The following is a 133,272-nucleotide window of genomic DNA, read 5'->3' on the forward strand; positions in this document are numbered from 1 at the left end:
ATCATGCTTGTCAATGAGTGGGCATGAAGGGCTTCAGACAAAGAGAAAGTTGAGTTTCTTAACTGGGCATTTTCATGTTCCAGCTATACAAGAAGACTGAAAACGTCTGACATGATTTTTTCTCATTGTCATCAAAAGTAGTCTTGCCTTGGGCTTCCCTGGTGGCACAGTGGTTGCGAGTCCGCCTGCCGATGCAGGGGACACGGGTTCGTGCCCCAGTCCGGGAAGATCCCACATGCTGCGTAGCGGCTGGGCCCGTGAGCCATGGCCGCTGAGCCTGCGCGTCTGGAGCCTGTGCTCCGCAACGGGAGAGGCCACAACAGTGAGAGGCTCACATACCGCAAAAAAAAAAAACCCCAAAAAACAAAAAACAAACAAACAAAAAGTAGTCTTGCCTAGTTTCAAGGAACAAAACTAAAACACTCAAAATGTAATTAATTTATAATTAATGTAACCCTCCGCCAGTAAAGACAGAGACCATATCACATAATAACCAAAACCCACAGGCACCCAACAAAGTTTCCTATATAACACTTAGGTGGTATATAAATAAACCAAAGTTACCGTTTTATTAATGATCTTTCACAAAAGATCACATTTCTAACTGGTTCAATTCATAATGGAGCCTCATTCCACATTAGAAAATGACCTGCTTTAAGTTTCCCTTAAATTAGAAAGTGAATTATAGAATCTGATTTGAACAAAACATATTACAACTCTGCTGAATGTTAAGAATTAACTTTAGTGAGTAAAATATCTAATGCTTACGTTTAAAAGTCCTAAATCATACCCAACCCAATTTATTAAATGTACGATCACCAGTATTTTCTTTGGCTTCTTGAAAATATTCACCCCCGTGCACTCTTCCCCTTCCGCTCATCATCTACGCACTTAAAACCCCCTGTAAGCTCAACTCTCGTATTTCTCAGAAAGGCCGTTAATGTTCATGATGCCCCTTTTGCCTTACATGAGCAGGTGCTCAACGTTTATTGAATGAGTGTCTGCCAATCCAATGGATGCACTTTCAAAAATTCCTCCCTACACTCACCCTGTGATAAATATTTAGATAGAACTTTTTAGATTATGCCCTGCTTTCATGCACATTACCTAATGTAATTCTCATAGTATATATTTTTATCTTTCATTGCATTCTTGGAAGTTTTCCAATATCTTAAATTTATTTAAATGATTCACTTTCCTAATTCATTGCCAGGAGAGTCTCATCATGTCTTTTATGTTACTGTATATACAATATATGCACAGAAAGTGCCTTCTTGAATCAAAGAATCATGAACAGGAAATAAGCTAATGTCATATAAAAGCACACACACACACACACACACACATACACAAAACCAGATTTTCACATCTTTAAAAACATGCTTTCTGGAATATAGATCATATGATCACTAAATACCAGTAAATGCAAAAGTCCATATGATACAACCAATTTGCATCATATTACAGTTTTAAAGCTTACAAAATATGTGTATATGGCTTAAAATCAAATCAAAATAAAACCAAAACACTCAAAAGCAGATGAAACGTGTTTACCTCACTGACTCGTCTATCAGCCTTCAGTCTTATTACTCTTTCCTCCTTTAACTGCTTTAGGCACTCCTCCAGGGTTTCCTAAACAAACAGAGTCAATATTATAAGTAATTCATAGTATAATATCCAAAAGCCTTTCCAGCTATTGGTCTCATCAGGATTTAGGGGCAGAGCTAGAAGTGAACTCAGATTTTAGTCTGCTACTGGTCATAGCATACCATGCCAGTGAAATGAATGATCAAAATCTATCAAATTTGCAAAGATTTATTTAAATTCCACTCTTTCCAACATAAATCTGTGGCAGCCCACCATAAAAGGCATATGCATATAACATAGTAAGTCAGAAATAAGAAGTTACAACCAAGAAAGAAAAATTCTATTTTTCTTTGTGGGTCTCTTTATAGCAGGAAGTCCTATTAACGAACCTACTTAGCATACCTGAACTGCATAATTGCAGATTCAAAAGCATGTTTTAAAAAAGTAATCACTTTTAAAGCAATTTACAGTCAAGCACTGTTCCTGGAGTTCCCTGGGTATTAAATAATCGAATCATCAAAACCCTAAGAGGGGGCTTCCCTACTGGCACAGTGGTTAAGAATCCGCCTGCCAGTGCAGGGGACACGGGTTCGAGCCCTAGTCCAGGAAGAACCCACATGCCGCAGAGCAACTAAGCCTGTGCGTCACGACTACTGAGCCTACACTCTAGAACCCACGTGCCACAACTACTGAAGCCTGCGCGCCTAGAGCCTGTGCTCCGCAATAAGAGAAGCCACCGCACCGCAATGAAGAGTAGCACCCCGCTCGACGCAACTGGAGAAAGCTGGCCAGCAGCAACGAAGACCCAATGCAGCCAAAAATAAATTTATAAAACAAAAAACCCTACGAGGAAAGAACGATCACTAACTCCATGTTATTTTACAGATGAGGGAAACAGAGGCAGAGAAGTAGAGTAAGTAGAGCAGCACAGCCAAGGTCACACCACTAAGTAGCAGAGCCACACTGTGGACTCAGGAAGCTGGCTGCCATTCCTGCTCACGGAGGTGGTAGTCTTCCCTTCACCAAGGTCACTGAAATAAAATGAACACTGATAAACTATCTTAGGAGTTTTAGGAACTAAGACACTTCGGTCCTTGAAGTGGGGACACTGCTTGCAATAGGCAGAATTCTGACAGAGCCCCCAAGATGACCACTTACTGAAGTACACAAACCTTCACCTTCCACTTATCCAATCAAATTCTAAATGTAGGTGCTGTAGTGAAGGGATTTTGCACATGGAATTAAGGTTCAAAATCAGTTGATCTTTTAAGATAGGGAGATTATTTTAGGTGGATGTGGCCTACTCAGGCACCCCATGAAAAGGACCTGAACTCTTCCTGAATTGAAGTACAAAAGGGACAAGAGGGAGACTCTCCATTGCTGGCTCTGAAGAAGTCCAATGCTGCGGCAGGGAAGGCAAGCGAGAGGCCTCTAGGAGCTGAAACTCTGCCCCGACTGACAGCCAGCAAGGAAATGGGGACCTCTGTCCTGCAACTGCAGAATCTGAATTATGCCAACAAGCCGGAAGAAGCCTGTAGGCATTCTTTCCCAGAGCCTCTGGACGCTAACACAGCCAGACTGACATCTTGATTTCACCTCTGCGGCCCACACAAACTATGGTGAACATCCAACGTTTGGGGCTCAATATCTTACACTTAAACTTCACGTGCTTTAACACTCTCAGGAGGGAACCCACATGTTCCCGTGTGTATCTGAGCAGGAAGCCCAGTCACGCTGTGCCTGGACTTCTGACCTACAGAACTCTGAGCTAGTCAAATAGGTATTGTTTTCAGTCAGTAAGAGTGTAGTAAAAGAATTAATATTCTACTCAACCTCCAGGTTCGTGAACAAAATAAATGATTGTCATTGTTTTAGGCCACTGTTTTGGGGTGGTTTCTTATGCAGTGATAAACAATCATAATACCTATACTTATGAAAACAGTAAGGTATATTTATACATGTTAACTGCTTTGAACAATCACTTAAAGAATGAGGAACTCTATTACCTGCCATCATTGGGAGAGGAGCTGGTATCACTTTCTGGACAGTAGCTTTTGGTACCTAACAACGATCCTACATCAGGAGTTTACCCTAAGGAAATCAAAGATGTGGGCAAAGATTTATCTACCAACATGATGTCATAAGATTGTTGATAACCAAACCCTAGAAGAAAGCTAAGAGCCTCCGAATTGGGACTGGTTTAAATAAAAACAGCTCATCGTCTGAAGGAATGCGCTATGAAGCCACTAAGAATGACAAGAGGTCTCAACCAGAGTTCATGAATGGGCTTCAGGAGTGCTACATTCAAAATGTATCTGTGCGTTTTTCCTGGGAGATGATGCATAAGCTTAATCAAATTCTCTGATGTAGAAGAGTAGTTAGTGACATGGCAAAATATTTCGGATACTTTTTTAAGACAAAAGAGCAGATTAGGTGTGTGTACATGCAGAGGTGGCTTTTATTTCCTTCAAGAAGTTGTTCATTGTTTTCAAACATTTGCTCAATGAACATATATTTTTATATTCAGAACATGTTTAAAAAACTGAGAGTCTAAGAACTTCAAATTCTTTAATGTTTCATTACTAAAGCCAGTCAAGTTTTCAATGGGGAAAAAGGGAAAAAAATTGCAAAATTCCTCTACTTGTTTTTTTTCTTTTTTTTTGGTGGTACGCGGGCCTCTCACTGTTGTGGCCTTTCCCATTGCAGAGCACAGGCTCCAGATGCGCAGGCTCAGCAGCCATGGCTCACGGGCCCAGCCGCTCCGCTGCATGTGGGATCCTCCCGGACCGGGGCACGAACCCGTGTCCCCTGCACCGGCAGGCGGACTCTCAACCACTGCGCCACCAGGGAAGCCCCCCCTCTACTTTTAATATAATGGTTTAATCAATCTTCTAAAACTGATTTCAAAGAAATTCTAAACAAATAAACAAAAAAACAAAAAACCCTCAGCATGGTCAGAGGAAAGTAGACTAAAATTCCTGACTGGTTCTAAATAGCACATCAAAGTGCAATTACATGCAACAGTTTCTCCCTCTAATGGAGGGAATTAGAACACAGTGTTCAATTTTTGTGAAAAAGTGTACCCTCCTCCTACAAAGTATTCACAATTCATGTCCCTTACATGGAAATATGGAACCAAAAACGTTAGAAAGTAAAATTGTTTGATATTCTATTACTTAAGTAAGACTAATGATAAGGCTTTGGAATAATTTTCCTTCCTGCCATCTGCTCTCCTTCCTCCCTTCTGTACACTGGCTAGGGTGATTTTTATGGGACAAAGCTCCCATCATATTGGATATCAAATTTTATGTTCAACTTTTCTCCATTTAACATTGAAATCAATCATTTCTCATATAATCAGGGGATTCATAACCTTGATTTTTTGTGTGGGCTACAAAATATTCCACTGAGTGGGTTTACTGGTTAACCATTTTACACACTTAAATTCTTTCCAACTTTTCAATATTATCAGACAAAATAACCGTTTTTATGCATGAAGGCTTTTTTCCATATTGAGAATAACATTCTTACAATAAATCCATAAAAATGAGTTTGAGATCAAAGCAAATGAACATTTTTAAGGCTCTGAGGTACCTATCTCCAGACTTCTTTCCAAAAGATTTCTGAGATTTTACACTGCCATCAGCGATGTATCACTTGGTATATAACCTCTACTATAACTGTTGGCTTACTTCCTCACTTAGAGTGCAAGTTATTTGAAGATAGGGGGTGTATTTTATTAAGTGTTTATCCCCAGCACCTGTGCCTAGCACAATGTAGACGGTCAATAAATAATTGCTTAATAAGGAAAATCCCTGCCACACACGTACATATAAGATGTACGTGTGTGAAAGACAGACTGTGTGTTTTTCTCTAACTGGATAGATGAAAACTTGTCATCTTCTTTAATGTGCAATTTTTTTGCTTATAATTAGTAATTAAATTTCTCTTTTAGATTATATTGTAAATATTCAGATTCTCTGAGGCAAATGGGCCTGGCACTACCCATTAGCTACATAACCTTGGACAAGTTCTATAACTCTAGGCCTCAACTTCCTCATCTATAAAATGGAGATAAGCTCCCATATTACAGAGCTCTTGTGAGAATTACATGAGTTAAAACACATATAAAATTAAAAGAGTGCTTGGTACATAGAATATGTGCAATTAATGCTGAATGAATGAACATGCGAATGCAAGCAGTAGTGAAGGGCTTAAAATGAAACGGTCTCAGCCCACTCCCACATCCAGCACTCAAGAAGCGACCGATTCTTTACGCAGTTTTTAATTGTAAAATACGATATGTGTACTGAGAAGTGCACAGAACAAAACTGTCAATGTGACAAATAAAAAGAGAATACTTACATAAGCACTACTCGAATCTGTCAGCATCGCAAAAACCCCCCATATCCTTTTCTCATCACAAGCTCCTTCCCTCTTCCCGGTTAAACACCAACCTCACTTCTTGACAGTCATTTCCTTTAACCTGCATGCATCCCTAACAAAAGAGTTTAGTTGTGTCAACATCTAACTTTATGTACAGGATCATAGTATATGAAGTCTTTTCTATCTTATTTCTTTCTCTCAACCTTGGTTTAAAAAATTCATCCACATTGCTGCCTGTAGCTCTAGTTCATTCCATTTTATTGCTGGATAGTTTTCCCACTGTACAAATACACATCATTTATTTAATTTTTGACTCTTAATGGACATTTGGTTTGTTTTCAGTTTGTGCTAATGCAAATCATGGACAGGAATCCTGCTGTACCCATTATTCTGGTGCATTTACATAGGGCAGGGGTGAGGGCTGCTGGCTCACAGGCTATTTATATACCTTCAGTTGATGGAGAGGGCTAAATGCTTTCCAAAGTAGTTGTGTCGATTTATACTCCAGTATAAACAGGGTAGAAGATTCCCATAGTACTTCAGGTCTACAATACCTGATACTACCAGACTTTTTATTTATGTATTTGTCAATCTGATTGACATGTAGTTTCCTTGGTTTTGACTCACTTTTCACTTATTACTTAATGAAGTCGTACACTTTTCTGTGTTTACTGGCTGTATGGATTTCCTTTTTTATGAGGTTTACGTCAAATATTGTTATTTTTTATTATTTTATTATTATTATTTACTTTTGGCTGTATTGGGTCTTCGTTGCTGCGTGCAGGTTTTCGCTAGTTGCGGCGAGCGGGGGCTACTCTTCATTGCGGTGGCTTCTCTTGTTATGAAGCACAGGATCTAGGCGCGCAGGCTTCAGTAGTTGTGGCACATGGGCTCAGTAGTTGTGGCTCACGGGCTCTAGAGCACAGGCTCCATAGTTCTGGTGCACGGGCTTCGCTGCTCCGTGGCATGTGGGATCTTCCCGGACAAGGGCTCGAACCCGTGTCCCCTGCCTTGGGAGGCAGTTTCTTAACCACTGCGCCATCAGGGAGGTCCAACTATTGTTATTTTGAATTCTTCTCCATTTCCAAGTAATACTCTTACATGACTATTTTCTCACTAAATTGGAGGCATTATCTGTTCACTTTCTAACTTACTAATAAGTAAGGGTTTAGTTCCTCTACACTCTTTCCTATGTCCACACTGCTCAGTAAAGTTATGTCAGCATGAGTTATTCCACCGCTCATGATCTCTTTGACTTGTAGTGATATACTTAGAAACCTACATTGTTGATCAACTAGAAACTCTCTCAACGTCACGCTTTGTAAAATGAGGACATTCATACCATCTTCCCTTTTTTCTACCTCCTGTCTACCTTCCAAACCTAGCTGTTACGTTGTCAAAGTTGAAATTTATATTCTGTTCTATGTGCAGTTAAGTCTTCTGTTATTTGAGAGTCAGTACGGAGTAAGGTTTAAGAGAACAGGCAGAGAGCCTAAACTCAAAGCCTTGATCCAACCTTAAATTAGGTACAGCCTGGGCAAGTTCCTTCCCTGTATTAGCTTCCTGTTCTCAAAAGTGGGAATGATATTAGCACCAACCTCATAAGGCTATTCAGAGGATTAAATGAGTTAATATATGCAAAAACACTTAGAGACTAATATATACTAAGTACATACTAGTACACAATACATTTCAGTACATACCAAGTTAATACTAACACATACTAAGTATAGTTTACATTAGATATTTGTGATTACATGCACGTTGACAATAAAAGCTGCAAACCAAGACAGTATTGCCATTATTACAATGAAATTAATATTGCCCACTGCAGATGTACTGTGTGTCTGTGTATAGACTACACCTCGTTCCATACTGTGCCAGTGTCACTGCCCTTGTGCAGGGTGACCACATACCCCAAGCCGCCTTGGGCTGTTCCAGTTTATACCTGTTGTCCTGATGTTACAGCATTAGAGTGCCTCCTTACACTATTGAAGTGTAAGGAGTTTGGACAAGTTCTGGTTTGGACAACAAATTAGATACGTGGTCATTACCCCTGTGTGTCACTGAAAAGGGGGCCATCTACAGTGTCAAGTTGAAGTGGATTCTTCCCTTCCTCACCAATAGTAGCTTAAAAATCAACCATAGTTTAGTGTGCTTCAGGTTTATGTCCGTATAGCCTTTTCTCCTCTGGAGTTCAAGTTCCTTCTCCTCTTCCTCTCCCTCCTCCCTTCCAACAGTGCCTAACACCTAGTAAGTACAATATGCCTCAAGGTGTTTCTATGCTCTCAATCACACAATCAATAGAAGCCTCTCCACTCTAGACTAGCTGCAATCTGCACTGAATCCCCTATTACCTTCCTTCTTGGTTTATTGCCTCATTTGGCTGGATTATGTCTATAAATAGCTTAAGGTGTAGCACAGGAGGTCAATTTTTCAAATTTCTTTCTGTACGAAATATCTTCTTCAGCCTCCACTTATGACTCATAGTTTGGCTGGATACAAACCCCTAGGGTGAAAATTATGTGCCTGAGAAACTTTGGAGGTATCTTTCTAATGCCTTCCAGGATCCATGGTGCTCATGACAAGTATGATAAAGTCAGGTTTTAACCTTTTTTTTTAGGTGACCAGTATTTTTCTCTCTGGAATGGATGTATCCTCTCAGTATTTTATTCTAATTTATTTTTTCAGTATTTTAAAGTTTCACAATGAAGGGTGCCTAGGTATGAGTCTATTCTTGCTCATCTTGCATAACTTTTTTCAATCTGAGGCCTGATGTCTACTTTCAGCTGTGGGGAATTTTGTTGCCCTTTGACAGCTTCCCTCCATTTTTTTTCTGGGTCTGGACTTTCTAATAGTAACATGTGGGATCTCCCAGATGCAGCCTCTCTAACATATTTCTATCACATTTTCCATTGTGTCTTTCTTTTTTATATACTGAGAAATTTTTTAAATTCCTACTGAATTTATTTCAGCAACCATATTTGCATTTCCAGGAGATCTCTCTTGCTTTCTGACCATTCTCCTTTTCATTAATACCCTAGTCTTATTTTATAGTTGCTAGCTCTTTTTAAACCTCTCTCAAGATACTAATTAGGGTTTTTTCTTAAATTATTCTGTTCCCTAAATTGTCCCTGGTCCTACTAGGATATGTTTGCACTCTTTCCCCCTCTCTCATGTTGTAAGCTTTACTCAACTAACAGGCAAATGACAGTTATTTTCTATTTAAGAATGAGCGCAGAAAGCTCCCTGAACTCAACGATTGATTGGCTTCTTATGCAGGAAGAAGCGGGGAGTAACTGTAACAGGATCTCCCCCAAACACAGTTTTCTAGGGTGTAAAAACTCATACGAGCTGCCCCAGTTCTCGCCAGTTTCACTGTTTTCAAAATGAAAGCATCTCATTTCAGGAGCGTGAGGGCGGGGCTGGGAGTCCACTCCCCCAAACACATCCCTTCAATGAGCTCCCCTATTTGTCACACTTTTAACTAACTCCACCCTCTCTCCTACATGCGCACCTGAGCATGGGGCTACTTTTTCAGGTGGGGTCAGAATCCTCCTCAGTTGCACGTGGTCCCTGTGCATATTCTAGGTGATGCTTTTCCTCTGTTCTACTGCTTCAGTTTCACACTCTTCCACCTGTCTTCTGTCTTTCAAAACTATGTTGAAATCTCTTGATTGTTGTGGGCATATATACTTAAACACTTTGATACCATCATTGTAGTGCCCTGTCAAAACAGAGAAGAGCTAAAAGGGTTCTCAGTGCATTCTGAATCTGCTATTCTGTGGTCCCAGTGTTTAAACTTCTTGGACTTCCCCAGTGTCTATTACTGCTTTTACAAATACAATCTCGTGGTCTATTCGTGAAGGAAATGAATACACCACATCTAAAATAACAAAGAATGGGGGTTAGATGCTCTAGGATCTTGTCATACTCTGCCATTTACTAATAAACCACTTACGTTCTACAAATTGTAGGTGCTCATTTATAAAACGAAAGGGAGTAACTCTACATGAACTATAGACTTCTCCTACTCTAACATTTCATAATTTTCTAAGTTCTTTTCTTAAATTTTCTCTATATTATCATTAATTTTAATTAAAAAATAAAAATCTAACTTTCTCTTTTGAAAATCAAAGAGTAATTCCCGTAGTCCTACAATAATGGGATAATCAGTTCTGAAACCTGTCAAGTGTCATGTTTCATATGAAGAGAAAGTCATATTAAATAATTTTAAAAAATTAAACATGGACTTTGTAGCACAAAGACAAGGTCCCCCCCAAATGGAGTTCCTTTATTTACTAGAAATGTTCAGCTCTGCATTAAAGTTGAAATAAAATAAATATATTAATTTTGAGGTGCAAAAATTTCTTATAAAAATCAATTTTTCTTTTCTGTCCATACAAACAAAAGTATGGAATGACATTAGAGGTCAGGTTTATTTGGTAATAGAATGTAGCTTCTTGATATTTTTGATTTTAGGAAAGGAGAATATCAACATCAAAACTTTTTTCAACTTTACTTTTATTTAAAATGAGGCCATATTTTCCTCTTATAAAAAGAGAGTTCAACTAGAACTGTCAATTTTCTCATCTGTAGAACAAGAGCACTGAATCAGCTGACTGTATTCAATCAGAACTCAATTTCCTTATCTTATGATCACTAAGCTTCTCCCTAAATCTAATATACTAAGGTTCTAAGGAAAGGAAAATATATTACTAACGACATGTTTTGATTTTAGTTTCTTAGAGTTCAAATGTCCACCATTCACCTTGGTCTAAGCTTAAGGAACCATTCAAGGGGATACAATGCAGGTGGGAGGAGAAAACAGAACCCTCACACAAGCTGTGCTGTGTTGCAATCAGCCTTCCGTTTGAAAAATAATCTTCTCTATAGCTTTAAAGTGATAACTCTGTACCTGCAATGCTTCTTGTTTCAAACGGATTTTCTCTGGCTCTTCCTGAACACGTTCTGAGGAATCATTGACCTCTTCGATTTCTGAGGAGGAAGGACTCTCTACTCTCACAGTCACAGGAAATTCTGATGGACCTGAGTGTCACAAGAAGAAGATAGGAAACCACAGAGTTGTTAAACTAAAGTGCAAAAAAAGAAGACAAGATTGTATAAAAAACAACACAAGCCAGATACCAAATATCCAAATATTAGAGGACACTTAACAAAAGTGATCTGAGGTATCATTATTTATAAATGTCTCTCACTGCTCTTTAGTGTAAAACAGGCAATGACTAAGTAAAAGTACAGTAACTTATTTTTGCTATGTTACTGTACAGACCTCTGTTGTACGTGGTTAGGATTAGTAATGGGAATTGCCCATATTATTTTATTAAGTTTCTTTCACAGAAGCCAAGTGAAGATCCAAGGTAAACATTTTTTCTCAGATCAACTTTATACTGCAAATGAAAAATTTATTCTTCACCATCAGACAAAAACAGTCTGGAAGAAAATGTAGTTTTTCAGAGGAAAATACATCAGTAAAGGGACTGATGAATAATCAGAAAGTCAACATATCTAAGCTGTGAATAATAGACATTAGAATTTTAAAAAATAAATCACATACACATACACAACTAAAACTGACCCATCAAAAATTTCATCTTCTCACCACCCTTAAGCCAAAACTAGGGCAACAATTCTCCCAGCAAGCTTCACTGCCACTGCAATGTTGTTCAATAGGGCATTTCCAAACATTTAAAAACTGACCTGGCCACAACCCCATAAAAGTCTACAGATCATAAAGAACTGTGCTGGGATTACATAACCACGCAGAAGACAAGTCACTAGGACATAATTTTGACAACAAGCAGCAAACCCTGCAGCATAGGAAAACCCTAACAGGAGAACAAGGTGCACACCCCTCTCTCTGGGAATGCAAGGCCAGGACTGACACCCAAGATGCTCTTCTCTCAACCTCAGCAGTGGTGCCTTTCACAGAGCAACTATGCAGTCTCCCAAGACCACTGGGAAGGAGAATCTGATACTGACAGTATTAGCTTGCCACGAGGCCATAAGCGAGGGAATGTGTGTGGCCTTGGTGAGAGAGCAGAGGTTTGGGAGATGTTGCTTTATATTGGCTTTCAGATCAGGAATTTGTACATATAGCCCGCAAACAACGTTTCTTGAAAACATGTGAACATTCTTGAGTATGACAGCTCCATGTGAGGGGTCAGAAATGGCAGTCAAGTTCGTTTCACTGGGTAACAGCTGATTTGCGGACTGGAAAACAGGCTTCCTTGTTTACAGACATAGCCACAAGGCTGCCAGTTGTGTGCCAAATCCACACAACTACACAGTTGCATTGGGAGAGCGACCAAACATGTTTTACATGGATTTATTTCAGAGAGGGAAATGCTTCTTGTAAGGCTCTGTCAGTTTAAAAAGCAAGAAGAATGACCATCCACCTTTCCCAATTCAAGCCCTATATATCGTAAATATGATAGCTACACACCACCAACTGATTACATACATCAGGAGCTTTGATGAATGGAAAGCCCCTAAAGAGATATCAACAAAACGAAGTTAGATCTTCATGTAAATACATCACCAGTTAAACCCAGTTAATACAACTATTTAGTATTATGTACAGTATCCATACAGAATTGTGTATAAAAATAAATAAGCTCAAAACAAGGACCTGGAGGGCTCTGCTACGGAGAAAACAGAACAGAGTTCAGCCTACTGGCTTGGTAATAACTCTCTGAACTGCTGAGAGGCCCCTTCAGCTCCTATGTTCAGGATGGTTGAGATTTCAGTCTCTCTTCTTTAAATGGTGATATTAATCGTTCTCTAATTTACCCCCCTGTGTGACGAGGATGGACCTGCGATTAAGTGTCTCAGGAAGAAGACAGGAAACCACAGAGCTGTGAAACTCAAGTGCAAACACTGGGGATTCAACACTATAGTTTATGCAACAGCAATTCACATTACCATTTGCAAAAAAGTAGTCGGTTGTCCAGTGGGGATTAGAAACATCCATTTAACATGAGCAACTGAACAGATATTTTACACAGTAACTACTTCAAGTACTATTTAAAATCAATTCTTTGTTTTCTTAAGCAATTGTTAATCCCCAATTTCGTGATTACTGCCAAGTAAGTCACCTGAAGATCATCTAGAGCCATCTATTTCACTTAGCAAGCCTAAAGCTATAATTCAACCATTTTATTTACTGTTCTGTGACAAAAATTACTATGAACAGCTATCCCCTGGATAAGAAATCAGGTAATGCTAGTTTGACTCACTAAATCTGATTTACTGAGTTAATAAGCCAGTTGATTTAGAATAGGTCTAATGCATATTTTTCATGCATTCTGCATTAAACTATTTCCCATGCCTAAAATGTCTTTTTTCCCATTCGTACGTATCCAAATTCCTACTTCTGTGCTGTAGGGCTTCGCTCAACTACACCTGCCTTTAATCAAACTTTTCTCACATGCACAATTGGTGATCATTTTAGTCTCCTCAAGACTCCCACGGAGTTACCTCTGTTGTGACACTTGAGAAACAACTTGAAACTCCCAATTACTTTTAATTTTTCTTCCTTAGAGGGCTCATTAGGCAGAAGCCATGTGTGAGTTACCTTTTTTCCTCTACACAAAGCACCAGAGACCACCCACATAATACAAGGTCCAAAATAAAGAACTCTAAATGACTGAAAAAGACAGGGAATGCAAACAGGTTACCTGTTGCTTTTTGCACTTTCTGCAGGACACAATGGCCGGAAACCAGACACTCCAGGTGGTAGCGGTTCAGGAGGGCAACATTCTTTACCAGCAGAGTGTTTCCTTCCATTACTTACAGGCTTCTTTGAGGCCAAGACTACGTTTGACAAAGCATGAAAAGAAGGAATCAAGATGCACCAAAGGTCTACAGAGCAACTGTCACACGTGCACACGTCGAAAGGAATCAAAAAGGCACTTGACAATGATGCCAAGCCCATTAAAAAGAGGATCGGTTTTGTACAAAGATTGTACATAAGCCAGCATTTTTAAAAAATATAAGTTCTCTACAGTAACAAGTTCTTTTAACTAAAACAAAAGTATTGAGATGTGCAGAAATGCAAAAATAAAGTTTAAAAAAAAATCCCAAAGTATGATACATTTTATGTATCATGCAGAAACACTCAAGTTTCCTGAATCTTAGAACACCTTTGGCATTTCAGAATCTCAAGGACACAGAAACACAGATATACCCATGACTTCTGCCAAACAGAATCTTCAGAAGTAGACCAAAAGTTAAATTGAAGATGAATTTTTCTATGTAAAAACAATACAAGTTATAAGGCTGCAAGTTGCTGGGGGGTAGGTGAGTCAATTTCACCCTCCTATAAGCCTGTCAACCTTCACTGCTCCTTTGATTTCATATAGAAAACACACAAAAAAACAAATGAAACCCACTGGATGAAAGAGTGAAATGTGGAGACTTACCCTATATTTCAGTAGTAAAGAGGCAAGTATCTTTATATGAAACATTTGGTTGCAAACACTAGACCTACGTGTTAATATTTTACTTAGAACAAGCCATATATTAAAATTCACATTTAAATATTTAATTTGAACTTACTGAAAACAAACATCATAGGTTAAAATGGTTATATTTATCCTTCAAAGCTACTATATTTTGTTATTTTATTTATTTATTTTAATAGACCTTGATTGGAGTATAATTGCTTCACAATTCTGTGTTAGTTTCTGTTACACAACAAAGCGAATCAGCCATATGCATACACATGTCCCCATATCCCACCCTCTTGAGCCTCCCTCCCACCCTCCCTATCCCACCCCTCTAGGTCATCGCAAAGCACCAGGCTGATCTCCCTGTGCTATGCTGCTGCTTTCTACTATATTTTAGCAGCATTAGGATGCAGGGTAAAATGGAGTGTATGCGGTAATACAGGACAAATATTTCATAGAGTGTAGCTTATTGATAATCACCACACGATCCTCTGTGATTTACATGCCTCTTAAAAATATATAGGAGCTCAGTTCATTTTGTGCTATTTTATTGTGTTTTTTAACTTAATTGCCATCAAAAAAAATGTTTGTATGCATATGGTTTGTATGTGTATACCCTTCCTTTACTTTCAGAAACTAATGCAAATACATTTGTATTAAAATTTTTTAAAATTACACTTTTCTTGTTAGGAGATTAAAAAATTTCTAATAAAAGTTCCCATCTTTTATTAGGCATACATAAGTACAATATAAATGTGACACAATTCACACCATTATTTCACCCCTATACTCACCTGGATCTAGGTATATACCCAGATACTGATTTGGCTTACCTCTATGTCTCCAAATAACTGAGGCAAATACAAAAAAAAGCCCAAGAAATAAAATTACTCTTAAAACAGCTCAATGAGCTTGTATACTTCAGTTACATTTCCACTTTGTTTAATCATGCTAACTAAAAAAAAATGTTTAACTGTTCTCATTCCGTGATGCCCTATTATTCTGTACAAATTTTACAGAATTCCTAATATGTTTGACATATACATGTTTTATTTATATATATTTCCATTTCTAATATCATAGCAAAAGTCAATGTAGCTATTTTAAGAATGCTTTACATATGATATAAATTTTTAATAATATCTAATTAGTGTGATATCACAAATCTTAACTTCTTTGAATGTACTATTTGATTATTAAAATATCACTCTCTTGAAATAACAATTGGCAGACGATCATAAGCTTTTTTTTGACTTCATAAACACTCTTAACAACTTATTTAATACACTATTGTCCAAGCAAGTTGATGAATAGAGAATCAAAAACATACAACTTTAAGTAGAAAAAAAAAGCTGTATTTATGAAGATGTTTACAATAGTTTATTCGAGGTTATTTCCAATTTTTCACCAATTTAAAAAATTGACCTACTCAATGAAACCTTGTGAATGCAATGTTAAAGTATAACTATGAATCACAGAATTTAAATTTAGTATGAAAAGAATGGCAAATTATATTGAAGCTATGTGGAATTATGTTTATAGACAGCAGAAAGAGAAAATTAAAATGTAAATATTGCTTGATAGGATAATGGGATTAGAGGTGGTCTTTTAAATTTTTCATTTTTATGCTAATACAATACCTTTATAAAACCCAAAAATCTTCAAACAACACATTTTTTAAAAATTGTGGTAAACGACACAAAACAGAAAATTTATAATTTTAACCATTTTAAAGTGGACCGTTCAGTGATATGAAGTCAACAAAGTTTTAAAACTTTCAGAGGGCACCTGAATAAAAGATGTGTTGTCCACTGGTGATTTTAATGTATCTGGTATATAACTAAAGTCACCACAAAACTCTTTCTGGGAAATTGGCAGATCATAAACATAAAAAATTTATTTTGCTTTTTATTAAACCTTATTGTTTTGCTGTTTCAAAATTCAAATTTACTCACAAGAAAGAGTCAGTTTCATATTACATTTGGTTTCACAAATGCTGCTCCTGCTATTCATTCTTATCACCAAAAAAAAAAGACTATTTGTGACTAACGATAATATGTTACAGAAAATAAAAAGTTAAAAGGTTTTCAGTCTGCATATCTGGGAACCTAAATTAAAGCATTACACAACATTTTCAAAAACAGAAAAGCCATTTGATTTGACTAAAATCTTAGTTTTAAGATGGCAGAAAGTACCTTGATAATTTTCTTTTAAGAAAGAAAGAAAACCAAGCCATTAAAGAGAAATTCTTCCGAGAGAACTGAAACATGTTATATACCTCTGACTTGGCACTCCTTCCACCTGGAGAACTTTTTTGGTAACTGTTTTCATCACAGAATGATCTAAAGTAAAATGAATTGAAATTAGAGTAATTATTTTCCAATGAGTGGCTATTTCCATTTAAAACCAAAAGCCAACTAATTATTGCTTTTCCCATACATTTAAATATGAAATCTACATTATATAATTATACACTTATTTCCCCCTTTGTGTATTCTAATTTCTTCCTCAGAAACCTAAGATGCCATCTTGCAGACTGCCCACAGTGGCTACTATTTTGGCAGCAGCAAAGGTCAACTTTAAATATTTTGCATCTAAAGTGGCTTTGGATACCTTTGGATACAAAGTACAGTCTGAGCACCGTCCAGACGCTTAGATACATAAAGAGCATCTAAGATATCAAACCAGGGCATCCAAGATAACAAACCAAGTCCTGATATTCCCTCAAAAGCTGCTCCTCCCATCAGCCCCCTTCTTCTAAGTGATACTACCCAGTTGCACACATAATCATCAACGACTTGTCTCCTTGGTACTATTTCCTTCATACCTCACATCTATCTGCAGGTCTTGATAGCTACACCCTCAAAACACAACCTGAATTCAACCACTTTTCACTTGCTGCAAACTTCCAACCTAACCTAGGCCATAAACATCTCTTATTTGGAGCACTGTGATAGTCTCCTAACTGGTCTCCCTGTTCCTCTTCTTTTTTTTTTTTTTTTTTTTTTTTTTTTTTATTGCGGTACACGGGCCTCTCACTGTTGTGGCCTCTCCCGTTGCGGAGCACAGGCTCCGGACGCGCAGGCTCAGCGGCCATGGCTCACGGGCCCAGTCGCTCCGCGGCATGTGGGATCTTCCCGGACCGGGACACGAACCCGCGTCCCCTGCATCGGCAGGCGGATTCTCAACCACTGCGCCACCAGGGAAGCCCCCTGTTCCTCTTCTTGATCCTCCCAAGTCCCTTCTCTATACCAGGTCACCTTATTCAGATACGATTTGGATCATGCCTTGTTCCAGTTCAAACCCCTCTACTCATTTAGAATAATCCACATCTTTACTCTGGCCTTCAAGACTTTACAAGAGCAGACTCCTGGCTAGCTCCTTGACCTCATGTCATACCACACTCTTCTTCACTCGGTACTCTGCCCAGATTGGCCTCCTTGCTTTTCCTTAAATACTCTACCCACCTACATGCCTACATACTCATTGCCTCCTTGTCCTGGAATGTGCTTACTCCACATCTTCCATGGCTTGCTCCTCTCTTCATTCAGGTCTCCGTTCAAATGCCCCTTCTCCAGTGAAGCTGTCCCCTAACAAACCTATCCAATGGAGTCCTACCTGCTCTCCCTCACTCTCCTTACATTAAGATAGTTTTGCACTTCCTACTCTCTAAAATTATATTACTTCTCTGTTTACTCATTTCTATCGGATCTCCTTCACTAGAATGTAAGCTCCATGAGGGCAAGACTTTTGTCTGTCTGGTTCACTGCTTTATCCCTAGTCCCTAAACCCGTATCTGGCACACAGAAGATGATTACAAAATTACTTGTGAATCTGACAAATGAATAAAGTACTCCTGGCAAGAATTCAGAGGTTGCACAGGAACGAAATAATGCTCTTGGTGGAAGCAGGCTTAGTATCTAGGTTCACCTCTATTCAGAGTAGAGATAAGAAAAATTTACAAGTATAATTCACTTTAATTAGTACATTAGCTGCTAAAAACATAAGGGAAGTGCAACACTAGAAAAGTACAGTTGAAGCTTGAACAACATGGGCTTGAACCTCGCGGGTCCACTGACACACGCATAGTTTTCAGTACATATGTACTATCGTCCTACATGATCCAAGGTTGGTTGAATCCACAGATGTGGAACCACTGACTATAAACTTATACCCAGATCTTCAACTGCGTAGGAGTCGACACCCCTAACCCCACGTTGTTCAAGGGCCAACTGGATATGATGAGGAAAGTTAAACACATTAAGTTTTAAAAAACTGTCAATACCTGAACAAATTCTTTTTGTTTTGCTATGTGTTCATCAATTTAAAAAAAGTGACCACATACCAACAAGCAGATTTTTTCTTATATCCAGAACGAGCAGAGTTCTGTTGGTTTCAAGGGCCTTTAGTAAAGCCTTTGCTCCTTCACTGGTGAGGCCGCACTGCTGCAGGTCAAGTGCTTTCGATGAAACACAAAAGGTCACTTGCTAACTCTACAGATTTAACATATAGACAACTCTCATTTTCTCACGTGTGGAAGAGTCCTGCACAAGACAAGTCATGGCAGGTTTGTAATTTGGGGTATGGAAAAAAACAGAAACATATACGCACACACATAATGCATAATCCAATTTAAAAACCTCTTCTTGGATGTGCAATGATAACCCTGGCTTTAGTACCAATAAATCAGACAACATATTTTACAATTACAGAACTGAAGAATAACTGTATATAACCTATGAGCAAAAAGCATCACAAAATGAATCTCAGTTCATAATTAGCAAGGGCGGCAGGGGCATGTAAACCTCACAAGCAAAACCTGGTGGAGCTCAGAAATGCACTGCATTCTTTTGATCATGATCTTCAGCTCCAAATCACACTTGAAACTAGTTCAAAGGGGAAAACAAAATAGAAGAAATGTAATAACTGTTAGTTTTAGAGGAAAAAAAGACAAGTCTAAGAGGATACAAATAATAAAAACTTTCAACAATGTGTGAATAGAGAATACATACTAAAAACCTATCATGAAAGTATGATGGTCAAGAACCCTCGCAGTAAAAGGTCAGACAAAAACCAGAAAAACTGATCATGAATTCTAGTAGTTCTGGGGCTGAACAACCTATTCATTTAAACCAAAGGGATCATCACTAAAGCACAAGTATTAAAAACGATTACATGAAAGGAAACTATCATGAGTCTTTCGTTTAAGTGTTGTGTGGACCATCACATTAAAATAACTGGAGTCTTTCAACACCCCCATGACACACAGAAATAGCAAGTCAGACATACGGATCTGACAGGATGTGATACAACCCTTACAAACTCTCACTACAGAAGAATGGACACAGGGTATAATTAACCAAATAGCCAAATTAATACAAACAGCCAGTAAACTGCACCAGTCAATCAAATGAATACAAAATAAAACAAAATGTGGTTATTCTCCTATCAGATGAAGCCAAGATTCTGTAAGAAAAGCCTTTAAATAATGTCTATACCCTTTGGATCCAACAATTCTCTTTCTAAGAATTTAACCCAAAGAAATAGTCAGAGATATAGGTAAGGATATATATCAGAGTACTATTTGTAACTGAAAAACTGGACAAAGCTTATATACAAGAATGGATAAGCTATGTGCACTGTGCCATATTCATATAATGGAATACTGAACAATCACAAAAAATGATGTAGGAGATGAAAATTTACTGACTTGCTAAAATGCTCATACTAAATTAATTGAAAAAAGTTATAAAATTTGGAGTAATCCCACTTGCATAGAAAATGGAGAGGTACTCATTTTTGTAGTTTTACATTTTTTTACAAGTGCTACAGGCCAGTGTTTGTGAGAAGCAGGCTTCACATCTACTGTTGGGGTGGACTACAAATTGGCATAGCCTTTCTGGGTGGTAATTTGGCCATGTGTATCAAATGTCTTAAAAATATGTCACAGTCATTCCACTTGTAGTACCTTATTCTACAGAAGTAATCCCGATGGACACAGAGATGTATATACAACGTATTCACATTGTTTCTGACAGGGAAAAGCAAACTGTCTAAATAGAATTGCAAAGAATTGATTAAACTATGGGACATCAATACGACGCAATACTACATGATACATCATTAAGTGAAAAAAGCAGGAATATGAAATAGCAAGTATACTACAATTCTACTTTTGTAATCCCTAAGTGTACATATGTATTTCTAGAAAAAAAAAGAAAGTATATACACCAAAATGAACAGTGATTATATCTGGGTATTAAAATTATAGGTAATTGTTCTCTTGTTACTCTGTATTTTCTATAAAGGATATATGCAACTCTTAGAGAAAGTTTAAAAGCAAAATAAAAGCTATCAGTACAATGAGGCTTTAAAAAAATCCTATCACAATAGTATCATGCCAAAAGCTAAGCATATTTCATATTAAAAATTCAATATTTTCAATTTTAGAATTTCCCTCTAAGCCATAAATCCTCACTAAGAGATTCTGCCAAAGCACTTGCACCCAGGTCACCAATGAGCGTGTTGCAGTTCAGAGTGATGCGCCTCAAACCAGCTATGCAGTCAAGATCAGGTCTCCTGGAATGAAGACTCTCAGCCCAGGTTTCTTCATGCCTTCTGGTAGTCGGATACTTCAAAGATTTAATGGGATGAAATTAAGATGCTTGAATAAGGAAACAGGGTGTGCCTGAGTATGGCTTATTATGTCAGAGATTTACACACACACACAGATCAAGCATATATGCCAGGAGCATCAACCTGAGAAATTCAATAGTCACTTCTGGTTTACGAGTCCAGTGAGTGACCCAGATTCTGCTCGGTCAGTGATTAGATTCTAGCCACTGCATTTCCTGTTTCTGAACACTTATGTAAAGTTGGACAACTCAATTACAGTCTATGAATTATTTTCCTTATCTTCTAAGTCAGGGAATTGGTTCTAAATTCTATCTTTGCTGAGGCCCTATATTTCATCATCCTGTCCTCCAATGGCCTCCAAACACCTGACTGGGCAAACCATAAGCAAACTTTTTAATATGCATCTTATTTATTAACAAATTATATACACAAAGTTCCATACATATAATTTATGTACATGATAAACTACACAGATTTTTTAAAATAATACAAAGGTAAAAATGTTCTAATATTTTCTTTTCCTAACTCCTAAGGCATTATTTTATTTTACTTATTTTTTATAAAGATTTATTTACTTATTTGTTTGTTTGTTTGTTTGGCTGTGCCGGGTCTTTAGTTGCAGCATGCCGGATCTTTTAGTTGTGGCATGTGGGCTCTTAGTTATGGCAGGCACGTGGGATCTAGTTCCTTGAGCAGGGATCGAACCCAAGCCCCCTACATTGGGAGCACATAGTGTTAACTGCTGGACTGCCAGGGAAGTCTCAAGCATTATTTTAAAAACTATATTTACAAAATGTCTCTCACCTGCTACCTAGGGTGTGCACACCAGCTTTAGAGGCCTGGACTCTGCAGAGCCAGTTTGATGTGACTTGGGAAAATAATGGTTTGACATTTAAGCAAAAGTGCTGTCTTGAAGACATTCAATTCTTTATATTCATAAAGTAAATTTTGGTAACAGGGAACACTGACTGTAAATGAAAAAAGTCTTATTACATTCCTGAAAAAGTAAAAGACTCAAAGTGCCTTTGTTACTCTAAAAGGAAAATCATTCGTGTCATTTTTCTATTAACAATAACTTATTAAAGTTCCAAGCAGAAACAACAGCAATCACTTACACAGTGCTTAGTATGTGCCAGGCACTATTTATACAAATAAGTGCATTTAAATCTCATAATGAGGCATAGAGGTTAAGTGATTTGCCCATGGTCACTAGCTATGAAATGGGAGAAAGGGAATTTGAACCTAGGCCATTTGGCTTCCGCACCCAAGTTCCTGACTGTTTTCTACCTCAGGGGTCAATGGACTTGCCCTGTATAGGCTCAAAGAAGTTTTCACTTTTTAAAATCTAAATTTAAACATTTCCAGATTTGTGGGCTATACAGTTCCTGTTGCAACTACTCTGCCCCACTGGTGTAGGGTGAAAGGAGCCATAACTACCATGTAAACAACAGGTGCGACTATGTTCCAGAAAAACTTCCTTTACAAAGCCAGGCGACGGGCTGGATCTGGCCCACCAGCCAGAGTTTACCTATCCCTGATCTGCACCATCAAACTATTAAAAAGCCTCATGTCAAATTATTAACTAACTTTAGGCCTAAATACAGTCATTATAACCACTGTAAAGTTGTTAAGGCATTATTTTAAAAACTGTATTTACAAATTGCTGATGTACTGACTTTTATTAGTTTAAAAACTACAACAGCTAATAAACACTTGATTCATTTAAGTCTTGAAGACTAGAATGGCATAGTTTCTTCACAGTATTACAATAAAAGTTTTCAGTAAAAAAACATACATAAAAGTATTATTAGGTATTATATATTAAATCTCTTATTTCTAAAATTAAGTGGACTATCATTACTAAATGGTAGAATCCCAAACTGAAAACTGGTCATATTCTTTCAGCAAAATGAAAGCTGCGCTCACATGTATCAAAAGACAAAAATTAGGGCTTCCCTGGTGGCGCAGTGGTTGAGAGTCCGCCTGACAATGCAGGGGACATGGGTTCGTGCCCCGGTCCAGGAAGATCCCACATGCCGCGGAGGGGCTAGGCCCGTGAGCCATGGCCGCTGAGCCTGCGCGTCCAGAGCCTGTGCTCCGCAACGGGAGAGGCCACAACAGTACCACACACACACAGAAAAAAGACAAAAATTAACTGCCTTCTGTATCAATATATTAATGTGTTTCAATCACATATGTTTTCATGAAAGTTTAAACATAAAATCACCTTTAAGATCTAGGCCATGTGATGTGCTCCTTGCCATGTCAGAATATACCCCGTGACGTTTACTTAACTTGTCTTAAGTGTGATAGAATTCTTTATACCTTGACAAATAACTAAAAGGAAAAAAAAAAAAAACCCCACACACAATAAGATGAAGAGCCTATACATTTGTCAATCTTGACTTATTTGCTTTTCTTGAGTCAGTTGGAAGTTTATAGCCACATTCTCAAAATCATTAACTACAATCTTCCCAAACAGGTAATTGACGAACAGATGCATTCTAAAACTTGTCAGTAACAAAGTGCTATTCCAGTTTACAGCAACAGTTTAATTCTATTTAGATACTAAAACTGAATACACTGAATACTGCAAACTTGATTCCCAACCACTCAGCAAAGTATTACATACCTTTTCAGATATAGGGAAAAAAAGAAAAAAGAGAAAAAGCATACGATTCTTCCTATTTTCATTTCCAAAGATACATCCCAATCTTAATGATCAATCAGAGATTTAAACGTCAACTATAAACCCAGTATACTGCTGCTATGCAGTGTACTAGAGCAATAGAAGAGAGAGGACCTCAAACCCTCTGTTCCCTCAAATTCAAAGGCAGGCTTCCTGACCCCTCCAGACCACTACTGGACACAGGGAAGGCACACTAATGTTTCAGGACCCCAACCAACAGTCACCTGCTTTGTGATTACTTCCATGACACACCCTCACCAACACCACTGAGTTTGCTGCTCCTACGGGACGTTACATGTATTTCCTATTTTAACACATACCACAGTGCATCATAATTATGATTGCAGATAGATGATCTAACAATTGAAAGAGAATGATGACTTTTTTGCTCTTTACATCTTGCTATTTCCCGTCCCATAATATTTCTTGAAGCGAAACCATAAAATATAGACAAACACAAAAAACAGAAAATATACAAAACGTGTGCTTTGCACCTTAACGCAAACTTAAGTAAAATTAGTTCTGACAGTATCCAGCATGACAAACTTCCATGGTACAAATGAGAATGGACCAAGGTTTGAGCAGGTACAGGAGACAATCCAGGCATGAACACCACCAAGGAAAGGTAGACAGGAAGTAACATGGTGTGTAGGAAATCACGAGACCAGTCTGATGGGAAGAGACTTAAACAAGACTGAAACTCACTTTCTAAACCTCCATCTCCAACTGGAGAATTCGCAGGACACAGGTGCACCAAAGTGGCCAATTTATTCAATCCCTTTAATATGGAGGAAGAGTTTAAAATTTTACTGGTTTAATTTGCCCCAAAAGCAACTCTCAACAGTTATGGCCTCTGTCGTCGGAGCTTTGTATGAAATTAAGTCAAAGTGTGGAGCTCCTTGGCCTTTTTTTTTTCTCCTTAAAAAAGAAAAGAAACAATTGTTCCGAGTAAAAACAAACATATTCCAAAGCATGTGTACATTGAAAAGTAAAGAAACTTTATTAACAACTTCATAAAAACTGACTTAAAATTTTAAAAAGAAAAAAACATGTTTTGAAGCCCTTCCGACTGGAGTCGTGTCTCATAGTGTCCTTTCTTTACAGAAATAGTCGTATTATGACACATATGCACAAGGATTAACACCATGACACACTGTACACGGCGGGCCCCAGCGAGCTCACCAGTCGTCGTCTGAGTCCAGGTCTCTGGGGAGGATTCACTCCACGGATGAGCCCAGCAGAGTCTGAAGCTCGTTCGTGAACTCCACCAGATCTAAGAGCTCCTTACTTTCTGGATTACAGGACTCCAGGTCTTTGGGGCAAGAGAATAAGAGACTTGCTGACACTTGCCGGCAGAACTCGGCCTCCGCGATGGTGACAATTTCCACATTTGGGAAATTGCAGCGGAATATGCAGGAGGACATTTGCAGTTTCTTGAGCAGGTCTGAGAGCAACAGCCAGTTACGAGGCCTACACCAGAGAAAGGACAGTGGTTTGAGTTTCCGGCAAAATTAGAGGCGCTCCCAACTATGAACTACCCGTCTCCTGGCGGTGAAAGGGCCTGCTACTTCCACTTTGATTACCCCACCCCCACCCCACTTCTCACTGTCCTTAGAAGATCTACTTCTTCTTTTTTTTTTTTTTTAAATTTTATTTATTTATTTATTTTCGGCTGCACTGGGCCTGTTGCGGCGCACAGGCTTTCTCTAGTTGTGGCTCGCGGGCTCTAGAGCGCAGGCTCAGTAGCTGTGGCGCACGGGCTTAGTTGCTCCGTGGCATGTGGGATCTTCCCGGACCAGGGCTCGAACCTGTGTCCCCTGAACTGGCAGGCGGATCCTTAACCACTGTGCCACCAGGGAAGCCCGGAAGATCTACTTCTAGCGGGGGAACTCTGGACTCATGTGCATGTGTTAAGAGACCACCTAGGGCGGATCAGCCAACTTAGACAAAAGCAGGAGCAGCGCCCCTGAACGAGCCTCGTTGCAGGCCACCCCAGTGCTGCCTTGGCTCTGGTCACAACTCAGGTCACCCCTCTCCAAGTAAGTGCACCCCGTTCTAGTCACTGGGGAAAACCAGTCTGTATGCCAACCCAAGGGAGATGGCAAACACCTCTTTGACCTCTCCTCTCCTCCGGCCCTCACGGAGAGAGCATGAGAAACACTCGAGGTCACCTGGCTTTCCTTTCCTTTCCCACACCTCCAACCCGCCCCTCAATGCTGCCGGGAGTGAGGCTTTTTCGAGAAGGGAGGTGGTACAATCCTTCCTGATACCCTGCCACGCTTTATGATCTCTATCCCGAATACAATGTCACCACAAAGGCAGACACGTTCCCAGCCTCAGAGTCCAAGGAGAATGCTACTCCTTAAGCACCGGGGTCAACACACAGCAGAGCAAGGTCTCCTGATGTGTTCACTCCGAAGGGCTGGTCATGGGGCACAGTGGCCCGACCGTGGGGACAAGACTCGATCTAAGCAAATCTGAAGACACATAAGATCCCAGGTGCCACATACGGCTTTCTCTAATCTTATACGAGAAGAGGGTACACATCAGTATCGTCCCGTGGACCTCACGCGCCTTGGAAGGCCCCTATGGTAGCCGTTTGGGGAGGATCCCTTCCCCAAGAGTTTAGTGACTGAAACTGTGCAATTGCAGTCGCTGACTCCCGTGTCCTTTGGGCTCTAGGGGTGTGTTCCAATGAGGGCAGTTGGCTGGGGAGCCCTCCCACCCCCCAAACTTTTCTGGAAAAGTTCCACTGCATTATGTGAGGTCGGTGGACACTTGGTGAGGAATTCACTCACCCCCCAACCCATCCACCCTCATCTGCTGAAGGGGACTTCTAACTCCTGCCACCCCACAGAGCAGCTGGGCTGGCTCTCGACCACACGCTGGCCACGCTCACCCCTCAGCGACGGACACCTGGACGTTATAACACGGCAAAAGGGGGTCTTCGGAAAATTCAGATTCCAATAGGTCACCATAGGCCTCGTTGCTGCCATCCTGGTCCTCTGGTCCTGGGGGATTTGCTAAAACATCGTAACCACTTTCATCATCTGGTTCTAAACGGGGGGGCAAACAAGAGAGAGGTCAGTAAGCTGGAGCAAGATTCCAGCTGTTCGCCAAAAAGGACCCTGGAAAAATTCTTTCCCAAGCAAGTCCTGCTCACAGCACCACCCCCACCTCCACAAGCCCAACTGAAACGAACAAGGCTGCTCACCACACACACAGCTGCCAGAGAACTCCGAAGAGCAACCGGGACTACCATCGTCAGGAACCTGCAGGTTATTTAAACAGTCTGGAGAGAGAGGGAGAGAGAGAGAGAAACAAGATAACGCCTGCTGGTAAGAGGCAAATGCTGCTGGAGTTCGGGAACATCTCACGCTGGGGCTGGTGTCACCTCCTGATAAGTCCCACTGCACACGCCTCCAGGTATCTGACTGAAACCTCCCCACGCGTCCACCCGCCTTCCTGAGGGACTGCCCGCCTCACCGCCCCAGCCTTCCGAACAAAAGCTGGCCTGGCTAGCTAAGAGTTTTCCAGCCCCCCACCTCGCAAAACTCAAAGTATGTATCTCTTCTTTGACAGACTAACGTTGGGCCGCTTTTCCCAGTAAAGGGTCACTTAGAGTAAACGGGGGGTGGGGGTAGGGGGAACCCAGGTGAAAGGCTGTGAAGTCACCGTCTAGATGCTTGAACAAGACCATGTCTTGACCTCTGCTGTACCTGTTAAGAACTTCTCCAGAAGTTCGCTGTGGTTCACTTTCTTGATGGTTCTACCTGAGTATGTAGCCAGGGTAGGATCAGCACCGTAGGAGAGGAGCAAACGGACAATTTCGAGATGATCATTCTTGACAGCATCGTGGAGAGGCCTAGGAGAGGTGCGGGGGATTACACCCGTGCACGCGACGCTTGCTTCTAAGGACACGGGGCAAAATCGAGCGTGTGCGGCCAAGCCTCAGAGGCGCGCTATTTCACCGAGGAGGTGAGTGTACGGTCGCTGCGACAAATTACTCTGTTATTTCAACACATAACCCTTTACGGGACAGGTGAAGGGACCATCTCAGGCTTAATTCTTCAATGCACATCTCTCTTAATGCATGGCCCAAGGAGGAACTCAGGCCACGATGAAAACGTTTCCAATGAACTTAAATAGTGACAGACTGTAAGAAGGTAACGTACGGCGGGGTGGGGGGAAGAACCCCAGCACCACGGAAGCAGATACGACAAGCCATTGTTACACCATTACAAACAAAACCCAAAAAGTGCAGTTTGTAAAAGAAACTAGGGGCAAAGCGGAACCTCTCCTGAAACCAACTTGGAGATGCGTGATCAACCCTCTCGCCCAGAAGCAGTCGACAGGCAGGGCGAGTTCTCAGGAGGATACAGAGCCCTCCTGCCCGTGTCCGCTGGGGTCAGGAACACTGTCCGCAGTCCCATCCAGAAAGGATGCTATTTGGAAACCATGAACCACCAAATACCTTACGGTTTTGCTAATTTTATGACTGTCAGGAAAGCCCCAGTGCCCTGCCTCGTGGTGGCATCCCAGGTACAACCAGGAAGATGCTTGGGCTGACTCAGACCTGGGCCTCTGGCCAATAAACCAAGGTCAAGGACAGAGTGGGGGCCAGGCCCGGGGATGTGGGTGGACACGGCAGGTCCTATCAAGCCAGTTGCCACTGGACCTGTCTGTGCTCCTGCAACTTTCAACTCACATATATGTTCAAGATTGAGATTCAACAGACGCTGGTGAAGAGTCCAGGGTCTTAAAAGAGAACACCCCTGATTATTCATGCAGGCTCAACATTTTCAGGGACTTCTGTCCATAAGAGCGTCACAGAGTTTTAAAGTTCTATGTAAATTTGCCAGAAAGATCTGTCCGATTCCATTCTAGAGAACTCCGCCATTAGTGTGCTTACAAGGCACTCACTCTCCATCTTTCCTTCTGGGGTTCCCCGCACACCCTGAGAACCACTGCCTATGCCCCAGCAGGGCCAGGCCAAGAGCAAGACCGCCACTGACCCGGTTCCATCCTGGGCACTGCAGTTGACATTGGCGCCATATTCAAGGAGGTGTCGTACGATGTTGAGCCGACCTCTTGCACAAGCCTCGTGCAGGGCACAGTAACCCGCGTTGTCGCGGTGGTTCACATCACAAATCTTGTTCTCCAGGCAGTACAAGACCACTTCCTATGGGGAGAGGAGAGGAGAGGAGAGGAGATACCATCAGACACCATACAGTGAACCTTGTAAGCGTGACCTCCCCATAGCTTGGCGGTGCCCACTTTCAAAGGCATACATCCTTGGGGCCAAAAGCCCACCATGGCGCGGGCAGGCGGCAGGCATCCTGGTGGGGGGCGAGAGTGCGTGAGAAGGGCTTGGAGATGCAGACAGTGTTGTCTAAGGCTCTGCTGCACCAGTGGCCTGGCCATGGGCAAGTTACCCTTGAACTTCTCCAAGCTTCCACAGGGCTGCTGAGAGGACGCATTCGGATAGCGATTCGGATAGCGATGAAAGCCCTCAGCCCAGGGGCCGACATGACCAGTACAGAGGTGTCACGGCTGCTAACATCTTAGATGACACATTGCCAAGCACAGACCATTCTCACTTGATGGGTCTGTTCAGTCAGTGGCAGTGGACGATAACACAAGTTTAGATAAAAGTATGGATGACCAACACTTAAAGAGAGCTTAAATCAGCCAGAGAACATTCCCCAGCTTAGAGAAGCAGGGACACCCAGGTCAGCTACATCCTCGCACCCCTTGTTAAGACCCCAAATCAGACCCTGGGCCTCAGATGCTCTTGTCTGTACGTTAAGTGGAGTTAAAGAGAAGCTCTCTCCCTCCATCCTCGAGGAATGACACAAAATGCCTCCAATAACCCCACCCTCTATTTTGCCTCACTCCACCCTCTCGAGTAAATATGAAAATTTTAGACTGATTCTGCCCCAAGTTAATGACAGGAACCTGATACACCACAGGCTGCAACCTCCACATTTCAAGAATCAAATAAAACGTTCACCCCCGCCCCCGGAGATGTTCTGTGTCAACACTGTGCATTAGAGTCACTGTTATTAACCTTATTTCTTTGGCTTGTTAAAATATTAATATGAACCACTCTCAGTAAGCAGAGCAGGAATTTATTCAATGTTTTATTACCTTAAGAAAGTTTTCAGACACATCGAAAGCATTTGCCACCAGAAAACACGTTATACTGTTTATACTGGGTAAGTCGTGCCCAGCAGAGAGCCGTCAGGTTCTGAGAGCTGGGAGTAGGCAGAACGTGCATGTGGCCTAAAACATGGTCTGCAGGGTAAGGGGGGATGGGATGGGGTCAGAACAGGCCTCCTTGTGACATCTCTCAGGTAACTCATCTGTTAAACCTAAAACGGGGGTCATTCTAGCCGCCCATAAGTGCGAGATGGGTTCTGTAAAACCTTTTATGCCCTTTGGAGGACACGCCAATCAAAGGTGACCACTCACTTGGGAGCGAACTAGAATGTTCCATTTGCTTACCACGTGAACCCAATGGGGCATGCTGGTAAACCTGGCCATCGGTGCCCTGTTACTTCAGGTCACTGCAGCAGCTCCCTTCCAAAACAAGAGGAGGAAGAGAAAAGGCACACCCACGAATGCGTTTCTCCGTTTACATCCCAACCTGCCAGAAAGCCCACAATCCTCTGGGCTCCCAGGCCACCTGCCCCGAGCCCTGGTATCCAGGATACCGCATGAAGCTGCTGCTCTTTTAGCAGGCCCTCACTAGCCAGACTTGAGTGGACGGCTGCAAGCTAATGAGTTGTGTGCCCCAGCCAGGGAGAGGCCCTGTCACATGGCTCTGGGATCAGGTCTGAACGCCACCAACTGCTGTGCACACATCAATTTACTCAACCCAGGGTTTATTTGCTGTGACAATCATGGCCTTCACCTGGAAACCTTCATCACTACTAGGGCAGATTCAAGGGTACCTAGAAATGAAAGGCCGTCCAAGCTGATGGGTAAGTCAACTCTCTTCTCCTGGAAGATGGTAGCAAAGGCAGCAGTAGCCCCACGGCCAGGTCAGACTTTTTGCCACAGGCTGTCCTAACTCAACCACGTTGATCCCACTATTTACACAGTGCTTCTCATTTCCCCAGATGAGGACGTCTTCTGTCACCCATAGGAACCCAGGAGATAGCAGGAAAGGAAGGTAGTACTATCCTCATTCAACACTTGCAAACTGAGGCCCAGAGATATTAAACCCCAAGTTCAATTTACATGAAGTACTAGACCTATAACTCAGGTCTTTGGTACCTGGTCAGCTGGGAAGATTCAAAAGGCCCAAGAGGGCCCCAGTTAGAGGGATGCAATCCAGCTGTGACGAGCATCCCACAGGCCTTCTCTGTTGGGGGTCAAGTGGGCTAACTACACTCTCCTAGCTAGGAGGGTGAAGGCCTCTAAATGGATGGCAACCATCGCCACCAACACTTTCTCTAACTGAAAGGTGAAGAGGCGGGGCGAGTCTGTCGACGCAACACATTCCTTGGTTTCTTTTCTCCGCTAGAAATAAACGGGAGTGTCTGAAGGGCAGCCCAGCCATTCCCGAGCAAAGTCAAACTGCTTTTGTCGGACAGCTCTCTGTTCAGCGGCTATAAGCCGAATGCCATTACCCGCAAAATGTAACCATAAAGGCCATAAGCCCGCCGTTGTTAGTTAATTAAATGCCTCATTAACTTTTTAAAAAACATGACTTATTCAATTCATAGAAAATTTAACCATCACCGCTAAAGGCACAAGCATGTGGTTGCACACTGGCGTTTTAGCCTAAGAAATAGAAGCCTTTTTCCCAGGAGGGAAAGGTTTGAGGTCTTTGACCACGCAAGTGATCTATTTAACGCGGATCTGAAGCCAGAGTGTGTTTCTAAACTTCCAGAACCAGATTATCATGACATAAAGCTCAGACAGCCTTTATACTGCACATGGTATCTTTGGCTAAGCAGAAGAAAATAACCAAGAATGCTGAAGACAAAACTTCAGGAAAACCCTCCCAAACCACACCCTTATCTGGTTAAGCAAACTGTCCTTCAATTTTAAAAGGTTTAAGCTGCCGCATCTCCCAACTGGGCCATCATCCCAACATTTAACATTCTGCCCAGAGAAATCCCAGAAAGTTGGATTCAAAGTTGAAAGCGTTCATCTACTTGTCACAATGTTCAGCATCAACACTGGTGATCTGTGGAATCTACATATTGAAATTTACATTTGAAGAAAAAAACAAATCCGACCCTAAACATTCCCAAGGCTTCCTGTGCAATCAAAGGCCAGGTAGCCTAAAAAAGTATGGATCAAGTGCCCCTTGGTCCAGGCCTCAGAGCCACCAAACCAAAATGGAAACTGTCTTAGAGGACCAACGAGGGTCTTTTGACGTCTCTGGTCCCAAAGGGAGGCTGCTGGAAATGATGCCAAGTTCACAGGTGGGGCTCGGAGCCCCGCCCTCCACGGCGGGTGCAGCAGCACCCCGTCCCCCCATCTCCAGCATTTGCTGGAAGCGGGAGTCTACTTTCTCAACCCTAACCCAAAAGTTGGGGTTAGGGGTCTCCCCCCCACCTCCAGCGTTTGCTGGAAGCAAGGAGACTATCTTCTCAACCACGGGGGGTCTAGCTCAACACTATGTGCAACATCTGCTCTGTCCTCCTAGGCGCCCGCTCTCAGCTCTTGGGAAACCAACTGGGTGCTCCTTGGACTTCACCTGCAAGTAACTGCGCTAACTCCCAGAAAGTGCTCTCTAGCTAATGGAGAGGTCTCCAAGAGACGTGTAGATATAAACAACAGCACATTCAACCCACAACAACAACAAAAAAACACCCCCAAACTAAGCATAGCCCTAGTGCTTCCAACTTCCCACCCACAGTCATGACTTAGGGCCAAGGCAGGCACACTTCCAAGGGCTCACGGCACTATGGACCGGGGTGGGGGGACACGACGGGAGACGGGGTACAGGGGCACAGAGCTGGCTGAGGGTGTGGGCGCCAGGGCTCTGGGCCAGCCTGGGTCCTGCCACCCCAGTGCTCAGCCACACCTCCACGCTCAGCCTGCTGAACCGCGTTTTACTGTCACCATTCAACTCCCAGAGGGCTGATGCCAGCACAGAAAAATGCCTTTGCCCTATGGGCTATTACATCACAATTGCTACTGACAAGTATGGTGGGGGAACTGCACAGGGCAGAGAGAGTCATCTGTCTCACAGAGGTTTTGAACTGTAAAAAGGGCAATTCCAGTGTGAGCCAGTCTTGCTGAGGAGCATAGTGGGCTGTGGAGCACTTCTGGATTGCTACCTGTACGGGTATCAGCTAACCCCTCTGAGGCTCAGTTTCCTCATCCGAGAGTGGGCTAGTACTCGTTACTCCCAAGTGAAGATGTTAAAAGGGTGAAAGGAGTTACTACAGATCACACGGGCTTAGGCAGACATCAGCTATCTTTCTATGTTGCTCTAGCAATAGAGGCTATCACTGTCATCAGCCGTGCTGGGTTGGGATACAGCAGTGTGGACAGGGAGTTTTGGGCAAGGCTCAAGCCCTGCTCCCCGCCCATCAGCCCTCGGCTCCCGTGCCCTCTCAGAAAGAGACTGCTCAGGTCTGCCCCACTCCCACCCCTACTCTGCACAGACACTTCCCACCCGCTACCCCACAGGGGCATCACTCTGCCCCAAACAGCACAAGTTAGTAGAGCTAATAACTACTCTCCTTCTTGCTAGTCAGAATCCAAAAGGGCTCATTAAAATTCCCCTGGTCGCCAAGCCCTGGGTAAGGTCAGATTTTATATCAGAGATAAGTGAGCCGGGCTGGCCGAAGCAGCCTACCTGCCTGAACGGGAACGGAACATCAGAGAGGCCTGCCTTTCTTTTCACACCACGACTGAACAAGCCACCAAAGAGCCCGCAGTGTGAGCGGGGCCAACGCAAACACCCTGCTGGAACACCCAGCCCAGCCCGCCACGTGGAGGGGGCTGGGCTCTGAGACCCGCCCCCCATCCCCAGCCAGTGTGTCCTCCACCCAAGGAGCAGCAGCCGGCGGATCCTGATCTGGGGCACCCACAAGGATGCTCACCTCGTAGCCAAGCCGGGAGGCCTGCTGTAGGAGGGTCTCGCCCGCGTTCTTATTGACAATAAGTCTCCGCGCTTCCGCTGGCATCGGGCGGGACTGGGTGGTCTCTGGAGGGGAGCTTGAGCATGTCCGCTGCGAGGCCTGGGAAGATGGTAACAATTGCTTCAAACGGTCCAAGGGCTTCTGGTCCTGCTTGGCCGGCGAAAGATCATAGTCGGAACTGGGCTCAGGCCGCTCCTGAGTGGAGGAAAGCACTTTTCCTCCTCTCTGTCTGAGGGAGGCGGGGCGCGAGGAAGGGGCTGCATTTTTACTCGCTGGAAACTTCACCGCCACCCAGGAGACAGGTCCCCTAGGAAGGGGCAGGGACGTTTTGGGGGGAGGGGTTCAGGAAAAGGAAAGCTTTGTCCCCAGAAGCAGAGAAGTAGGCAGGCGGGATGTGCCTGCACAGGCCCGGGGGGCGGGGGAGAGCCAGGGGCAAGACGTACCTTGCCATCCGCATTGTCCACGTAGGAGTCCCCTGGCAGCGGCAAGCCCCGCCTGGGCTCCTGAGGGATCAAATGCTTGGTTTTGCACGGTCGCTTCCTGGATGGTTTCTCGCTGTTGTCGGTGTATTTCTGCGGCAGGGGCGAAGGCTGCCGATCCATTTCTTCGTCCATGCACAGCACATCTGTCAGGGGGAGAAGAAGCGGGCGTTACACAGTTGTAGCCGGTGAGGAAAGAAAAGCCCATTGTTAGCACTGATCGTTGGAGCAGCTTCAGTTTTTAAAGATATACCAATTATGTTTTCAAAGCACTAATATTTTAATTATCCCACATCAACCGGCAAATAGGCTAACCCACGAAACGCCAAATGGCAAGTCGCTTCAGAGGGCCGCAAGACAGGGCAGAAGCCAGCCCTTCGTGCGCTCCCGTCCCCACCCGTGGGGGGCCTGGGTGCTCGGGACAGGGCGACTGGGGACAGCCTGAGGCTGGAATGAGGGCACTGACAAGCGCCCGGGGTCACCCAAGACTTCCCTTCCTGCCCAGCCGCGGGCTGGGTGATGAGGAGCAGCCCAGGAAGTCGAGCTCCCGCCTCACTGTCCATTCCATAAGGAAGTGTGCAGGCTGAAAGGACCTCATGAAGAAAACTCCCCGCTCGCCACACACTACTCTTGTCAACTTGGATGGCGCTCAGGTCCCCTCCAGGGCCGTTTCCCACAGAGGGCGGGTGATCCACCCTCCAGGAGCGCCCCCCGCCCCGTGCGTACCTTGTTCATTGTCACTGCATTTAAGGGACTCCTCCAACCAGCTGCTGTTGCTTTTGGCCTCTGCCCTTTTCCTGCCAGGTTTCTCTTCGGAGATGCTATTGCCCTGGGGGGTGACCGCAGGCTGAACCGCCTGGGTCACTTCCTTCCTGCCCTGCCGGCCAGGTTTGCTCTCTGCTCCCGCCGTTCTCTAAGGTGCAGCAAGCGGCGCTGCTTTCTGGGATGGAGCCCTGTTAATTCAATGCACACCTCAGGTTGGTCAGCTCACTATAATGTGGCTCTTCTAAGTGGTTAGAGGAACTGTTTGTCATTTCCCTCTCAGGCCAGTCAGCTAATGGAGAAATAACTACAAATTAATGAAGAAGCCCCCCGGGGCGGGGAACGAACTGTCTTACACATCACTAACAGGGGTGGGGGAGGGGAGGGGTGTGGTCACTGTGTTGGCTGGAACTTGTCACCAAGTCTCGGGAGGGGGCCTATTTGCCTTTGGCCACCTTTGGGCTCCAGCCCCGGCACCTGGCTTTGGGGGGGTGGGGGGTGGGGAGGTGTGAGTGGCTCCCCCCAGGGCTCCAGGGTGGGACTGGAACTTTCCACTGCTCCGCTCCAGGACTTCCGTAGGGTGCCCTGCGGTCCCGAAGCGAAACCGAGCTCACCTTTGGAGACCCGTCTCCGCTTGGCTTTCAGCAGAGAGTCCTCCGGGAGCACAGTGGTCTCAGTGTGGTTCCTATCGCCAGACACCTTGCGCTTTCTGTTCAGCCGGAGGGTGGGGCTGCGTGACGCGTCCGGGGCCACCTGGTCGGCGGGAGACTCTCTGGGGGGCTCCGTGTCCATGTCCTCAGGAAGATCACTGTCTTCTGGGGCTTCGAAGGGGTCAGGTTTGCTTCCATCATAGCACTCCCCTAGGGGAGGGGAGACAACCCGGAAAGGAGGGAACAAAGGTCACCAGGAGCAGGCAGGACCCCCATGCCCAAGGCAAACTGCTACCAACAGACCACCCCCCTTTGGAGACCAGGGGCCTCACACGCTGGAAGCACAAAACCCTCAGAAAGACGTCCCAAAGGAAGGACAGCTGAACACAACCAGCAAAGAAAGCAGAAGATGAGGCGTGTAGCCCACTCACAATCCATCCTTCAAGGGTCAAGGTGAGGCATCTACACCATCCCTCTACAGGCATGTGAGATAACTGCCTAACTGCTTAACTCTCCAAGGTGGCTTACTTTTAAAGGGGGGGTGAGTGACCTCACAGTAAGATCCAACCAATCAGGGCAGAGCTACAAATGACTATGGAAACAGCTGCTAGTCAACAGAAAAGGCTGATGTCATCAAGAGACCAAATAGCCCCCAACTGCCATCTACACAGACATGGCACCAATGTTCACTTGGGTCAGCAGGGGCGAGGGTGAAGAACAAGGGTAGGGAAAGAATGGTGGGAGGCTGGGAAGCTGGGGAGACCAAGGCAAGAGGAGCCTGGCAAAGGGAAAGGAAAGGCTTCCTGGTGCACACACAAGGGTCAAGGGCAATTTCAAAGAACTCAACCAGATTGCTACAAGTCCGTCTGTCCTCTTTCCACACCCGTGGGGGGAAAAGCATTTCACTGCCATCGAGGGGCTGCTCCTATTTCCTGTCTAGGAAGAGGGCCCTCAGTGACACCAGTCACCCACCTGGCACGTCTCCACGCCTTCCTTCCCAGGCAACAAGCATCTAAAGACATTTCAAAGACAAGACTCCAACCCCTTTCATTGGGGTGAAGGGTGGGGGTGCGGCGGGCAGGGCTGAACTGCTCACACCCCAGCTCCGCCTGTGTCTCTCCTGCCCCCTCTGCTCAATCTAGCATCCACTTGGGGCTTTTCCTCCAATCACCCCAGCCTAACATCACTCCTCACTTTTGCTCTAGCCAAAGAAACAGTTCAACTGCTTTGCTAGTCACATTGTTTCTAACACACAAATAATTCCATAATGATCACTGTGCTGTTAAAGAGTTCCCCGAAGATGACCCTGTGTCCATCACCGGCCGGGGGTGGGGGTGGGTGTATGAGTTTGGTATTTCGTTAACACCTGAGCTAAGCTCCCACAGCCCGTTTTTCTAGATGAAATCATGGACACACCCCTCACATGCTGCTCGCATTCCTCCTCCTCTCCCTAGACCACTTCAAGTATCACTCCCGCTTCTGCCCAGCCAGCTGGTCCCCTGATCAGCCTCTCTTGGGGGCATTCCCAGCATTTAATGGCAGCCAGTTGTGGGGATGAACCTCACCCTGGCCTGGGCTAGCCTGACCTGTGTTCTCAATGGTGGAACACACTTAGCTTTTCTCCAAGGGTATCCCAAGCTGGGACAGGTCCCCATCTACTCTTGCCGGAATGGTGGAATCACCCCAACCGCGAGGGTCTCCTGCCATGGCAGCAGGAGAAACCCCAAACTCCTGGCCTGTGCTTACAGGTGATGCAGCCCAGGCTACCGCAGGCCCGGTGAAGACGGCGTGCTGCAACTCTCACTCTGGCTTCTCTGTGACCCTCTTAAACACTCGGGCAGGAATGGCGCCGCTTTACAACTCGGCCCCCTTCACTTGTAAAGTGGGAATGTTACTGCTAGCCTCCCTCCAGGGTGGGCTTCATAATCACGGGCCGGGCTCAGCACAGAGAAAGGCTGGAAAAATCCCTTTAACCAAAAGATGCCAAGACTTTCAGACCAGCCTGAATCTCAGGCCTGAAATGTAGGAAATTTTAAGAGGTGAGCCCTGCTGGTTACACCATTGGACTTCTCTGGTCCAATCAGCCTTCCCTAAAAGCTCCGTGGGAGGGGATCCATGGAGGAATGGAAGGGCTACCTTAAGAACCCCCATGTCCAATTTGAAAGTTTCTTTTTCCAAACTAGGTCCATCCACCCTTCCCCCAACCCCGGAGCCTTTTAGGGCAAAGATCTCAATTCCCCTCAGCTAAGGCCCCCCAAGACCTTACGCTAGTGTGACCTTACCCAGGCCAGTAATAACCCTGAAGGACACCCACCCCGACTGCCCAAGATGCCCATGGCCACCAGCTATGGGGTAGAGGCTCCGTGTCACTTGGAGCTTCTCAAAGACTGTTCTAACCACGACCCACAGGAGGATTACCCTTGAGGGCAGAAGAGATGGGGAGATAAATAGATACACGGGGATCCTAACCATCAGGCTTTGCCATCATTGCTACTTTTGGCCCTTCTAAAAGTGGGAAGCCATGTGCCCTTGGTCACTCAGTCTAAGCAAGATGTGAACGTGGTCCCTGCAGCATGGTCCTATGACTCACAGCACCTATATCCCAAATTCATTATGGTTGTACCATAGCATCACCTCACAGAAGCATCACCACAGCAACATTTACAAGTCACTGTGGCAACAAAGCACCCTCACCACTGTTGAGCCATGCCCAGTGAGGCCTAAACAAGGTGAGAGGGTTCTGAGTTGCTGGAAGGCTCCCCAGGATTAAAATCCCCTTCTCTGTAGCTTAACTATAGCACCTCCAGTCAGGGCTAACCTTGTTAAAAGTTACACCCGCTACACAAGGAGTGCAGGGGATCTCTGTTCCAAAGTAGTTTACAAACGTGCAGGTGCTCAGCTGGAAGAGAAGTTCCCTGAGCAAAGAAGTTTCATGAAGCCCCTCGACTGAGGCTTCCTCCAGCTCCTGGCCAGGCACTGCCACTGAGCAAGTCCTAGGCCTGTCCCAGCCAAGTGGTTGGCAAGGGAGATGGTTACTCCAAGTTTGAGAAGGAAGGGACCAATGCCTCCTTGCCCCACCCCATCTTCAAATGCCACTGAGGGTTCCTAGTGATGAACTTCCAAGTCTGAGGAACCTCCAAACTCATTTGGTCAACTTCCAAAATAAAAATTTCACTCAGCCACCCATGTGATCATAAAGAATAAATGAGTATCTCGGCCACTGTGTTTTCAAGTTAATTCCTTTTTTTAAACAAGCCCCTAGCAACAAGATGCACCCGCACCAGGACAACCAGGGCCGCGCAAACAGCACCCACCACCTTGGAATCTCCTGGTCCCTCCATGGGTAGGGGCTGCCTCAGAAGGGGGAAGGCATCTTGAAGGCGTCCTGGACCCTCTCTGTGACCCCTGCCCGGCCCAAATCCCCGCCCCAGCTCCCATGTGCTCACAGCTCGGCTCTCGGCCACACCGACACCCATGAGAAGGACCTGAGCCCATATCAGCTGAAGACATCATGGCCCAAGAACAAGAAGGCCCATTCATATCCAGCTGAATGGAATGAACACCTGCTGTGCCTTGGATGTGGAGGCCGCAGTAAGAACAGTGGCCCCTTCAGGTCACCTTTCCTGACCAGCTATTTGCAAACCCCACGTCTGTACAAGACAGAGGGTGGATGGGGAACCCACCTCCGTTGCCCCAATCTTTCAAACGGAGCCCCTCACCTTCCCCAACCCTTCTCCTGCCCTCCCATGGTGGCGATTCATGGCTCACTGGGCCATGTCCCAGGTGCTCCAGGAAGAGACCCGTCGGTCGGTCTGAGATGGGAGGCAGGCGGTGGGGGGAGGGGGCTTTCGGAATCATCTGGGGCTCAGGCCCTGCTCCCCATCAGCCACACCGAGTTCTCGTCTCCACGCTCAGCAGGAAAGACTGGGAAGGACGCACACAAACGTCTCTGGGAAGAAGGGCGGGTGAGGCCACTGAGACGTGAAGGGCAGCGGCCACCCTGGGTTTGGCCACGTTGCTGGAGAAAAGGGCGAGAAGACTCGAGGCCGGTTAACTGCCCGCTCCCTTCCTCCAGCCTCCCTCACCGTCCACCCACAACAGGCAGATCCCCTCCTCAGAAAAGTGCAGCCCCGTGAACTTGGCCTTGCCCACTTTCATCACATCTCTCTGAGAAACTTCCCCAGGAGCTGAGTTATGAGGCCACTCAGGAGGGTAAGGGCTGCGTGTCCGCTGTGAGCACAGGCAAGGAGGGAGGCCTTCTTGCTGCTTCACTCCAGGGTGGCCTGGACCCTCCGTTTTTCACTCCAATCCCGAGGGGGAGGAGCTCGGAATCGTCTACTCCAGGCACATCAAGAGCCCCATCCCTCGGGTAAGGCCGCCACTGACTAGCCCCAGAAATCCCCTTCTACGGGAGCCACGTAGGACAAACCGGTCCCGGTGTGGCTTACCCAGAACCCTGGCCACAGGCCTTTGTCTGACCCCAAAGATGAGCTGGGGGAGGGCAGTGCTCCAAGCAGCAGAGAGATGCACACGCTGTTGCTGACCACAATTTTCCCGAACTGCATCAGGCACCCACGACCTAAGCGTGCGGGCGAATGCCGACCCTACGACTGGGTCCAAGGGCCTGGGCCTCCCAAACGTGCCCACCACCCCCGACTGTCCCGTCTCAGGAGGATTTCACGCCCACCCTGTCCTCGACGTTCACCTAGGTGCCCTCACTCACCATCACCGGTGAGGTTTCTGGGGTCCGGAGCAGGCTGCAGGCCACAAGCACGCACACTGAAGAAAGAGGGAGAAAGACCTCCACTTGCTGCCAACACATCTCATTAGCCCAGGAAGTCTCGAGGGCAAAGCCCGAAGTCAACCCCAGTGGGGGAGCAGCTGATGGGACCGCAGAGTGTGACTCGAGGCAAACACTAGCTTTCTCTCCAATTTGGCCTCCAAAACATAATACACCCCGTCTGGTAGGAAGAACGCCCTCGTTTATCCCACGCCCTTGGAGCGTGCTGTCAACTCCTAATGACTGCAAACAAGCCTGCCACAGAAAATAATTATGCTCATCTCTCTGGTGCCTTCATCAGCCCTCAATCTCATTTTAACGAAACCTCTGCCTTTGGAGGGAGAATCCGAGTACTCTCCACTCCCTCCCACAGGAGACTGTCACTCTGGAGGGTCTGGCTCTGGCTGCAAGTGTCATTCCACTGCTACCAAAAACCCGTATCCGTACCTGCTACAAAACAGAACACATACCTGCTACGCTGGAGGTCTTGCACTGCCATTCCTCTGCTCTACTGTATCAGACTATTACTAACTACAGGACTAGCATTTCTCCGGAAAAAGGAGATGCGTGCCAGGAAACAACATTTCATAGGTGCTTCACTCCTGGATGCCGCAACGCTCAAAAGGACAACCAGCCTTGCAATCCACAGCTGGGAAGGATGGCCAGAGCAGCCCGTTCTCCGAACAGCCAGCACCCAGACGCTGGGCCGTCGGAAGCGTACTGTTTCCTCTCACCTCCCTCGGCACTGGGAGCGGAACCGCCCCGTTCCCACCGACGTGGTACCACACGCGAGCCGCCTGGGTTCACTTACATGTCTCACTGTCGTTCTGGTCGGCAATGGCCTCCTCCGGGGCGACCGACTTTGGCTTTTTGTCCTGACTTCCTTTCAGCCTTTCCCAGTCAGCGGGGCTGAATTTGCGCACCTCGGAGTCTTTGGTCGTGGGGTGGCCACCTTCTCGCTCTTTCATCTCCACCTCTGAGAAGCGCATCACTGCACGCTAGAAAGAGAACAGAGATGGAAAAAAGACACACCTTACCACCAAAGCTATTTCACTGCCCTTACCTTAAAGGAAAGTATCTTCAAAGAAAAGTTTGCCCAAAACCAACCACAATTTATGATACAACTGAGATATTTTAAAATTGAACGATAAAAATGTAAGAGTGTCTATGTGTAACTAGTCACACACTCTTTCTTCGTAAAGCCATATGTATGTAGAGATATATGTGGTGTGTATGTATAGCCATACATACACCGTGGCATAGAGACAGACATTCTCTTTCGAAGGTAAATAAAACAAAACAAAAACACAACGCAAAGAAAGCGAAACAAAAACACAACAGAAAAGAAAACAAATGCACAATGAATAAAGACGACCATGGCCCACAAACTTCCCTTTGTATATTTGGAAATGAAATTTAACTCAAAAGGTTTATGGAAGATTCTAGTAATAAAAATTTGAACAACTGACCTCACAGTAAGCAGCGGGTAGACATAAAATACTGTCCTCTTGTAATCCTTCCATCTATGTAATTAAAATGGGCACTCAATGCATCATTTAGATAACTTCATCCATTTTTATATGCATAAACCAATTTTTTTCTTAACATTGCAAAACAATTTGGCTTTATTTGTCTTCTAATTAAAAGTAAAATATCTTAAGGAAATTCCTATACAACATCTATCATTCACTAGCAAGTTAAATACATACTCTATCCCTTTAAGCAAGGTTTGCTTTGTTTTTTTTTGTTTGTTTGGTGGAAAAAAAAATTGCACGAATCTCACAGACAGGCGGCCGCTACACACCTCCACCAAGTATCACATAAGGCATTCTAAGCAGCGCTTTTAGGTATATTTGTTAACGTACAGTAACGGCAGAGAAATCAAAGCGATTGATAGGTAAATGTCATGCAGTCTTTTAGACATCCTTCGCAATAATTAAAACTTCCGTTATCAGCATTCGAGTGGAGTTCGCTTAAAATCTACAGAATAACTTAAAGTATCCACTTACGTCCCCTTACTGGACACATTTCAAACATTTAAATTATCCTAAGCTTCATTAACCAAATCAGCCCGGTGTCCTGCCCTATCATACCCCCGGCCCCCTCCTCTTCACACATTAAAAAAACCTGACAACTGGTCAGGCTCCTGAAATTCGGGTGGGGGGCGCTCACCTGCAATGCCCGCTGCTCCCGGCCGAGCTGACTGGAGTCTGCGTACAGTCCGGTAGCGACACACTTGAACCGGTCACCCACGTAACCAGCGGAGTTTGCGATTCTCTTTGCCAGCTTAGATGGCTTCGGGTTCAGAACTTTGCCATCGGTTGATCCTGCCTCGTCAGCTCCGTCTTTGGTGTAGGTGGGGGTGACGTCCACACTCGGTGGGGCACCGCCCACGCAAAATGGTTTGGGATCCTCTTGGGTTTTCCCGAAAGCGACCGCAGAGCCGTCGCTCCCCAGGGTCGGCTCCAGGAATGGAGTCGAGACCGGCGTCGCCAGGTTCTCCTTGTTGGTTACCGCTGGAACATTCTTCTTGCTTAAGACGGAGACTGGCTGGCCCGGAGCCTGTTTGAAAGTATAGGCTTCGTGGAAGTCACTGATGCGCCCCAACTCCTCTCTCAGGGCAATGAAATTCCGGTGTGGCTGTAGAGCCGGGTCAGGCGGGGGCTTGGTGGGCTCGGCACTCTGCTGACACTCTCAGCCGTGAAGCCGGGTTTGGACACGTTAGCGTCGGTTTTCGCATCTGGCTCTTCCCGGAGGAGGTCTACATAGACAAGCTTGTCACTCTTGACGACGGTCTTCCTTTGATTTCAGCTGGGGCTGGGCTTTAGGTTCTTGTCCGCAGGGACTTCTGGATGTAACTTGGTGCTGCCGGCTTCCAGCATCTCAGAAAACCGGTTCCGGAGGCTTGGATCCTCTCGTGGGACCGGTACCTCCTCTCCGGTTTCTCCTCTTTAGTGATCTCGATGGGCGTGTGAGGTATCAACATGGGATGCACCATGCCCAACCCCAACGCGTCCTGGTAGGTCACAAACTCCGGCCTGCCCGTGGGTAGCCCGTAGGGCAGTCCCGGCTTTGGGGCGAGGTGCCCAGGAAAGAGACTGCCATTGGCCAACAACACCGGGTGACGGTAGACAGGGCCTTTGCCGTGTAAGGAGAGGGGACTTATGGCAATGCCCTCGGGTGCTGGGTAAGGCTGGTAACTCCTGGGGTAGGGGATTGGTGGGGACCTGAACGCCTCGTTTGGTGAGAGAAATACTGAGCTCGGCGGGAGGCCATTCTCATTCGCTTTGAAGCTCGGCTCTGGGTTGCTGGCTTTGGCGCCCTTGCTGCCGGTGCCGCCGCTGTGCTTGGCAGGTGTGGTCGGGGGCTGGCCCACGTGCTGGATGACGGATGGCGTGGTATCCACGGAGCTCCTGCTGGTCTTGCTGCCCTCGGCGGTGGCATTTGGGGCCGGCGACGCAGAGGCTGGGCGGCCGGCGCTCGACACCGACCCCGAAACCTTAGTGACCACGGCGTCGGCGGCACCCATGCGGGGACGCGAAGAACTGCGCTGCTGCGGGATGGCCCAGTCCAAGGCCTTGTTTTTCAGCGGCAGGCCTTTGCCATTGTTCTCTTCGTTAGGACTTGGCCCGGGCACCACCCAGGACGAGGGAGCCGTGCTAATGATCTCAGATCTATAGAGAGCACAGCCATTTCCTGGAGGAGATAGAGTTTCTTTCAGAATCTCACTTCCGGAGAGCACTAGGCCGCTTCCAGCTCTGCTGTGAACCAGGACGGTGGGAGCCATCTTTTTCATGTGGTCAGCTTTGGAAGCATCTACATCCACCACTTTAGAGGACAAGTCTAGTGGCTTATCGGTGACGTCTTTGGTAACCGTCTGCTTCTCCAAGAGAGGAGGTGAGCTGCCATCTTTTCTGTCTTCACCTGCTGTTTTCCGGGTGTGCCTGGGAGCTGGCTGGGTGCTTTCGGCTCCTTCGGGAGCCTTTGGATACTTGCTGCTGCAGAGCCTGGCCACGGGGAACTCGCTGCTGACCGTCATGTATGGCTTCGACAGGGTGACCGAGGGTGAGGTGGAGATCCTGGCACAGTGCTTATGGAACTCGGAGTAGGTGTCCGCAGCGGGCTGGGAGGGCAGGTGGACACGGGGTGAAGGCCGAGGCGAGGCGGGCAACAGGAGAGCCGTGTCCCCCGGCAGGCCGCTGGTGACCGCCTTGGCCGAGGGCACCCTAGGCTGCTTACTGCTCTGGATGTGGGGATACGAGCGGGAATCGACCGGGTTCCCAGGACGGATGCCCATCTTCCAGGGCAGGCTTTTGTCTGCGCAGTGGACCAGAGGCGGGATGGCTGGTGAGGCCGAAGGCGTCGAGAGTCTCATGGGCGAGGCCAGGGATGATGGGATGTGGGGACTGATGTGGTGAGGTGGCGGCAGGTAGAGAAATCGCTCCCCATTGGTACAGACCGGAGAATACAGCGGCTGGGCCACGCCGTAGGACTGCTGAGGTAGCAAGGCCTTGTACGTGTTCAGGGAATACTTCTTTGGCGAGTCGACGAAAGGGTAGATGGCTGGCGTGGCCCCCTCCATGTAGGGATTGACCCAGGGCAGCCGCAGGTAACTAGCACCATTGATGTTGAGCGGGCTCTGTTTGTCGCTGGCAGGTCTGTCCAAGCCCAGTGTTTCTGCCGTGGGGACAGCACTTTTTTGTATTCCGGGTGGCGTTTTGTATATAGCACTGAAGCCATTTGGGGGTTTTCCGGAGACAGCGGAGGTCTCCACCGTCTCGGGTGTATTCGGTTTGAACTGCATCTCTGGGTTTCTTTTGGAAGAAAACCCCAGACCACCTATGGTTGTGGCAGCCTCCCGCCCTTTCTCTGAGCCCAGTCCACACGAGCGAGAATAGACGATGTTTCCGGGGACACGCAGCCCTTCCCGGATCAGACCGGTGCGTGCGGTCCAGGCTCAGCGCTGCCAGGCCATCGATCCGATGGGCCGTGGTCGTGTCCACCTTCGCAGAAGAAGAATATGGGTATTACCGAGGACATGCCTTCAAAGCAGCCCATCCCAAAGAGAAACCGCCGACTAGCTCAATAGGACATCAGCCTCAACATCTGAGCCGAAACGGTTAAAAAATAAAGGATTCACAAGGTCTTTGGCCCCCTCCTCGCTTATCCAGAACCCTCCTCTGCCTGCCGCCTCACCTTTGTCCAACTAGTATCCTCAAAGCACGGAAAACATTGGTCCCTTTAGACTTGAGGCCCCTGCATTAATTCAGTCATCTATTAACTCTGGAAGATCCACCTTCTCAGCAAAAATTCTTTGCTGCAACTGAGGTGATACCAACTCCACTGCTCTCAGAACCACCCTCGTGGGGTACAGAACTCGGACTCACCCTCCCCAGGCCCCAGTCAGGTTGGGGCGGGGCGATGTGCACTGCGTTTTTCCCGGATGGAGCTGGAGCGGGGAGGCGTTCTTTAACATAACAAAAACCAATCTTCAGGGGACAGCAAGGAATGAAGGACTTGAGCCGTCTCATTTCTAAATCAATACAGAGGCCACGGGTCAAACTGCAGTTGTGTCTTTTGACTTCCTCTCCCTGGTATCTGAAGACAGCTCTGTTTCATATTTTACTGGGAAGGTAAACCCTAAGGGTCTACTTGGAGGCTACACATTTATCCAGCTGGGAGCACTGATGTGGCACGTAGCTTATCGAAGAAAAGGCGGCACGTATCCCACCAGTCACCAGGGGACGAGGACGTAAATGGCGAGCACAGCCAAGAAAGCGAGCCAGGAAGAAATTGGGTGAGGCTTCCTCCTGCGGCCTAGGCTTTCTACTCAGCCCTGCCCTGAAACACCCCGCCCCGCCCCCAAAAGGCCCTTTAATGGTATGCAAATGAATGCACGATTGATTACAGATCACTGATACTCAGCACATCAACAGAAGCCATTCATCTCTTACCACGTTGTGATTCAAGGGATTTTCTTCCCTTAGTTCCAGTCTGGCCTTTGAAGTGTCACCTTCGTTTACAGGAATTTTCCTATTTAGAAGGACACACCAACTTCATGAAAGCATTCCTCACTTAATCCATCTTTCATAGATTGCCCCAGAATAGACCAGTTTCTAATAACTCCGTTTTTCCAACTGCCCTTAAAAAAAAAAAAAATCCTCCCCAATGGCCCATATTGAAAGTTGTCCCCGAATGGTGATTCAACGGGACTGGGAAAAACAAAGGAAAGGCAGGGCAACAGGGATGTGAAATCACAGATGCTACGTCCTCGAGGTGGGTAAGGCAGAAATTCTGCACAACCACGTCACCCTCACAATTTTTTCTCCAGAGAGGCCGGGCAGGACAGTCCGGGCTCTGCTGTCCTAGCAGACCCTTATAAGCTCTACCTGAGGACAGGAATGAAGTAATACAATGTCCAAAGCCAAAGTGGGGACCTCAAGGCTGGAGTCTGCGAGCTGGCTACATCAATCACTTCTGTGTTACCCGTGAGGACAGTCTTTCAAAACTTTTCCCCAAACAAAGTTAGGTACCATGTCCTATGAAACTGGTTTCCATGGTGATAATGAAGCCATATTTGACTGCCTCTATCAAAATGATGGGGGATAACACACTAATATCGTACAAATGTCAGCTGCTCCAGGGGATGCCGCACATCTGTGCCAGGCTGCTTGCGGCTGCCCCTGGAACTTGTTATCAGAGAGCATCGATAATGAAAGTGCTTGGTGCCAACTTCCAAATCCCCAGGATAAAATCACTGACAAGCGGCAGAGAGAAGTTTCATCATTACCCGGAAGAGCAGCTTCAATTATCTACTGCTTAGCTGCCTCTACCCCGCACTCCAAAATTACTGATGAGGAAGCATAACAGAGCTGCCGGGTGACTGAAACCAGGAGCCAGTGGCCTCGCTTAACAGGTGGCGGAGGACGCAGAGAAACCCTGGGCTTCAATGGTGTGAAGGGTGGCTATCGTCCCATTTATTACTGAGCAAACTATTTGTTTTAAAAGCACATCGAAGGCCGATCCACCTGGGCCCACACTCCTGACATTTAGAGTTAAAGCAGCATATAGACTGGGATTAATTCTCCTTCGTAAATATGAAATAATAAATTAAGGACGAGAGTGCACTGAAAGGCCGTTTTAGGGGCTAACCTCTTAAAGGGCGGCAATGCTTCGCTGAGCCAGATTGCCTGTTAAAACTGTAAATCAAGGGCCACCAGCTAGGCAGGAGATCTCCCCCCTACCCCCTTAGGGCCCACTCCGGCTGTGAGGACATGAAGGGGGAGGCTCTGCTCAGGAGCCCTGGGGAAGGACCCACGCTCTCCCCAGGCCTCAGCCGGACACGCGCATTTACCTGTCGTCGCTGATCCCACACATGCGGACCCTCTCGCTGTTCATCCAGCTGTGAACGTTCCCATACGGGGGGGGCGGTGCTGAAAGCATGTCGTCTTCTTGGATGGCAGCTTTTCTTCAAGCGTCTAGTCTGTTTAAAACAAAAAGAAGCCCAGGAGGTTGAATAAAAAAGGAGCCAAAGAGGGAACAAGAGAAACCCTCCTTCTAGGCACTTCATACGAATGCACTTGGGAAGGCAGACCCTGCTCCACGTTCTACAGATGGCCAGAAGCAAAGGAACACACCTGAGCCAGAGGTTCAAGGAGGGAGGTGGAACTTCCCTGGCAGGAGGCGATGGGGATGCAGAGAGTTCAAGAGCCACAGGCCACACCATTCAAGGTCCAGCACGTGACACCCTTAACCTGCCCTTCTCCCTTCTCCCTTCCCCTTTCCCAGCCTTTTGGAGAACACACTTGGATCGAAAGTGGACGGTGCTGGATTCCAGGGAGCCCCACATTGACTCTTCTTGTGGCTGAAAGGATTGGGGACGGGGGTGGGGTGTGGGATAAAAGGCACAACAGTCCGGTGTGGCAGCCCAAACTACGACTCACTTCCACGGCTGCGGTGCGTGTGACTTACAGATGGAGGGGTAAAAAGAGTCAGTGGGCTGGAGAGCCACCCCACCCGAGCCCTAGATTGGATTAAGCCCCAGACCTGGGTGGTTTGGCCTGGGAGCTGCAGAGGGAGGCGGCTGAGTAATTCAATGACGCCTGCTCGCTGGGGACCAGCGATCAGGAGCGAGTGCAGAAATCGTAGCAGCCCAGGCTGCCGGGCTGGGCCTGGGGCTGCAAGATTCCGGCCCACGGGGAGCAAGCAGAAGCCACCCGTTTTCCGTCTACCGGGAGGAGGGGGGAGGCTGCTGAGGCACAGGGGAGAGCCCCGCCCCCTCCTTAACTTCCCGGCCCACCAGCCCCACCCACACCACATTCTAGTTTGCTGCATGAGTGAAGGGTCAGGACAAGCTGCATTTCATTCACAAGATTATCACGGTGCAGTGATTCATCCTCGTGCAGGATTTTAATTGCTCTTTGGAGGTTGAGCCGTTTCTTTTGACTGCGCTTCAGCTCCATATCCTGCTGTTAAATGCTGGGTTAATAATAAATAAGTAGGGGAGCCTTTAATGCCTGGGACCGATGGCCCTAGGCAATTCCCCTGCTCACAGACTCCCTTGTCCGGGGCGGGGTGGCCGGGGAGGGCCCCCCCCCCAGCCACGGCCTCTTTACACAGGACCCAAACCTGAGTGTGAAATCACTGGTGTGCAGCTCATGGGGGCAACCTTTCTTTCTCCTCCCTCACACACCCACCCACACAGCTTCCGAAAGCCCAAATGTTCCCCAAGTCGACACATTTCCTTTGTTAGCAGGAAAAAATACGCAAATGCTTGCTTTTACACTTTAGCACACGGAGCTGACCTCCAGGTCTGTTGGGTGGGAGCCACCAAGGACTGGGGACTCTTTTTCCGAGAGTGACTAGGGGTGGGGTCGGGGAGCACCTGGGAGACCTGAATCCCAAAGCCAGCCAGGCTATCCCTCTGCATTTCTTTGTCCTAACACAGGCTTTTGTCCACCAGCATCCCCCATCGGCCCCTATACAGAAGAGAACACCGTCTGTTCATCAAGAGCCCCACGCCGCAGACACACGGCGCGTAGTTAGAGCTCAACGATGAAGCTGGAGGAGAGGCAGGGATCTCCCAGTTGTGTCCGGCCTGGTGGGATTCTAGAGAAGCTATTTCTTTAGGAAGCGTCCCTTTCTTTAGACAGACTGGGGCATTTCCAGTGGCTGGCCACAGTGCCCCGAAAAGGTGGACTCAGATGGACTTGGGCATCAAGGAAGGTTCTGTGGGGGGCTCACGGGCTGTTCTTCCGTGTTTCGAACATACAGATCAAGTTGGGGGCAGGCCACCACTAGTGCAGGGCCGACCAGAAGGCACGTTCAACAAAGTGTCCCCTCCCTAACCCCTGCAGCCCCTTCTACAAAAGGAAGACCAAAAGGAAGATGTCCAGGGAAGCCTCATCTAAAAGGTGGAGGAGCAACATTCCTCGGTGCAAGTGTCCTGGCCGTGGCTGCAGCGGGAGGACCACACCATGCCACCCCCTGGCTGGGTGTCATGATGAAATTTGGACATTATACCAGAAGCCAAAGGGTCACTCCATCAAACCCTTAAGAAAAGGATGAGGGACGAAGCGTGTGTGCCCTCGAAGCCCCAATCTCCTTCTGGTGCTCCAGTCTTCAAAACTTACACAAGCTGCCTCTTACATGTCTCCTTTAGTTGTCACCTTGGGACAAGGACCTCTGAGCACCTGACTGAGGAAACAGAAAGGCCCCTGCCACAATCATCCTACTGAACCCTCTCCCCTCCCCTCAAAAAGGGCCAGCAGCCCCCTTCCCTTGAAAGGGCTTTTCTTTAGAAAGGGCGGCCTGGACTTAGCATGAGAGGGGAATGCAGTTTAGAGACACCTGGGACCATGGGGTGCTTTCAAAGCCTCTCCCCGCCCTTCCACGTCTTGACTGGTGGGGTTTTCAATATTAACGCCGCACAGATAAATAACACCCAGTGTCAGGATGAAGTGTTCTTACGTGCACAGGGTCAGATGGAGGGTTGAGGCCCCGAGCGTGGTCCGGTGTCACGGGAGTGGGGGCGGGGCGGGGGGCTGGCTGTGAAGAAACAAGAGGAGGAGGGGCAAGGCTCAGTACTGGATCCTGCTGACTACACCCCACACACACCCACACACACACACCCACACACACACACCCACACACACACACACACACCCACACACACACACTTATAAACTTTAGCTGCCCCATGAACTTTTTGTGAACTGTTTAAAAGTGGAGGTCTGTTGAACAAACAGGGGCGCCACTGCCAGCCATAATTTCATTGCAACGAGCTAAAGACTTTTAACTCTTCAGGTTCCGGGCCAAAGATGGACCTGAGCAGAAAGGGCCAAGGAGCCGGGGGCCCTGCCTGGCGTGAGGCCCTTCTCCAGAGTGACAGCCCAAATCCTGGGCAGGAACACCCTCATCCTGGGCAAAGGCCATACTGCGTACACCCCACCATCCCTGAAGAACGGGCCCACCCCCATCTCTCTGGGATGTAGGACTAAACTAACTAAGGGGATCTTGGGCGCAAGGGACACAGAGATAGGGTCAGAGACACCGCCACGCTCACCCCATTCCTCTTCTAGAAGCGGCTATTGAAATAGTTCGGGGTCTTTCTTACTTTCTTCTTCTTCTTTTTTTTTTAACCTCCAAGGAAAAGTTCTTCAAAAGTGACTTCCCTGGCCCTTGGCTGTGGGTCATGCTGCAGGGGGCAAATGACGTGATTTAGATGGCAGACAGAGCAGGCGCTTTGCTGCTGTATGTAAGAGGCTCATCTGCCCTTATTTCTCAACGACCCCCCCCTTTTCTTCCACAGGTGGGTGATGCTTCTGGAAGTGCCAAGATGTGTGAAGTCAGTCATGAAAAGCACTTTACAAGCACCAACCTGTTTCCAGTGGGAGCTGCTAAGCTACACCTTGGCTCTGGGTTTTAACCCTTTTTTCCAGCAGTGGAGAGAAGGGGGCAAGGATGTGGGATAGGGATGAAGAGGGAAGGTGGCCAAGAGAAGGGGTCAGCCGGGGAGACGGAAGAGCGTCTGGTTTCTGAAGAACAGACCAGGAATTGTGGTGGCTGCCCGCTGAACACCCAGTTCTGGGAGAGACCCGGCTTGCAAAACGCAGACTTGCAAGCGTGGTCTCCGGCTTTCGGTCTGGCCCTAGGGCAAGCACAGGAGAGCTTGAGTCTCCCTCCACAGACTTGGGCAGTCATCTGGTCCGGGAGCCAGGAGATATGATTAGCATCCGAGCTTGGCCTGGACGCTGGGGAGAAGAGCCTGATTGGCAGAAAGAGGTCAGAGGGACCAAGATTAGGAGCTGTCCCCCCAGCCTCGGCATCCCTGAGCGAGGGCACCTTGGCCCTCTGTGAAAAGACACGAGGGGGCACACGGGTCCCCAGCTGCACCCACCACCGTTCTGCCGATTCCTGCCATGAAGACACCATTATGGAATGAGGAGCAGGAGAGAACGTTTGTTTTGTTTTGTTTCTTTAAAGGCGACTTCCCTTGGCAGGCAACACACAGGTTGCAAAGGAAGGAGCAGTGGCCGTGAGAGGCTGGCGTGAGCGCAGGGAGGAAGGCAGCACCAGGCCACTCCCGCCACCTCTCCTTTCTCTCCACCCCAGCTTCTCCTGGCACCGGGCCACTTTCCACTGCCTCCGCCCTTGAGGCGCTGATGGATTGGTTCAAGTCTGCACAGCACGCGTGTCAAGTGACAGCGACGGAATGGGAAGCAGTGCCACCAAACCATCCCAACTCCACTCCAATACGAACGGTGCCCCTTCCTAGGGCCTCACTCTCTAGGCACCCCATGCCGCATCAGGCACTTATCCAGTTAGTGACCAAGAAGACCTGGACAGGTTTTGGGGAGCTTCCGGCTCAGAAGGCCGGGCAGACGGCAGGGCTCCCAGCCAGCATGCCATGTGCCACGGTCCTCCGTAGGCTGAGGACCTCTTCGCGGAAGGGGTGTCTCTCACTGCACCGGCATGGCTGGTTCTCTGTGGAGGACACGCGCGCGCGCGCAGTCACCACAGCCTCCCAGCTCCCACTCTCATCCACGGCGTGTCTCTGGGCAGGTGGCCGGACCTCTTCAACTCTGGCCCCCTCATCTGTAAATATCTGGCACCGTGTTTTCCAGAGGATTAAACTGCACTATGGACTTGAGTTCTGCCTGGCAATAGCTGGTGCAGGCCACATCTAACCCATTAAACAGCATCTGACTCCACTAAACAGTCTACGTAACAAACAAACCCCAGAATGGCTATACAGTTTTCTTGCGTCAGAGGGAAGGCTGAGGCAGGGACACAGAGGGGGCCAGGGAGGGGTGACCTTCTGCAGAGTGTGTGGCTTCCATGGAAGCCCAAAGCTCATGGCGCGGGAGCCCTTCCTGGGACTGCTCCAAGCGCAGACTGAGTCACACACAGACACTTCTCTACTGGCGTCAAGGAAGGGAGGGATGAAGTTCCTATCTTAGCAATGGGGGCCGCGAGGAGGTGGGAGATGAGAAAAAGCGGTCCAGGGTGTGCAGCGTTGGGGCAAGTCCTCCTGGGATGTTTTCCCCAGTATGTGTAGCAGTGGGGAGAAGGGAACCCCAAGGATGCCCCCAGGTCGGGGCGAGGGTCGCAGGCTTCCTGGGGTGTGGCTGAAGGAGGTCGCCCGACGGGTCCTGCAGCCGGGCATGGGTGCTGGGGGGGAGTGGGGGGTGGGAGGAGTGATCCAGCCTGCCCAGGCGCTGTCTCTTGGCACACTCCAAGTCATGGCTGTCGCCGCCTCCAGAGGCGTCCCCACTCACGACCCAAGTTTTGCATTAGTAACAGAGCTGCGGAGCAGGAGTGCGGGGGTGACGGGGTGGGGGACGGGAAACTCACGCGGCTGGCCCTGACCTTTTGAGCAACCAGAACCTTCCCTGCCTCCTCCCAGGGCGCCAGGATAGCGCCGCGAGCCACTCGGGTCAGTCGGGAGTGAACTTGGCCCGCAGCGGCAGCGGCGCGGTGGCGGCGGCTGCGGCGGCGGCGGCGGCGAGTGGGGGAGGGGCGCCCCCTCCCCCGCCTCAGCCCTGAGCACGGATCGGTCGGCAACAAAGGGATTTGCTCTCCCACCACACACCCCCGCGCTGCCGCAGGCTCCGCGCCCCTCCTACGCCAGGTCCCCGCGCGGGGCCGCCCGCCCCACACGCACCCCCCCCGCCCGACCGTCCAGGACGGTCTCTCGGCCAGCCCCCGACCCCAGCTCACCCCGCCCGCGCGCTCCTCTGGGCTCCCCCTTCCCAGGCGCCTGCCGCTGAATCTCTGACAAAAAGCAACTTTGGGTGGGCGCACGGAGAACCCAGGATGCGCGGCGGCGCGCCCCAGGGGAGTGGGCACTGACTGGAGACCGCTCCGGCCCATCATCCTGCGCTCCCTTCGGCCAGTCTGGAGTGTTCTCTCCGTGGAAGCCTCCCCCACCTTCCCCGATTCAAAGATGCAAGCCAGGTGTAGCCAGCTGTAAAAGGGGGCTCGGGGGCTTGGGGAGGGGGGCACCAGCAAGGATCGACCGGGAGAGCCGCTGCCAAACCGGGGCTGCCCGCCACACACCCCCTTTCCCAAAAACAGAGCCGTGGCCCCCCGTCAGCTCTTGGACCAACCTCAGACACTTCCCCTTCCCCCCGCCAACCCGCCCCCCACCCCGACGCCAGGCCTCGGCTTTTTGTTCCTTTCACTTTCTTTCACGGTTGTGCCACACACAACCACGCGTGTATGCAAGAGGGGGCCCCATTTGGAAGCTGGTGTCCCTCAACAGGAGGCAGCAGCCCAGGACAGGAAACCGAGGTTGAATGCAATTCATCAACCTTACTCCTCTCCTCCCCGCCAACCCACCCTCCACACCCCCTCGGGTCTGGTCCCTACAGGCTGGGTTCCCACTTGGAGTCTACACAACCTGGAGGCAAATCCAGAATAAACGATCCATAGACCACGACTCTAGAGGGGGTGTCACTGCACTGCAGCCTCCATCAGGGCTTTGTAGAAATAAAGTGAACTCACTGCAAACTCCTACCCCCACAAGGAACAAGCTAGACCAGAAAGCTATTAACGACAGCTATCATTAGTACACACAGGAAGCACAAAGGAACTTTTTACGAATAAAAGATGCATAAAACACAGGGTCCTGTGATCTGCACCCGGCTTCCCTGCTGATTGTGTGCAGCCTGGGAGTCCTGGGAAGGCTGGGGATGAGGGTCAGAGGAGGACAGGGGCTCCCACTTTCTTTACGAGGAACAATAGGAACCCCACGTCTGTTCATCTTGGAACCCGGAACACCACAAACAAAGCTGTGGGAAAACTGCGGTAGACGTGGGGGCCCGTGAATTTTTCTAGCTGTTCAGAGCTTAATTACTCCTCCTTGATCCGTGGGACCAGACACGACACCACCAAGGTTAAAATGCCCCAAACAGCGCCGAGCAGATGTGAGCGAGCTGGCAGACGCGCAAATGAGGCCTGCCTCGGAGCACGATAACAAGTGACTAATACGTTGCATATCGTTGAAAGAAAATTATTTTTCTCTAATTTGCATTTGCTTCGGGGGAAAAAAAAAGCCAACCAGAGTCCCTCTTCACAAGCACGAGTCTAATCCTGGAAATGCAGCCCGGCTGCTTTAAGAGAGCTGGAAGGAGGGCAAGACTGCCAGCGCTTTGGCGTTGCAGGCTTGTTTATCTTTCCGCCTTTCCTCCAAGGCGAAACTCGTTTTGCAAGCAACATTCCTACAGAAAATGGCACACGTCCTAAAAAGAGACCAATTTATAGAACCGGCACCGAAGTTCATGTATCATTCCAGAAGCATCTCCCAGCTCCCCACTAGGGAACCCAACTAGATGTACAAGTCCACATTATAACTCAGAGAGTAGATGTGGGGGCGGGGGGGAGCGGAGGTGGACCCGTAATTTGCAGATATCCTGCAAGCTGTACACTCAGGGGCCGGAATCACACAGAAGGGCAGGATATAGAATTAAGTCAGCTCTAAATGATCCTCCAAAGCCCGGGGGCCAGGGCTGCGGAAGCCTTCAACCTTGAGGTTGGGGGGAGTGGTGCTTACACCCAGCTTGCCCCAGGACAGCCCAGGGGCAGGCCCAGCTTCTGGACCATCCTGAGGACCATCCTGAGCCCGCCAGCTTGGACCGGCCCAGCGGGGTATTGCTGCCACCCACCAACTGTTCTCCCTCCCACCCTGGCGCCTCCCCGCACTGCCTGGCAGAGGACCAGGAACTCAGAGAAGGCCGGGCTGTGGGCATCTAGTTGATTAAGTCACAGAGGGGGTGGCGCTGTGGGCAGACCTCAAGACAGCACCGCTGGTCCTGCAGCTGAAAGGCAAGTGCGCTCTTAAAAACCGGGAAGGCAAAGGGAGGCGGGTGATCAAAAGCCGACTTGCACCCCTCCCCACCCCCATTCACCCCCCTTCGGGTCCTGAACCTACACACTTGTGTTTCCAATCCAGGAAACAGGGCCGAGGGCATAGAACACAGCGGCCGCCTGTCTCTTGAACTTGTCTGAATAACAGGGCCATTTCAGAGGAAGAACAACGGCCTTCAGAGCCTCTGCAATTTCCAGAAAGCCTTCAGTTAATACATTCTTTCCAACAGGCTTGCTTTAGGGTGGAAAGTTACTTTCCCAAATCTTAACAACCCGGTCACAAGCCACTGAGGCCCCAGGTCAACAGATCCCGGCCAAACCCCTCCAGACAGTTGACACTCATGACCCCGCAGGCCTTCTCCTGCCACCTCTGCCTAACAAGTTCCCTAAACCACAACACACCAACCAGCGCGCACGTCCACCACGATCCCAGGAGCCAGAAAGATGCGTGTCGCGGGGTGCGGGGGTGCGGGTACCGCCGCCGGAGGGCTCTCTCGCAGCGCATCCGAGGGCTCCCGGGCCAGCAAGGGGCGGCCACCTCTGCAGCTCTCCGTGGGCCTGCACAGTGCGCGCATTGTGTGAGCGCCGAGGAGGCACAGCGCTGCTCCTGCACCAACAGCTGTCACATTCTTTGCACTCGCTGTAAACAGCCTTCACATTCCCCCCTTACCACACAGTTAAAGCCAGACTAACCATCCAGTTAGAGATCAAACCAACGACAGCAGCATTGTGTCTGCCTTCGCACCAAGCCCAGCAGCTGGCAGGTTTCTCCGGAACAAGAGACCCCCCCTCCCCCCACCCCTCCAGGCTCCAGCCAAGGCTGGCCGAGGCAGCAACGCGTGTGTCGCTGCTGAGTGTTAAAGCAAGAGAACACAGCCATGTCGCGCAGAGTTCTGTGCGGTTCATCAGCTCTCCCAGAGTGTCCTCCTCTCAGGCCCCCTCCCCCATTTCCTCAGCTGGGAATAAAGGTTGTTCAGACTCCCAGGGTCGCTTTCTCTGCTCAGCAAAGCGTGGGTCGGCCTGCCCCGGCCAAGCCTGGGGTCCTGCAGCCCTCTCTACCGTGGTCCCAGAGGCTAGGCAGCTCGGCACTTTCTGCAGCCCAAAGCCTCGTGTTTCGGAAAACCGTCCAACTCCCTGAATCCCTCCTGGTCGCCCCACTGATCAAAATGTCTCCTTTTATGATTTTTGGTTAAGTCGAACATCATCGTCATTATTAGCGCAAATTACACGCCTAATCGGTCCTTAAATAGATTTTAATTAAATAATCATACAGGCTCATTTTATGACTTAAGAAAGGCATTAGTTTTCGTTATAACCTTTCCACCAGGATATAGAATAATGATAACAGACAAATACTTATTCTTTGAAAAGCAAACTGATGGGCAGAGTATTGGGAAAGCAGACCCTGCTTCACACCTTCTGGAATCCAAGTGGAGACCAGACAGACCACATCCGCACGACTTTCCTCCGGAGCAGGGAGAGGGGATTTCTTCCTCCAAAGCATCACTTTTGTCTTCTCTTCGGGGCCAGGAGAAAGGAACCCCAAATGTTCCTTTTCCTTGCCCATCTGAAGAGACTTCTCCAGCTTAGAAGTCTCTCCTAGAGACCACTCCTCGCCACCCCCATCTGTTTTCCACCCCTCAGTCTGCTGAGAGCCGTGGTGGAAAGCAGGCAGGCTGTGCTTGTTAAATGCTCTGTACAATGCTGTTAATAAAATAATAAATACAAAGGATGGAGGCTGCTGGTTCCATGGGTGTTTTGACTGGAAATGCCTCGGCACTTGTCATGTGTTTATGGGAGGGCAGACAACTCTAGGAATTACATAGTTTGGACATCTCTGTACTTCATTTATTCTTTCCTAATTGACGTAGGCCTAGAGCTATGTCAAGTTTGCATTTGTACAGAACTGTTAAATGCCTAAGAGTTTCTCCAACTAAACCAAGTTTTAAATCAGACCCAAGGCTGGAACGTACTCTCGGCCTCGCCCCACTCCACCCCTCTGCCTCTGTGGCTGGAGAAAACAAACAGACCCTCAACAACGATCCCCTGTCCTTGCTCTCCCCACCTTCACCACCCCCACCCCCGGGGGGGCACCTAGGGCAAAGGTTAAGGTGTCTTCAGATTACAGGCAAGGCCCTGGCTACACACACTGGAAAGCACTGCAGTTGGGCGCATCCTGGGCATACTCGAACCTCTAAAATAGTGAGCTAAGATGGGGGGAAAACTGCTGGCCTGGTAAAACCCGCCGTTCACAAAACAATGTCAGCAAAGGCTGGAAGGCATTCTTTAGAGAGGTACCAGGGACTCATGCCTACTGAAGCTCTTTCAGCACAAAGGCTTTTAGGGGAAGAAGGGAAAAGGGGGGTGGGGGGGAGGAGAGAAAGGGAGGGCTCCTGTTTCACAGCAGGCATCCCCAGAGAGTCAAGAACCAAGTGTAGCTTCAATCAAACGCTCACTTCCCCTCTGGGAGTCTAGTAGGAAACCTGATCACAGTAGCTTACTACCGGCCTGGATCCATACAGGTCTGGTTTTCTTCTCATGCTAGTAAATTTTTTTAAATACATATCCATAGAAAAGAAGCAATCCCTGACAGACTTTTATTGAAAACCACACTGAGACCTCATAACATCCGGACTTAATCCCTATCAGACAAACCACAGCACCTCTGGCCTCTGCAGCGGGCCAGACCCTTTCACCTCTTCCCACCAGCTCTCTCCCCTCCAGCCGCTGCTGTTCCCTCCCCCCGAAAGAATGACGGGAGGACTTGCCAAAGAGCACCTACATACCGGTTCTGGAATCAATTCCTAACCATATAAATGATCCCACTTAGGGGGAGAAAAAAAAAAATCCCAGCCTTTTCATATGGATTCCTTTAAAGCCCAGAATGCAAAGAACTGTAACAAAGGGAAAGAAAGAGGAACCCACGGAGGCAGACCTGGAGGAATAGCCTCAGGAATACCCTTGGAGGGGAGCTTAACCTGCAGGTTGGTCCCCAGACACTGGCCTACGCAGGTCTTGGGCGGGGGGGAGGTGGGCATCTCAGGGGCAGCAGGGAACGGAGAAGCAACCTATAGGAATCTGACCAGTCATTCAAAGCAATTACTAATCCTCCAGACCTACTATGTGCCAAGTATTCTTTGATCCTAAAGGTGGAAAATTATACCCAGTCTTACAAATGAAGAAACTTACTGAGGCTCAGAGGCCATAAATAACCTGCCCCCAAGGTCACACAGCTAGTAAAAATGGGCCACGGTCAAACTCAGTCCTGGAGTTGCGGAGAGGAGCCAATGATCGGTCAAATTGTGCCATCCAGAATCCCCAAGAAGTTCGGAAGGCTTCCTTAGCCCTTGTACTCCAATACAGAGTAAAAGGATAGCACTTAACACCTATGAAATTCGGTCCACAAGGAGCCCGCATCCTAGTTTCTCCTACACCCAGAAATCTCTTGGTCCATGTGAAGTCTTTCGAAATTTCTGCCAACATCCTACCCATCTCCCTACACTGGAACACCCTGCTGTGAGGCCAGGGATTCCCAACAAGCCTCCACTTTCCCCTCCTCCAGGAGCCCAGAACAGGCAGTGGGAGGTGGGTGCTACTCTTAGGTCTCTGGAAAAAGTGCTGACACCTGGAACTACAAGAAGGCTTGCCACACTAGTTTTGCCACATAAAGCAATCAATCAAATTATCTAGACAGAGCAAAAGTCCTTTGGAAAGACTGCCTACATCTACCTTTCCTAGGACTTTAATGAAAAACCCAGGGACCAAAGTGGGCTGGGGAGGCAACTGAGGGGGAAGCGGCTTGCAAGATGCTGGACCCTCCTGGACTCCTGGGGGTCCCCACAAAAAGCCAAGTCCCGAGACAAGCCGGAGGTTGGGGTTCTCTCTCCTCTCCCCAACTTCTCATCCCAGCAGCGCAGGGTCAGCGCTCAACATCCCCTCCCCACCCCATCTTCAATTTCCTGCTCTGCCCCGGGCTTTCAGAAGCTCCGGGAACCATCCACACCTGATGCCACAGACGCCACAGGCTCCACGACCCAGGGCCGTCTCCAGCTCAGCTCGGTGGGAAGGGCAACGGGCAGGAGCGCCGGACACTCAGCCGCCCCTGCGGCTTCCCGGCCCCGGGCGGGTGGCTCCTCCAGTGGCCGAGGCTCCGGATGCGTGAAATGGCTCCAGGAGCGCCTGGGGCAGGCCAGGGCCTCCGCAGCGGGACGGACCGAGGCGATGGCGGAGCCGGGTCCTCACCCCTCTAGTCAGCCAAACACGCCCCGGCGGCCCGGCAGCCCCTGCCTTGCAGCCAGTGGCTTTCTCTCTTTTTTAAACTTTCCGGCCTTGGCGATCACCGCCGATTGGGACAGGATTTCCAGCCCCCGCCTTCCCTCCTCCACACCCTCCATGCAGGCCCTTCCAACCTCCAGGGAGGTGACCCCCGCCCCCGGGCACCGTGAGTCCCTGGCCCCGCCAGACCCTCCCCCGCCCCCGCCACTTGGGCCACCTGGAACGAGCCGCTTCCCAAAGCGATCGGCGTCCGGCCGAGTCTGGGGCTGCTGCTGCGTCTGGGGAGGAACTCCCGCAGCCTCCAAAGGGTCCAGGCCTGCCCGCAGCGGCATGCAGAACCGCCCCCTACTCGCGCTCTCTTCGAGACCAGACGCGGGGGGAGGGGGGGCGGGGAAAGTTTACGGCCCGTCTTTAAAAAACAATTTAACTCTTCAGATGCAAGAGTTTGGGTGCCCGTGGCACGGTTATGAGCGCTCGGGTAGAACAACAGAAATGGGGGGTGCCGGAAATGGTGCAGGAAGACCCCTATAACCCTATAAACCTCTCCTCCCCCCTCGCAGTTACTATTAGCATTAAAAGATCCCAGTGCCTTCAATGCAATAGTGCCTGTTTATAACTTTTCCCTGCTGGGTCCCCATACCCTAAACAAGCCCCCTCCTCACGTTTTGAAATCACCAGGGCAAAGATCGCTCCCAAATCTGTGACCTCCCGGAGCTCTTGGGCCTCTCACCTGCTCTGCCCCTGGCACCCTGACCTCACTCACCCTCTTCCCCCCAGTACTTCCTCTGGTTTGCACCTAGACAATAAATTTAGTTTCATTTAGCTTCCGGTCTTTAATTTTAGCAGGTCTCCTTTCTGCATGCAAATCAATACGGCAATTACCATCTAAAAGCTCGCCCAGCCCCGGGTCAATGTAAATTGATCATTGTCCGCCTTCCACAAAGTAACACCGGGAGTCTGTGATGCATAACGAGATTATACTGGAAACTGTCTTTTAGATCAAATTCTATTTAATGCTGTCAGGATCTTCTCCTAGCGGACTTCCCCGCTAGTCTAATCACGGGGCGCCGGAGCCCATGGGTGCTGAGGGGCGATGGCTGGCCGGGGAGACACGGTTCTAAGAAATAACAAAGTGCGGGGACGCCCCCCCCCAATTCCAACACCCTCGACTAGGGGCCGGCGGAAATGAGCCTGCGCTGGTAAAGGGGGCCTGCTACAGAAACGTTGCGGGGGCGGGGAAGCGCGTTGGTTAATTCCCATCCAACAGAAAGTCAGCTATCCCTTCCGGAGGAACACATGGGGGGCAACCAGCGAAAGCCGACGGGCCGGGCTGGAGGTTGGGAGACGTCCCCGGCCAAGTGCTCGGGGCACAGGCGGCTTGGCTGCCACGGGGGTGGCCTGAGAAGACCTTCCACTCCTGCCCCGGCTGCTTCTCAAGCCAGCGCCACCATCTAGGCCCCGGCAGCGCAGCCAGCCTTGCAAACAGACGGAATCCTGCCGGCCGTTCACTCGGGCGAGGCAGCCCGGTCGGGACGGGCCTCCCCTCCCCTGACTGGGCGAGGCCCCTCCAGGCCGAGGCCCCTGTGAGCCGAGGGCTGGAGGCCTCCAGCCAGGAGAAGGTCCTCCCGCCCCTGCGCGGCCCCCAGGGCACGGGTGTGACCCTGGCGCTTAACAAAGGGCCTTCAGAGCTCCTTTCGGCCTCGGGCTGGCGGGGGAGCGGTGGGGCTGGCGGGGAGAGGGGCGGTACGGCGGCCCAAGTGGACCCGTGAGGCCCCACGCCCCGCCGGGCTGGGTCTGCCGGGCCCGCCGCCCTCGAGGAAACCACCGAGGTGGCATTGCCGGGGCCGCTGGGCACTCCCGAGGACCGTCCTGGGGTTCGGGCGGCTCGGAGGCCGGCGAGCCTCCTGCCCAGCCCCGGCTGTCGTGCCCAACCCAGCGCGGGCTCCACCCGAGTGCGGTCTTCCCAATAAAAGCTGGAATTCCCGGCTGGGCTCAGACAAAGAGGCACCGCGGCAAACCGACGCCACGCGCAAACCAAACCCAAGCCGAGTTTACGCGCGCGTCTGGGGTCACAGAGGCGCCCTCCCTACGCTGGCCGTCCCCGCACGGTCTCCTCAAGGGGGGGAAAGGGAAAGTAAGCATACCTCCCCTCGATTCCGCCCAGAGGCCGAGCTTCGCACTTCTTTCGGTTCAGTCTCTCTCAGTTCACTAGGCCCTGCGCCACCTTAGCAAACAGGGCTTAGAGGAGCGCAACATCCCTTGCTTCCGACCCAGAATGCAAAGCTACTCCTCTTTTTCCTCCACCATCCATCCTCTCAGGGTCCAGAACTCAAAAATCTTTCAGAAATCCTCCTACCTGCTCAAGACATACTCTCTTCCCCACCCTAGATGGGAAGAAACTATAACCAGAAGCAATCTTAGTAACCAAGGGCCATCCACCCTTAGCTAGGCACCGTCGCCCTCACTTTCCCTCTAGCCGAAGACACAGTATTTCCCAGTGAATGAGTGTGCGATGTGGTTGTGTGGCCCACACTTCCGTGCCCTGCTCTGTCTCACTGGGCAGGAAAATCTTCATCAGGCACTGAGGAGTTTTTGTCATTCAGCCTGTGTATCTAAGCATGGATGTATGCATGTGAATGCTTTTTGTGTTTCCAAGTGACCCTCTTCACACCTTTAAATGGGCTTTTGTCTCTCGAACGAACTTACAGAAATCCTGCTCCAGTTTCCAGCTCAACAAAGTCTGGGATTTTCTCCTAGAATCTCGCTCTAGGTCTCAGTATTTGCATACCCATGTTTACATTCCTCGCGGCCAGTTCTTTCTCTCTTCTCTATCTCTTGTTCCATGTGGGCACCAGAGCCCAAGGGTCTTGATTTGTCTCAGCACATGTCATTCAGGCGCACATCTTAATCTGTGCATTCCTGTCTAACACGTACACCTCCCCACGACTTACATTCTTGCTTTGCCTATAATGGGGCTCGTTCCCAGACCAATATGGGTTTGCAGTTTAAGGTAACTAGAGGATCCCCTAAGACTACAAACCCTAAAAGGAAGAGGAGGGGGAAGGAGAGAGGAGTGTGACTAATGATTCATTTCTCTATAGGGTAACCCACCTACCTCAGGGGTCTACCTCAGGGAAAGAACGAGACCAATGCCTGCAGAGTTGTATTAAATTTTTAGACCCATTCAATGTTGACCCCATGGATGTGTATACAAATGATCGATCTTGTACACATCGCTGTCCGACTCCTGTTTGGAGGCTGCCTCCCTGCACATATCTTATTTGAACTCTCCACAAGTTCATGGTTAAAAGTGTTTTTATTTCCATAGACAACTCAAGGACCCCTTTGCTCTCTCCGACGCATACCTGTACGCACTGGACAGGCATTTCAGGCTTGGGTCTTTGGTAGGCAACACTCTCGGTCAGAGGCCCCACTGACTAAAGCTCTGAGCAGACCGTCACATACTGGGCCGCTGGGAACGGTAAGGTCTAACCTCTGCATCTCCCCAACTCACTTCCTTAAGTGAGGGTGCCCACTGTGTGTGTTCACACCTTCCCCATTGAGAAGTATCGGGTCAAATTAGATCACCTAGCAGCTGCATTTGGTTCGTCGAAGAATCGAGCCCAATGTACCAGGATGTGAGATTGCATACACAGAAGAGAAAGGAAAACCCTAAGCCCAGACTCCCGCCTCCTCTCCCCAGGGGGCTACTTTGCCTCCAGGAATTTCGACTACACTCCCCACCCCCACGCTCCCTATCGTCTTTAAAGGGTTAAGAGAAACCCTCGCAGCCTTGCCTCCACCCTGGTCGCTGGGCCCGAAGGCTCGCTCGCTCACGGGAGTCTGCCGCCGCCTCCGCGGCCCGCCCCCAGACAGACAGAACGCTGGAGCGTGACCGCGCCTGCAGGGTCGGGGTGGGACTCTGCGGGCTCGGGCTGCCCCGAGCGCACAGCGGGTCCGCCCCGGCCCCGGCCCACAGCGCTCCCGCCAGCCCGGCTGCCGGGGCACAGTCACAGCTCTGCGCGCTGGGCAGTCCGATTTTTATCTTGTCTAATCCCAAACTGGGCGGGGAGCACAGGCATCGTGCTTAGAGAACAAGAGATAGGCGAGGGAGGCGGGGAGGAGCAGCCAGGCAGCGACGCGAGCGGGAGCGAGTTAAAGACACAGTCGAGGCGACCGAGAGCAAGAAGAAAGAGCGGGCTGCGCGGGCCTCGAGGCGCCGCACGCAACGCGCCGCCCGGCCAAGTTACACTCACCTCCCGGTCGCCCCTCGCCGCCCATCCCTCCCCACTTCCCAGAGGCGCTCTCCGCAGCCCGGGCCGCGGGGTCCCGGCCTGTGTGGGAGGCACAGGCCCGGCCGGCCCTGCAAAGGGCTGGAGAGAATCACTAATGAGCTGTGCGGCCCATTGATCCGGAGAACACTTCTTAATTAACTCTCAGTCACCTACTGGTGACACTGCCTCAAAGGACGGCGCTGGGGCCGTCCGAGCCCCAACCCCGACCTGCCCGCGGAGCGCCTGGCGCCCGAACCCCGCGCCCCCCCCCCCGCCACTACCCCAGGCAATCCCGGTGAGTGGCGGCGTAAACCCGCACACTAAAGGCCAGCCTCGGATTAAACCTGGACGGCATATTAATCACCGCCATCTCCCCGCTTCCTCCTCGCGGTGAAATCATGCCCAAAATAAACAAGGGAACCGACACTGCAAAGCCCAGACCAGATAACGGGTCGGGGGTGGAGTGGGAAGGGTCGAGAAGCAAATGTGTTTTCCAAGTGTCCACGTACAGGAGTCTCGGAGGCCGACAATTAAAATGCCTTCCACACAAGCAATTCTGTTGGCCAAACCGAATCCAACACCTCCTAAGGATTGATTTCGGCCCGCGGTGTCCGTTTCCAGTGCCACAGCAAGTGTCACATGGCTACAAATACCCAAGTCTGTCTGCGTTCACCACCCACCACCTTCTGGGGTGGGCCATTTCCTCCTCGTTTTTATTCCTAAGTCATTTTAAGGATTTTTCTCCAGAGACTACCCCTAGAAGCAAATACCACTACCCCTCCTCTGGCCTTCTCTCAAAAAAAGAAAAAAACAAACAAACAAAACAGCTAAAACCCTGAGCTGTCTACTCTAGACACAAGAGGCTGTACGAATACCTATTTGAAGCGCGCTGGTTTCTTTTTTTAAGGTTTGTTTTTAAATACACATAACCCTCCCCCCTCCTTCGCTCTTCCATCCCCGCAACCCCCCAACCCTTTAGACGCCGGCGGCGCGCGCCCTCGCGCGCGGGCACTCACAGCCTCTAGCTGGAGATCGCGGACTTTCTGGAAAAGATTCATTAACTGCAAATTAAGCCTCGCCCCGGCTTCGGCCTACACGCGGCCAGGCTCAGCCGTCTCAGGGACCCGGGGACGTGCCCACTCCAGAGTGCAGGTGGCGCGAAGCCCGCCGGGACCACGCGTGCCTCGAGCCGCCCTACTCCGCACACGGCGCCCCGGGGCTTGCTTGGTAAACAGCAGGAGCACGTCGCCGCCGCCCCGAGACCCCTAGTTGGCGGAGGCTCTGCAGCGCAGCCGCCCGCCTGCTCCGAGCGCGGGCCCCAAGGCGCAGCGGCGCCTCGCCCTCCCCGCCTCGGCCGAGGATCGCGCCCGGGGGCGCAAGTTCCTCTTCGCCCTCAGCCTCTGCGCCGCACGCCCTCCGAGTGGGACCAACTTCCTCCGGCCGCAGACTCGCACCCGCCCTACAGGGCTTTCCACCGGACTCCACGCTACCCAGAGGAGGACCCAGGTCTCGCCCCCCTGCCCGCCGCCGCCCCCGCCCCCGCACGATCTACCCCCACCCCTGGGGTCTCACAACTTAAAACCAACCCCACGACGTCGCGGGGAAGGTGGGGGTGGACCAGGGTGGCAGATTACAATTTTAAAAGAACATTTAGAAAACAAAGCGTCTGACCTGACTGGCTGGCGGGCGGGCGGGCAGAGTTGGAACCCCTCGCTCTGCTCCATTTCCTAGTATTTTTTTTTTTTAATCCACGTGATTCACGCTTTGGAGCAAGCCAAAAAAAGCCCCAAAAAAAACAAAAAACCGGGACTCCCCTCCCGAGTCGCGCGGCAGCGGGGGCAGGTCGAGCTCGGCTCGGCCCGGGGCGCCCGCCACACACACCCTCGCGCACGCACACGCCGTCGTTCCACGAGCAAGAACGAGCTGCTCCCGGAGAGGCGAGACGAGGCAGCGGCGGCTGGAGGTTTTTACAGTTCTTTCCCGAGTCGAAAAAGAAAGCAGACGGGAACCCGCCGCCCTCCCTTTCCTGCTAGCGAGCTAACGACGAGCCGAGCTTCCCAACTTCCAGCCTAGCTCACCCCCCCCGCCCCCCACGCCCGACTCGCGGCACTCAGCGACGACCGCGCTCCCGCGCACACAGGCACACACTGCCTGCAAACTTCCACTCCGCGAACTCCCTGCTCTCCTCCCAGCCCCCAGGGGGGCGGCAGTCCGCCCCCGCCGCGCCCCTCCCTCCCCGAAGCCCACGCCGGGCCGCTTAGGTTGGCTGCATTTTTAATAACTTACAGCTAGGAAATAAAAACGAAAGCGAGCAAAGCAGCCAAAGTGAAGCGCGAGGCACAAGCTTCGAGGGGTACGCGAGAGAGTCAGAGGAGCCACCCGCCGCTAGTCTGGGCCCCGAGGGAGGGGGCCGACTGCAGCCCGCCGCACGCACGCCCGCCAGCCCGCGCGGCCTCCGCGGGGAAAGGTGTTCCGGGCACTGACCTGAAGTCCCCAGCCGGGGAGTAAGCAGGGAGCCTGCGATCCGGCGCTTTGAAGTTTTCCCCGGAGCAGAGTCGAGGCGGCGAGGAGGAGCGACGGGAGGCGGGGTGGGTGGGGAGAGGTGTGCGGGGTTGGAGGAAAGTCGGGTGGCGACGTTGGCGATGGGAGAAGGGGCCGGGCCGGGGAAGCGCGGCGAACTGCAAAGTTTGCCGTCCCCCGCTGCCCGCAACCCGCTCGCGGCGCCGCGCCCGCTCGCCTCCCTCGCCGTCTGCTGCCAGCCGGCTGCCCTCGGGGTCTGCCCCGCCGAGGGGTGGGCTCTGGGCCGGGTGGGGGTGGGGGTGGGGGCGGGGGCGGGGCGGGGCGGGCTCAAAGCTTCCGGGCAGGTGGCGACAGCCCCGCGCGATCCTCCAGGCTCCGGCGGCTGGGCCGGGCTCGGCCGGGCTCGGCCGGGCTCGGCAGCTCTCGCGTCGCCGCTGCTGCCGCCCGCGCTCGGGCAGGAGCCCCAGCGCCATGTTGACGATTAGCCGCGAGCGCCAGCTCGGGCTGGGTGTGTGAACGTGTGTGTGTGAGTGTGTTGGCCAAGTCTTCCCTGCGCGGCGACAGCGCGGCTTGGGCTCCCCGCCCGGCAGCTTGCGGGCTCCCCCTCCGCCGCCGCTGCCGCCTCGCTCCCGCTCCCGCTCTCGGTCGCGGTCTGGGCTCCGGCGCGTCTTCCCCGCTGCCGCAGAGCTCGGTTCGCGTTCAGCAAGGAGCGTAGCTCCGCCTCACCTCGCCGCTGGGAGCCCAGGCTCCGTCTGACGCCGCGCGCCGCGATCCCAACGCGTCCCCCCTCCCTGGTTCCCTCCTCTTCCTCCTCCCCCTCCCTCCCTCCGCCCTCTAGCTCGCCCTCCCTCCCAGCAGCCTCCTCCCCTCCCCCCGCAGGCGCAGCGCTCGGGCGACAGCCGCCTGCCCGACGCCTCCTCCAGCTCTCGCAAATTTGAGCTCCCCCAGCCTCCGCTCACCCTCCGTTGCAGCGCCTGGGCGGTGGGGTGTCGGAGGGGTGATTCCCCAAGAAAGGTTTGCCCGAGTTTCCCCAGCCGTCATCGATTCCCGGCGCGTTTCGCCTATCTGGGTCCGAACCCCAGACCACTTGGGTGGCGTCCTCCTCGCCCCATGTCCTCCCCTCCCCCGCTTGGACCGAGTTGGCTGCGCACACCCCGCCCGGGCGCGCGTCCTGGGCGAGTGAGAGACCGACTTGGGCGGCGGCGGCGGCGCGGGCGGCCCGTTGATCCTGAGCCGAGGGGATGGGGGGCGGCGGGGGCGGCGGGGGCGGCTCTCCCAGCCGCGCGCCGAGACCCGGAGAGTTACAGAGCAGGCGTACATTGGAGAGAGCTTTCCTATATAGGAGAGCCAAGAATTTGTTACTTCTTGAGGGGGGAGCATGAAGGTAGGGGACCCTATAATGAGAATCCTAGGTTTGCTTCTAGATTTCTAACTTGGATAAATGACAGGACGGTACTCTTTGGTGAATACTAAAGGAACAGTAACAGCAGCAAAAGTCTAAGAATGGAACTTTAACATATCACAATGCCACCTTTAAAGTAAATTTGGCATTCTCCTTTTTGAATAAAAGAAAATGCATTAATTCAAGACATACACATTCACACACCTGCTAATATCTGCTCTTCTGCAATCATGTGTTTTCTGTATAGTGTCTAAATATCTATTCCAGTTGAAGTAGTGCTTAAACACTTCAATATGCCTCTTTCCATCCAAAAAGAAAAACTGTCTATGACTGTTTCAACGTATTTTAAATATATGTATAATCATTGCCAACTTATCTGCTTTGCAGATTCTCGTTTCCTACACAATATTTAACATCTCCCTTTATTGAAAATGTCATTGCTCAGTATTATGATTGTTTTTCATTTTTATTATATGTCTGAATGTTAGAATTATTGATTAATCTCTTTATTAATGGAATAATCTCAGCACAATGTTAAATACACTTCTTCTCTACCATTATTATATGTTATTTTAACGATTTTCCATACAGTTACTTTAAATGGGATTTTCAGAGTTTTCAGGCTTTTTGAAGTCAGTGGGATAGGCTCCAGTGAGTAAAAGAAATGCTGAAGAACAACAATATGAATTAAACAAATTTAAGTAGTTAAGAAAGCACTAATCTAGTCATTGAGAAATATATATTACTATTTACATAGTATGTATATATAAATCAATAGTTTCAAAATGAGATAATCTACTGAACAAAATATCTTAAAATGTGAATGAAAAGATGTTGTAAAATCGCTATATGATTAAAGTACAAAATTTTTTATAAGCTTGGAATATCAATAATAAGTGCATTTTTGTCTGGGAGACAAGTTGTTATCTGGGAAACCTCAAGACATTTTGTAGATTATCGAAATCACTTTACTATCAATCTTGAGCATTTCTCCTATCAACTCTGTAATTAGTATTGGAATTAGTATGATGACTCTATTTCACCATCAGGAACATTGAAGAAACTATTTAAAGTGCTAAACATTGGTTTTAACAAATAAAAAACAATTCATCTGAAGAAGATGTTACAATGAACTGAGGAATTAAAAGATCTCAAAGTAGAGAAATTTCACTGACTGCAGTATAAACAACTTGAGGGTAGAGAGTGTCTGTTTTTCCTGTTTGCCCTCCAAATTTGGCAACAGTGTTATATGCACGGTGCAGGGTAATAAGCAAATATTTAACAAATGAAAAGTACTGAATTCATTACCTTGTGGTACAAATTAGGATTTCTTTTGTACTGTAACTAGAAGATTTTAACTTCAGCATTATGAATTATTAATGTCTTTATCTGATTCCCAGTTCTGTGTCAACCAAACTTATTTGAGTGATAATTAGAGGACTTCATGTTTATCCTATCTTCTAGGATTTCACTTTTGCATATCTGTTAATTCATAATTTTGACATTTTTATAGCACAACCAAAGACTATAAAAACACAGAGCAAGCACTTGCCAAAGAACTCTAAATAAAACAGGTCTCAGATATGAAATTAGAGCCAAGCTTGGTTATACTTCTAAGTGCTTCATCTAAAGAGAAACGTGCAACACTGCTGCATGAATTAATCACCTAGGGTGACTTTTAAACCTATCAACAGCTGGCCCCTCTATCATATCTGATTTTATTCAATAGTCTAAGTGATAATAATTTTTTGATCAAGAACTTTATTTTACTGGTTGTAAAGGTGCGCGCATGCACGCGCACACAATCCCCAGTGCTTTTAAAAATTGTGGGACAGAATTAATCATAACTATTGAGTTTAAGTGTCATTTATCAACTTATTAAAGTGCAAGCATGCAGGGAAAATAAGCTAAAGACAAGACTTTCGTTTTTCAATTTATTTTTTAAAAGTCTCGTAGAAATCTTTATGAAATTAACACAAAATGGTGGTACCAAAAATGTCTTTGCTTTGTTTATTCCCTAGTCTGTGGCAATGTAAACAGTGGAAGTTAACCCGGAATTTAAGTTAAGGAAAGCTATATTGTATTAAGTTTAGCCAAAATTCTCTAACTTGCCATCATATTTTTTCAAATAAATAAAATTTCTATTCTCTTCCCTCTCTCCTCATCTCCCTTAAGGTATGTCAACTCTAACCCCGACCCCCCCCCATACACACACCTTGTTGCCTCTGACATTATCTCTTCTACTAGACGCGCTTTTGTACTTATTGCTACACAATAGTTCAAAATAAAATGTGATAAATGCAGGCAAAGGTGTTTCAAGAAAGAAGGTAAATGTCCTTACACATTTTCAACATAGAAACAGAATTTTTCAAAAATGAGTTACAAAACAGCAAAATTAAAAAAAATAGTTATAGATAAAGTTTGCAGATAATGTTGTCATCCCTCTTAAAAGAAGAGGGATAAGGCACAGAAGAAATGTAGTGTTGAGGACAATGAAAATCAGCAGTTATTGCAATCTATTTATGCTGCATTCAATGGATTTAGAAGACAGAGGCTTGAGTGCTGTCGTTATTGCTTGTTTGCCATTTGATGGTGGGCAAAATATTTAATTTCATTGGGTTTCTCTTTCTATGCCTCTAAAATGTGGATTCCCAGGCCAGGAAAATATTTCAAATCTTTTCTAGGTCTAAAAGTCACAGACCTTAGTGTACCCTTTATAAAGGCCACATTTTCACAAAAGATAGCATTCTTGTAAAACACCTTTATAGAAAGAAAAAGCTATATTTAGAAAGTCCACTCAGTATCCAGGGTTTTCTGAAGTCGTACTGCTGTTTATAACCAGGTGTAGGCCAGTAGGACAACACATTTGCTTTAATAACTGTCCAGATTTCTTGGAGTTAAAGATAAGTTTTTCATTATTCTAAGTGTTGACCTAAGAAATTATTGAAAATAAGAATTGTTCTAATTTACTTCTTGAATTGCCCAGTTCTTACATGGCCTGACATGAAAGGTGATTTAAAAGATTGCATTTAAGTTTGGACATATAGCCTTCATCCTGCTGTTTCATCACAGGCCTCTTACAGGATAAACACGTGCAACCATTTTGAGTTTCTGAATGGGAAATAGTATAGTATTTTCCCCCTATAAATTTCTTGCCAACTTACTCCAATTTGAATGCAGGTAGAAATTTATAAATTTCTCCAAGAACTTATTTTTATTTTTATGAATCTTACTGATTTTGTGTTAATACCGAGGACTTTATCAAATTCATAGACATTTGATAGAATAAAAAGCAAAAGCATAATTAGGAAAAATCCAAAAACCTCAAATAGAAAATAAGATGCTATGTTGTTAGTAACAGAAATTAGCACAAATAGACTGAAAAACTGACCACCATTGTAAACTGAGCTTTTAACTATGGGAGTCGCCAGGAAAAGGAGGGTTACCTGACTCAGGGGTCTTCTCCTTTGTTTGCCTTCTTTTAACAATCTCAAAAATTAAAGAAAGGTTGAAATGACAATAAAAATAATTTATTTCCCAAACCATTTGAGAGTAGTTGCCAACACAATGCAATGTCTCCCCCAAATCCTCTAGTATTTCCTACAAACATATATCCAAATATAATCATGAAAATCAGGAAATTAACACTGACACATGACTACAGAGCTACTAATCCTCAGACCCCTTTCAAGTTTTGTCAATTATCCCAATCATGTCCTTCATAATGAAAGGATCAGCCCAGTGTCGCATGTTGCATTTAGTTGTCCTGTCTCTTTAGTTTTTTAATCTGGAAAATTTTCTCAGGCTTCCCTTGAATTTCATAAACTAGAAAATTTTAAAGAATATGGATCAGCTATTTTGTAGGATTTAGCTGTTTGTATTTGTCTCATGATTATTCAGGATATGTGTAGTTGGCAGGAATAACACAGTGGTGAAGCTCTGTTCTTCTCACTGCTTCCTATCAAACAATTTCGGCAAACTTTTAACTTGTAACCTTACTGGAATATTATTTTACTCATTTGATTAAGGTGTATATCACCCAGTCTTCTCCATTGTAAAGTTATTTTTTTCTCCTTCATTATTAATAATTTTTGTGGTAAGGCACTTTGTAATTATGTAAATATCCTGTTCCTCATCAAACATAATTTATTCAATTTAATGATTTAAATCAGTATGAACTCATAGACTCCTATTTTATTCAATTGACTATAATACGTTTCTACCATTATTTATTTTGAGGCTTAGATTGTTCAAGATTTGTCCAGTGGAAACCCCTTCAGTTTGGCTTCTATATCCTTTGATGTTTCCCAATTATTCTTTGATATCTCCCTTCTTCTTCTTTTTTTTTTTAACATCTTTATTGGAGTATAATTGCTTTACAATGGTGTGTTAGTTTCTGCTTTAGAACAAAGTGAATCAGCTATACATATACATACATCCCCATATCCCCTCCCTCTTGCATCTCCCTCCCTCCCACCCTCCTTACCCCAACCCTCTAGGTGGTCACAAAGCACCGAGCTGATCTCCCTGTGCTATGCGGCTGCTTCCCACTAGCTATCTATCTTACGTTTGGTAGCGTATATATGTCCATGCCGCTCTCTCACTTTGTCACAGCTTATCCTTCCCCCTCCCCATATCCTCAAGTCCATTCTCTAGTAGGTCTGTGTCTTTATTCCTGTCTTACCCCTAGGTTCTTCATGACATTTTTTTTTTTAGATTCCATATATACGTGTTAGCATACGGTATTTGTCTTTCTCTTTCTGACTTACTTCATTCTGTATGACAGACTCTAGGTCCATCCACCTCACTACAAATAACTCAATTGCGTTTCTTTTTATGGCTGATCCCTTACTTCTTGAAACAATAGTATGTTCTAGGGTCATCTTATATTTTCCCTGTAGTGGTTCTAGAATCAGCCATTTCTCCAAAGACCTTTAGTTCCTTCAGTTGGAGAGCTGTATTTAGAAACCAAGATCTGGACACTAGGTGTATTCATTGCTCTTGGGAAGCAGTGGTCCCAGGTACTCTCAATAGGCAGAGCTAGGGGATTTATGTACATATATACATACACACATATGAAAACACATATTCATAACCATTTACACATATTCACAAACACATTCATAAACATATGCATACATATAGTCTATGTTTATTTCTATAATGTCTCTATATTGAAAATCATGTGTTCACATTAACATCCTCCATTCCCTTTCAACACCCTTTCATTCTAGTTTTTGCCCTTTTCATATTTTAACTCCCTCCACAGATATTAAAATAACACTGATTACCATATTCTTAATATCCTTAATTATTTGATCAATCTTCCTGTATTTAAGTAAATTCTTGTAGCTGCCACTTTCCCATCCACACATTTTCTCCACCTGGCACGGGTTATGACAATCTGTACAGAGTGGTTGCCAAGGCCACTTCCTCATGTGGATGCCCTTTCACACGAATCAGACTTCAGCAGTCAACTCCAGGCTCCCGTATGCAGACATCCTCTCCCCTTTCTCAGACTCTGAGACCCAATGCCAAGTCATGTGGTTCCTTGAATGCCCACCTCCCCCATGCTGACAAAGGGTTATTTTACCTCACTTCATGGACTAATTTGTTCAAGAAGGGAAGGGATCACAATACTATAAAGCAGTTATACTCCAATAAAGATATAAAAAAAAAGAAGGGAAGGGACAAGGAAGGGGATGAAGAAAGGGAGGTGGACAGGGATGAACAGGCACCTTTTCTTTCTAAACAATATTTGAAGAGGTCCTTCATTTAGAAGTTGCAAAGACATTATGAAGTATCAGCTGAAGAACTGAAACAACGACATATAGTTACACATCTGTATCCCTACATCTATGACACACAATGTACCCCTAATTTTATAGCAACCAAAATATAATTTAACAAAACTTATGATGCTTAGCCATACACTTTAATACTCAGCAACTTAAAAAAATATGCAGTGCCATTTGGCTGTTAACTATCATCCATTTATATGAATGGATTTGTAAAACTCCTAGCCAAGAGTGCTTGGGATAGCGTCTCTACTGGTCCTTACTGGATCCTCTTCTTCTTGTGTCACTCTTTTCAGTCATTTGTTGATTCTCGATTGTATCTCATTGGTGACTTGCATGACCATTGGTAATCATATCTGGGCAAATACCCCAGCTTGGTGTCTCTCAAAGGGCTGACTGAAAACCATCTGCAACAGAATCAACTGTGGTACTAGATAAAATTCAGGTCCACAGGCCCTGTTCTGATTTCCTGCTCAGAAGCTCTTTAGAGAGTAATGAGTATTTGGAAAATACCTTAGCTAATTCTCACACATTAACACTGAAACCATGGTGTAGTGTGCATGTCTACAATTCCTCAAAGTTCACGGTTTAAAACACATAGGTCTCACCAACTACAGTTCTTTTATTTTAGCTTCATCAATTCACATTTGTTATTTAACCAACTTGGAAATTGCCAGATGTGTGAATAGCCGCCAAAGTAAAATGTATCAATCTTCTGCAAAAATGTCTTCTACCAAATGTCTCTACAAAATGAAATGTAAATACCTTCTAAGATCTTGCTTGGAGGAATCTTACAGATTTTTAAAATCTTCCAGGTTTTAGGGAATAGCAAGTACAAAGGCCCCGATGTTGGGAAAGCCACTGCAGAAAGAAAATCTGGATGTGTGTGTGAGAGAATAGTAGTAGTAAACGAGCTTGGGGAGTAGGGCAGAAGAAATACTGAATAAAGCATGTGGGACAGGTAAAAAGTTTAATTTTTATTCTAAAGTGATGGGAACAGGTTTTGGGAAATAATGTATTATGATTCACGTTTTTTTTGTGATTATTCTGGCTATTGTATTGGTTATAGACTATAAGGATTGGGGCAAGAGGGGAGGAAGCAAGGAGGTTGTGGAAGAGGCTGCCTATTGCATTAGATGAGGCAAGCAATGATGGCTTGGAGTAAGTAAAGACGGCAAGAGTAAGGTGAGAGGTAGGTGGATTCAGGATGTATTTTCAAGTTAGACTGGCAAGAATTTCTGATGGACTGGACATAGGAATTGTGGGAAAGTGAGAGTTTAAGGATGAATCTAACATTTTTGGCCTGAGCAACTGGATGAGTTATGGAGCCAGGGAAAACTGGAGTGCAATGGATGGATCAAAGCAAAATATTTAGTTTTATTCGCTAAGTTTGACATGTCTATTATGCATAGATTGGAGATATTTAGTGGGAAATTGGAATTAGGAGTCTGGAGGTTAGGTGAGTGCTTAGGGCTAGAAGTATGAATTGGGGAGTCATAAGTCATCTTCCCATTAAAGTAATGGGACTAGATTAAAACTCATGAGTAGTTAAGGTAGATGGAGAGTGAAGGGGGCCAGGAATGAGCCTTAGGGCATTCTAACAGACGTTGAGGGATGGGAGGCATCACCAAGGGAGACTGCCAAGGAATGGTGAGTGAGAGGGGAGAAATCTAGGAGAGGATGGTGTCCTGGTAGCCAGTGAAACAACATATTCATTCTGGAAATTATGAGGTTCATTTCCCAAAGTTTCTTGAATTGATGATCATTTGAAACTTGGTATTTTAAAAAGAGCTTTAGCAAACAGAAAAGAGAATAATTTTCTATCATGAGTGATTGATTGCAGTAGCATGGGGAATGGAAAAGTTGTGAAAAGGGAATCAAGAATCTATGTAAAAGACAATTTTAAACAAAAGTATTCATTTAAAAAACAAGTACACAATATTTAGACATTATATTTTGTCTTTGTGTCAACAGCAGCTACAGCATGCTGTAAGTGAAAGATGAAGGATTACAGTTTAATATCAAATCAGGGAAAAAGGTGAAATAGTTGAATTCTTTGTAGATTTTTAATAGATTTCAAACCTCTATTGGTTTTGAATAATGTCATATTTCAAACATAATTTTCTAAATAATCATAACAATTTTAGAATCAGAATAAACCTTATATAACCTTATATAAAACTTATTTAAATGCACATGTAGTTCATTTTTATGGGTAAAACTAGGACTCTGGTCTTCTGATTACCAGTACTATTTCTTATTGCAACACACTGTTTAAATGTATAGATGATTGAAAAAAAGAGCATACCAGTGATCTCTTAAATGTTTTACAAAATATTAAGTAATTAAAATTAGGGGAACTAAAGCTCATGAGGATTAAATTACAGGAAGAGTTTATAAGAGGGCAAACAAGTAGGAGATGTATTTCCACACAGATAAATATGAGGTTTTAGTAGAAAATGACCAAAACTGCATTTATAAGGTCATGATACTAGCTAAATGAAATAAAGACAACCATCATGGGAATAACATATAATTTTGAAGGTGAATTTTGAATATGGAGACTGATACAGATTAACATCTGATTATAATAAAAATCAGATAGGCAGGGTAACAAGGTCTTCTTCATCCAATCACAGCTTATCAGGAATAAGGGAACCTCTTGATACTTTAGTATGTGCCATTTTAGGACAATGAACTTGCTACAAAGTGAACACATGACATAAGAAATAGTTTAGAAACATAAATATGATTCAAGAAATTCATGGATGGTGAAAGCTATGTTGGATTATTTCAAAAAGTTAGGGACGACTAGGTTAAGTAACTTCTCTTTTTAATAACAGAATAACTGTCACATGAAAGATCTCACTATGCCATTGACAAAGATAAAATCCCGGGACGCCATGGCTTCACAGTCTAATAGTCTAGAGATACAATGTCCAGTATAGTGTCCATTAGTCACAAGTGGCTATTAAATACTTGAAATGTGGGCAAGTTTGACTTAGGAACTGAAATTTTAATTTTATTGAACTTACCTTTAAAAATTTAAAAACACATGTGACTAATGGCTGTCGTTTTTGACAGCACTAAGAACATTTCCATTATCATGGAAAGTTCTATTGACCAGAGCTGACCCATAACCTTTTTACTTAATTTTACATTTATTCCTCTTTGCTAAGAAAATCCTCTCTTACTAAAAAACAATATTAGCAAGATGGCTAGATATAAGCTCAAGATGCAAAAATCTATTGGATTTCTATAATCCAGGAACAAAGAGAGAGCTTAAAAATTATTTAAAATGGAAAAAAAAACTACCTAGGAATAAATCTAAATAAAAATGTGCAAGACATTTATGGAGAAAATAAAACCTTATTGAAAGATAGTAAAGAAGTCTTAAATAAATGGAGAGGTACATCTTGTTTATGGATAGAAAAGACTCATCATAATGGTGTAAGTTTCCCCCAACTTAATTTATATAGTCAATACAATTACAATAAAAATACTTAATAGTGGTTTTACAGGATTGCCAATTCTGAAATTTATGTGAATGGTCAAGGACAGCTCAGACACACCTAAAAAATCCATTCATTCCAAAATGGTCCTGGAAAACTTAATTATTCATAAGAAAACAAAGAAATTGGATAATACAGACAAGTCGATTGTACGTGCATTAATGGCTTGAATATACAACAAAGATACACTAGAACTTTCAGAAGAAAATATACTATATCTGGGTAGCATTAAACTAGGGAAGGACATTTTAAGTAGAACAAAAAGACACTAAGCTAAAAGATAAATTTGATTTCATTAAAATTGAGAGCCGCTATTTATCAAAAGACAAGATTAAAAAAGTTAGAAGGTATGAAATAACTTATTTGTGTCATATATAGCTGACCAAAGATTATTTGCTTGTATTTAAAAAACAATACAAATAAGTAAGAAAAAGATAAACAGTAGAAAAATGGACAAAAGATATTCTCTGGACTTCACAGAATAGGAAACATAGGCCACTATTAAACAAATGAAAGGATTCTCAGCCTATCAGTAATTAGGGAAATACAAATTAAAATTGTTATGGACTGAATTGTGTTCCCTAAAATTCGTATGTTGATGCCCCATCTCCCAATGTGGCTGTTTGGAGACAGGGACTTTAAAAACATAATTATGGTTAAATGAGGTCATAATGGTGGGGCCCTAACTGATATGACTGGTGTCCTTGTAAGAAGAGAAAGAGATAAGAGGGATGTATACACACAGAGAAAAGGCCATGTGAGGACATAGCAAGAAAGCAGTGGTCATCTGCAAGTCAAGGAAAGAGGCCTCAGGAGGACCCAAAACTGCCAACATCTTGAGCCTGGACTTCCAGCCTCCAGAACTGTGAGAAGATAAATCTCTTGTTTTTTAAGCCACTGAATCTGAGGTATTTTGCTAGGACAACCTGAGCAGACTAATACAAGGAACAAAAGACTAGAATGGCCATTCTAACTGGTGAAGCTATAGAGCAAAAGGGCTGAAAATTGATTCCATAACTTTGGAAAACATTTTGACATGAATTTTTAAAGTTGAATATTTGAATTCCCTACAACTCAGCAATTCTACTCTTAGTATGTCTACTCTTTTACTTTTGTTAAATCTTGCACATGTGTACCAGGAAACATTAAAATAAATGTTCATGGAAGTACTGTCCGTAATAGGCCCCAAACAGCCCAAATATCATTAATAGAATAATAAACACATTTTCTTGTCTTTATACAATAAAATATTATACAGTAGTACAAATGAATGAACACTAGTTAAAGTAAAGTGGATGATCCTTAGAAACATAATGTTGAGTAAAAAAAGCAAGCACAGAAGACTAAAGTATGATATCAATTTTATAAATCTCAATAATAAGCAAAATCAGATAAAAATTATGTGGATGTTGAACATAAAGCCAAGATCAGAGTGATTTCTTTGGTGAAAGCAGGAAGGTGGGATCAGGGTAGAGAACAGAGAGAAGACTCAGCAGTTTTGATTCTACTTCTTAGTTTTGGTGGTGTGTTTGCAGGAGTTTTTATTATTTCTCATAACTTACATACAATTAAAGATATTCTTCTGTATATTATCTAATAATATTTAAAAAATCAAAATCCATTATATACCAAAGATAACCCCTAGACATTAATTATAGAGAGTCCACTTTGAAACAACATACATAGTTACTCATAAATCTTCTGTAGTTGAAAGCTTTTAGCTATGAAATTCTTCCCCCTTCATATGAGGACTTTATGTTCCATAATGAAGGGAAACTGTTCCTACTTTGGGACAATTTGCCTTCTTTATTTAAGTGATACTAGTCCTTTGGCTGCCTAGAAATTTTAAAAACAACTGATAACTACATCTACTGCCTGCAAGAGAGTAAAGGAAAAGGAACATAGGAGGCAATCTCATACATTATTGATAAACACATACAAAGACAATATTCGTACAAAGCTATTTCTCCATATAGCAACTCTGAATTTTATTAATAAATACATATATATATATCAAACATTAATAAAAGAATAAAATCCAATATGAGTACATTTGCTCTTTTTTTGCAATTAGTTCCAGGATTCTATTTTAGATTATTACTTCATATCTCCGAGAGTTGGGTGTGTGTTTGTGTGTTTGGTTTTGTGGAAGTTGCATTGTGCTAAAGTTTACATTTCTTTCTTCAATTAAATGGCTTTTGTTATCCCTTGGGAATACTGAAGATAGCAACAGCAGATTACTACCTACTGGTGGAAAAGTATAAATAGCAATTTTAGCTGCTAGTGATTCTGAAATTGCCCTTAACTTTGTCCTTCTAAAAATGCTCCAAGAATTACATTTTGCAAATCCACAGATTTACTATCCATATTCAAGTCATTTACGTGGACAAAGAATGTAGCCTGCGGTATCAGTAACAAAGGATGTTATAGCCATCAAGCCATCAGCCACTGAAGCCACCCCCAATGCTGCACCCTGAGGGGATTCAGGATGGAGAAAACAGGATACTGGCCCTAGATAATTAAAGTGCATATCAAGGGAATGATTTCCATGAGACCAGATTCTTGCATCTCACCATATATAGAAAAGTACTAAATTTATTAACTTAAGATGTCTAGTTTCTTTAATTAACAGTAAGCTTTTGATGTTCCAACTACCTGGGGTTTTTTTTTGCAAGAACCCCTAAATATCCTGTGCCCTCCCTTACCTCTTCAGAACAGTCCCTCAGAGCTATCTGAGAGGCTGTCTCCTGATTTAAGTCCTCAGTATGTCCTCCAAATAAAACATAATTCTCAACTTTTAGGTTGTGCATTTTTTTTCAGTCAACATTTAATTGTATGGCTCACGTAGGTACTATGCCTAGATGTAATGGGATGAGCTGTAAATTATTAAAACTAGATAAATTCTGTCAGCTCTACCACTAGCTGAGATCAGGCTTTCTTCTCTGGATACTTCTGTCATAGACCTTGGCAGATATGGGGTCTGTGTTGGTCTTCAAATTCTTCTTAGAATTGTGGGGACTCATTCATTCTTTCAGCAAATTTTACTGCTTATATTCTATGTGTCAGTTACAGTGCTGGGTCTTGAAATACAGAAGTCAACACACGAAAATACAAGGATAAAACACATTTTCTACCATATTAACTTTTTTCATTCATTAATTCATCCCTAAGTCATTCAACACGCATCTTCTTATTGAATACTGATGAGGGGTCAAATGCTATGCTAAACACTGAGTATATAACTGCAAATGAGATGGATAGGCCCTGATTTTGATGTCACTACTATCTTTTGTCCTGCCATATAATGGGACAGCTTCATTATTCCCTTTACCCTAAGTTTTTATCACAAATTGCTAATGAAAATAAAACTGTTAGTGGAGTTTCAACATGCGTAGGTAAATGAGAACAGAGAACTCCCCTTTCGCATGCCCCATTCTTCTCCTTCTAACTCCCTATGTGAACTCACTTTGTGCCAAGACCAAGAATTTGTGCCCCAGTAAGAACCAAGCTGATTTCCTCACACTGACTGGGACTATTGCTCACTTAGAAGACTTGATGCTTAATTTTGATAAGCAACTAGAAGACCATGGAGACAACCTATAAAAATGATTTGTCTTGGGAGAAAATACTAAAAAGGGTTAATGTGCTGTTCCACATGTCTAACCTCCTGGGATTAAACCACAGGCACCAAGATCACCAAGTGTATGTGGCAACAATGAGCTAAAAATGAAAAGAAAAGCATCATACTGTTATTGTATTCATCTTCCCCCAAGGCACTCTCTGATAAACACCACAACCACTAAGGGAATTGAGAACAGCTTCCTTGTGGGGTAGGTTATATATGCATCTTTTTCCAAGAAGTTAAATCATATCCAGCTATCAGCACACCTTACTTAAGGTGATTGTAATGTACGAGATTAAATGTTCCTGACTGGAAACCTTCTTGTCCTCAATTCATTGGCTATACTGGATTATTTTTCTTGGGTCAGACCTTCAGACTTCTACCAGAAATCGTTCCTTTGGGGAAACCAGGCCTTCCCAGAAAGTCAGGAAACTGAAATGGAGACAGCAGGAGAGAAGGAAATTATTTGGACATATAGACCTCAATTGTTTGGTTTTAAGTAAACGTCCAAGCAAACATCTTCTAAATGGTATAATAACTTTAGGGAAATTCACGGTTTATAAGTTTGTGTACTGATAAACTGAACATATTATAAGAGTACAGGTTGCATTTTGTGTCTTCAACTCAAGCAAAGACTTCAAAAAAGGCCCAGTTATCCTTTGTTCATTAAGACACAAAGAGAGGGCCCCGTGCCCCCGCCACCGCTGTCGCCGCCTCGGCGTCCCCCGGCTCCAGTACCTCTCCTAGGACAGCGCGGCCGCCACCGCTCGGCCCTGCCCGCCACCTGCGCCGCGCAGCCCTTACGCGCTCCCGGATGGCGCCTTCCTCCCCGGACCGGTTTATAATGTAATAATTCCAGAATTTTATCATACAGTGGAGTAGCTTAACAACTGTCTATGTGCTTCCCATGATATGTTCTCTACATTATGAAAAGCTCTTGGTGCTGCAGCCAGGAGTCAGTGCTGTGCCTCTGAAGTGGGAGAGCCAACTTCAGGACACGGGTCCACAAGAGACCTCCCAGCTCCACATAATATCAAGCAGCGAAAATCTCCCAGAGATCTCCATCTCAACACCAGCACCCAGCTTCAGTCAACGACCAGCAGGCTACAGTGCTGGTCACCCTATGCCAAGCAACTAGCAAGACAGGAACACAACTCCACCCATTAGCAGAGAGGCTGCCTAAAAACATAATAAGGCCACAGGCACCCCTAAACACACCACCAGACGTGGACCTGTCCACCAGAAAGACAAGATCGAGCCTCAACCACCAGAACACAGGCACTAGTCCCCCCCCACCAGGAAGCCTACACAACCTAATGAAACAACCTGAGCCACTGGGGACAGCCACTAAAAACAACGGGAACTACGAACCTGCAGCCTGCAAAAAGGAGACCCCAAACACAGTAAGATAAGCAAAATGAGAAAACAGAAAAACACACAGCAGGTGAAGGAGCAAGATAAAAACCTACCAGACCTAACGAATGAAGAGGTAATAGGCAGTCTACCTGAAAAAGAATTCAGAATAATGATAGCAAAGCTGATCCAAGATTCTATTTCCAAGATCCAAAATCTTGGAAATAGAATAGACAAAATGCAAGAAACAGTTAACAAGGACCTAGAAGAACTAAAGATGAATCAAGCATCGATTAAAAACACAATAAATGACATGAAAAATACTCTAGATGGGATCAATAGCAGAATAACTGAGGCAGAAGAACGGATAAGTGAGGTGGAAGATAAAATAGTGGAAATAACTGCTGCAGAGCAAAATAAAGAAAAGAGAATGAAAAGAACAGAGGACAGTCTCAGAGACCTCTGGGACAACATTAAACGCACCAACATTCGAATTATAGGGGTTCCAGAAGAAGAAGAGAAAAAGAAAGGGACTGAGAAAATATTTGAAGAGATTATAGTTGAAAACTTCCCTAATATGGGAAAGGAAATAGTTAATCAAGTCCAGGAGGCACAGAGAGTCCCATACAGAATAAATCCAAGGAGAAATACGCCAAGACACATATTAATCAAACTGTCAAAAATTAAACACAAAGAAATCATATTAAAAGCACCAAGGCAAAAACAACAAATAACACACAAGGGAATCCCCATCAGGTTAACAGCTGATCTCTCAGCAGAAACTCTACAAGCCAGAAGGGAGTGGCAGGACATAATTAAAGTGATGAAGGAGAAAAACCTGCAACCAAGACTACTCTACCCAGCAAGGATTGCAATCAGATTTGATGGAGAAATTAAAACCTTTACAGACAAGCAAAAGCTGAGAGAGTTCAGCACCACCAAACCAGCTTTACAACAAATGCTAAAGGAACTTCTCTAGGCAAGAAACACAACAGAAGGAAAATACCTACAATAACGAACCCAAAACAATTAAGGAAATGGGAATAGGAACATATATATCAATAATTACCTTAAATGTAAATGGACTAAATGCTCCCACCAAAAGACACAGATTGGCTGAATGGATACAAAAACAAGACCCATATATATGCTGTATACAAGAGACCCACTTCAGACCTAGAGACACATACAGATTGAAAGTAAGGGGATGGAAAAAGATATTCCATGCAAATGGAAATCAAAAGAAAGCTGGAGTAGCAATTCTTATATCAGACAAAATAGACTTTAAAATAAAGACTATTAGAAGAGACAAAGAAGGGCACTACATAATGATCAAGGGATCGATCCAAGAAGAAGATATAACAATTGTAAATATTTATGCACCCAACATAGGAGCACCTCAATACATAAGGCAAATACTAACAGCCATAAAAGGGGAAATTGACAGTAACACACTCATAGTACGGGACTTTAACACCCCACTTTCACCAATGGACAGATCATCCAAAATGAAAATAAATAAGGAAACACAAGCTTTAAATGATACATTAAACAAGATGGACTTAATTGATATTTATAGGACATTCCATCCAAAAACAACAGAATACACATTTTTCTCAAGTGCTCATGGAACATTCTCCAGGATAGATCATATCTTGGGTCACAAATCAAGCCTTGGTAAATTTAAGAAAATTGAAATTGTATCAACTATCTTTTCCGACCACAATGCTATGAGACTAGACATCAATTACAGGAAAAGATCTGTAAAAAATACAAACACATGGAGGCTAAACAATACACTACTCAATAACGAAGTGATCACTGCAGAAATCAAAGAGGAAATAAAAAAATACCTAGAAACAAATGACAATGGATACACGACGACCCAAAACCTATGGGACGCAGCAAAAGCAGTTCTAAGGGGGAAGTTTATAGCAATACAATCCCACCTTAAGAAACAGGAAACATCTTCAGTAAACAACCTGACCTTGCACCTAAAGCAATTAGAGAAAGAAGAATAAAAAAACCCCAAAGTTAGCAGAAGGAAAGAAATCATAAAGATCAGATCAGAAATAAATGAAAAAGAAATGAAGGAAATGATAGCAAAGATCAATAAAACTAAAAGCTGGTTGTTTGAGAAGATAAACAAAATTGATAAACCATTAGCCAGACTCATCAAGAAAAAAAGGGAGAAGACTCAAATCAATAGAATTAGAAATGAAAAAGGAGAGGTAACAACTGACACTGCAGAAATACAAAAGATCATGAGAGATTACTACAAGAAACTCTATGCTAATAAAATGGACAACCTGGAAGAAATGGACAAATTCTTAGAAATGCACAACCTGCCAAGACTGAATCAGGAAGAAATAGAAAATATGAATAGACCAATCACAAGCACTGAAATAGAAACTGTGATTAAAAATCTTCCAACAAACAAAAGCCCAGGACCAGATGGCTTCACAGGCGAATTCTATCAAACATTTAGAGAAGAGCTAACACCTATGCTTCTCAAACTCTTCCAAAATATAGCAGAGGGAGGAGCACTCCCAAACTCATTCTACGAGGCCACCATCACCTTGATACCAAAACCACGCAAGGATGTCACAAAGAAAGAAAACTACAGGCCAATATCACTGATGAACATAGATGCAAAAATCCTCAACAAAATACTAGCAAACAGAATCCAACAGCACATTAAAAGGATCATACACCATGATCAAGTGGGGTTTATTCCAGGAATGCAAGGATTCCTCAATATATGCAAATCAATCAATGTGATACACCATATTAACAATTTGAAGGAGAAAAACCATATGATCATCTCAATAGATGCAGAGAAAGCTTTTGACAAAATTCAACACCCATTTATGATAAAAACCCTGCAGAAAGTAGGCATAGAGGGAACTTTCCTCAACATAATAAAGGCCATATATGACAAACCCACAGCCAACATCGTCCTCAATGGTGAAAAACTGAAACCATTTCCACTAAGATCAGGAACAAGACAAGGCTGTCCACTCTCACCACTCTTATTCAACTTAGTTTTGGAAGTTTTAGCCACAGCAATCAGAGAAGAAAAGGAAATAAAAGGAATCCAAATTGGAAAAGAAGAAGTAAAGCTGTCACTGTTTGCAGATGACATGATACTATACATAGAGAATCCTAAAGAGGCTACCAGAAAACTACTAGAGCTAATCAATGAATTTGGTAAAGTAGCAGGATACAAAATTAATGCACAGAAATCTCTGGCATTCCTGTACACTAATGATGAAAAATCTGAAAGTGAAATCAAGAAAACACTCCCATTTACCACTGCAACAAAAAGAATAAAATTTCTAGGAATAAACCTACCTAAGGAGACAAAAGACCTGTATGCAGAAAATTATAAGACACTGATGAAAGAAATTAAAGAAGATACAAACAGATGGAGAGATATACCATGCTCCTGGATTGGAAGAATCAATATTGTGAAAATGACTCTACTACCCAAAGCAATCTACAGATTCAATGCAATCCCTATCAAACTACCACTGGCATTTTTCACAGAACTAAAACCAAAAATTTCAAAATTTGTTTGGAAAAACAAAAGACCCCAAATAGACAAAGCAATCTTGAGAACAAAACACGGAGCTGGAGGAATCAGGCTCCCTGACTTCAGACTGTACTACAAAGCTACAGTAATCAAGACAGTGTGGTACTGGCACAAAAACAGAAAGATAGATCAATGGAACAGGATAGAAAGCCCAGAGATAAACCCATGCACATATGGTCAACTTATCTTTGATAAAGGGGGCAGGAATGTACAGTGGAGAAAGGACAGCCTCTTCAATAAGTGGTGCTGGGAAAACTGGACAGGGACATGTAAAAGTATGAGATTAGATCACTCCCTAACACCATACACAAAAATAAGCTCAAAATGGATTAAAGACCTAAATGTAAGGCCAGAAACTATCAAAATCTTAGAGGAAAACATAGGCAGAACACTCTATGACATAAATCACAGCAAGATCCTTTTGGACCCACCTTCTAGAGAAATGGAAATAAAAACAAAGATAAACAAATGGGACCTAATGAAACTTCAAAGCTTTTGCACAGCAAAGGAAACCATAAACAAGACCAAAAGACAACCCTCAGAATGGGAGAAAATATTTGCAAATGAAGCAACTGACAGAGGATTAATCTCCAAAATTTATAAACAGCTCATGCAGCTCAATAGCAAAAAAACAAACAACCCAATCCAAAAATGGGCAGAAGACTTAAATAGGCATTTCTCCAAAGAAGATATACAGACTGCCAACAAACACATGAAAGAATGCTCAACATCATTAATCATTAGAGAAATGCAAATCAAAACTACAATGAGATATCATCTCACACCAGTCAGAATGGCCATCATCAAGAAATCTAGAAACAATAAATGCTGGAGAGGGTGTGGAGAAAAGGGAACACTCTTGCACTGCTGGTGGGAATGTGAATCGGTACAGCCACTATGGAGAACAGTATGGAGGTTCCTTAAAAAACTAAAAATAGAACTACCATATGACCCAGCAATCCCACTACTAGGCATATACCCTGAGAAAACCATAAGTCAAAAAGAGACATGTACCAAAATGTTCATTGCAGCTCTATTCACAATAGCCCGGAGATGGAAACAACCTAAGTGTCCATCATCGGATGAATGGATAAAGAAGATGTGGCACATATATACAATGGAATATTACTCAGCCATAAAAAGAAACGAAACTGAGCTATTTGTAATGAGGTGGATAGACCTAGAGTCTGTCATACAGAGTGAAGTAAGTCAGAAAGAGAAAGACAAATACCGTATGCTAACACATATATATGGAATTTAAAAAAAAAAATGTCATGAAGAACCTAGGGGTAAAACGGGAATAAAGACACAGACCTACTTGAGAATGGACTTGAGGATATGGGGAAGGGGAAGGGTAAGCTGTGACAAAGGGAAAGAGAGGCATGGACATATATACACTACCAAACGTAAGGTAGATAGATAGTGGGAAGCAGCCGCAGAGCACAGGGAGATCAGCTCGGTGCTTTGTGACCGCCTGGAGGGGTGGGATGGGGAGGGTGGGAGGGAGGGAGATGCATGAGGGAGGGGATGTGGGAACAGATGTATATGTATGACTGATTCACTTTGTTATAAAGCAGAAACTAATAAAAAAAAAATGTCATGAAGAACCTAGGGGTAAAACGGGAATAAAGACACAGACCTACTTGAGAATGGACTTGAGGATATGGGGAAGGGGAAGGGTAAGCTGTGACAAAGGGAAAGAGAGGCATGGACATATATACACTACCAAACGTAAGGTAGATAGATAGTGGGAAGCAGCCGCAGAGCACAGGGAGATCAGCTCGGTGCTTTGTGACCGCCTGGAGGGGTGGGATGGGGAGGGTGGGAGGGAGGGAGATGCATGAGGGAAGGGATGTGGGAACGGATGTATATGTATGACTGATTCACTTTGTTATAAAGCAGAAACAAACAAACAAAAAAGAAATCTAAAAACAATAAATGCTGGATAGGGTGTGGAGAACAGGGAACACTCTTGCACTGCTGGTGGGAATCTGAATTAGTACAGCCGCTATGGAGAACAGTATGGAGGTTCCTTAAAAAACTAAAAATGGGGGGCTTCCCTGGTGGAGCAGTGATTGAGATTCCGCTTGCCGATGCAGGGGACACGGGTTCGTGCCCCGGTCCGGGAAGATCCCACGTGCCGCGGAGCAGCTGGGCCCGTGAGCCATGGCCACTGAGCCTGTGCGTCCGGAGCCTGTGCTCCGCAACGGGAGAGGCCACAACAGTGACAGGCCCACGTAGCGGAAAAAAAAAAAAAAAAAAAAAAAAACTAAAAATGGGCTTCCCTGGTGGCGCAGTGGTTGAGAGTCCGCCTGCCGATGCAGGGGACACGGGTTCGTGCCCCGGTCCGGGAAGATCCCACATGCCGTGGAGCGGCTAGGCCCGTGAGCCATGGCGGCTGAGTGTGCGTGTCCGGAGCCTGTGCTCCGCAAGGGGAGAGACCACAACAGTGAGAGGCCCGCGTACAGCAAAAAAAAAAAAAAAAAAAAAAAAAACAACTAAAAATAGAACTACCATATGACCCAGCAATCCCACTACTAGGCATATACTCTGAGAAAACCATTATTCAAAAAGAGACATGTACCAAAATGTTCATTGCAGCTCTATTCACAATAGCCCGGAGATGGAAACAACCTAAGTGTCCATCATCGGATGAATGGATAAAGAAGATGTGGCACATATATACAATGGAATATTACTCAGCCATAAAAAGAAACGAAACTGAGCTATTTGTAATGAGGTGGATAGACCTAGAGTCTGTCATACAGAGTGAAGTAAATCAGAAAGAGAAAGACAAATACCGTATGCTAACACATATATATGGAATTTAAGAAAAAAAAAATGTCATGAAGAACCTAGGGGTAAAACAGGAATAAAGACACAGACCTACTGAGAATGGACTTGAGGATATGGGGAGGGGGAAGGGTAAGCTGTGACAAAGCGAAAGAGAGGCATGGACATATATACACTACCAAACGTAAGGTAGATAGCTAGTGGGAAGCAGCCGCATAGCACAGGGAGATCAGCTTGGTGCTTTGTGACCGCCTGGAGGGGTGGGATAGGGAGGGTGGGAGGGAGGGAGACGCAAGAGGGAAGGGATGTGGGAATGTATAGATGTATATGTATGACTGATTCACTTTGTTATAAAGAAGAAACTAATAAAAAAAAAAGACACAAAGAGAGGGCAAAAAGGGCAAGTTTCTAAGTCTTTTTCTTTAAAATTCACTTCCTTTCTTCAGCCTTCATCAAGATCTTCAGGAAATTAACTTTACTAAAGTTAATTATTCATAAAATAATCATATGAACGTGCAGAAGACTATTTCACAGAGACCTGTAATGTACAATACCCATTGCATACATGCACCATGAGCTTGTCTTTTCTAGCACTGCCATACACAAAACTCTGTGTGTGTGTGTGTGTGTGTGTGCACATGTGTGTCTTTTTCTGTGATGGAGCCATAGGGAGAAAATAAATCTATTGGCTGCAATTCAGTGATGTAGAAAGATTTAAGGGTAAAGGAAAAGGCTACATCAAGTGAAGCAATAAAGTCATGAGGTTGTGCTTCCATAATAATAACAATAGCAGTCTTCTGTAACCAAGGGAGCAGGCTCCTCAAATTATAGTCACACCTGTTAGACCATCTGCCCATAAATTTCACACTATCATTAATGGAAAACAAATGGCACTGTCTCTCCTTCCCTTTATCCATTGGCCATTCTCATATAAACGATTTTTCTCTTCAAGGTCATGCTCTTTCCTATCTGTTTAAAAATATTAGGATTTAGAAGGGGTGATACATAATGTGCCATGCCTTGGTACTTGTACCAGTGATGGCTCTGTAAGGAGCACTGGATTGTTAGGAGGCTATAAATTGAATTCCCCTAGAAGCAGAACCTGAGGCAATAATTTGAATGCAAACTGTTCATCTGGGAGGTGCTTCCAGAAAACTCAGAAGTGGAGTGGGAATTGAGAATGGAGGCATGGAAGGAAGCCAACAGAGGTGCATTACTGAATAAATTACTCCTGCAGGAAACTGCTGCCAGTACTTCAGGGGAGTTCTGTGAAACTCTATAGAACATGTCTCAGAGTTATCCCAAGAATTGGTGAGAAACTTGAAGTACTTATCTTCCAGTCCCCTCTGTCCTTGGTTGAAAGCTACACCCAGATACATTAATTCCTGTACATTTCTGGCCTGCCCTAAGGTGGATAATTGCAGGTGGTAGCATGAGTCTATCAGCATATACTGGAATGATGGGCTGGGGAGATATGAGTGGAGCATTGAAACCATCTAATACAGTCGGGGCAGGAGATATTAATTATTGGCTTGCAAGTCCAAATGGGTAACCTTAAATTCCTGGGTTAATGGTTTTACTTTGAGGTATTTAAGCATGATGTATGAGTAAAAATTTCCTCTATTAAATCAAGTTGAAGATCCTAAGTCCCTAATCTTCTGGAAAACTGTGGGTATCTTTTTAAGATTTTTGAAAAGTAACATGATTAAGATTTCAAACTGACCATTCATTCATTCATTCATTCACTCATTCAACAAACATTTATTGAACACAGAAAGTATGCCATGGGTTAAACTAGGCACCAGTGTTACTGTTACTAAAATCATTATCGTGCCAACTAGAAGTCAATGTATTGTGACACTCAAATAAGAAAATCCATAGTTACCGTAAAAATTATTACAGAGTGATATAGGAAGACACGGTAAGACCTTAATTCATGCTGTGGAGAGTAGTATATGGGGGATATCAGTAGGGCTTCCTGTAGAAGGCAATTGAAATGGATATGTAACATGAAGGAAGGGTGAATTTTTGAGGAAAAGAGAAGATAAATTCATGTTTGCCAGAAAATGAATGGTTAAGGATCAGTCCAGAAAGGAGTTCCATTCATAATCAGTATAAGAAATGTCACTGGGGCTTCCCTGGTGGCGCAGTGGTTGAGAGTCCGCCTGCCGATGCTGGGGACATGGGTTCGTGCCCCGGTCCGGGAAGATCCCACATGCCACGGAGCGGCTGGGCCCGTGAGCCATGGCTGCTGAGCCTGCGCGTCCGGAGCCTGCGCTCCGCAACGGGAGAGGCCACAACAGGGAGAGGCCTGCGTACCGCAAAAAAAAAAAAAACAGAAATGCTCACTGGAGTGTAAGAAAAGAAGACAATGGAGAGGGTGGTAGAAGCCAGACCATGAATGGTCCATGTATGTATAATAAGTGCTATGGTGTAGTCTTTGTGTTCCCCTCCAAATTTATACGTTGAAATCTTAATTTCTGGAGGTGATAGTATTAGTAGGTGGGGCCTTTGGGAAATGATTATGGTATTAGCAAAACCTGTAGGTTGCAAATAAAGCTGTGGTCACAGAGAAGTTTATGTATTCAAATTAGATTCTCTAAATGTAAAAGGGACAGGAATAAAGCAACTAGAAGATAACCTGTCACCCTGAGGTAGGCAGCTCCTGGACTGTACCTGGTGGGGAAGGCAGGGCAGAACTTCAGGAGGCCAGCTGAGAGCACGGTGAACGCCACGTCAGGAGCAGTCTCCAAGAAAGAGCACTTGATGTACAAAGGGATGACTAAAATATATTTAAGAGCTAGCACCTGACTCCTCTTAAGGATGACTTAACGCTGCTGGGGAAAAAATAAGAAGTGCTCGGTGTAGAAGGTGAATAGCTTTATAATTCCCAGGAGAATCTTGGTACCAGGACCACACAAGGAAGAACTTGGAGTCCCCGTGGCTAATCCAGCAGAGAGAAAACGAGAAACAGAGATGCGAGAGAAAATAAAGGGAACTCTTGGTGCAATTTGGTGCTGCTGCAGGCCCAAGTCCAGGTATGTGCTCTCTAGCTCCCCATCTTAAATAAAAGCCACCATGTTCCTCAGTCCTTCAGGTACTTAGAATTTCTCTTTACAACCTGAAAATGGGGTCAGGTTTCCTGTCTGCATTGCTACAGTACAAAATAGAGGCAGGATGTTTGAAATAGTTCTCCATCTGGCAGAGGAGGCCTTGAAGCTGTGAGCCACTCACTGCAAACCAGCAGGACATGAAGGATTCTTGAGCAGATCTGAAGCTGCTGGGAGGCCTTTCAGGAGTTAAATCCCATAGTAAATACTGTACCTTCAATTCTCCCTCTCTTTCCAGTCTTCCTCCACTCCCATGGGGGCGCAAAGGGGCTAAATGAGCACTCTTTGACTTGTACTTGGTGGTCCCAGAACTTGACTTGGGCTTGGAGACTTCCATGAAAAGTCTGCCTTCCACCTACTGGCTTGGGTTTCTTGGTCTCTCTGCTCCAGGCTAATCCCTTCAACCTGATTTTTCCATTTCTGCCAATAATCCCCCTCTCCAGACCTTCCTAATGCTCTTCTGGGGCGGGAGGAGACTTACTGAGGGCAATGTTTATTTCTAGAGGGAGAGGTGACCACATGACTTCACAGTGGTCATCCCCTTGATTCCTCAGTTTCTGTCTAGATTAGTCGTGCGTGTCTGTGCACCCCAGCCTCACCCCAGGAGGCTGTAGAACACTGTCCTTATCTCAGCCCTGAGCCGCTCTCTATCCTCCTTCCCTCTCTCTCCTTACCCTTCTTTACCCACAGACTCGCAGGCTTTCTAGACCTCTGAGGAAGATAAGCACGTCACAGAACCTCTGCTACAGAACAAAACATACTGAAACAAAGCTATTGAAACAACAGAAAAAGAATACATGACGATTGTTTCTCCTGAGCGTTCAATTACCTAGGGGGCCTTTAGCAAACATTGATTGATAAATCTAACCTTTCTTTCCTTGGCAATAGTTGATCACACTGTGAGGAAAACAAGTTAGAGAATGGAAAAATACTATTTGGATTTCAAGGAAATAATAAAGATGCAGGGACTATCTTTGACTTTTGCAAGGTGAGAAGAGAGTTTACATTTTGATTATTGATGGCAGGAATCCCTTTTAAAACAGGGCCAGTCTGCATGATGCATTTAAAAATCAACCTTTTCAAATATAGCCATAGCCCCCACAAGATTCCTTGATTTCTCTGGGGTCAGATAAACCATCACATTTCACAGTGGTGCCCTGTATATGAAAGTGATAAACATAATCTGGAAGCATGGCAGTGGCTAAAAATATGGAGCTGGCAGCCACACGTTGAAAGGATTTTTTGCTTTTAATTCATTGCATAAAATGCTAATGTCCAAATTCAGGCAGGTAGATCTTACCAACCATCAAGAGCTTCAACCCTGCTAACAGCTAAGTATGCACTTTTAAACCCTACTTTGACTGCTCCAGAAACTTACTGGGTTTCTTTAATGCCTCTGTTACTATTTCCTTTGTGTCATTTTGTTTTTCTTTAAAAACATAGCTGTGTGACCTTGGGGAAGTTAGATTATTTCCTTGAGACTTGGTTGCCTTCTCTGTGAATATCTGGGTATAATTTTAGTATTGCTCAATAGAATTTTGGGTGATAATGAAAATATTCTATATCTGTACTATGCAAAGCAGTATTCAATAGCTACATGGAGCTAATAAACATCTTTGAAATATGGCAAATGCAACTGAGGAACTGAATTTTTAATCTTATTTTTAAATTTGTTTACATATAAACAATGCCACATAGCTAGCATCTGTTGACAGTACAGATCTACATAATATTTTAAGGACACTCTCCACTCAAAAACGCTACCATTCATTAACTCAATCTAAATATTTTTGCCCTCTGACAAACAGAAAATAATTTATGCTTCCCTTGAAATTATCTGTCAAGACCTTTATCAGTTTGGGGACATTATATTCTTAAAATTGACTTTGCTTTATGAAACTTTAATAATGTTGGAGTTCCCTGCCCTTGGTATCACCTTTGTGACGATGGGAAATATTGTGGATGATCAAGGACCATTTCAAGAGATCATGGAGAGAAACCTCCTTCTGGATTTAATTTCATTATGACGATGTCAAAATGCTTAATTACTTAAAATAAAACCTATACCGTTTTTATGCTGTTATATTCTACATGTAGCTGGAAAAATGTTTAAAATATTTTTAAAGAACTGCACATGTATTTTTGAAGCTGATTTGGCCGTTCAAGGCTTGCTAGCACTTTATCCATCTCAGTACTATTTCACTTAGTAAACAAATGCAGTTGCCATAATTGCTGCACATGTGTCTGTGTTCCCTTCTAGGTTATATGTTTTTGAAGTTAGAAACTATATTTATATCACAGCCCCTATATATAGCACAATATCCATTGCTAATTCAGATTGTGTTTTAAGATATGAGACAAAATTTAAGACTTTTATTATAGTCATAAACATCTAGCAAACCAACCAGAAAATAAAAGTTAATTTTCAATTGGTTGGCCAAGAACAAAAAAGAGAGGAATACCTAGTGCAAAACCATATCTCTAATAACTACTGTTGGATTTAGAGCATGCAGATGCTAAACTTCTTTTAAAATATCTTCTTATCAAAGATTTGAGGTTGGACCTGAAAAAATTATATCAAAAGTGAAAATAATCATGTGGTCTGACCAGCCTGGATCACACAAAGTAAGTGTATACTATATATAAAGTAGATAAACTACGAGGTCCTACTCTATAGCACAGGCCACTATATTCAATGCCTTGTAATAACCTATAATGGAAAAGGATCTGAAAAAGAAATATATATATCTGAATCACTTGGCTGTACACCTGAAACACAACATTGTCAATCAACTATACTTCTAGTAAAACAAAACAAAACAAAACAAAACAAAGTAAGTGGAAAGGGAAGTATAGTTTTATAAATTCACCTCTGATATCCAATGGACCAACTTAAAGACAACAGAAACTACAACTTTCTAGGAGACAGGACATGGCCAGCAAACCAGGCCGTTACCCTCGGCCATACCTGCCCAAAAATATACAGACTAGTCTGCATTCATGAATACATAGGAATTCTTCATTTATCTGGCATTATTAGGCAATGAGGTATTGTATGTTAGGAGAAGTTTTTTTAAAATGACAAATTTAAGAGGAGTTATTTTAACCTTCACTCGGTAATATTTTTCTAAAATTAAGAAATGTATCCACTGGTGTATCTAATGTTTCCGTGATAACTCGGGGTCATCAGTTCAATCAACGTTTACATGAATAATGCAAATGGAAACAAGACAGGCATGCTTACTGAAACTGAAAATGACATATCACTGGCTGCAATAACTGATGAGAGAGCAAGAAAACAAAAATGAAAACAAACCGTGATCAAGAAACAATCAGTCAAGTTCTGACTTTCTGTACTTACTTTCAAAAAGAGATACCACAAATCCCAGCGAGAGACTCCAGCAGCATTAGCTGTCTTTCTCCTTTGTTTCCACCTTCCTTTCCTTTTCCTTCTACCCTAGATTGTTCCAGGAAATGTTTATAGCTGCTTCCAAGACAAATTCTAATACTTTCTCTCACACAAACTTCACAATATTTCCATGGGATAAGTAGTGTGGAGGTAAAAGACAATTCATCACAGGGACATCTCCTATGAAAATAAAATTAGAAACTAGCTTCTAAACATGCAGAGAGAAGGGCGTGGTGTCAGGCACTAATTTCCTTGAGAATTCCTCTCCATTTCTAATAGACCTTCTTATTTACCAAGATCCCTTTTTATTGGTGTCCTATTCCAGACTGTTCCACTCTGCCCATCCTCATCCTGTCAAATACATTCACACTCTTTTGTGACCCTACTTATTTGCCCATTAAATAATCAATCATAGAACTGTCGGAATTAAATATAGAGTGAAATTAAAATACTGGAGTCACTTGGAGGGTTTAAGCAGCTCCACCAGAAAATACTGGGCATGGATTGAAAGAGGCTGTGCGGGACTTGCTCTTGTCCAAGTTCTTTCTCAAGAAGTATCTGAAATAAGCCTAAATTCAGAGTTAATCAGATTGGCCTCCTTTCTCAGGTGGCCTGGAATTCACTGCTCTTTCCCCTCAACTCCCTGATGTCAGTGGCACTTTCCGGAGATGAGGTGGACTTCTCTGCCTACTGCAGAAGCTCAGTTCCCCCCGGGCCCACTCCCTGTCTGAATCCCACACTTGAGGCCAGATGCCAGCCTTCCCAGAACATTCGTGGTCTCATTTCAGTTTTTGACCTGCTCAGATTGAGTCCCTGTAGACTCTTTCTCAGCTTGAAACCTGATCTTCAACCCCTTTCCCTGACCTCGATGGTTACCTTCCTACATTAGGCCTCAGGTGCTTTAGCTATAAAATGATATAGTTGCCCTTAATTCTAAAGTCTTCTTCCTAAAGCTCTACAATGTGCTGGCTCCTTGAAAATGTTTCTCTTTGCTGGTTTTAATTTTGTAGAGAATTAAAACCACAGCTACTCTAAAAGACAGTAAGTTACACTGGATAAGGAAAGTGTGCTTTTGTAGTTAGATTAACAGGGATGGAAGACGACTTAGTATGTTTTAACATACTCATGATCCATTCTCGTGAGAGTCAGGGGAAGAAGGGCAAGAGAGTTAATAAAATACCAAACGATTGTGACAAATTAAGTTCACAAAGATGTAGCTGATTAGTTACTACTTGAATAAGCCACACATATCCAATTCAAGTTTTCCTTTATTTTTCTAAGAAGGGATCCCAGTGAACTGAGTCCCATGTTCAGGAACTCCACGTTCAATGGCTTAGTCTTTAAAAACTGTTCTGTTGCTGGAAGGTGAAATATTGCCCATCAGTCCTAATTGATGTTTAGCTATCACGCACATTTGAAATAAATTTATTACTTTGCCTGATCTCATTGTAATACAGTCCAAAGGGGCAAAGAGCACACGAAAATTTATGGAGTCTGCATCTTCTACAATAAAGTGTGCCATAAATTACATATTATTTGGCCATGAAATTCACAAGCCATAGAAACCACACCATTAGCAATGTATACAGTGGTAAACAGCAGGTAATGATAATGATATAAAACAAAATAGACTGTGTATGTTGGCACTGCTGCCAATAAAGCAATCATTAAATACATTCATATGCATCTACGCTAGGTAAGCTCTTTGAGGGCAATTGCTATGAATTCTACATACCTGTCAGGATATTATATATAGCCCACTTTCTATGGCCCTTATTCAGAGATGCTGAGAAAGGGTTACTGTGGGTAAATTCAGACCTTTACTCAATATAGAATTTGGTCAACATGCATTCTGAACAGCAAAATTTCACACTGCTTTCAATTTTCCTACAGTAATTGCCACCTCAACAAATGCAGGGTTAAGTATAATGGATTATAAGAAGTTAGAAAGGAAAGATGGAAGAAAAGAAGGAAGGTAGAAAAAAGGTGGGTATGGAGTACTTCAACATTTACATAAAGAGTGGACCTAAAACTAACCTGAGGTTACCCTAAACTATTAGCATATGCTATAGAAACTTAAATGAAAAAATTTTAAAAACCCAGCAAGGGAAACTCAAAGATTCTTTGTTTTTTTCACTCTATTGCATATACATGTCCAACTTAAACAATCTATATGCTCATGTCCAATAAGAGAGCATTGTTTTGCAAGGCTATTTGGGTTCTATCAGCATGTAAAGGTCGGACAACTCAACTTTAGCAGAGCTAGCCTTCAGGTGAATAACTGCTTCTTTCAGGTTGTGAGCATCTGAATTTTCCGGAAATATTTCCCAAAAAATGAAAACTAAAAGAGTCCTAGGACAGCGTCCTTTAGAAGTTTTATAGTATCAAAGTTTTTGGAGGAAGAGTATCTTTGTCGATTATCAACATGATGATTCCAAGCAGGTCAATTTATGCTGAGAATATTATATAACAGAACCCACTTCACCTCAATTATACTGACAATGGTCTTCCTTACTTCAACCTTGTGCTTCTTAGTAAAGCTGAAAATACTAAGCCAAGAACAGACAGTGACAATGCCAGAGACTCAGATGTACCTATAGGTGCCTTCAGACAACATCGCCACCCAGGCTAAAGTCCTGGTTTAAAACATCCCAACATGAATGACTCTCAAAAACCGTATGCTGAGCAAGTGAAGCCAGATCAAAAGGGCACCTACTGTAATATTCAACTTACACGAAATTCTAAACTGGGCAAAATTCATCTCTAATGATAAAAAACAGATCTGTGGTTGCCTTGGGTTGGGAGATGGGGATACTTTTGCAAAAGCCTAGGAGGAAACTTTCTAGGGTTTTAGAATTGTTATCGATCTTTATGGGGCTGGTAGTTATACAAATGTATACATTAATTAAAAGTCACTGAACCGTTGACTAAAAATGTCTGCATTTTATTGTATGTAAATGATACCTTAATAAGGTTGATTACAAAATGAACCAAAACCAAAACAAAGCAGAAGAAAAACCTCTCAAGACCTCAAAGGAAATACACCGTTTTCTTCCAGGGTACCAGATTGGAAATGAGGCATTGGTCTGTTCGACCTCAGATTATCCCTAGGATTATCTAGTCTATTTTAAAGCACTAGAGTCCCGTATCAGAAAAACTCACCCCATGTTTTATTACTTTGATTTCTTCTCTGCCTCTTCTCCCAACATGGTGAAGTCATTTACGGAAGAAAAACCCGCTTTTTCCAACTTTGCATCATCACATATTCTTTCCAAAGCTATTATTTATGGAATAAAATTTGGCTACACTTTGTAAAAATCTAGCTTTTTGAGCCTTACAAATCTTAACAGTTAACCTATTGCCTCCATTGGAATTTGGAAAAAAAATATTTTGAAAATGAATAGCTGAGATTTGACATTTTTGTTTTTTGTGATTTTCTCTTCCCCTAAGTGACAAGTGAGTAGGAATGAGAAACACATACATAAAGAAAAAAAATTATCTTGCTGCCTTTGCATGGTTATAATTTATAGGAGGCCCTTTTCAACAATAATCTATTATCAGAATCAATAAAATATAATCTCCATGAAGCCCAGGCCAGGATATTTGTCTCTTTTTCAGCAGATTGCAATACAAACCACATTCATGGATTTGCTTCTTGATGATCTTTGTAATACTGTAACAGCTGACCATTTCCTCATGCCTCTTCACCTTAACTTAAACCTGGTTTTTCACTAATGACCTCACATTTCCTTCTCTATCACTTGGTTGTCGGCCTCTTTTCCAACTCCAACTGCAACTCACATTTCACTCTGGAACCAAAGGAAGACTCCCACCTTCCTGCTTTTTAGTGATACCTCAAGGTCATTACCATATTGTGATCACCCTGAAGAATAGCCAGACAATTGCTATTGCAGAGCCATCTGACAGTTTGTAGCTCTAAAAATTAACTAAGGACCACATTTGTCCAAAATATCCTAGTTTAAGATTTTGGTAATACAGCAACAGTAATTCCGAAGTCATTTATGACAATCAGTGTGGGAAGCACCCTCCTTCAGGAAGATCCTTTGCCGTACAATACTTTTTCCCTGTCAGGTAATAAGGAAGCACGGCCGTGGAAAGTAACCTCCTGTGGAAAGAAATACTTGGCTTCGAGACGGCCTGAAGTTCATACATTTTTCTTGAATTAGATTCCCCATTAGTTACTTCATCCACAAAGAGGTAATTATCAGAATTCTGTAAGCAATTAAGGAGATGCTACTGCACATTCTTTCAGCTTGTTGACCTTTCTCACTTTATTTCATGTGGCTATCTGAAACATCAGTGATTTACATGTCTTTTTTTTTTTAGCAGATTTCTGTGTGTGTGTGTCCCCATGATGAAAACATCATTAAAATAAGATATCACGAATAGACTCTTAAGAAGCAGAGTCTACTTAAAGTCCCAGAAAATGTGAAAGCACTAATATTCATGGACAACTCTACATTCTGAAAGTTACTCCAAATTTTATTGATCTCTATTTTGTCTAGGAGTTTTTCAAATTTTCTACCATGATCATTTGTTAGTTTTATAATTACATAATAAAGGCATTACATCATACAATCTTTTGTAATCCATTGCCGTTTTAAAACTATTTGTTTCCTTGTCCTCAGCAGATATGTCATAGATTATTAGTACACAAGCAAAGACTTTCAACATAACAGTACTTTAGAGTGAGAAGAACTATACTGAGCTATCTCTATCCTAAGACAATGCACTAGGAAAGCACTAGGAATTCTTAAGCACTAGGAATACAGACACGATCAAGGGGCAAGTTCCTTGCCTTCGAGTATACATAATCATTATAGCAAATGCTTAAATAGCACTTAGTAGATAACTCACCACAGCAGTCTTATTATACTCCTTTTTAATAGGTGAGCAGAGGAAGCCACAGGGAAGTCATAGGGTAAAGCCAGAATTTGAACCTAGGTAGACTATAGTACACTCTCCACTGCTTTAACTACTACATTAAAATATGTATATATAAAAGTTATATATATATATATAACTCCAAGTATTTGAAAGTTACAAAACACTTATCTACCAAAACTCAAAAAGGAGCACACAAACTTGCATGGAAAATAAACATGTAAAAGTTCATGAATAAACCACAATATAACCTGCTCCACATAATATACTGACTTCAGTGTCCTGGGCCTCTCCCATCCTTAGGTAGCCGGAAATTACAACAAAATAATACTTTTCACCTTTGGAAGCCACACCATCTCTCATACCAACCAACCAATTACTTCCTTAGAGAGAATAGGAAATTAACCTGAATATCATATATATATATATATATATATATATATATATATATATATATATATATGTGGCATTACTGATGTAGAATCTTTGTTTAAAGACAATAACTTCAATAGCAGAGGGAACTTTACCATTGCAGGCTTCAGATAACCTCTATATTTCTCAGATTTTATGCTAAATCATAAAATGCCATATTGTGTCTGAAGCTATTTTTTCAATAGTCCATTTTCTTAAATGGACTAGCAAAGCAGTAAATACTGAGGAACATTTTGGCTCCCAAATCCTAACAAACAATAGAGCAGGGGTCAGTAAATTATGGCTAGTGGGCCAAATCTAGTCCTCTACCAGCTTTTATAAATGAAGCTTTATTGGAACACAGCCATGTTCCTCAGTATATGTATTGTTTGTGTCTGTTTTCACATCACAGCAGCAGAGCTAAGTAGTTGCAAAAGAGATTGTATGGCTTGTAAAGCCTAAAATATTGACTGTCTGACACTTTATGGAAAAAGGTCTCCAACGCCTGCAATAGTATACAATGAAAGTGATGCTATGTAACATCTAAGACTAGGTCATAAAAGGTCATGCAGCTTTTGCATGATTCTCATGGAATGCTTGAACCCTGGACACTCATTCTTGGGATACTCTACCTTGAATCCTAACTACCACATTATGAGAAGTCCAAGCCACATGGGCAGCCATCTATAGGCACTCCAGTCAACAGTCCTTGTTGGGCCCAGTCTTCAAGTCATCCCATCTCAAGGGCCAGAAATGGGAATTAAAATTATCTAGATGAGTCCAGCCCCAGCCATTTCAATCCTCATGAGGTGAGGTTTCAGACATTAGTCATGGAGTAGAGACAAGCCATCTCCTCTGTGTACTGTTTGAATTGCTGACCCACAGAATCTGGGCACATATTAACATTTGTTTTTTGTTTCAACACTAAGTTTGGACTTCTTAATTCTGTAGCGGTACATAACTGTGTTATCTATTAGATAACACAGTTAGATATCTATTATCTAATACATAATATAGCACTGTGTCTGTACACAGGAGATCTACGTTTCACAGAGCACATACTTTTAGATGTGAATGTTGACTGCTCAATTTCTAAGAGGAACGTATACACACATCTAGGTACAAAATGTTTATGTAAATATTAGACCTATATAAACTAATCTATATTATCCATAAAATAAGGGGCCCTAGATAATGGCTAACATTTCTTTCTGGTATTTATTGTGTTCCAAGAACTGATAAATTCTTTCATTGTATGAATTTTCTCTTTTAACCCTCATAGTAACTCGCTGAGAGAAGTAATGTTATCTCTATTTTATAGATGAGAAAACGGAGGCAAAAACAGATAACATGCTCAAGAGTACTCAACAAGTAAATTTGAGAGTCAAGATTTGAATCCAAGTTCTCAAGTTTTAGATCCCTTACTCATAGTCACTAAGCTACATACTGAGGAAGGGGATGAAAGCTGAAGCCATTACCTCCTGCTCAAGAAGTTAGACAGAAACTTAGCAGGTATGGTTGAAAGAAGACAGGACTTGGAGTCGTAAGTCCAGAGCCTGAGTGATGACATGACTTCTCCTCTCCTCTAGATACAGGTTTGTGTTTAGACAATGAAGAAGAGCACTGCACGTTTTGATGGTTGATTTCTGGACTTAATGACGACCAGAGAGTGGAAGTTCACCAGGGAGCTATTCTGCAATGACATAAATTATTGATCCAAAATCAAACCTGTAGTATAAATTACTGATTCAAAATCAAATCTTTATCATGTCTCCCTTGCATCAGAAGTCTTTCCCACTCTTCATTTCTTTTTAAACCCTTTCCTGTCTACTCTTGGCCAAAGCTTGAAGCCTGATTTAACATTTGGAAATAAAATAATGAAATAGTCATAACACAGCAATTCCAATGCCTACTGAAACAGAAGCTCTAAATAATTTTTCAGATAATTTAGGAAATTAAAAATACTTACATCATAGATGCAAAGACAGAAGTTACTTGTGTAATAAAATAAATCGTGAGACAAAAGGTTTCTGGTCAAGTAGATTTGTTTAAATAGGAACACTAATCTGAGTTCTACCCCTGTGCTAAAACCCAGTGACAGGTTGCATACAGCTTCTAAAGGGATAGTTCAGTGCATTGGGTCAAATTCATGCCCTAAAAGGTGGTATTCTTAGTAGTACTAGAAGACAGAGTGTGACTGTCTTCTTTGGAACATAGATGAAGACCCCAAGGTAGACAATATCAAGGACAAGTTATGTAGAATAAGATATTATCTCAGTCCTTGGGACATGTCATCCAGGATAGAACAAGAAGTAGATTTATTATCAAGTACATGAAGCCAGAGACAGTAAGCAATGAGTGGTAGTTGGTTAAAATAGACAGGTTTTAGAAGTAGAGGCACGGAGGTAGACAACAAACTTAGGGTTACCAGGGGATTGTGGAGGGGAGGTTAAAATGGGAGATTGGGACTGAAATATACACACTACTCTACATAAAATAGATAACTAATAAGAACCTGCTATTCTTATTAGCACAGGGAACTCCACTCAATACTCTGTAATGGGCTATTTGGAAACAACTCTAAAAAAATACAAGTGGGGCTTCCCTGGTGGCGCAGTGGTTGAGAGTCCGCCTGCTGATGCAGGGGACACGGGTTTGTGCCCCAGTCCGGGAAGATGTCACATGCCGCGGAGTGGCTGGGCCCGTGAGCCATGGCCACCGAGCCTGCGCGTCCGGAGCCTGTGCTCCACAACAGGAGAGGCCACAACAGTGAGAGGCCCGCGTGCCGCAAAAAAAAAAAAGTGGGTATATGTATATGTATAACTGTTTCACTTTTCTGTACACCTGAAACTAACACAACACTGTAAATCAACTATACTCCAATAAAATTGTTTTCAAAAATAGGTTTTAAGAACCATAGTCAGGGAGCAGTGTGCATTGGAAAGACCTGACAAGAAATATTTCTGCATCCTCAGGCAGTGCTCCCCAAGCTGGCTATTGCAAGGGTGAGCATTTAAGAGATCTTTGACATAAGGAGGACATGAGATTAACAATCTATCCCAATGTGCATGAATTATTCTCCTCGGGGCTATCAGAAATCAGATGGCATCCTAGAGCAAGGGTCAGCAGATCTTTTCTGTAAAGGGTCAGAGAGTAAATATTTTGGATTTTGTGTACCATACGTATCCGTTGCAATTGCCTATCTGCTGCTGTAGCACAGAAACAGCCATGCACAATACCTTAATGAATGGGTGTGGCTGTGTTCAAGCAAAACGTTATGCACAAAACCAGGAGTCAAGCGAGATCTGATCAGTGGGCCAGAGTTTGCGGACCCCAGTTCTGGGTCAGCGTTCACAGCTGAATGAGTCATGAGGCCTTAAGTTCCAGTTCTCATTGTACTACTTTCTACCTGGGTGAATTTGGGTTCATCCTTTTATTTATATGGGCCACTATGTTAGTCAAGTTTCTCCAGAAAAACAGAACCAACAGCAGGTGTATACAATGTGCCCATATATATTGATAGATATAGATCTAGATATCAATATTGATACCTAGATCTATATCCATATCTATATAAAGATAGAGAAAGAGAGAGAGAGATTTTAAACAATTGGTTCACACAATAATAGAGGCTTGGTAAATTCATAATCTGCAGGTTAGGCTGTCTAGAGACTCTAGGAAGAGTTGCAGTTCAATTTCTGTAAGTCTTCTGGCAGAATTCCTTTTTGCCACAGGGAAGTCAGTCTTTGTTTTATTAGAACTTTAACTGATTGGATGAGGCCCACCCATATTATGGAGGATAATCTGCTTTACTCAAAGTCCACCACCAATTTAAATATGAATTTCATCCAAAAACACCATCACAGGGACTACCCTGGTGGCACAGTGGTTAAGGATCTGCCTGCAAATGCAGGGGACACGGGTTTGAGCCCTGGTCTGGGAAGATCCCACATGCCGTGGACCAACTAAGCCCATGCACCACAGCTACTGAGCCCATGCACCTAGAGCCCATGCTCTGCAACAAGAGAAGGCACCGCAATGAGAAGACCGTGCACCACGACGAAGAGTAGCCCTCGCTTGCTGCAAATAGAGAAAGCCCACGGGCAGCAACGAAGACCCAACGCAGCCAAAAATATAAAGAAAGAAAGAAAGAAAGAATTTAAAAAACACAAAAACGCCATCACAGAAATATCCAGAATAATATTTGACCAAATAACTGGGCATGGTGGCCCAGACAAATTGACATGGAAAATTTACCACCTAAGCCATAGTTTTGTCATCTTTTACTGAGAAATTTGACTTATCTGAACTATTTTCATACCTAGAAGATACCTTCTACAGGTAACATGATTTGGCGCCAAAAGCCATAAGCTAGAGCATTTCATTCCAGGTCCCTCCTCAAATATCCATGATAGGTAGAAATCTGACATCAGTAGTTCTTGAAATCTCCCCAGTGAATATAATATGCAACCAGGGCTGAGAATCTGGAGATGTAGAGAGAATTTAAATTGAACTTTAGTTAAACAGGAAAACAAGCTCTGACTCTACTGGCTGGAGCTAGACAAGGGATATGCATTTAGTGGGATGAGAAGATAAAGAACACTAGGGAGTAAATCAAATGCTTTACACCTGTGCTTAGCTAATTGTTACTCAGATAATTCAGACAATCTTACAGCATCGGAACCCTGAAATTCCTTAGTTCTGTTTACAAAAAAGTAACTCTTCAAGTAACAGAACTCTGAGAATCATGTAAATCATAAAGAAAAAGAAAAAATCTTATTTTCTGAATTAGTTGATTTCATATATACTGTTTCACTTCCATGATATTAACTAGTTATCTTTCTTTCCATTTTATGGTTGAGGAAAGTAAGGCTTTAAAAATCTCAGTCATGGGCCTCCCTGGTGGCGCAGTGGTTGAGAGTCCGCCTGCCGATGCAGGGGATACGGGTTCGTGCCCCGGTCTGGGAGGATCCCATATGCCGCGGAGCGGCTGGGCCCGTGAGCCATGGCTGCTGAGCCTGCGCATCCGGAGCCTGTGCTCCGCAACGGGAGAGGCCACAACAGTGAGAGGCCCGCGTACCACAAAAAAAAAAAAAAAAAAAAAAAAAATCTCAGTCATTTTCTCAAGGTCACTTGTTAAGGGTGTGGTAGGCAGCATAATGGCTCCTAAGAATGCCCTCACCCTAATCCCTGGAACCTATTAATATGTTACCTTACATGGTGAAGAGGACTTTGCAGATATGACTGAAGTTATAGACCTTGAGATAGAAAGATTATCCTGGATTACCTCATGGAACAAATCTAATTGCATGAGTCCTTAAAAGCAGAAAACCATTCCCAACTGTAGAAAGAGAAAGATAGAGATGACTTAATAGAAGCAGAATCACAGCGATGCAACATTTTGGGTTTTGTAGGTGGAGAAAGGGGACTCTGAGTCAAAGACTATAAGTGACCGCTGGCAGCAGATAAAGTCCAGGGAACAGAAACACCCCTAAGAGCCTCCAGAAAACAATGTAGCTGTGCCAACACTTTTTTTTCTTTTTTAACCATCTATATTGGAGTATAATTGCTTTACAATGGTGTGTTAGTTTCTGCTTCATAACAAAGTCAATCAGCTATACATATACATATATCTCCACATCCTCTCCCTCTTGCGTCTCCCTACCACCCTCCCTTCCCTATCCCACCCCTCTGGGTGGACACAAAGCATAGAGCTGATCTCCCTGTGCTTTGTGGCTGCTTCCCACTAGCTATCTATTTTACATTTGGTAGTGTATATATGTCCATGCCACTCTCTCACTTCATCCCAGATAACCCTTCCCCCTCCCTGTGTCCTCAAGTCCACTCTCCATGACTGCATCTTTATTCCTGCCCTGACCCTAGGTTCTTCATAACCATTTTTGCTTTTTTTTTTATATTCCATATATATGTGTTAGCATATGGTATTTGTTTTTCCCTTTCTGACTTACTTCACTCTGTATGACAGTCTCTAGGTCAATCCACCTCACTACAAAAAACTCAATTTCATTTCTTTTTATGGCTGAGTAATATTCCATTGTATATATGGGCCACATTTTTTTGTGTGTGTGTGTGGTAAGTGGGCTTCTCACTGTTGTGACCTCTCCTGTTGCAGAGCACAGGCTCCGGACGCGCCGGCTCAGCAGCCGTGGATTATGGGCTCAGCCACTCCGCAGCATGTGGTATCTTCCTGGAGCAGGGCATGACCCATGTCCCCTGCATCAGCAGGCGGACTCCCAACCACTGCACCACCAGGGAATCCCTGTGCCACATCTTTATCCATTCGTCTGTCGATCCTGCCAACACTTTTACTTTACTCAATTGAGACCAATGTCAGACTTGTAAGGTAATAAATTTACCTTGTTTTGAGTCACTAAGTTTTTGGTAATTTGTATGAAAGCAATAAAAAACAAATACAGAGGTTCTACAAGAGCCAGGCTATATATTTATCCTTCAGTATTTCTGAAATGAATTTAACATTGTGATTGACAGCAACAGCAGCAGCTTCCATGGGATCCCATCACACACCTGAGGAAAAGCAGCCTAATACAAAGCAGTGACAGCAGCAGGTCATTGCCCCACATTTGGAGTAGAGAGGCACTTGTTCTACTGTAGCAGCAGCATAGCCTGAATGGGAACCCATCCTCCTGTGGCACTAGTCCCATCAATATTAGTGTAATTGTGATTGACAGCAACAGCAGCAGCTTCCATGGGATCCCATCACACACCTGAGGAAAAGCAGCCTAATACAAAGCAGTGACAGCAGCAGGTCATTGCCCCACATTTGGAGTAGAGGGACACTTGTTCTACTGTAGCAGCAGCATAGCCTGAATGGGAACCCATCCTCCTGTGGCACTAGTCCCATCAACATTAGTGTAATCTGCTAGCATCTGCTGAGCCAACAGGCCCCACATATACAAACCCTCCAACTCAGCAGCATTAAGTGAGCCAGGCTCAGGGTTTCCTGAAACTCATATCCAATGGCACTGGAAAGACCAGATATCACCTACAGTTATGAAAACATAAAAAAACAAAAACAGAACACTGGGAACTTCAGAAAGAAAAGGGGAACAATGGAATGGGTGAAAACAAATGGGGTAAATAGAAGAGACTATCATTAGCCTCATGAGTTTCTTAAATACTATATGATGGTCAAAGCAAAAATTAGGACACCATCTGATGTGGTTCTCAATGTAGAGAAAGGAAATACTACAGAAAATCATACTTTAAAACTGGGGAATATTAAGAGACCTAAATGGAAGTAAAATTTTGAAACTTCACTTGAAGTCATAAAACACTGATTCCTGTAGACTATGATAAGTTACATATGTATACTGTAATGCCAAAAGCAACCACTAAGAAAACTATACACACAGTATACACAAATGATTATAAATAAATAAATTTAAATGGGCTTATTCAAAAATGTTTAAGTAACCCGCAAGAAGGCAAAATAAGAGAAACGCAAGATTGAGAAACTAAGGTAAAAGACAAAACAAAAAATAAAATGGTAGACCTAATCTTTAACATAGCAATAATTACATTAATGTAAATGATCTAAGTAACCAAGTCAAAGACAGAGATTGGAAGAGTAGATGAAAAAATCACAAGCATGATCCAAGTATATACTGTCTATAAGAAGCTTACTTTAAACATCATGATATAGGTAGTTCAGAGTAAAAGGATGAAAATCATATATCATGTGAACATTAATCAGAAGAAGCAGGAATGGATAAATTAATATCAGATAAAGTAGATTTCAGAGCAAAGGAAATTATTAGGGGCAAACAGGGTCATTACATAAAGATAACAGGAATAATCCACCTAGATGACCTAGTGATACGAAATGTGTGTGCACCAAACAACAGAACTTCAAAATACATGAAGCAAACACTGAAAAAGGTAGTAAAAGGAGAAAATTTTAAATCCACAATTATTATTTGAGACGTCAACACAGCAATTTATAGAACTACCAGACAGAAAAATCAGCAAGGATATGGAAGAGCTGAAAACATCATCAATCAACAGGACATAACTGACATTTAAAGAACACACTCAATAAGAGCAGAATACATATTCAAGTGTCCGTGGAACATTCACTCATATACCATACACTGGGTGATAAAAAAACATTAGCAGATTTAAAAGAATTAAAATCATAGAGAGTATGTTCTCTAGCCATAATGGAATCAGACTAGAAATCAATAACAGAAAGACAACAGGAGAATCTTCAATGACATGAAAACGAAACATCACAATTCCAAAGAATTCATGGGTAAAAAAGACAGCGTCAAGGAAAAAATTTTTAATGCATAGAATAAAAGAAAATGGAGATATAACAGATCAAAGTTTGTGGAATGAAGTGAAAGTAATGCTAAAAGGGAAGTTTATAGAACTAAATTGGGAAATAAAATATTTCAAAGCAATAATCTCATTTTCTATATTACAATAGTAAAAAAGGAAGAGGAAAAAACAATAAACAAGCAGAAAGAAGGAAATAATAAAGATGAAACAGAAATCCATGAAACTGAAAACAGGAAAATGGGGGGGAAAATCAATGAAACAAAAGGCTGGTTCTTGGAAATAAACAATTTAATCAATAAAGATCTAGCAAGACTGATAAAGGGAAAAACAGAGATGGCACAAATCACAGATATCAGATATACAACCAGGGATACCATGACATATCCTGCAGGTTAATAAGGGACAAGTTATTATGAACAAGTCTACACTCTAAATTCAAAAATGTAGATGAAATGGGCCAATTCTTCTACACCCAAAACTACCAAAACTCAGCCAAGATGAAATAGATAATCTCAATTTTCCTGTAACCATTAGAAACACTGATTTTTCATATAAAAACGCCCAAAAGAAATATTCAGGCTTAGATGTTTCACTTTTACCCAAGACTTAAAGAATGAAAACCAATTTTACATGATTTGATAAGAAATAGAAGTAGAGGGAACCGTTCCTAATTAATCTTATGAAGCCAGTATTACCTTCATACCAAAACCAGACAGGAATAGTATAAAAAGAAGAAGACTATAGACCAATATGTTTTATGAAATTGCCTGTAAAGATCTTCAGCCAGATATTAGCAAATTAAATCCAGAAATATATAAAAAGAATAACATATCATGACCAAGTGGTATTTATTCCAGTTATGCAAAGTTGGTTAAATATTTGAAAATCAAACAATGTAATCTACCATATCCAATAGATTAAGGGGGAAAAGTCATGTGATCCTATCCATTAATGCAGAGAAAGCATTTGACAAAATCCAATCCCATTCATGATTTGGCACATATATACAATGACATATTACTCAGCCATAAAAAGAAACAAAATTGAGCTATTTGTAATGAGGTGGATAGACCTAGAGTCTGTCATACAGAGTGAAGTAAGTCAGAAAGAGAAAGACAAATACCGTATGCTAACACATATATATGGAATCTAAGAAAAAATAGGTCATGAAGAACCTAGGGGTAAAACAGGAATAAAGACACAGACCTACTTGAGAATGGACTTGAGAATATGGGGAGGGGAAAGGGTAAGCTGTGACAAAGCGAGAGAGAGGCATGGACATATATACACTACCAAACGTAAGGTAGATAGCTAGTGGGAAGCAGCCGCATAGCACAGGGAGATCAGCTCAGTGCTTTGTGACTGCCTGGAGGGGTGGGATAGGGAGGGTGGAGGGAGGGAGACGCAAGAGGGAAGAGATATGGGAACATATGTATATGTATAACTGATTCACTTTGTTATAAAACAGAAACTAACCCACCATTGTGAAGCAATTATACTCCAATAAAGTTGTAAAAAATAATAATAAAATTAAAAATTTTTTAAAAAGAAGAAAAAAACCCCCAAGCAAACTAGGAATAGAAAAGGAACATACTGAAACTCATCAAGAGGATCTACAAACAACCTATACCGACATTATATTTAACTGTGAAAGACTGAATGCTTTCTCTGTAAGATCAGAAACAAGGCACCGATATCTGCCCTCACCACTTTTATTAAATATATTAATCGAGGTTCTAGTAAGAAAATAAAGCAAAAATAAATAAATACATAAATTTAAAAGTTAAATTTTTAAAACATTTATTTAAAAGATAAAAGGACTATTCCTACTACGTTGAATAGGAAGGAGTATATCCTACTGAATGTTGAATAGTAATATATACTATTATATTAAATAAGGAAAAGTAAAACGGTATCTGAAGAGGAGATGATAATCTAAATGGAGAAAATACCAAGGAATCCACGAAAAGCTTGAGAAATAATATTAGTTTGTAAATGTTTTAGAGTACAAATCAACACAGTTTTATCAAATTATATATTAATAACAAATGTGTAGAAGCTTAAATAAAAATATGTGATGCCATTTACAACTGACCTAAATAAATACTTAAATATAAGCCCAATAAGACATTTATAGGTCCTCTATACTGAAAATTACAAAATGCTGATGAAGAAAAATTTAAAAGTCCCAAACAAATAGTGAGACATACCTTGTTCATGGATTAGAAAACACAACATAATAAAGATGTCAATTCTCCCCAAGTTAAGAGGCTTAACAGAGTTACTCTTAAAATGCCCTCAAGGTTTTTGTGGATATAGACAAGCTTATTCTAAGATTTATATGGTAAGAAGAGGCTGAAGAATAGCTAAAACAATTTGTAAAGGAAGATTAAAATGGGAGGAATTCATCTACCCAATTTCAAGATTTTGCAGTAATGATGGAGGTTAGATACACAGATCAATGGAATGGAATAGAGAACCCAGAAATAGACTGACATAAATACATTTAACGTGTTTTTGACAGCAGTGTGAAAGCTATCAAGGAAGAATAGACTTTTCAAAAAATGGTACTGAAACAGTTGGACATCCCTCGACAAAAACAAACAAACAAAAAATGAACCTTAACCTAAACCTCCACACCTTACACAAAAATTAAATCAAAGTGGATCATAATCTTCAATGTAAAAGCAGGACATTTTTAGAAAAAAAAATAGGAGAAAATCTTTGGCATCTAGAACTACGTGAATAATTCTTAGACGTGACACCGAAAGTATGATCAATAAAAGCAAAAATTGATAAATTGGATCTCATCAAAATGAGTTAGAAATGCTTCATAGAAGATCATTTTAAGTGGATGAAAACTCAAATTACACAGTGGGAAAACGTATTTGAAAATCCCACATGAGACAAATGACTTGTATCTATAATATACAAAGAACTCTCCAAACAACTTAAAAAAACCCAACTAGAAAATAGGCAGAAGACAGGAACAGACATTTCATGGAAGAGAATATACACATGGCAAAGAAGCACATGAAAAGATGCTCAACATCATTAGCCATTAGGGAAATGCAAATTAAGACCATAATGAGATATCAGAGAATAACTAAAATTAAAGTATAGTGACAACATCAAATGCTGGTGAGTACATAGAAAAATGATATCACATCACTGGTGGGAAAATAAAATGGTTTAGCCACTCTGAGAAACAGCTTGACAGTCCCTTTTAATCCTAAAAGTAGATTCACCCTACAACACAGTAATTGTACTCTTGAGCATTTATCCAAAAGGAACAAAAACTTAATTAAGTTCCCACAGAAACTTACACATAAATGTTCATAGCAGTTTTATTTATAACAGCCAAAAACTGGCCACTACCCAAATGTCTTTCAATGGATGAATGTTGAAACAAATTGTGATAAAATCTTATGATAGAATACTACCGAGCAACAAAAAGGAACAAATTATTAATATATGCAAAAATTGAAATGAACTTCAAGGGAATGATGCCGAGGGAAAAATTTTAAAAAGCCAATCTCCGAAGATTAAGTAATTCATTATGATATTTACATATTATTCTTAAAATAACAAAACTGTGGAGATGGAGAACAGATTAGAAGTTGCCAAGGGTTAGAGATGGGGGTAGAAAGTACAGCGGGGGATCTTTGTGAGGTTTTTGTGGTCCCAGTACAAATAATACAGCAATCTTGGTTTTAACCCCGAAAGATGTTTAAAAGCAATTCCTAATAAGAGGTGTCCAGATATTTAGCAATGGCAGCAGATTAGAGGTAGAGCTACCCAACATGACAGCTTCAAAACAGATGGTACTAATTCAATGCATATGTTAATTTTTAAAAGGCCAATCACAATACTTAAATGGTATATATCTTAACGATATTATTCTAAAGATCCAGCTATACCAGATGGACTAGCAGGATTTTCTGTACATTCAATCTTATTTAAGACAGTAAATCTTTTTTTTTTTTTTTGCGGTAGGCGGGCCTCTCACTGTTGTGGCCTCTCCCCTTGCGGAGCACAAGCTCCGGAGCACAGGCTCAGTGGCTATGGCTCACGGGCCCAGCCGCTCTGCGGCATGTGGGATCTTCCCAGACCGGGGCACGAACCCGTGTCCCCTGCATCGGCAGGCGGACTCTCAACCACTGCGCCACCAGGGAAGCCCAAGACAGTAAATCTTATAATAAGACAGTTAAAAAAAGAAAAAGAAAAAAAAACCAAACCAACTACAGTTAGATATTCTCATAGGAAGATGAGGTGAAAATATGTAGCAGCGGTTCAAGAGCTTAAGCAGTGGCATCTAAATTTGGCTGCACATTAGAATCATCTGAAGCACTTTTTAAAAACCCTCACACCAACAGTTGGTCATCCTAAACCAATAAAATCATTTTAAATCTCCTCAGATGATGCTATTGTCTAGCCAGAAGTGAGAACCAGCGGACTAAGCAGAAGGGGATGTTTCTACAAAGATTTCTTTTTTTGTTGTTTTTGTTTTGTTTTGTTTTTTGTGGTACATGGGCCTCTCACTGTTGTGGCCTTTCCCGTTGCGGAGCACAGGCTCCGGACGCACAGGCGCAGCAGCCATGGCTCACGGGCCCAGCCGCTCCACGGCATGTGGGATCTTCCCGGACCGGGGCACGAACCCGTCTCCCCTGCATCGGTAGGCAGACTCTCAACCACTGCGCCACCACGGAAGCCCTACAAAGATTTCTTAACAATAAGTTCTTTCACCCAATCAGATTTACCTTCCTGCAAAGGGGTAAAGAAGGCTAGATGTTGTCCATACTTGCTTAGCTTTAATTAGCACTTGTGACTTGCCCAAAACCTAGATCATGTTTCCCCTAAATTTCATGTTATTTCCTAAGTTCTTCAAATCCAGGGCTACGGGGTTTGCCAGGATGAGATTTTAAGTGCTCACACAGGGGAAGTCCCTGGCAAACCAGGACAGAGGTCACTCGACATTGAAATGTAAAGCATCCTAAATAACCCTGCCACTGCCCCCAGATACTAGTCTGGGCCAACCAGTGGAGAAAAGGCATTCTCCATTACTACCACGGCAAATGCTGCTGTACTTGCCTTGGCTACTCCCTATCTTTTCCAGGCGTCTCTCCCCTTCACCTGCTGGTGGACGCTTTGGCAGCTGCCAACGCAGATATTTTCAAACTTTAAGGTGAATAAAAATCATCTGGAGGGCCAGTTATAACAGAGATCACTGAGCCCCACTAGAGTTGCTGATTCCATAGGGCTGGGACAGGGCCCTAAAACTTGAATATCTGACACATTATCAGGGGACGCTGGTAAAGCTGGTCAGGTTGTTACCGAATGCACGTTCGTGTGTCTGAAGCACAGTGAGGCCAAACAAACCGAAAGGTTGCAGTCTGGAGCAGAGAAAGGTTTATTGCAGGATCGAGCAAGGAGAGGGGTGGCCCGTGTTCCAAAAACCCTGAAATCTCCAAAGGATTTCAGCAAAGCATTTTTAAAGGCCACGTGAGGGAGGGACGTCCCAGGGAATGTGATCAGCTCGTGCACAATCATCTGACTGGCTGATGTTGAGGCCACAGGGCAGGTAACATTATCCATCCTTAGGTGCCAGAAGGTCTGGGGGCTGTGTGCTCATGATCATCAAAGAGTTAATTTCTTCCATTGGGTGGTGGTTTTTAGCATCTGAAAACTCAAGAAATATGCCTGAGATACTATTATCTGAGTACTTCAGAGAGGAACTACAGCAGAGGCTATGGGGGATGGGTCTGTCCTAGGAAGGCCCCATAGGGTACTGCTTGCTTACAAGGTGACCATACTTTGAGAACCACTGCTCTAGTGGCTTGGAATGTTAAAGTAATGGAAGAATCCCTTCCCAGATCTAGATTCTAGTATCACCAGCTATTTTGGTGGGGGGAAGGGTAAGTTTTGTCCTTGCTTGGACTTCTTGTTCATTTATATCAAAGCCTATTTGAGGCAGTGCACTCGGCAGTCCTGCAGATCTGTCTTTTGCTTCAACAGTGTTTGGAATGAACAGACCCAGGGACGCTCCTTGCTCCAGCCCCCGACCACCCTCCAACATTTCTTCCTGTCGCAACCTTTGGAATCAGCCACTCAGCTATCCTCAGCCTCCAGGACAGGCCAACACCGTTTTTGGAGCTTAGCTCCTTATCACTGATCAACCACGAGTTCCCACGTTCGTCAGAATTATTCCATCGAGGTGGAGGCCGCCATCCACCGCCTGTTCAACATGCATCTGTGGACACTTACCTCTCTCTAAGCTTCTATTTCCACAGCAACAGTGGGACTCTGGACAATGGGGGCCGCATTTTTTGCCAACTGGCTGAAGAGAAGTGTGAGGGCGCCCAGCGACTCTTGAAAATGCAAAACAAGTGCTGCGGCCGCGCCCTCTTCCAGGATGCGCGGAAGCCTTCTCAAGATGAGTGGGGTAAAACCCAGGACACTGTGCAAGCCGCCATTCTTAGGGAGAAGAACCTGAACCAGGCACTATCGGATCTGCGCGCCCTGGGTCCTGCCCGCGCAGACTCCCACCTCTGTGACTTCCTGGAGAGCCGCTTCCTGGAGGAGCAGCTGAAACTCATCAAGAAGATGGGCAACCACCTGACCAACCTCCGCAGGCTGGCTGGTCCGCAGGCTGTGCTGGGCGAGTATCTTTTCGAAAGGCTCACGCTCGAGCACAAACAGGAGTCTCTGACGTCCAGCGGCCTCTGACGAGCCCCTCTGGCGTCAGAGTTTCTGCCTGAAGCCCAGCTCTGCAGCCACTAGGCAGCTTTGTAACCGCCCTGGAGCCCTCTCCCAAGCCTTGGACCAAATGGAAACAATAACGCTTTTTGCAGAAGGAAAAAAAAAGCCTATTTGAAACACAAACAGAATAAAGAGAAAAAAAGAAATATATATATATATTCATGTTTTTTAACATATGAATTGCCCCACTTTATCTGTGTGAAATACGTTTGTTCCCGTTATTGGGCTGGTTCTCAAGCTTTGCTGCTCGTATGAATTACCTAAAGAGTTTTTTTTTTTTTTTTAGTATTAAATATTTTTTTAATTAGTTTCTGCTTTATAACAAACTGAATCAGTTATACATATACATCTGTTCCCATATCCCTTCCCCTAAAGAGCTTTTAAGAGAAACTTTTGTGTCTAGGTCTCAGCCCCAGAGATTTTGATTCAGTAGGTCTAGGGAGGAGCCTGGGCACGGAGAGGTCTCAGAGTTCCCCAGGTGATTCTAATATGTAGCAACTTTGTGAACCACCTCTTGGCTTCAATCCAGCTAGTGATCAGATATTAAATCTAAGACACATGGGCTAGTGCGTGAGCTCTGCTGCTAGGTGTGTTCCATTTTCTTCCTCCTGGAAGATTCCTGCCAGGGAAAATGATTGATAGTTGTGTTACTTCTCTGAAATGGATAGAAATTTCCAATTAGCGTGAACAGGGGAGGGTGAATGGGTGAATGCAATAAGGTGTATCATTTATGTATTTCCCTATGTGTATGGCTAGAAGCTTTTGCAACTGACGTCTGCCCTACTTTTCATGCGAATGGTAATGCTTGTCCTCCTAATGCAGCTGTAAACTTTATAAGCCCATAGGTAGACAGCATCACAAAATATTTACCCCTCCCACTGGCCCACTCTCAAGCTTCACTCCCCTTCCCCAATACACAAATGTACATCAATGTGCTGGAGACCAATATCAACATACTGACCTTCAATTCTTCTACTTTGCAGCTTCCCTCTTATCAGGAGATGTCAGCATTTAGTGCCCAGAGGAGGCATTTCCAGTCATCTCAGCTTAGAGGTCAAATATCCAAATATCCAAAGCAAAAAAGGTTAAAGAAAAGAAGAAGAAGAAGAAGAAAGCAAGGAAGAAAAGAAGGAAACAATTTTCTTATCTCATAGTAATAAGGCAGTTTTCCTTAAAAAAAAATAAAGACTTAAGCCTTAAATTCTCTTTCCTAATCAAAATGTGCTTTTCCGTCTTTAGACTATTCCTCTTATATCCTGTATTATTCATGATGTTTAATTCTTGAAATAGCACATGGCTGAAAACAGAAGCTAACCTCTTGTCCACTATGAATTAAATCTTCTTTTCCTAGGACCCGTCTACAATGTACAATTTGGGGTTTGCCAACATAATTATTTTCTCTGAAATAAGGTACAGCATTTTGCCTTTTCAATATAGAGTTATACAATACATTGTTAACACAACATAGTTAATATAGTCAATACAACTATAACACACATGATATGATGCCACTTTGGTGATTTTCTTCATCCATGTAATTCTGAAATTTGACAGTATAGTTTTCATATTCTAATGAGCTGAGTATTACCTTTGCAAGGATAGAAAAATAAAATAAATTCATAATATTCTTGTGTGGTTTGCCCCTGGGGTGGATTACCATAGTGGGGGCATATTTGAGCCTTTCTCCAAGTCATTAAAAAACCTCCAGCGAGTAGCCCCTTGTCCTCTCCAGGAAATTGCGGGAAAGTAGCTTTAATCACAATAATCCTGGGGGGAGAAATCTTGGAAATAAGACATGTGCTTCTGTGCCTTGTTGTTTTGCAGAATAGCAATGATTGCTTTAGCAGCTTCTATTGCCATATGTGTATAGTAAGTAAATGAACATAAAATTGAATGAACGCATAAAAGAAGGATAAACCCACCCAGTTTAACAAATCCACTCTCTCACCTGCTGTGCCCTGAAACGTGAAAGAAAGAATCACGGGATCATAAGGATTCATAAAATAACAGTCTCTGTTAACAATATTGACAGGAGGTATAAGGATGATTTGTCTGATGTGGGACCAACAGCTTAACTGCTTAATTCTTTTTTTTAAGGGCAAATCATTCATTTATTGTTTAAAGATCGCAAGACAACATCTGAATTTTTGTAGCACAATTTAAATGTTTTACTTTTTTGATAAAGCAGAGTATAATAGAAAAACAATTAGTTTCCAGTAATATCTATATCTCTATTCAGAATTAAGTCTTCCACAGACATGTAACCTGGAAACAAAAGCCTGTTCCAATAAGCAAAGCTTCAACAGAGCGGCTACTTTTCGGGCCAGGGAAAGGTTCATCCCTATAGGATCATGATGTGCTGTGTAAAATGGCTGCAAGGTCACAGCCTTGAGGGTGTTGGAAGTCTGTTATCCTATTCCACATTAAGTAGTTCGGTGAACTTCAAACGACCGTTCGTCTGCAACCAAGCTGCCAACCTTTAACTGATATTTCAAACAGGTAAAAAATAAATGAAAAGAAATCCCTACACTGATGTTCCTTGATTTACACTGTTAAATGGTTCATTAACATGTAATTCTGGCTAAGAATTACATTTGAGACTCCTTGCTCAGATTTTGGTTAACAGTACTAATCTTTAGAAATTCAGTTCTTATTAATCAATAATTTGTCAGCTAGGATACATTCAGGCATCAGCTGCAACTACAGAATAGGTGCACTGCCTCAGCGCTTTGGAAAGACATAATCACCAACACTACTAGCAGACAAAATATCTGTTACTAGACAGCATATGTGCAGTACAGCAAGACAAAAACATATATTCATGTGTGCCGCGGACCAGCCGGAGAAAGAGGATTTCACCGCCCAGGGTCAGAAGGGACGGGGTAAGGAACTGAAGTAGCACCGACGAATGGGGTCAGAAGGACCAAGACAACTGATGGTTGCAAGGTAAGTTTTATTATGCTACGGTTGCAGATTATATAGACTAGAAAAGGGAAGGTTGCCAGATGGTGGTTTACATTATCTATAGACTGTCTCGGCTCAAGGTTAACTTCCCTGGGAGAAAACCCATAAGCCCAGAATCATCCAAAATAACCTGCATGTGCAGGGGGGAGACAGCTTTGCTTGTCTCATTTTACATTCTTTCTGATTTCTGGGCCCTGCTGATTTATCTCCCATGGAATGGAACAAGGAGGGGAACAAGTAGGGACAGTCCCTTCGAGCAGCGGCGGCATGCCTGGCATGTCCGTAGCCTGATCTCAAGGCTGACTGTTTCCTTCAGTTCCCCCTTTTTTATTCTTTAATTTTTGCTGCAAAATAATTCGATGAAGCGTAGTGCCGAGAGTAGTATATTGTTGCATGAGGATACGAAACAGACATGAGAAGATTATTATCAATAATAGGCAAATTATGGCCAGGGTAATAAATCCTGACAACCCTCCAGTAATCCACGACTGAGGGTTTAACCACTTTAAATGGTCCAGTAAAGTTTTAATTACATCTTCTTGCGAAATATCATCAAGATGTGCATTTTGCATATCCTGAATTTCAGCATTTAATTTCTTAAGATCAAGACTAATATTATCTGACCAAACACTCAGCAGATGCATTTTTACTTTTTCCCATTCCCAAATACAGTCATTGTACTTGTAAGGAGTAACACAAGTCATGTATACTTTTCATGACAAGCTAAACGCATCCTCAATTTTAATGCTGCCATCTGATCTCCAATCCCCCAAATTGCGTTTTTAAAGTCATCTAACTTGTTATTCATCTGTAAATCTATGTGACTTTGTAAAGATAAAGCAAGACTGGTATTTTGAGATAATTGATTAGCAAAGTGAGCATGATTAATACTCTGTGAAAGAGCAAGACGGGCAGTAGCCGCAGTAGCAGACAGAGCAGCCAAGGCAAGTAAACTTACTATTAGCCACCCAATAAAGCGTCTCCTTCTCTGCAAGGCTTTAGAGAGTTCCACCCATGCCTGTACTCCAGTATCTTCATACCAAGGTTCTCTCAGATGTACAGGCACCATAACATATATGGGTTGCTTTAGTATAAGCACAGATTGTGTTCCTGCAGAAGGGAACATACAACTGTAAAAATACAATGAACACAGCTAATATTATATCCTCCTTTGGAAGAATTACCAATGTTAATAGAACCAATCAAAAGTGTATATGGAGGAGCAACACAAGTTATAACAGGTGTATTGGAATAAGTTAGAGCTAGTTTCCATATATCCCAGTTCTTTTGAAATGCGATAAACCTATCTATGACGGGAATAGAAGAGATAAGAATTTACCCCTTGGTATAATCTATAGTACACCATATTTGGTTATTATTCCAAGATGCATTGCAACATTCAAAATTGGATCCAGGAAAGTTAATGGTCATAAAAGGAGGAAATTGATTTTTTGACTTTCTCTTAAGAATAGTAACCATATGTCCAGCCATAAGTATCCCTTGTCCTCCAAGTAAAAGCTTCATACACAAATAATTTCCTGAATCTTCACCTGTAACCTTGGCTATAGTAATAGCGGAATCCCTAAGTGGTGAGGCGTATGAGATTCGACCTCTAATATTAATAGGTTGCCCATTTTTATAGCAAATGATGGTATCCTTAAGATCCTCTCGTCGGCTGGTAGCCGGGCATGTAAGAGTAATGTTGGTTCCTGTAAAACGAAGGATGCCTGGAGAGCCTGACAAACTAATTGATTGATCCGTTCCCTCATAAACATCTGTATGCTCATAACTAATAGCCTTTACACATCCAGTTTCCAGATTCAATGGGCTAAGACGGACAGGATAGGTACTAAACCAGTTAGTATAATTTACAGACATATTGATTTGTTTTATATTCCCAATAAGAGGCCCATAAACAGTATCATTGTAAAATACAGGAAACTCTGCTTCAGACCAAGATATGGGTTTTAATAGTGGAGGATCAGGTACATAGGCCCAGTAAGTTGCTGCATTAACAGAGGGAACACATGAAATGGTTGCCAACATAGCCAAAAATAAAGTCACAGGTGTAACAGGATTATTCTGTTGTTTCACTAACTCTTGAGCTCGTGAAACCAATTGTTTAATTTGTCCCCAAGTTGGAACATCACTCCTTTGAGTCGTCCTGGCAAGTGCTCTCTTCTTCTTCTTTTGCTGAATCAACACTGTCAAATTTTCGGGAGAGATGCAGAGCTTCTTCATCTTCTGAACTAGTTGTGAGCTGTGGCGAGCCATCTATTTGCTTGACTAAGCAAGTGCTCAGGAAGCCAGAGAGGTCCAGGAGCTGATCTGGGAAATATACACACGTGACCACGTCCCCAAATCAACACAGGATCAGGACCACGCCAAGTGCTGGTTAGCGGATCTTTCCCGAGGACCTCCAGAGATTGAAAGGCCAATCTTGGCTCAGCCACCAACCTTTCCCCTGTCAACAGTGAGAAAATTTAAAATACACAGAGCATGATTTATAAGGTTATGTAGTGTTGTTCTATATAATTCCCCCATTTTTAGTTTTTCAATAGTTAGCTTTAAAGATCTATTTGCACGTTGTATAATACCTTGTCCTTGAGGGTTATATGGAATGCCTGTAATATTGGTAATTTGTAATGAATTACAAAATGTTGCAAAAGCAACACTAGTGTGAGTGGGCCCATTATCTGTTTTAATAATTTTGGGAAGGTTCGTGAAAGCAAAACAGTGTAATAAATGAGTGATAACATGTTTAGTAGCTTCTCGGGTCTGTGCTGTAGCACAGACGAAACCAGAATAAGTATCAATAGTGACATGAACAAACTGTAATTTCCCAAAAGACGGGATATGAGTAACATCCATTTGCCATAAATGACTAGGTAATAATCCACGAGGATTAACACCATTATGTGGAACAGGAAGGTGAGGTAAGCACTGTGGGCATTGCTTAACAATTTGTCGGGCGGCTTCACGAGGAAGGGAAAATTGTTTGCGTAATGTAGCCGCCGACTGATGGTGTAAAGCATGCGATTGTTGTGCTGCTTGTGAAGCAGTTTGATCATAACTTACCATAATATGAGGGTGTCCAGGACATGGACCATGAGTATCAACAGTATGAAGATAATGAATGCAATACCTTAGCCATTCTTGACAGCATGACGAACGGAAAGGAGGAGGACGGTAAATTGGGATATGTCCTGCTTTAGGGAAAAGAGATTGAGGAGGAAGAGTAACTTTAACTTTATTTTTGGGAGGAAAATGCACAGGATAAAGATCACGTTTACATCGAGTTAAAACATCTGCAGTCGCATTCATTTTAGACAATGGACCAGACAAGTTAGAATGAGCACGGATATGCAGAGCTGCAACAGGACCATCGTGGGAATGAATAAGCTGTTGAAGCAAACGAAAAGAGGATGATAATTCAGGGTCATTAGTATATCCTCTGGTTGCAGTCTCCAGAAGAAATAATAAGCTAATAAGATATTTACTATCAGAAAACAAATTAAAAGATATAGAAGGCAAATGTTTAAAAGCCATAATGACAGCATACAGTTCAACACGTTGAGCTGAAGTCAAGGAAGTTTGTTTAATGAGTTTTGTTCCGTCGTCAGTGATTACAGTAGCCACTCCTGAAGAAGAACCATCTGTAAAAACCAAAGGTACATGAGGAATAGGCTGTTGCCTAATTATAGAAATTACAATAAGCGTCAGGAAAGTCAGGTTGAAGCTTCAGCACAGTGCGATAAGAAGCAATTGCTTCTGGCATATTCCCTGAATCGTGGTGAATGGAAGCCAAATTGCTGTGGGCATCCGCAAATGCAGGGCTGATCTGAACGGCACGAGTATAACACTGCAAGGCTCCCTGAACATCCTGCATCTCCCGTAGGGTGTTTCCCATATTGCAGTAGGCATCAGCAAAGGTAGGACTGATTCGAATAGCCTCCTTATAATGCATCAGAGCTTCGTGCAGTTTTCCCTGCTGCTTCAATACACTTGCTAAATTCGAATGGGCATCAGCAAAGTCTGGGCAGAGCTCTAATGCTTTACGATACAAGCGAACTGCCTCTTCACTGTTTCCCTGTTCTCCTTTGATATTGGCTAGGTTATTCAGAGAGTCTGCATGGGTGGGACACAGCCGGAGAGCTGTATGATAACAATCTTCTGCTTCAGCAACACTGCCCTTCTCTTTGAGAGCGTTTCCTAGGTTGCAGTAAGCATCAGGGAAATGTGGTTGCAATTCAATAGCTCGCCTGTAGGTGTCTATTGCCAGATCCATCAGGCCTTGCTCATAGTATACACAAGCCAGGTTGCCATGTACCACTGCATGATTTGGACTCAAGCTTAGGGCACGAAGGTAAGCTGCCACAGCTCTGTCAAAAATCCGTGCCTCATTGAAGACATTTCCTAAATTGATATAAGCATCCAGAAAATTGGGGTCAAGGGTGACAGCCTTTTCAAAGTGATGAATTGCAAGCCAAATCTCCCCTTGCGCATTGAAAACACAGCCAAGATTACTCCAAGCTACTGCAAAGTTCGGTTGCGTCTCAATTGCTTTCAAATAACATGCCTTGGCTTCTTCTAAGCCACCCAGGGCTTTGAGCAGGTTCCCCAGGTCACTGCGAACACAGTACAAATAAGGATTGTACTGAAGAGCACAGACATAAGCTTGTACTGCCCCTTCCATGTCGCCTGCTCCTACCAATGCGGCTGCCAGGTTAATATAACCATCGATGAAATCTGGTTTGAGATGCAATGCATGCCGGTAATGCTCAGTTGCTTCCTGCAACTGCCCTCTTTCCTTGTACACATTCCCCAAATTTGAATAGGCTTCTGCCAGAAGAGGGTTCTGTTTAATTGCCAGAGTACTAAAGTGGGCAGATCTGTCCAGCCTTCGACACTGGAAGTGTAGAGATGAAAGTAATAAAAGTACACCAGTATTGCCTGGCTCTTGTCTCCAGAGCTGCATGCAGTGTCTCTCAGCTGTCTCAAAATCTCCTGCCTGATATTCTCGATGTGCCAACTCAGCTAACCCTTGGAAGGAAAGCATACGTTTCGTTGGTTCTGTGCTGTCGGCCACGTTGCCCACGGAAGACGCCATCTGGAGCTTCTGGAGAGAGTGAAAAAGGGGGTAATTGAGTCCCGCTGCCGCCACTACTGGCAAGAATGTTTCTAGAGGTAGCAAACAGGAGCGCAGCAGCCGTACCACTGCTTTGGCAGGCTTAAGCGGCGGCAACAGTTACAGGCACCGAACCTTAGGAACTCTGGTTGGCCATCTACCTCTCATGCTCTTGAAATCTTAATTCTTAACCCTGCCCTCTTCCACCATTTTTCTCCTAATCAGGGAATAAAAATTACCTATCCATTTGCCTTACAAGAAATCAAAAGTCAGTAGTCCAAACACTTTTTAAAATATTGTTTTCTGTCCAGTTGGAAATGAAATACATGATTGACTTTTCTTCATCATTCATATAGTCAACGTGGAAAACATTAGGGCCATGAATTTCAATACAGTAAGATGAGAAAATTTTAAATTGGCCTTCCCAAACCACTAATAAGTAACCGATGCTGTATATGATGCTAAAATCTTACAGACTGAGTTTGATATTTTAAAAGTTCTGAAAACATTAGCTAATTTCTCCTCATCAAATTTCTCATGACTCAAACCTGAGTATTACTTTTTAAAAGATAAATTTATTTATTTTTATTTATTTATTTTTATTTTGGCTGCATTGGGTCTTCAGTGCTGCGTGCAGGCTTTCTCTAGTTGCGGCGAGCGGGGGCTACTCTTTGTTGTGGTGCCGGGGCTTCTCATCACAGTAGCTTCTATTGTTGTTCCACAACTCTATGGGTTCCTTTTTAGGTCCTACGAAGAACCCTAGAAATTAGTTCATGTAATTATAGGTTTTTGCAAAATTGTCAAAAGTGAGATATTTTTACTTCCATCAGGTAAGACCAGCATCTATTTCTTTGCCAATGTTCCTTCTATCATAGTCCGCTATGTTGGATCATATTGGATTGGTCACAGGCTTTTTTGAAATCTGGCTAAGCAGATGTTTTAAGTGAGGCTATTATGTGATTTTCAGACACCACCATATGTAATTGACTATATAATATCCCATTACAGGAATAACTTCCAGTACTCTTACTGACTAATCTACTGACTTAACTAGCACAAGACACAGAAGCGTAAGGACAAAAACCACCTCACAATATAGCCATGTCTTGCACTTCACAGCTCTCAAAGCATGTGCATTTGAAGAAGAAAAAAAGAACTGAAAAGTATAAAACCAGAAGTTATTCTGTGGAAAATTATTTCAATCATCAGGCATGTGAAAGATAAGTCAAAGATTCAGTTTTCTTCAATGCTTAGGCAAAACGGAAATTTCCTTCTGTCAAGAATATACTCCAGGGCTTCCCTGGTGGTGCAGTGGTTGAGAGTCTGCCTGCCGATGCAGGGGACAGAGGTTCGTGCCTCGGTCTGGGAAGATCCCAAATGCCACGTAGCGGCTAGGCCCGTGAGCCATGGCCACTGACCCTGCATGTCCGGAGCCTGTGCCCCGCAACGGGGAGAGGCCACAACAGTGAGAGGCCAGCATACCGAAAAAAAAAAACAAAAAACAAAAAACAATATACTCCAGGGGCTTCCCTGATGGCACAGTGGTTAGGAAGCCACCTGCCAATGCAGGGGACACGGGTTCGAGCCCTGGTCCGGGAAGATCCCACATGCCGTGGAGCAACTAAGACCGTGTGCCACAACGATGGAGCCTGCTCTCTAGAGCCCGTGAGCCACAACTACTGAGCCTGCGAGCCACAACTACTGAAGCTTGCGTGCCTAGAGCCCGTGCTCTGCAACAAGAGAAGCCACCACAATAAGAAGCCTGCACACCTCAACAAAGAGTATCCCCCAGTCGCTGCAACTAGAGAAAGCCTGCGCACAGCAACGAAGACACAACACAGTCACAAATAAATAAATAAATAAATAAATAAAAGAATATACCCCATCAATAATGTGTGTAATGGAATGGTGTGAATGAGTATTTTATCAGAATTCCTGTAATGCACAATCCTATAGCAGTACTGAAATCAGTAATGCATTTATAATAGTAAATATTTATGAGGAAGTAATCCATAGAGGTTTTCTCAAAGTTAACAATGAAAATTAATGTGACATTATCAATAATAAATTGTGACGCTGAAATAAACTTTTCTAAACTATTAATAACTAAAAGCAAACTCTAATCAACCATGTTAAAAGAAATCTATGTCTATAAACTACAAAGTTTATTTCTTAAAATTTTATTTCTAAAACACATAAACTGTCATATGAGGAGGCAGTTAAAGAATATATAGCTACAAGAGTGGGGAAAAAGTTTTATAGAGACACATCTGGCAGTAGTTAATTTTCAAATGTCCTTTTTCTAGATTTTGTGACACCTATAGTATTGATATTTGAAAGCATTTAAAAAATTGTAATTTGAAGATTTGCTACTTCCAGGTAGAGTAAAATATTTTGAAGCAAAACAATATTTCCACTGAGAAAAATTTAAAAAGCCAAATAAAATAGTCAGCATTCAATCAAAAAGTTCTAGACATACCAAGAGATAGAATCATATGACTAAAATTCTAAGAAAGGAACAGATAATACAAAAATATTTATATAAGATATTGTGTATCTTTATCAGGAAAAGTCTTTATCAAGAAAAGACTTTAGGGCTTCCCTGGTGGCGCAGTGGTTGAGAATCTGCCTGCCGATGCAGGGGACACGGGTTCGTGCCCCGGTCCGGGAAGATCCCACATGCCGTGGAGTGGCTGGGCCCGTGAGCCATGGCCGCTCAGCCTGCGCGTCCGGAGCCTGTGCTCCGCAATGGGTGAGGCCACACCAGTGAGAGGCCCGCGTACCGCAAAAAAAAAAAAAGAAAAGACTTTAAAATCATCACAATTAATATTATATTTTATTTATTTGTATATTTTATTTATATATTTATATAAAGGACTTAAAGATAAAGCCCTAGTTAAGGCAGTGACAAAAGCAGTAGCAGTGGGAGTGAAAAGAAATGGTTATATTCAAGGATATTTTGTCAGTAAAAGTCCAAGATCAAATGTCTGACTGCATACATGGGATGGATAGACGGAGTGGGAAAAATCAAAGTTAACTATAGAGGTTCTAGTGAAGATGGGGTTGCCATCACCCAACCCAAGGGGTTGCGATCATCCCCAAGGTCTAGGAGACTCAAAGGGAAGGTCATGGTTGAGGAAAAGTTAATTGCTGGGAAAATAAGACTCCCAGTCTCTCCATCTCCTTATACTAGTTTTTTTTTTTAACATCTTTATTTGAGTATAATTGCTTTACAATGGTGTGTTAGTTTCTGCTTTATAACAAAGTAAATCAGTTATACATATACATATGTCCCCATATCTCTTCCCTCTTGCATCTCCCTCCCTTCCACCCTCCCTATCTCATCCCTCTAGGTGGTCACAAAGCACAGAGCTGACCTCCCTGGGCTATGCGGCTGCTTCCCACTAGCTATCTATTCCTTATACCAGTTTTGTTTTTCCGCTCATATACGTAGCAGCATTTCATTCAAGGGGAAAGTCATTGATCTGACTGGTCAAATTAAACACCATAGTTCAAGGCACATTTACAGTGGTTAGTTCCTCCACAATTTAGAAAGGAACGTTCACAATTTCCCTCTTCCTACACTGCAGAACACATTGGCCATTCCTCCAAAGTTTCCACTCCATAGAGTGGACCAGAGATGACGTTAGCCCAGAACTGAGAGCTTGGCATGAGATGGTGTCAACCCCGCCTAGAGCTCTGGCATAAGTTATGACCCAACCCAGTTCTACAGAGAGCTCTGCATGGAATCTTGTCTCAGCCATAATAATGTGATTCTGTTTTTCATTTGGTTGTCTTCTTTGCTTAACTTTCCCTGGCCACTCTGACAAACAAAATTTCAGGCAATCCTGGGCCACTCACTAACTTTATTCCATCTAATGTTCTCCAGATTCCCAAGAAAATTACTAACAATAAAGGGGGAAATTTGGAACATGGTGAGTTTTAGGTGCCTGAAATATACAGGTAACTGAATCCAGTTAAGTAGCAAATTATTTGGATCTCAAATATGCCAGTAGAAGAGCAGACTAAGCTCAATTTAATGTACTCTTACTGGAGACACATGTAAATTCTGGGTCAATTTTGAAAAAGTTAAAAGCACGTAGCTGAGATTAAAAGAAAGAAAGGAACACCTGCATGTTTCAGAAAGTAACAGAGAAATTAAATCCAGAGAAATAAGAGCAGACTGATGTGTATGGGTTCCGTTCCTTAGTATAGGCCTTATGTAAATAGGGGCTGGAGCTAGAAATCTAACATTACCTTGAGGCCAGGAATTTAGACTCAGGATGGAACAATATTGAGAAGTTAGTACAGATATCCTACAGAAATTTCATGAGGAAATGCTTAGTCCATTAAGAGGGCCAAGGGAGGTGGTGAGGAAGATTGATATCTCTTGAAAACCTTCAGGTACAGAAAACATCAACACCTCTGAAAAGTAGGCCTGTCCTTCCCAGAGTTGTGATGGCCAGGTTGTCACTAACCTGGAAGGCCCTGTAGGAATCAGAAACTGCAAGGAGAGTAATTCAAAGAAAAACAGATGCAGGATGGGTGTGGCAATAAATCCTAGGACCCTACCAGAAACAAAATTAAAACCACTCTAGAGGGAAATTTTAACAAACCAGGGCAGAGAGTATCCTAACCAGAATAGAATAATAATTCTGAGGAGGTTACTTTATTTATTTAAGCAATATTCAATGCATTTCCATGGCCAGGCCCTTTTGAAGAATTCTAAAACATATACAAACAATTCATTTACATCTTATATATCCCACCATCCAGAGCAAAATTCACTTAAGAACTGTACTGGTGGAAATTGGGCAGCACTATGGAGAAAATAAAATGTGTTTACCATCAAAAAACATGAAGGTAAGAAAGCTAATGTCTAATGTTTTAATTATCCTGTGGTTTCTTGAAATCTTTTGAAACCCAAAATAGAGAAACCTAGGAGGAAATGAAGATTTAAATATTTAGAGATTTATCAACTCATCTCTAAAAGCTTTATTAATCTCTTCTTTTAATAACATTCCTGAGAGGTATAAATGTGTCCAGTGATAGGGTTGAATAAGCCTGAGAGAATTTCAATTGTTTACTATTCTTGGTCAGCTCTTAAGACCTTTCAGGAGCATCTTGATTTTCATGGCCTCATCCAACAAAAGCAGGATATTTTATAGAAAGTCCTGGGCCACTTTTTGGCTTGCTTTTGTGTTTATGTTTTTGGTTTTTTCACATCGGGCCATACATTAGGCTACCTATTGCATACTCCCTCATTCATGCATGCATTCATTCAAACAATATTTACTGAGTTGAGACATTTAATTAACACTCAATAAATGATGTTTAGATGAATGAATGCGCTTTCTATCAAAGTAAGTGTAAGTACTGAGAAAAATTACAGAATGTATGATCCCAGCCCCACAAAAGCTTATAACTGTGTTGAGGATATAACAGATGCTGATGAAATAACTAATATATCGTATTGGACAGTTTCTAAGTTCAAAAATGAGTTTTTAAAAATAATCAGAGCCTAAGGAGGACAAAGAAGGGACAGTTCATTATGGGTTGAATCTATCAATAAATGTACATTTCAGATGAGATTTGAGATTGACCTCAAAGAAGAGGACTTAGATATATGAACAGAGAACAAAAAAGGCATGGTGATAGCATGTGCATAGATAGTGTGGCCCATATTTATGTTCTTCATTAAAGATAGTCAGAGATAACCCAAATGTAACTGTTTCCATGGGTCCATTCTCAGTATCCAAACAAAACGGCAAATCCTATCTTAGTACAACTAATGAAAAACACAGTCTTTAACAAAGAGATTGTGAAGGAAAGGGGGAGAGAAAGGCTTGCATCCCACATCACACAACAAAACTTATTGAATTATTTGTTTAATTTTCTCCCTCTGAAAATTTCCTCTCCCCCTCTCTGTATGTGTCTCTTCTCCCACATCTGGCCACACTCTACCAGCCATCTTTGAGATCTTTCCAGAACTCTCCATCCTAGTTTCATTAGGCCACAATTTAAACATCTCACAGGTCTCCAGGATGCATCCCCATCACTTATTCCACAAAGACAAACAAAGGACACTTCTCAGGATCACGTTTCTTTGAAGGAAGAGGTCATGAGGAGTGATTATAAAGAATATAAGGTGGAGAGCAGTGACTTAAAATACCATTTTTCAGCTTAGAATGTGAATACAGGGAACTTTGGGAAACTAGAAAATCTAGAAAGGATTCACTGATAATTATTTATGTTCAATGAATAAAATAAAATGTAATAATACAGCTAAACTCTGACAGATTAACTTTTTCAAAAGTTGCTTTCACACACCTTCACTATTGGGATGTTTGATAAACACACCTTTCCTTCTTTACTTTCTTCTTTCTTTGCAGATACTGGCACCAAACTTTCCAACAATAAGAACCTTCCCATAAGTCCCTTGCCAGGCAAGATTAAGGTCTAACAATCCAAACAATTTTTTGAAGAAGATAACTGGTTGACAGCACAGGAAAAGTGCTGGGTTTCTCTTATTCAACAGTCACATAATGAGTAATGTGCGAATTGTTTTAAAAAGTCTCTCTGCATGAGGGGCTAAGGTTAAGATTAGAACTTCTGAGGCCAGAAGAGCAAAATGACTACAACAATCCACATATTTTCAAGAGCCGCCCTTTGGATGTGAGGGATTGATTTTTCCCACTAGTTTTTCAGCAACCCAACTGGTGTCTTTATTAAACGACATAAGAGAATACAGTGTGGCCAAGAAGGCTTAGATTTCCTTAGCCCCAAGACAGATATTCTCCAGTGACTGTCCACTCAAATGAAAAGGAGAGATTTACAAGAGGAACCTGGATACAACTGAGTGTACTTTAATTTTACCTGAATTATTTGTTTTGCTTTCAATTCTCCGCTGAAGTGCCTACATTAATATATTTTTAAGAACATTTCCTTAAGTTGAAGTATTCATTCAGTATATTCATTTACTATAATTTAGAAAAGCCAAATGATTTAGGCAAATTCATTTCTATATTGCCACAGTAGTGTATTGTGAACTAAATGACACCTGGCAGTTCTTTACTCAGATACTAACTCAATTAGAAGGCAGAACAAGGATACCTACCCATTCAGGGAGGGAAAGGTCACTTAGCCTCTGTAGCTGTCTTAGGTCTCTTATCATCACAGTAACAAACTGAACACTAAAAACCATATGATCATCTCAATAGATGAAGAAAAAGCTTTTGAAAAAAATTCAATATCCATTCATGGTGAAAACTCTCCAGAAAGTGGGCATAGAGGGAACATACCTCAACATAATAAAGGCCATATATGACAAGCTCATAGCTAACACACTCAATGGTGAAAAGCTGAAAGCATTTCCCCTAAGATCAGGAACAAGACAAGGATGCCCACTCTCACCACTTTTATTGAAGGTACTTTTGGAAGTCCTAGCCACAGCAATCAGACAAGAAAAGTAAATAAATAAAAGGACTCCAAAATGGAAAGGAAAAAGTAAAACTGTCACTGTTTGCAGATGGCATGATACATAGAAAATCTGAAAGACACCATCAAAAAATTATTAGAGCTCAGAAATGAACTTGGTAAATTTGCAGGATACAAAATTTATATATAGAAATCTATTGTATTTCTATACACTAACAGTGAACTATCAGAAAGAGAAATTAAGGAAACAATCCCATTTACAATCGCGTAAAAAAGAATAAAATACATAAGAATAAATCTGCCTAAGGAGGTGAAAGACCTGTACCCAGGGAAGTATACGACACTGATACAAGAAATTAAAGATGACACAAACAGCTGGAAAGATATACCATGGTCACGGATTGGAAGAATTAATATTGTTAAAATGACCATCATACCCAAGGAAATCTACGGATTCAATGCAGTCTGTATCAACATATCAAGGGCATTTTCCACAGACCTAGAACAAATAATTTTAAACTTTGTATGGAAACACAAAAGATCCTGAATAGTTAAAACAGTCTTGAGAAAGAAGAACACAACTGGAGGAATCATGCTCCCTGTCTTCAGACTGTGCTACAAACCTACAGTAATCAAAACAGTATGGTACTGGCACAAAAACATCGATCACTGGAACAGAATAGAGAGCCCAGAAAGAAACCCATGCACTTATGGTCAATGAATCTATGACAAAGGAGGCAAGAATATGCAATGGAGAAATGTCTGGGCTTCCTTAGGGATGGTTTCATCAATTAATTTGTTTTCTTAAATGGACCATACTTTTCCATGTCTTTGTATACCTTGTGATTTTTTTGGTTGAAAATTTGTCTTTCAAATATTATAATGTGGTATCTATGGAAATCAGATTCTCCCACTTTCCCAGGGTTTCCTGGGCTTTTGATTGTTGAAGGCTGTAGTAGTCTGTTTAGGGACCTTTCCAAACTATTTTTGCAATGACTGTTTTCCTTATCGTATGTACACACTGAAGTCTCTGTTCCTTTAGTTCATGTTTAGCTAATGTTTTGACAGAGATTTCCTTGAATTCCTGCACCTAAAACAAACAAAAACAAATATACACAAGCACATCCACATGCACATTCAAAACCACACACCTCTGCCCATTGTGCAGATTGCTGGATCACTCCTTCAACATTTCGCTGACCTGCATTGAGTTCAGGGCTCAGCCCATGGTCAAAGCTTAGAGACTCCTCTGGTGTTTTCAGAACATGCATCTTATCTTGAGTATGCATGTGGCTTTCTTAATTTCTCTGGACACATGTGTACTTTTTGTAGGTTCTAATTTCCCAAAGAACCTCCCCCAACTTTGGCTCCTGCATCTTCTGTGGTCTATTGTATTTCAATGCACAGTCTTCTGCCCCAGCCATCTGTGCTTTGTTAGTTCACCTTGCACTTTTTTTGAGCAATGACCGCTGCTTTTCCAGACTGTGTTCCAAGTTAGCTAAGACAGAGATAAGCATCTTGTGTCAGTCCTTCAGGTAGCTCCCAGACAGGTTAGAACAGATACACATAATAATCTGACCGTACGGTCTCTTCTGCTCCCTCCTGAAGCAGGATGGAGGGTCCCATACTAGGAATGGTCTGCTGCTACTTTAAGACTATCACTGCATTAAGACTCCACCACTTTAAGACCATCACTACACTAACAGTGGATGGGGCAAGGGCAAGTAAAAATGCCACAAAGCTTTCCTGCCATTTCCAAATT

The 133,272-nt window shown here is 44.0% G+C and overlaps 1 protein-coding gene and 2 pseudogenes across 3 annotated transcripts in view; 1 reads left to right on the forward strand and 2 right to left on the reverse strand.

The window, feature by feature from the left end:
• The window catches only part of LOC307055634 (centrosomal protein of 78 kDa-like), a 16,788-nt pseudogene extending 3,006 nt beyond the window's left edge, over positions 1 to 13,782 (reverse strand). Inside the window, exons 1-4 of the transcript in view lie at positions 13,674 to 13,782; positions 10,892 to 11,022; positions 1,555 to 1,632; positions 1 to 83 (exon numbers count right to left, since the gene is read on the reverse strand). The exon at positions 1 to 83 is cut by the window's left edge and continues 84 nt beyond it. The product of the transcript in view is annotated as a centrosomal protein of 78 kDa-like (transcript). The remainder of the gene's footprint in view (positions 84 to 1,554; positions 1,633 to 10,891; positions 11,023 to 13,673) is intronic.
• Positions 13,783 to 24,746: 10,964 nt separating this feature from the next.
• On the reverse strand, positions 24,747 to 67,202 carry LOC307056526 (BCL-6 corepressor-like). The gene is given in 25 exon segments (XM_079709342.1): positions 24,747 to 25,239; positions 26,669 to 26,825; positions 26,984 to 27,061; positions 27,489 to 27,634; positions 28,785 to 28,951; positions 33,843 to 34,093; positions 34,321 to 34,520; positions 34,522 to 34,576; positions 35,087 to 35,266; positions 35,269 to 35,334; positions 35,337 to 35,414; positions 35,737 to 35,982; positions 41,364 to 41,550; positions 42,022 to 42,075; positions 42,725 to 43,239; positions 43,242 to 43,359; positions 43,363 to 43,469; positions 43,472 to 45,497; positions 45,499 to 45,555; positions 46,507 to 46,585; positions 47,907 to 48,035; positions 50,185 to 50,248; positions 50,522 to 50,599; positions 51,117 to 51,248; positions 66,955 to 67,202. Coding segments are annotated over 21 exon segments (5,109 nt in total). The 5' UTR covers positions 47,996 to 48,035; positions 50,185 to 50,248; positions 50,522 to 50,599; positions 51,117 to 51,248; positions 66,955 to 67,202; the 3' UTR covers positions 24,747 to 24,986.
• An 8,602-nt stretch (positions 67,203 to 75,804) lies between these two features.
• Positions 75,805 to 115,948, forward strand: LOC307055635 (ferritin light chain-like; annotated as a pseudogene). Its single transcript has 2 exons — positions 75,805 to 75,840; positions 115,422 to 115,948. The product of its transcript is annotated as a ferritin light chain-like (transcript).
• Positions 115,949 to 133,272: the final 17,324 nt, after the last annotated feature.

Source organism: Hyperoodon ampullatus (assembly GCF_949752795.1).
Source record: "Hyperoodon ampullatus genome assembly, chromosome: 7".
In the NCBI taxonomy this organism is placed as follows: Eukaryota; Metazoa; Chordata; class Mammalia; order Artiodactyla; family Ziphiidae; genus Hyperoodon; species Hyperoodon ampullatus.